The sequence below is a fragment of the Lolium perenne genome, chromosome 2, assembly GCF_019359855.2.
Source record: "Lolium perenne isolate Kyuss_39 chromosome 2, Kyuss_2.0, whole genome shotgun sequence".
Lineage (NCBI taxonomy): Eukaryota > Viridiplantae > Streptophyta > Magnoliopsida > Poales > Poaceae > Lolium > Lolium perenne.
In genome coordinates, this window is record NC_067245.2 from 41,583,695 (window position 1) to 41,727,873 (window position 144,179).

General features: G+C 42.4%; 1 protein-coding gene across 1 annotated transcript; it reads right to left on the bottom strand.

The window, feature by feature from the left end:
- Positions 1-12,898: 12,898 nt before the first annotated feature.
- On the bottom strand, positions 12,899-100,935 carry LOC139835461 (uncharacterized). Its single transcript, XM_071825314.1, has 8 exons — positions 100,395-100,935; positions 99,860-100,327; positions 99,753-99,775; positions 27,914-28,277; positions 27,588-27,810; positions 27,038-27,200; positions 24,520-24,552; positions 12,899-13,000 (listed from the first exon to the last, which is right to left on the bottom strand). The coding sequence occupies exons 1-8, from the start codon at positions 100,933-100,935 to the stop codon at positions 12,899-12,901; spliced, it is 1,917 nt and encodes a 638-aa protein (XP_071681415.1).
- Between the last annotated feature and the right edge of the window lie 43,244 nt (positions 100,936-144,179).

The following is a 144,179-nucleotide window of genomic DNA, read 5'->3' on the forward strand; positions in this document are numbered from 1 at the left end:
CTCCCTCTTTTCAAAAATTGATTATGTTTTAGGTTTAGTCAACTAAATAATTATAATGAAATCAACATCTATAATGTAAAATCTTTATTACTCAATATAGCTAATTAAATTACAATTAGTGCAAATGTCGCCGGTAAATCTGATCCGATAGGAGTATATCTATGCCTTTTGTAGTATCGTTATTGTTATTCTTAAGATTTTTTATTCAACTTGCAAAGTTAGACTTTAACTAAATCTAAAATGAGAAGTCAAAAACCTCAAAAAAGAACGTGAAGTAAACAAAAAGAGAGATTGATTAGTTTGGCGTGTGAACTAATCAATCCAAGCCTCACATACACTGCAAGGTGAGTATATTACATTCTTTAAAAAATGATTTAATTTTATCTTGATAAACGTGAATGCATACACCATCTGATCCATAAAAAAATGTCTGAACTTTAACTTAATTATTCTAAATTTAGATTTAAACTAAAGTTTCGACATTTTTATATATACTTCATCTATTCTTAAATACAAAGCCACTTCACTTTTTGAAAATTTGGTTAACGAAAAATGAGTTGCATGTCATTCAAAACTATATCATCGAATGCACATTTCAATGAACTTTTCAATAATATGTTTCTGGTTGATATATACTTATATTTAGTTGACTAAATCATTAGTTAAAGTTTGACACGAAAAACAATGTGGCCTTGTATTCTTGTATTCATGGACAGGGGGAGTAGGTAAAACCAAATCACTTATTTCAACAGAGGGAGTATTTACTATACTACCTTCGTCTCATGAAACATGCCACATTTTTTTAAAAATTCAAATGTTTGCAGATACTATCTAGATACATTCAGATATTTTAAAAAATGAAGGGAATATTTATTTTTTCTTTTAAAAAATACGGTAGAAAAAAGCCTTGACAATGGTTTTTCTAAAATAATAGTAACGAAGGAAGTACTTACTACATTTGGTGATTAGATTATTTTGCTACTTCCACATCTAGCAATAGATATCTAGGCCCATCTCCTAAATACTTGAACCAGAGAAAAAAAATTATCTAACGAAGGAAGTACAAGGTCACTTTATTTTTCGAGATAAACTTTGAATATTAGTTGGATCATTAAATATGAGTTGCATATTATTCAAAACTATATCATCGAATGCACATTTCAATGAACTTTCTAATGATATATTTTAAATAATATACAATATAACTTATATTTGATTAATTTAATTATTAATCAAAGTTTAACTTGAAAAACGAGGTGACTTATATTTATGTACATAGAGAGTATTTATAAAAGGAGTGCAAATTTTATTCGCAAAACGAAATAAGAAACGGTTCACTCACAAGTTCTATTTCGTGTACGGCTGTGGATCGACACGCAGGGTAAGTGGCGTGTAGTCCACCCCGGGTTAGTTGATCATCCATCGACCTGTCGAATTGATATGCCTCCTTGAGCATTTCACTTACACGTGGGAGAAGGAAACCCGCCGAGAATCCAGCTTTCAGGTAGGGCGGTTCGAAATTTGGCAGGAATAAAGCAAGCACTTATCCTTTCTGCATAGTCTGTTCATCATCCGTCATGCAACGAACCATCGAAGCTTATCAGCGTACGTGGCTACGTGCTACTACAGTGCATACGTTTGTCTCGAGGCTACCAAAACTGGCTACACTCGACACGATATGGCGTGGTTAAGCCCGTGAACAAATGCATTCAGGACGCTACCCATATGTGCACACGTGAAACGCATGGCAAGCTCCCTGGTGGTTTGCCTTGCTCACTCCAGGTACAGTCAGCTGCTAGCGACTAGATGGGCGTGGAACACGTGCCCATGTTCTTTACGTGCCAAGCACCATTTTGTCAACCCGCGAGAGGGCGTCGTATCTTATAAATCCACACGTATGGATTTTCCTCTCGTTAGGGTTTCCTGGCCTATTGTGGTTCGCAGTTGGGTTGGCTCTACTGAGAGCGGAACGAGGTTTCTAAGGCTGAGGGCGTTGTGGATGCTAGGGGTTTCAAACATGTCAGTGGATACTGCTTCTGCATCGTCGAGAGGTGCCGATGGGAGTATTGAGTCGATGATGAAGCATTTAGGACTAGGATCTTGATGGTTTGGTCTTTGACGAGGAGATCCAGCCGCGGGCATGATGGCTCGTATTGCTAGGGTTCACATGGACGGAGAGTACTTGAGCTTCTAGTTTTTTGAAAATATGCTATCTCGGTCTAGGATCTAGTGCAAGATGTGAAGCCTAGAACACTAGAGGTGAATCTACGCACCTTTCAGTTTGCTTTCCTAGGTGATTGGTGATTGAGTGAGTGTGATCCAATACAAGGATGTACATGGAGTTTTCGCGGCCGGTAAGTCGTCGCGTCCATTAAGCTTTTCCACATTGATATCTTGATCCAGATTCACGATCTCTTCATAGGATATGAGCCCATGCTCATATCTTTAGCCTCCAAATGGGTGGCTTCGTATCATCTGAGGGTGTTCCAGTGGCTATGAAGTTTTGCTGTGGCGCACGAGGGTTATTTTGTACGGTTTTGCTATGTCTCAGTCAACTGAGACTTAAGAAATTCTCAGTTGACTGAGATATAGACACACCCTATTTTATAATCTGACGAAGTGGGAGTCTTCATATCATCCGAGAGTTTATCAGATTATAAGATAACTCATGACGTTTGTAAACACTCCCTGGTATAGTGAAATTTTGTTGACTGGCACCCGTGGCCTTTTCCCCTCTATGTTGGAGTGGTTTCCATGTTAAAATCTTGTGTTTCCGCTGCGTTTTCCTTATCGTTCTTCGTTCCATTTGCTTGTCGCATTTATAACATGATCCATATTAAGTTTATTTAGGTTTTTTAAAGTTTTGTTAAAACTTTGTACAAATACCAAAAAAAGTTGAATGAAACCTATCAGTTGAGTTAAATTTGTTTTTTAGATTCGTTTTGGGTTTCAGTTTTTTGGGGCACCACTGTGCAGCCGCCCCCAAAATGGCCATTATAGGGCACAACAATAGGCGATGTAAACGTTATACATCACCAAAATCTAGATTTTACATCGCAGTTTTCGGTTTTCTAGATGATGTGTAATAGGGCACATGAGCCACACATAAGGTGATGTAAGATAGGGAACCTGTGCAATAAGCACCACAACAATTTTAACTATGTATGATCATCACAAACATATCAACAACAAATGAATTTGAAACCTTGCAATGCAAGCATAGAATAGTTCACCATCAACATAATTCAACACAAACACAAACAAAATGCATATTCATAGCATAGAATAGATCACCATCGACAAGGTTCAACACAAACACATATCAAAGCAACTTCTCATGCATCACAGCCATCATTCACATCTCATTCTTATTCCCAATTGTCATTAGCAATTGTTGTAAGCAACTACCATGCCACCGTACATGCCACCTCCCGTAGCTACTCCCACGCCGCCAGCCATGCCATCTCCCATAGCACCCAACTACCCATGTAGCCACCCATGCATGTTGGTTCCCATACCACCTAAAGTAGCAAACACACTCTATTGCATTCAACAACTAGAAAATCAATCCCAAGTTAAAAGATAAACAACATAGAGATTACCTTTGTGACATTTTATCGAGCATGTTGGAGGCGACCAGCGACACAAACGGGGACGGCTCCTCTTCTTCCGTGGGGTGTGGCGGCAGTGGCATGGGAGCTCAACCTGGATGGCATCAACCTCCTAGACACTTCTTGGCTTCGATCCACGACCATTGATGACCTTATGCTTCTTCAGATTCTTGTTTGGAGCCGTCGCTTGCTGCCTCTCATCCGATGTCGACGACCTGCTTCCACCCTTTTGTCGACTGCTTCCCCGATGCTGGGATGTCCTGGCTCGGATTCATGGCCTCAACGACTGGCCGGTACGGCCCAAACATCAGGCGATGAGGGACGGTGCTCTCTTGGGACAAGGAGTGACGAAATCGGCGGCGAGAGGAGCGGAAGGCCGACGCGGGCTATGTTGCCGCCCTCAAAGGCTTTCCTTTGACCGGTGAGGCGGTGACAGTTGAATCATGCCGAAAGGCAGAAATGTACGGGGTTCGAGAGAGGAAAGGAAGTTTCAAGCTAGCAGTTGGCCTCTTGCGCTGCATGTTTTACATCACCTCGAGGTGATGTACATTGAATGAGAATTTAATTTACTAATTCGTCATTGGATGGGAATGCAATTTTGAAAAACAATGATGGGAAATAAAGACCAACAGTACAGTACTCGAAAAGCATTGTCATTGCTCACTTAGGACATCTCTACTGCCCGACGAAAACATGCATAGGTCGATGCGCACAACGCTCGCATCCGCGCGTGTTACCCTCAGATACTCCCCAGGCCCACACGCTAGTGGCACACTAGCCACTCCCTTTTCCGCCAATCGTCAAGTACATTGATTTTTGATAAAATCATTTTGATGCAGGCATGGACTTCAAACCTACTTTTTTAAAAAAAGGAATTTCAACCGTGCCCCTACCACTACGGAAATGGCCCACCGCCATACTTAGCACAACAAAGTAGCAACGCGAACTGAAACCGCGGAAATAAAATATGGCAAACTGCCAAACTCGACCAGCTTCACCAGGGCGAGAGGCTTGGCGACGTGAAACGCTGTCGCAAACTATTAGTGGACGCCGATTTGACGCGAGGGATGACGCGTCTGGGCTGTGCATCGTCCGAGATCGGACGGCTGGTGTGTGGCGTACGTGCAAGTGCTGGCTGAGACAAAGGTGCCGCCGGTGGGCGCTTTTGACTTGGTTGCCAAATGCTGGGCAGGCACCAAGCACTAGTACAGCGTCGCAACGGTACGCCAACAATCTGTTGGCGCGTTGAGCCACCAACTGGCATTATTTGGGGATGATGATGTTGATCCCGGCATGTGATGCGGTGGGGCCGCGGAAGGACACATCAGTATCGCCTTCTAATCGTCTAGATACACGGATCTAAATTGCAAAAACCACCAAAATTACGTGCAAAAGTTCGGTAAATCAATCGACATCACCACTGGCACTTTTATTTGAGTCGTGTTAATGATTTCTCTAAGGAATTCCTTTCTCTAATAAGAACCCGCTGTCACGGGTGGTGTGGCAAGGAGGCAATGATATTGGTAGACATATCAAAATTCAGGTTCTCTTTTACGAGCTTAAGATCTTGAACGAGTCCACCTTCTTATGCTCCACTGACAACGAGAAAACAGAGCTCACAAAAAGCTCTCGAAGCTCATGCATGATCTGCAGCATCGAAGGCACCACAGGGGCGATGTCATTGTCCTCGGTGGTAGACGGAACAGAGGGCAAGGCGAACAAGGACGATGAACTGTCCTAGAGCTCCCCATCCCTATCCTCCACGGCGTCGAAACTGACCTCACCAGAACATAGGAGTGGTCTTCAACATAGCCGACAAAAGAGAGAGCATGCTCAAAGCAGTCTCTGCTTGCACTAGAAACATCCCAACCCGTGCCAAGCAGCCTTGCATTTGCTCAAAATGAGCACCATGGTGGATTGCAACACCACCTCGGAAGAGGAGACCGAGCTAGCGGGAGCAAAAACATCTGCTTCCAAAAAATCAAAAGGAACCGCCTTAGAGGAGGGTGTATATCTCATCAAGCCCATACAAGAGACATCAACATGAGGATGCACGACACCGAGGCTGGACACTTGTGGCACATAAAGACATGCCAATAACCCGAGAGGTAGCCAGGGATTGCGGGATTCGCGCGCACGGTGGTTGTTCTTCGAACATGGGAGGGGATCCCTGTAGACATGTGCAAGATGCCCATGAGCAAGGCATCTGCAACATTGACCGAAGAGTCAAGTTAGGATGGAGCGAGGGGTTAAGGCCAAAGCTTGTGACGTCGGACGATGCGGAACACAACGAGGTAACACCTCTCGCTAACCACCGGTTGCATCCGCCTCACGCCCCATGCCCGGCTGAGTGTATGGACGAACTTCTGGAAGCCCACATTTTCATCGGGGCCAATCCCTCTGAATCGTCATCATCGTCCTTATCCTCGTCTCCTAAAATCTCAAGAAGACTAAACATAGTTTGCGTGAAGCCGAAAAAGTATGTTCTTCACCGCCTAATGGTGGATTCATTATAAAATAAAACGAGGTCTACGCAAGCACAAATATTTTTTCTTATCTCTTAATTTATGTTCTTTGTTCAGCAAATAAAATATGGCAGCAAAGGTAAGCTAGAAGCAACCTACACAACTCGTTAGTGTAGTCTTTTTTTTGCAATCAGAACAACACTTCTATTGCAAATTATTCTTTTTGTATACTGTTTGTGAGGGCTTAACACTTCTATGATTTCGGTCCACAGAAATCATTCTGCGTATCGCAATCCAATCTGCTCGCGGAGAAAATCCATTAGGAAATGGACGCAGTGAAGCAAACTGTTACTACATATTGAGATCAGCCGTTTTACGTCAAGATCAGCCATCCCAAATTAAATACAGCTCAGCCATCCGGATTCTTTCGGCTGAGCAGAAAGGGGGCAGAGACGTCGGCAGAGGGACGCGTCGACGACCGAGATGCTGAGGTGTTGCTGGTTGCCGGCATGCATCAGTTCAAGTTCCTGATGGAGGGACACCTACTCATGCAGCGGCTCAGCCGCCGGTGATCCTGTCGTAGTGTCGTCTGCAACTCCCGCCGGCGAGACACCCCTGACAATCGTGTCTCCCTAGTTTGCGTGACAGAATCAATCCACGCCTCACGTGGTGGCACGTCTCAGCACAATGGAGGTGTGAAATGTGGTACTTACTTTGTCCATATACAGATGTTAAAAGTTTATTTAAATTTAGATGTGTTTAGATTTTTACTAGTGCATTTAATATTTTGAAATGTATTTTCAAAACAATGGATACATATGCACACAAGAATCAAATATGCAAGTGGAAACGACAACACATATAAAGCTTAGAGTTTTACATATGCACACAAGAACCAAATATGCAAGTGGAAGCGACAACACATGTGAAGCTTAGAGTTTTACTTTTCAGGATGAAAATCAATGATCTTGAATTAATTGGTTGTGTCGGGCAATAGTTTTGTTGAAAACATAGTTTTAAGGGACGGACTATCTTTAGGGTGAAAACATAAGGTCTTTTAATCAGGCGCCGATGACGCTTGTGCACTGTTTTTTTTTTTTTTTGAAAACGTCGTTTTTGGAGAGTCTGGAGTACATGTGTTATCTTGGTGGTGATTGTATTGGTGTTGCTAGGGCTAGAATACTATAGCGGAACTTTTTATTTTTTATTTTTTTAGTTGTGCGCATCCGTACTACCATTAAAGTATTACGTTGTTGTAGAGGTTGAATATAATTGGTATTTCTCGATATTAATATATCCCATTTATCAAAAAATATGCACATAAGAACCAAATTTTTCGTGAAAATGGAAAAGCTTTGCGTTTCGATGAATTGATAGGAAAAGAAGTTGTATTTACAAGTTTAAAGAGTGGACTAACACCCACGCCATATAACTCAACCCAAGAAAACTAGGTTAAGGGAGAAGTTGATGTAGCCCTCGTGCTCCCGCATCCCTCCATAATCTCGTCTCAGTTTGATCGTGTCGATTAGGGAGGCCACCGAACGCAGCTCGTTGTTGAAGACAATTGCGTTCCTATGCTTCTAGATCCACCACGTTGTGAGCATAACTAGCGACGAGGTCCCTTTGCGCATATGACGTAGGTTGGAGCGCACCACCAGTGACCACCACTCCACGAAATCACCTTCAACATCGGGAGGTCCGGCAATAGATCGAATCCAGGATAGAATCTCATGCCAGATAATCCGCGAGAACGGACACCTAGTAAGAATATGTGACATAGTCTCCCCTGCCCGGTCACAGAACATGCAATGCGGCCGATGAGGCAACTGGCGGCGCGCGAGCCTCTCATCTGTCTTGGCAAGCAAGCTAGATAAAGAACCTCCCCCTAGGTGACGCCCAAGATTTCCAGTTCAACTCCCAAAACCCTAAGAGCATGTCTAACATGCCCCTTATAACCTGCCCACCCCGTAAAATTTCGGCGAGATACGGGATAGGTGCGGTTTGGGCCGTCTAGCAGGCCCCGTATTCTGGCCGCCCCGTTTCGGTGGAATACGGGGCCCAGGAAATCGTCCCCGCCGCCCCCTACTTATACTGGTGAAAGTGCATGGAGCCCCCATGTGTGGTTTTGGTAATTAATGACAATCCCTATGGACTAATGTTTGCATTGAGTTATATTTGTAGGTGTTGTCCATAGGCAATGCTTGAACCATTTGTTGGCTTCAAGGTTGCAATAAGAAGAAATTGATGAAGGATATCAAGTGTCAAGTATGTCTTGAAGATGAAGATGAAGTGAGCCCTCAAGTTATCTCAAGACATCAACATGATGAAGAATGAAGAAATGAAGTGCAAGTTCAAGATGAGCCAACTCGAAGAGATCATATGCTTGAATCTTGCCATCCATATGGTGTTCATGGATATGTGAAGATGCGCCGAAGAAGAAGCTCTCCCATGGTGGATTATGGGGGAGCAATCCACAAGACGTCGTCAAGCAAGCACAAGCAAGAAAGGCGTTCCATCTTGTTGCGGTCAAGATCGTCATCATCGAGATCAAGTGGAATGCGCAAGGTTAAGGTTTGCTCTTGATAGGGTTTCTTTCTCACCGGTCTCATGGTGTAGTTGGAGACCGGTTCTTAGTTTAGTTGCCGTACTATCAAGAGGGCTCTCGAGTGAGTAACTCGATCGTATCATTCGGAGAGAGCTCAAACCTTTGCATCCTTGCATCATCTTTCTTGGTTGTTATTTGGATCTTATCCATGTGATGTTTTAGAGCTTGTGCTTATTCTCATGACAAGCTCTAGTTCTTCGAAAACGGATTTCGCATAGATCACTTGTTGCGTTTTCGAGTTTGGTGATTTTCTCGGTTTCTCATGTTGAGGTGTTGCACCTCTAAAAATAATAGAAAATCACCCCCAGCTAGTTTCCATATTTTCACTTTTTGTTGGGTAGCTCTTGTCGTCCTCTTTCCAACAAAATTGGTTTCGTCTTAATCCGAGTTTCCAAACTCTAGATATTTGCATTTCCATATTTGGGTTTAAAAGAAAGAAAAAGAAAAGAAAGGAAAAGGAGAGGAGGGACAGCAGCCGGAGGCACGGGCGGTACCACCGGCCTCACCTTGGCCGGAGCCTCCGGGCTTGGTACCGCCCGCGGTACCGCTAAGGCGTCGTGGCTCTCAGAGATGTCCAGGGCTATGGGGAGGTTCGGCGGTACCCCGGCCGGTACCATGGCCGGAGGCTCCGGCCTCCCCTCCCTGCCCGCAGCTCGCCACCCCCGCCACCTCCTGCCAACACTGGCCGGTAGTACCGGCCCAACCTGGCCGGTACTACCGGTCCTCTTCTTCCCCGCGCGCAGCACTCCAACGGGCAGAAATTGGGGCATCCTTTTTAAGCCCCTCTCTCTCCTTGTTTTTCATAGCTTGCTCCTTCTTCTTCCTCCTCTCTCTCAAGCCTCTCACCTCCATTGTTGATTGACTTTTTGTGAGCTTGAGATCTCTCTCCCCTTCCCATGATTCTTGCATCTATTTGAGAGAAAGATTGAGGGGATCTAGATCCACACTTTGACCAAACCAAATCATCTCTTTGTGAGTGAATCTTTGGGATCTAGATCTTGGGGAACTTTGTGTTCTTCTTTTGTTCTTCCTCTCTTATTCCCCCAATAGCTTTTGTAGCTTTGTTGGAATTTGAGAGAGAAGGACTTGAGCATCTTTGTGGTGTTCTTGCCATTGCATTTGGTGCATCGGTTTGAGTTCTCCACGGTGATTCGTGGTGGTGAAAGCAAGAAGGTTGTTTCTCTTGGGTTCTTGGAACCCTAGACGGATTCTAGACCTTTGTGGTGATTTGTTGGGAGCCTCCGATTAAGTTGTGGATGTGTGCCCCAACCTTTGTGTAAGGCCCGGTTTCCGCCTCGAAGGAAATCCCTTAGTGGAACCGTGACCTAGGCCTTTGTGGCGAGGGTCACCGGAGATTTAGGTGAGGCGCCTTCGTGGCGTTCGGTGTGTGGTGTGAGTACCGCATCTTGAGGTGAGGCCTTTGTGGCGTTGGTGTGCATCGAGCAACCACACCTCAAGGTGAGCCTCTTGTGGCGTTCGGGAGCACTAAGCAACCGCACCTCTCCACCGGAGATTAGCACTCGCAAGAGTGTGAACTCCGGGATAAATCATCGTCTCCCGCGTGCCTCGGTTATCTCTATACCCGAGCTCTTTACTTATGCACTTTACCTTGTGATAGCCATCGTGCTTGAAGTTATATATATCTTGCTATCACATACTTGCTTGTATTGCTTAGCATAAGTTGTTGGTGCACATAGGTGAACAATAGTATATAGGCTTTGGGCTTGACAAGTAAACGCTAGTTTTATTCCGCATTTGTTAAGCCCATCTCGTAAAAGTTTTTAAATCGCCTATTCACCCCCCCCCCCTCTAGGCGACATCCGTGTCCTTTCAACTGGGCGCAGGTGCGAGTGAGGGGTTAACCCCTCACTCGCAACCCTAGCTCCGCCGTGCGCCGCCGCCTCCTCCATCCTGCTCCGGCGAGAAATTCCTCACTCCCCCGCGCTGCATTCCACCCCATCTCCGGCATGGACTCCCGCCGCTGCAGTACCGCCTCGCCGGCGAGCGGATCGAAGCGATCCCGCTCGCCGGACAGCGTGGAGGATGCCTGGCGGCTTCAATGCAAAAGATCCGCCGCCGGGAGCCGCCGCGCGGCTTGCAAGTACGACGGCGGCGCGTTCGTCCCACCGAAGCTCCGTGACTTCACGCGGGGCGGCCGCTGGTACCACGAGGACCCGCCGCTCAAACCGATGAGCGGCCCCAAGTTCGAGGCGTGGCGCGTCGAGTGGGAGCGCCAACGCCGGGTGAACAAGGCATGGAGGGCGACCATCGGGAGCACCGGCGGCGGAGGTGCTCCGCTCGCCGGCGAGGAGGAGGAGGAAGACGAGGACCAGGACCCCGCCTTCTTGAAGGCGATTGAAGAGTCCCTCAAGGACGCCGACGAGAGGAAGAGGGCGGAGGAGGAAGATAGGGCGGCGGCCATCGCCGCCGTGAAGGAGGCGGAGGCCGACGGGTTCATCATCGACCTTTCCGACTAGAAGTCGCGATCCATGATCGCGCATTTTGTATGTAGGTATGTCGATTCCTATGTATGATCGACAAACTATGAATGAACTAGTTTTCCGGGGTTTTAAATTTACAAATATACGGGATCAAATACGGGGTCTGCTAGACGGAGCGGTGTATCTACGAGCATTTTTTTTATACGGGACGAAAAAGCGGCGAAATACGGGGCAGAAAAATAAGGGGCCTGCTAGACATGCTCTAACACTACCGATCCTTCGAAGAGGGCATACTAGCAGGACTTGGAGGAATACAGTGCCATTGGCTCACGGCTGCCACAATGTATGTGATCCAGCTACGTTCAGTAAACGCATGTTTCACCGTACGACGCTTCCTGAAACGTCGTGGAACCAACACTAACAAGTTCGGCCCTACTTCCCCAACTGACTTCCCAAGTTTCGTCACTTCGAGATTGTTTGTATAGTAGAGATATCTATTTTATTTGCAAAATGAAAGTAGAAACTGCTCATTGAGACGTTTTGTTTGTGTCGATCGACTGCGGTCCACCCAGCAGGGTTAGTTGATCATCCATTGATTTGTCCACTTATACTTTCGAAATATTTCTCGTGTGTATACGCAGGTTGCTTGGTGCCTCGGTGGCGTGACGTTCTTTTGCCTATATAGAAAAGTAACAGAACTATTAGAAATACAAGACAGGACTTGGATTCCACGGAATCCAATTTACTGTGCAGGCACAAAAGTTCTACTTTCGAAATAAATTTTTGCATGTAGAGGATTTTTGGAGCTTCTTCATCTTTTGGGTGGAGAGAAGCAGAAGCCCAGCCAAACATCTAACTTTTAGACATGGGCTTGTACAAGCGCTTCTCTCATTTGCACTACAAGCCCGGAAGCACCTCGCGGGGTACTTCCCGCAGCTTCCCGCGACTTCCAACGTAAGTATCGAAGCGGTACGTCGTACTACCCCTGAAGTTCCGGTTATTCACGCTCAAGTGCCACCGCGTACTACCCCAATCCTCCACCCCGTTCCCCACTTCCTCTGACTCGCACGAGACAGGAGATTCGGCTCGGGTTACTCGCGCCGCTAGCCTCTCCAGCTCCGGCGCCGGCCGGCGGTCGTCGGGCGGCCTCCCCCGCGCCTCTCCAGCCTCGGCGCCGGCTGCCGATCGTCGGGCGGCCTCCCCCGCGCCTCTCTAGCCTCGCCGCCGGTCGGCGGTCGTCGAGGCGCCTCCCCCGCGCCTCTCCACCTGCCTGCCGCACCCCTCCCCTTCTGTCTCACACTCCTGCAACTCCTCCCATCGCCACCCCCACGGTTGCCTCGTCTTCAGCCGTAAGGAAGGAGCACATGTCGACCACGCATCGTCTTCAGCCCCCACGGCGATGTTTGAATAATTTAGATCTGCACATCTGTGTATGATTCAGATCTGTGTTTTTTGACTGATTTAGACTACATATTTGTTTGTGGGTATGATTTGATCTATGATTTTTGTATTAATTAGGACTGCATACTTTGTGTCTATTGTATAGATACTTTACATAAATCCAATTTATTGATTACCACGGTACATACGTCCAATTAATTATAAACATTTATCAAAAAACAAACAAATATTGTTTTACCTTAAAAAATGTTGTTAACCATATTATTTGAGCTAATACAATGCATAATCAGCAAAATCATGTTGGATCAGGATCTAAACATCATCATCACCATACAGGGTATATCAGACTTTTTGTACCAACTACATATCTACAAGCTATCCGAAAAGCCGGTTGCCAAACAACATTTTTGAGTTCCACCAGTCGTCCAGCTCCAGCCGCTTCTCAAATCTCACCAGCTCCAGCTGCTTATCGTTCAGCTGCAGCTCAAACAAACAAGCACTTAGTTCCGAACTAAGTTTAATAGGATTCAGGAGTAACCAGGTTTCAAAAAATCCCTTTACATAACTATCACGGCATTGCATGCATTGCTAAAAAAGATAGTGCACATATGAAGAAAAGAATATAATTCTAAGGACACGAGAAAAACTAAATTTGGAGATTGGAATATGTTCTGTAGGCCATGTTTCGATTTGCAAACAATTCTTTCCATATATAACTGGAATATATCTATATAACTCATTATCTAGATAAAATTGAGGAGCTTACTTTTAGAACGGAGAAAGTATTTAACTATATGGATTTAAGTTGGAGGAGGAGACGACCCAAATGTCAATTTAAACCGAGGTTTACAATTTAAAAGACAGAATATTTTAAAATTTTGAAGTAGTAGATGTTTGACTGTAGCCGTGTATGGATTCTCTCTATCTTTTCTACATGCGCGCGCTCTCACTCTCGGCCAAGAATACCAACACGCGATCTAAACCGGTCCCACCAATTGAAACAAGGATACGAGTTACCAGAACTGTGTGTCCCAAACCACAACGGAAATAGCCCCACTGCGACACTACCAAGTACCAACGCGAGCTCAACCACGCAAGTAAAATAATGCAAACTGCCAAACTCGATGAGCAGGGCGAGAGCAAACAGTATGGCAAACAATTGGTGGACGCCGATTTGACGTGAGAGGGCCGTGCAACAAGGGCGCGCCTGGGCCGTGCATCGTCCGAGATCGGATGGTGGGGGCGCCTCTCTGTACGTCCGAGTGTGGTTTTGGACTTTGGTGGCGAGACAAGGTACCGCCGGTGGATGCTTTTGACTTGGTTGCCAATGCCGGGCAGGCAATAGGACAGCGTCGCATTGGGACGCCAACATTCTGTTGGCGCGTTGAGCCACCAACCGGCATTATTTCAGGACCATGATGTTGATGCGCGGCTTGTGATGTCGTGGGGCCGCAGAAGAACGCATCTCTATATCTTTCTTAGATCAACTCTAACAGCATGTATAATGGTGATATTTTAGCAATAATACGTAGATAAATGTTTAGTGGAGGAAAGAGAAGGTTTAAAAGGTGTGTCTTCTCTTAATTTTAAGAGATGATCTCTAGCTCAATCTCTTTCACCATATATCTAGGAAGTTCTAGTTAGTAGAGCTAAAACTAAAAATTACCCATTGTATATCATGTTTTATTGTCACATCTAGATTATGTGGCACGTTAAGATAAGATGGATCTTATCAACCATTGCACATGCCCTAACTATGACGAGGGATGAATAAGTGTTTTAAAAAAACGCGGGATCGCTCCAACAAACGTTGTGAACCGCGTGGCACCGAATTTTGTTGGGCGCGGTGGAAAAAACCACTCGGTGCTTTGCAAATTTACGGCACACGAGCCGGCGCGTTGCAAAGTCCAACAGGGCATGCGCTGCAAAAGTCCAACATGGGCGCGGGTCCCAAACTATCATGTTGAAATCTTCCTGCGATCTGCCGCCTTGCACCCACGCCATTCCTCACCGGCGCCTGCCCCTCCCCAGCGGTCCATCTCACCTTCGTAGCTCGCCAGTGGTTTCCCACAGGCACCTCGTCCATTTCCCTTACTCTAGATCCCATGCCATGGAGCGTCGTCGCTGCAAATCCAGTTCTCCGCCGTCATCGTCCCTCAGGGATCCGTCGCCACCGAAGCTCCTTGCAATTGGTTGAAGGTGCGTTGGGCGTTAAATCGACTAGCGTAGGCCCCACCCCTAGTATGGCTGCTTCGATTAGGCCCTGCAACGACCGTCGGCATCGATTCGACTGGTGAGCCTCCATTTCGTTATCATCTTGCACGTCGTCAAGCTCTCGAGCAACCTAAAAGCAGCCGACGACAACCACCATTCACCCAGCTTCGTGCAAGGTCCGCCGACTTGTTTTTGTCCTAAATTAGTTTTTTAGTTGTTGTCCTAAATTAGTTGCTCCCGAGCGACCCATCCTCCACTGCTAGAGGTGGTCACCGACCGAACGTAGCAGTAGGCCCGACTAGCCCCGCCACCGCACTGCAGAGCCACGCCCGCCACCTCCACGCACCTACAAACCCATGGCATCCCGTCCCTTGCCATCCCCGCCGAGAACCCGCGGCCATGTCATTGTTGGACAACCAACGGTCCGAAGTTGAAGGTTCTAGAGCCAGCTCCCGTGCATCGTCCGACCTACATATATCACAATGGGCCCAGATCCGGGCCTATAGGCCCACCAGGAACCTTTGTCCTACACCACAACCGCATCGTTGGATGCTTGTCTCTAACTCCGCTAGCTCCACCAAGTTCCATTGCCCACGCCAGACCGCTGACCTAGCCTGAAGCGTAATCCTAGCGGCACCATCGGAGCCGAACTTCACTCCACGCAAGCCCCCCTCAAGTGGGTAGAGTCAGAGGACTCCCTACCGTGGGGGCTTTGAACATGGACGATGGGGAAGAAAATATGGAGGAGGGGCGGGGGAGGGAGGACACAATGTTGCCTGACTGACTGTCCATGATGCCATCAGCGTTGCCAAGTTCCACCGCTCACGCCAGGCCGCCATCCTGGCTCGAAGCCCAATCCTATCCACACCACCGGACCCAGACATGACCCCGCCAGGTCGTTTCGAATGAGAAATCACACGCTTTGGCCGGTCAAAACCATGGTGCCTCGGGTCCAAACATTTTCTTGGAGACTCGTCCTCAAGGCGTTGCCCACAGGTAAACGTGCATGTAAATTTTGAAAGCATATTGAGCTAGAATGTTTTAGATGTGGAAAACTGGAAGGTGCAATGCATATGTTATTTTTGGGCTCTTTCTCTAAAGCAGCCTTGTACTGAAACAATTGCTTCTTTACATCATAACGCTCCGGACATGATTCAAGCTTTACTCTCCGAATCATCCACAGATTAATCTAGTGAGCTTATCACTTTTGTTTAGTGCTTGTTGAAAGCAAGAAATAACTGCCGCTTTAATAGAAAATATCCTAGGTGTACACAAGTTTTTTCTGCTTGGAATGCTATTTTGTAGGTATCAAATCTTGAAGGCCATCACGTTACTGAAGTTCATGACAGGTCAAAGCAACCTAACACTTCTGAAGCCTTGATATAGATTCCTTCAAATCTTGGAGGAAATTGCACATTCTATCATGTAGCATGGATATTAGAGCAAGAAAACTTGTTGGCTCCTGCATTAGATTCTTCATTCGGATGGAGGACGGCCAATAGCTTCTTCAGCTTTGCATGCTGAAGCTTTTGGTCTTATGTTATCAATTTCTCAACTTACATGAGCCTCATTTCTACATTAACAGTTTAATTCTGGTTTCAGCTGCGATTGCGACAAACATTGTCAACGCTCCAGAAACACAGGGCAATCAGACCTCTTCTAGCTAGCATTCAAGCAAGCAACTCGTTCCAAGCTGACAAGATTTCTCACGCTCACGAGCTCAAATGTAAAAGCCCATCATAAGGCTAGGCTAGGCTAGCAACTAAGAGCATCTCCAGGGCCCTATGGGGTGCGCCGGCAGTTGCTCCCTTCACTTGGGGAGGATTGTCTCACACCGGCGACCCCAAACCGGCACCTCCAATATGATTTTTTGACAAAAAAAATTAAATCTAGCAAATAGGGATAGAAATTTGAATAAAATTTTGGAAGTAGCAATTCAAAGGTTAGCAAACATCCACCCATCAACTCGCCCGTCATCGTCGTCTGATTACAAAAAAAAATAACTTGAGCTTCATGTTAAAATGGATCAAAGGAAGGGTGTGAGTGGCGCCTCTCAGCAGCCCGCTCCTCCTTCGGCATATGCGCCGGCTTCTCCTTCTACGTAACCTTGCATGGATTCACGTGCCCCTTCGCAGACGCCTTCTTCTTAAGAGGCATGCCGGAAACGACGATGGTGACGGCACTCACTGGAAAGGAGGGCGGGAGGGAGGTGGATAGGATGTCGGGAGAAATGAATCAGCGGGCAGGAGGGGGAGGGAATTGGGAGTAGAAGTAATATTTTCGGGCTTGAGATTGCGGCAGGGCTGAGGGCTTCCATCCGACATGGCGTGAGGCGCCGGCGCTCCCATTCGGCACCGCGCGCGAAGGGGCCTGCACGGGGTTGCCGACGATTGTATTAGGCTAAAAAAAATGGCCGACTACTTATTGATGCGTCAGTGTGACCTAAAAAAACACCAAACCTTAAACGCTATTGAGATTGCTATGAGACGTGCCAGTGGAGATGCTCTAAAATTTAGTCCACAACCTTATCAGTTAGGTGCTTATGTTCAGATATAGATCACTGTCCAGGGAAAGACATATTATCTCTATCTAGTGTGAAAGACATGTTCAGATATAGATCACTGTTCAGGATTCACACTACTCTCCGTAAAGTGTGCTTGAGTACGTAGTAAAATCTCGATGTTCAAAAAAAGAAAAATCAAATCGCAAAACAGTTTGTGTAGCTGAACCCCGCTACACATCTAGATTTGTTTGTTAATTCGTGTTTCGTTTGTTCTGGCCGTCCATCAGTTCCCACGCGGGAATGAACATGATGGTTCAAAGGTGACACATCACACATCTAGATTTGTTTTTTCTGCGGGCAAAAGGCCTGGTTTCCTTGCAGCCGTCCGGCCGTTATATTAGGGGCTTCGTCGTGGCCAGGCCAGGCCCGCACGGCCAGTAGCCCTGGTCCCATCCCGATGCTGGGTTCAGCCCATTTACTTCTTCTTTGATGCTCTCTAGCTTTTTTTTAACAATTTTTCGAAAAACCAGTTTTGAACCTGAGCTCGTATGCTTCGGATTGAATAAAAAAATTAAAAATAGAAAATAAATTTAAAAAATTTGAAAGTTTTGTACAATGAATATGAACAAATTATCTATCTACATACCAAAAATCCCTGGGAAAATACATATGTAGTGATCAGTACAAAAAAGACAAATCGGAGTGCTATAAGTAACAAATCTAGATGTTCGAAACATCACTCCAATTTGCCTTTTTTGCACAAACTACTACATATGCCTTTTTTTCGGAGATTTTTTGTATACTTGCTATACAGTTAGAATACTTGTTCATGTTCATTGTACAAAAATTTCACATTTTTTTGAAGTTTGCTATTTTTTGATTTTTTTTATTCAATCAGGAGCATATGAGCTCGGGTTCAGAAATGCCTTGTCTACAAATTTTCAGTTTCTTTATTATTCAACATCAAAGCTACATTGCCTAATATAAGAGGTGGGATAGAAGTTGGGGGATCATCTATCCAACTGGACTAAGAAGAATCTCTAACCATTTTTCCTAACTCATGAGCTACACTGTTGTCTTCCCTAAGTACATGTTTAAACTGATTTTTTTTTATATAAAATCACATACTAGATGGTAACAGTCATCGAAGATCCCAACAACTAGTCCATGACCAATATCCCCATTTTTCACGATTAAGCTAGGGTCTCAACACATCAAAAGCATGATTTTTTCTAGAACTTGTACTTGGTAGCATAGTTGCAACTCAAAATATTAGTGCGTGAGGTTAGGATCCTTGAGGGCATGTCCTACGTAGCTTCTTATCCATGCAAAATCCATGTTGCGGTTCTTAAACAAAATACTACTCCCTCCGTTTCTAGATATAAGCCATATAGTTTTTTGAGAAATTTTTTAGAATAAAAGGTGTATTGTGTTTCACCACTTGCCTAGACATTTTTTAGGTATTTTTTTCCTTTTTTATATCTTATGTGAAGTCCTCTTTTTTCTCTCATGTCAATTATCTAGTGGTAATCCGGCCCAAATCGGGTGTAACTTTTCCTCAATGTGTGTTATTTAATTTGCATGACAAAAGCTATATGGCTTAATGCAATAAATAAAATATTTATTTCTTTATAAGCGTAAGTATAGCAATAGACTTGAGTGCTTTTACTCTTCTCTATTACCCGGTAGTTCCACGGGTGCCATGGCTTGCGTAGATAAATGTGAAATTCATTTCTAAGCAAGAGTTTCTTTTTCATAGGTGTATGAGCATAATGAGTAGAAGGAATTCAAGATTTTATCCGTGAGAAATGAAGGAGGAAGGGGATCTCAACAAGCCATGGATATAATATATAGCCTACGGCTGAGTCTAGAAAGAAGACGGTTTCAAAGCTCGAAGATCATATTTGTGAGGCTGATCCCTAAGTGCAGAGTTTCATGTGACGAACAACGAAACTCCATTTCGTTTACATTTTTTTATATGATGCGAAGACCTCTATTTTCTTATGTCAATTATTTAGTGGTAATCTGGCTCAAACCTAGTGCACCTTTTCCTCGATGTGCATTCTTTAATTTCTGTGCCCGAAACTATATGACTTATATCAAGGAACAGAGGGAGTAACTCATTAGGTAGATAAAGTACGAGATTAATTTTGTCATTGCACAAACTAACTAGCCAAACTACATCTCAATTTTGCTTTTTGACAATGCAAAGTGCCAAACCCTTAGTCTGAATAAATAATTTGTTACCCTGATCCATCGCTGTATTGGACTCTCTTACTGCGGCGAATTTTTTTTAAATAATACACATTTTTTTGTTTATTTCAGAAATAATACTCGGTTTTGAGATATTTCAGAAATAATACACTGTCGGGTTCAGGAAACCCGAAATTTGAAACTCGGGGTAGAGGAACCCAAAATTTCAAAAATCGGGGTAGAGGAACCCGACTAATCCTGTTTCCGCGCGAAAAAGAAGGAATTGGGGTAGAGGAACCCGAAATTTCAGAATTAGGGTAGAGGAACCCGAAATTTCAAAAATCGGGGTAGAGTAACCCGAAATATGTGGGAATCTCGGGGTCGCCTAACCCGATTCACTAATATCGGGTTTCTAAAACCCGATTCTTTCTTTTCCTTTTCTTTTTCCTTTTTCGCCCTCCCGCCAAAAGAATAAGTCGGGTTCCTCTACCCCGATTTTGAAATTTCGGGTTCCTCTACCCCGAGTTTTAAATTTCGGGTTCAACGAACCCGACGGTGTATTATTTCTGAAATATCTCAAAACCGAGTATTATTTCTAAAATAAACAAAAAAAAGTGTATTATTTAAAAAAAATGCGCCTTACTGCGCGTGTATTTTGATCTAACTAGGAACTCCAAATATCTATGACAGTAAGCAATCTAACCACATGCATATAAGGCAATTTGGCTCATAGATATCTAGCAGCCAAATTATGTAGGGATCCAGAAGGAAAATGGCGCAAAACTTTTGAAAAACTTTCTTTTTCTTGTACTAGTAAATTTGCCCGTGCGTTGCGACGGGATATATGCCGAGACAGTGTGCATCGTATAGCAGAAAACTACACTAATAAGATGTACAAATAAAACATATAAAAGGTCTTTATATTTCTGCGCGGTGACCTAGCGTCATGCTAGTTCGGTCAAAATAATAGGTCTTACTAATTCACAACTAAACTATTATCAAGAACTATTTTCGGCCTTTACGACACACTTTTTTCGGCCTTGTGATACTTAGATTCTTGTAAATAGTGGATTCACTTAAATTATTGATGGATTCTTGGCCAATATCGAGAACTCAGGTAAACACGTAAGCCTGCTTTGGTGAATTACTTTGGTTCGCATATGCTATATATAAACTCGACGGTAACAATGTACCAGCAAACAATGGCAACACTGACTCACCTCATTCCCACATCACGCGCATTTTGTCATCCGTCTGCCCTCGGATGTAGACCCAGCTGGTTATCGACATCCACGCTCCATGCCCAACGGAGCCCAGGCTCGACTGTAGACGCCGCCTCCGAAACTCCACCGTTGCGCCATGCCGTGGTTCCAGCTCTCCGCCGGATGCATTGCTACTGATTGCTTTTTATTAAATATTTTTTAGGACATCACTAAAGGTAATCAACAAGTAGTATGTAGCTACTTATGAATTTGATTAGAAAAAGAAGGTGCATCGCGGTACCTAAGATCAGTGAGAGTTTATTTCCATCGATATCTGCACGTTTGGACTGGTGCCCCGCACGGACGTGTGAGTTCATGGGCATTGGTGCCTTGGCGGCCGTTCGGCGCACGCCGTAGCCATCTTGGAGACAGTGCAAGAGTTGAGCGTGTGCATAGCGTCACCCCGTCAGCCGTCGCCCAGATTGCAGTCTCATTTGGCACCGCGGCCGCTCCCGTGGGCCGTGGAATTGGATGAATTTCCCGTTCCCATTGGCGCACGGCGGCTCGGCGTGTGTCTCGTCGTGTAGTTTTGAGGAGCGGATAAGACATCGACCAGAGCGTAGTAGCGGTGCGTCTACGTGGTCTGCAGCTCTCTCGACGCGCTCCCGCGTCCACGGAAGCGGAAGCCCGAGGAAATATGGACAACAGCAACTGAGGAAACACGTTGACGCCATCGTCCGCCATGGAGAGGTCGATGCGCCGTTCACCGCCCCGTCGTAAGTTGCTCATCGATCGATCATCAGACCAGAGTTTTTGCATCCATGGTGGTTTGGTGTAAGCTAACACGGCTGGATCGATTACGCTAACTGCATGGGTAAGGTTCCGGACAAGCGCCGCCGCAGCCCGCAGGCTTCTGCTAAACGTCTCTCCGTTCGTGTTGAAAGCCTTGTGCTGTTGAAAGCCTTGTGCAGCGTGTGGTGTAGCTATTTTACCTCTGCTTCGTCGCCGCGTATTGTACCGTGGCCTTAGGCTTTCGTCTCTTTAGTCGATGATTAATCTATCGATTGAATCCGGCCTCACCTGTACGTATGTATATTTAAGGGCTGGAAACGCTAGCGAGTTCCAGTTCATATGGATCACGAACCAACATGTTGGCGTGATCGACGAGGAAACGACCATACGTGGGGCGATGCGGTTTTGACATACGACGGAAGGACGGACGAAAAAAACATAGACGGAAGGACGGACGAAACGGTTGAAACCACGGAAACCTTATTTTTTTTATTATATTACTAGGAAATATGCCCGCGCGTTGCTGCGGATTGATTTTTAATGAATATTATTTTATGAGAATGAAAATACCGTAGAGAACATTTTAGAATATGTTTTTATTAATTTTCTGGTGTGTAGCACATAAATCTCAAGTCACCTAAATTTCAGATTTGAGAATATGGTTTTGTCAATTGTTAGGTGATTTTGAGGGACTTCTTAATTCTCAGACCATATGTTATCAATCTATAGTTTTCTTTAAAAATTATAGTAACTATCGTATTGATATAAATCAACAATACATACAAAATAATAATTCTTACTGTATAGCGGATAAAAAGTACTCCCTACGATCCATAAAAACTGTCAGGGTCTTAGTTTAAATTTTATATTTTTTTATATTTTTAGGTCATCGAGAATTTAATTGCTGAAAATCATACTTCTGCTGTAATGAACGAGAAGGGATTACTTACTCAAGTGTATATGCATGTGCTTACTTTACGTAGAAGCTTGTTTGAGAAGAACCAAAATCTGAAATCTAGTTTGCAAGCATTAGTGTGCAGATAAAAGAAAGAATGCAATTACAGGATAGAAAGACAGACCGTGCAATTTCAATGCATGTATGTATGGATGTAATAGAACAATTAAGAATTTCTGCAATTGCTCCAAATCTCCAATCGTACTGGCTTTGTATAGATTATTGGGCCGGCGCAGTAGTGTTTTATCTAAGAAAACTCAGTAGTGTATATGCATGTGCTTACTTTACGTAGAAGCTTGTTTGAGAAGGACCAAAATCTGAAATCTAGTTTGCAAGCATTAGTGATTGCTCCAATCGTACTGGCTTTGTATAGATTATGGGAAACGCTGCCTTTCCCCCGGGGGATGGCGCGTTTGTTTCCTCCGTCTCCTACGCGCGACGCGTGGCAGCGCGGTTATAGCGGTGGACTCACCTTATCTCCTTCCCTCCACACAGCCTTCTTCTTTCTCCAGTTTTCTCGTCTATTCCGGTGCTCCTCACACCACCACGGCCACATGCCGCCGCTGTCCCTCCTCCTTGTCCACCCACGAGCGCGCCATAGCTGATAGCTCCTCCTCCGGCCATCACCTCCGTGAGCGCGCCACCCTACTGCCGGCGTCGACCTCCACCCTCTGCGAGCGCGCCGTCCCAAAATCCCTCCCTCTTCACACCGCCGGCCGTTGCTGGCACTCGCACCGCCGGAAGTTGTTGTGTGTCCCGCCGCTGCTGCGAGTCGCGTCGCTCCACCGCGCACATCTCATGAGACGGTCACCACCATGGACAAGCTGCAGACGTGGGCGGTTGGAAGAGGCGTGCTATCTACTATATATGGCTCCGTCCTATGATTCCGTACAGCTTTGCTTTGCTCGCCGCCCTGGGCTCCACTATATATGGCTCTCTTCCATTGGCATGCAATCACAGCACATGTGCAAGTTTATTCCTTCCTCTCATTAAGATGTTCACGGGTCAATTGGAGCACTACTCTGCGTCAAATCTCTCGCTCCTACTTCAAGGCAGCTTGTCGATGTCCAAGAACCTGAGGTATATAAAGCGGCCCAGACTCGGTATATTCCAGCGAGGTGGGACTATTGAATTGGCGTTATTCGTAGTGATGCCCTCACGTGTTTAGCGTAGCCTTTCAATGCTGATCCTTGTGCCTGGCTTCACTGCCCATATGAGCAAATTACAAACATGGCCCATGGCCCATTAACAGAAGCGCACAACGATCGATTTGACGCAGAGCCCAGCAACGCATGTACGTGGCCCAGTATCTGGCATACGCGACGATAGTTTCGATCTATGGACGAACGAAGCTGAAAGTAAGAACCGTTTTTTCATTAACCGGTGGCAATGGATGTAATTTCCATTCAAAATTAGAGGCAATACAAAAACGGACGAAAATTTGTGGGAGAAACCTTCCTTCCTTTATTAGTAGGTAAAGATACTAGCACAAATACCCGTGCGTTGCATCGGAAGAAAAAAAGGATAACACTAATAATCTCAAAGGATAAAAATATCCTAGCCTCCGGGTCCCCGCGACAGATCTAATCACTCACAACTGGGGCAGATCTAATCACTCACAACTGTCATACTGACTTCTATATCCTGTTTTGCCTCCAAAACCCCACTTTTGCTTCGCTGAAACAAAATCGGTCATCAAATAAAATAAACTTGTACCACAAGCATATTAGCTAGCTGAAGAAACTTTGTAATTTAATCGGTGCATAATAACATCAAGGATACGGTTTGCAGGGTAAAAACTACATTTAAATAATTGATCTAACAGAGCGTACCCACTTCGTTGACAATTTCTCTGTGTAGAATAATTCATGAAAATTCTATCTGCAGATAAGCGTTGTACATGTTCTGAGCAAAACAAAACTTTGTATGCTCTAACCACACACAGAAATCAAATTAATCCGTGCTCCGGCATCTGCAGGGATGGGCAATGGGTAAGTTGTGTGTTTCGCGAACAATGTGAGAGCATATCTGAGAGATCAAATCAGTCAAGGCAACATATAAGCATATCTGAGAGATCAAATCAGTCAAGGCAACATATGGAAGAGAATTGAATTAAATATTCGCTGGTCCAGCTCACCTCCACCTCAACAAGTGCCTTCAGATTAACCACCTACAAAGTACGCAGGGCACACAATTCAACCAAAGCAGCAGATTTTACATACGTACTCCCTCCGGTCGGATTTAATCGACGCGGAGGGAGACCTGCTCATGCATGTTGTTAGTGGGTAGCTGGTCCAGAGGTAGTAGATCACAATAACAATTCAGTTTAGATTTAGAGGCAGAAGGGGATTAAGCCACCACACTCTCGTTCCTCACCTGCGCCTACTTCATCTTGCAGCACTAAAAAGACACTAAACAGGAATTCACTCGTGAAGGCCCGGATGGGATGTCGATGCTGTGAGAGACGCTCATGCTGCCGTCGCAGTGGCATCGCGCCGGATGTAGCAACATCAGGAGGTCACGAACATGCTTTTAGAGACGCTCATGCTGCCGTCGCAGCGGCGTCGCGCCGGATGTAGCAACATCAGGCGTCTTGTCTCGTGTGGCACCAGGCGTGAGATGCAAAGATGCTTTTGTGTGGATGGCCGAGTAGATGGCCGCAGCCCGCAGCTGCCGGGGCGTTGTGGGTTCTGGACTGGAGCACACGCCGACGCACCTCCGCACCAATGCGCTGCGCGAGGTAGCCGGACGGGTGGGATCGGGCCGTTGTCAGCGTTGACGATGCCGCCTCTTACGACGCCAAATCTGCCGGCAAGAGACGCTTCGTGATGGTCATCTCCAACGAAGGCATCAACAGATGCGGGAAGGCCAGAGCGCGATCAAGATGCGCCAGCGGCGCCCACCGAGATGAAGAAACCCTAACAAAAGTTGATTGATTTCTGCTGATCGAGCTCCTTTTTTTTTGAGGGGTTGCTGATCGAGCTCCTGGATCGGAGTATATATGAGCGCGAGCATTAGTACGTGGGCTCATGTAAATGCTTTAAGCTTCCAGCGCTGAACCGTAGGCTGGCAATATCAACTGTTGTTGGGCCGATGGGCCACGCGACGCCACGAAGGAGACCGACCAAGTAGGGAATCGAATCAACCAGCGATGAATCATTGGAACGAACCACGCGCTGTATTCACTTGTCGGTGGCATTTGCCGTAATTTAGACCGAAAATTATGGGCAATTCAAAAACGGACGAAAATAATGGGGAGAAACCTTACTTCCTTTGTTAGTAGGTATAGATATATATATATTAGGTATAGATAAGGATGTTCGTAGGCCTTTTTCATATAATATATGGCCTTAGGCCTTTTTGCAAAAAATGAAGGTCTCCACCGGTACCCGCTCCATGGCAGAAGGCCTGCAAGCCTCGCCGAGCTCCCAACATGCATTGATGCAAGAGGTATCAACTGTGGCCTGCGGGTTACCTCAAAAAAAAAAAAAAAAAAAAACTGTGGCCTGCGGGCACGCAACTACGTACGCAAGGACTGGATGAAGTAATTAAGGGTTTCCTCCCAAGAAAAGCAAAACCAAGGGAAATTCAGCACTCAATCTACAGAAAACATACTTTCATCTCCAAGCAGATTGTCACACGGACGACGATGGAGTACTAAGATCTGAGCACGGGTATACATAGGCGCCAGAGTGTTCAGTCTGTTACTGCATTTGCTTTGGTTTGATAATTTTGGTGTAACGATGCGTACCCTTTCGGGCCATCGGTTGCATGTTATATATGTAGGGAAAAACCCCCTACGTGGCAGTACAAAGAGGATACGTATATGGTCGGAGTACTACTCCGTACACGTACACGTATGTAAAGCACATACACTAACATCCCCCTTAATCTAAAGCTCGGGAGAGATTTAGATTACGCTTGAATTCTTACAAACCTTTTTCTGGAAGTGCTTTGGTAAACCCATCAGCAACCTGGTCCTTGGTAGAAATAAACTTGATAGTAAGGCGATTTTTAGCAACACGTTCACGAACAAAGTGATAGTCAATCTCAATGTGTTTAGTGCGAGCATGGAACACTGGATTAGCAGACAGAAAAGTGGCACCCAAGTTGTCACACCATAAGCAGGGCTTCTCATAGAGACGAACCCCAAGCTCACGAAGAAGAGCCTCCACCCAGATCAGCTCGGTGGTAGCATTAGCTAAAGCTTTATATTCTGCCTCGGTACTAGATCTGGACACAGTGGCTTGTTTGCGAGCATGCCAAGAGACCAAATTTGGACCAATAAAAATAGCAAACCCTCATGTAGAGCGTCGATCATCAGTACAACCAGCCCAGTCAGCATCTGAAAATGCACTGAGAAGTGTGGAGGAGGACTGGCGAAAAGTAATACCAAGACTGACAGTGTCCTTAACATAACGTAGTATACGCTTAACTGCGGTCCAGTGAGCAGTGGTAGGAACATGCAAGTATTGACAAACTTTGTTGACAGAGAAAGCCAAATCTGGGCGTGTGAGTGTAAGATACTAAAGAGCACCAACAATGCTTCGGTACTGAGAACTGTCATCAGGACCAAGAGGAGTACCTTCATGCAGAGATAATGACTCGGATGAAGAGAGTGGTGTGGGGGCAGGTTTACACCCAACCATACCAACCTTGGCGACCAGATCATGTGCATACTTCTCTTGAGTGAGTAAAAGAGCATCATGAGTGCGCGTGACCTCAATACCAAGAAAGAAGTGAAGAGGTCCCAAATCCTTAATAGCAAAGTGAGCATTGAGATCCTTAAGAAGTGTAGAGACTGCATGATCAGAAGAACTGGTGACAATAATACCATCAACATAGATGAGAACAAAAATAGTGACATCAGCTCGGGTGTAGAGGAACAAAGAGGTGTCAGCCTTTGAAGGTATGAAACCAAAATCCTGGAGTTTTGTAGTCAAACGAGAATACCAGGCTCGAGGGGCTTGTTTCAAACCGTAGAGAGCTTTATCAAGACGACATATGTAGTTAGGAGCATTGGGATGTGCAAAACCAGGAGGCTGCTTCATGTATACTTCCTCTTCCAGAACACCATGAAGAAACGCGTTCTTGACATCTAGCTGCCGGAGACACCAATTGCGAGACACAGCAATAGACAGAACAATCCTGATAGTAGCTATTTTAACAACATGACTAAAAGTATCTTCATAGTCAATGCCATACCGTTGCTTGAAACCCTTTGCAACCAAACGAGCCTTGTAGCGATCAATGGTACCATCAGCTCGGCGTTTGATACGATAAACCCACTTGCAATCAATGACATTCTTATTTTCACTGGGAGGAACAAGAGTCCATGTTTTGTTCATCATGAGGGCATCATATTCATCTTGCATAGCAGCACGCCAATGAGAATCAGCAAGGGCATCAGGCAAATTGCGAGGTTCACCTGTAGAAGCAAGCATACCATAGAGCACAGTACCGTCTCTGAAGGCGAGTACGCGGTCCAGGATGCGGAGAAGATGGTGCAGCAGGAGGCACCACAGCGTGACCGGGCGCAGCTGATCCAGGGGGAGCATCGGCAGTGGCGGGGGCAGGCCGAAAGGCAGCGCCACGCGGCTGTTCCAGATTGGCGCGCGCGGGCTCCAGGGCGGGCGCTGGCCGCACAGGCGGCGACACGGAGCCGTGGCGGGGCGAGGCGCGCGGCGTGTCGGACGCGGAAGACGAGGACGGCACGAAAGGCGAGGGCGGGGCGGGAGAATCCTCCTCGCTGTCAGCGCTGGCGGGAGAAGAATGTTCTCCAGAATCTGCCTCGGATCCGGCGCCCAGTTCGTCATTTTCTGCAGTTTCTGCAGCACTTGTTTGAGGAGTAGGAGCATCATTTTGCAAGGAATTTTCAGCAGCATCTGTAGGGTCCTGTAGAGCAACAGACAAAGGAACAGTAACAGGCACAATAGGAGCCAAGTGATCATCAATATTTTGGGCACTCTCATTAGGTGTGGTTGTAGGAAGAAGGAGAATTTCACGTTTGAGGAGGGCACCGGCGTTAGGATGCAAGGTGGCGAAAGGAAAAACGTTTTCATCGAAGACAACATCACGAGAAATATAAACGCGACCAGTGGAGACATCCAAACACTTAACACCCTTGTGGAGAGGACTGTAGCCAAGAAAAACACAGCGCGTGGAACGGAAAGCTAGCTTGCGTGTGTTGTAGGGGCGAAGATTTGGCCAACAAGCACAGCCAAAAGTGTGAAGTGTAGGGATTCGTAGCATAGAAAATAAAAAATTTCCTACCGCGAGAACGCAATCCAAACCAAGATGCAATCTAGAAGATGGGAGCAACGAGGAGATGAACGAGACTAATCCTTGAAGATTTCCAAAGCCTACAAGAGGAGGCTCTCGTTGCTGCGGTAGACGATCACTTGCCGCTTTCAAAAGCACGTAGAAGATCTTGACGGTGCCACAATCGGGCAGCACCTCCGTACTCGGTCACACGTTCGGTGTTGATGACGACGTCCTTCTCCCCGTTCCAACGGGCAGCGGAAGTAGTAGATCCTCCTCGGAATCCCGGTAACACGATGGCGTGGTGTCGGTGGTGGTGGAGATCTCCGACAGAGCTTCGCCTAAGCTATGTGGGAGAGAGAGGTAGGAGGGAACCGCTAGGGTTTGGGAGAGGGGGCGCCGGCTAGGGCAGCCTTGAGGGGGTGCGGCCATGGTGGTGTTGATGTGGCCGGCCAGCCCCTCTCCTCCCCTCTTTATATAGGTGGAAGCCCCAAGGTTTAGGTCAAAGTCTCCGAATAAGACCCCAACATAAACCTTCCATGTGACCAAACCTAGGGGGAGTGGGACTCCCCCCTTTCCTTGGTGGGGTGGCCGGCCACCATGGGGAGGAGTCCACTTGGGACTCCTCCTCCCTTAGGCTGGCCGGCCAAGGTGGGTGGAGCCCCTCTGGGACTCCACCTTCCATCCTTATTTCTTCCGGACTCTTCTAGAACCTTCTAGAACCTTCCAGAGAAAATACCGGATCATTTTCAAACCTAGAAAATGACTTCCTATATATGAATCTTATTCTCCGGACCATTCCGGAACTCCTCGTGATGTCCTGGATCCCATCCGAGACTCCGAACAAAACTTCGAACTCCATTCCATATTCCATATCTACTTAAACGACATCAAACCTTAAGTGTGTCACCCTACGGTTCGCGAACTATGTAGACATGGTTGAGACTTCTCTCCGACCAATAACCAATAGCGGGATCTGGAGATCCATAATGGCTCCCACATATTCAACGATGACTTAGTGATCGAATGAACCATTCACATATGATACCAATTCCCTTTGTCACGCGATATTTTACTTGTCCGAGGTTTGATCATCAGTATCACTCTATACCTTGTTCAACCTCGTCTCCTGACAAGTACTCTTTACTCGTACCGTGGTATGTGGTCTCTTATGAACTTATTCATATGCTTGCAAGACATTAGACGACATTCCACCGAGAGGGCCCGGAGTATATCTATCCGTCATCGGGATGGACAAATCCCACTGTTGATCCATATGCCTCAACTCATACTTTCCGGATACCTAATCCCATCTTTATAACCACCCATTTACGCAGTGGCGTTTGATGTAATCAAAGTACCTTTCCGGTATAAGTGATTTACATGATCTCATGGTCGAAAGGACTAGGTAACTATGTATCAAAAGCTTATAGCAAATAACTTAATGACGTGATCTTATGCTACGCTTAATTGGGTGTGTCCATTACATCATTCATATAATGACATAACCTTGTTATTAATAACATCCAATGTTCATGATCACGAAACCATGATCATCTATTAATCAACAAGCTAGTTATACAAGAGGCTTACTAGGGACTCTTTGTTGTTCACATAACACACATGTATCAATGTTTCGGTTAATACAATTATAGCATGGTATGTAAACATTATCATAAACACAAAGATATATAATAACCATTTATTATTGCCTCTTGGGCATATCTCCAACAGTCTCCCACTTGCACTAGAGTCAATAATCTAGTTTACATATGTAAAGATATAACACCTTGGCCTTCCGGTGTTTTATCATGTTTTGCTCACGGGAGAAGTTTTAGTCAACGGATATGAAATGCTCAGAAACATATGTATTTTGCAATTCATTTGCGTCTCAACGCATTACTCATTTTCCAAATGAGTCGGCATTATTCTTATATGTTCAGTCCTCTGGTGGAACCTTGATTCCGCGGTCTGAAATATGTCACTAATATTGTCATACACAATATAGTTTCAAAGTTCTGACACTATCGAAACTACACCAAGTTCTCCAAGAAATCTTCGACTTAAACATCCTCAGTTCATTGTCAAAACAATGACATACTATGCCTTTATTTGTAGAATCCGTCACAATATTTATAACTCTTCTAAATCTAGGATTGTGCTACCTTTTAAACAACACTTAGTCTAATTGAGATTTGAATTTCATTTTTATATGTGAACAAACAAATATCGGTGCAATACCTTACAGCGATTTGTTTGTCATTACCCCATATAAAACTATATATGTATCCTTGGTTCTTCTAAAGCACACAGGGATATTCTTACTGTTTGTCCAATGATCATCACATGAATCATTCTGGTATATGCTCCTAACTCTTTAGAGTATAGGACATCTAATTTTTGTACATTTTATTCGTGATCTAAAATCACTCATGTGTTTTTACTCATTGAGTGTCAATTACACTCAAGTCTTGTTAAACCTTCGCATGAAAAGAACATCTTCTTAATATTTCTATATTGGACTACTTCAATATCCATTCTATGTACTTTGACTTAAACTTATTATGTGTTTCAATCTATCTTCATAGATCTTAACACTAAATATGTTTCAGTCCTTATTCTTTCATTGAAGTTAATTCTCAATGAAACATTTTTAATCAAGTATATAATTACATCATTTATAACCAACTATATGTCATCTACGTAAGTATTATAAATATGTCTCAGCGCTCCCACTTAATTTCTTGCAAATGCAAGCATCTTCATCGTTTCTGATGAAATCAAAAACTCTTTGACTATTTCATCCGGTGAAGATTCCAACTCCACGATACTCACTTCATGCAATTGAAGTTTGTATACCTATCTAGTATTCCACGGACCAGCAAAACTCTTGGTTGTATCTTGTATACACCTTTAATACACACTTCTGATAAGTAATGTATTTTGCCATCCTACTAGCATATCTCATAAAAGAAATATGTAGTGATTACTAGAATAATCCACATAGACTATAAGCATTGCTACGGAAGATCTAATCTTATCGTAGTCAACTCTTTCAACTTTGTCGTAAACAACTTTTCGACAAGTCAAGCTTCATCAATTTTATAGATCCATTTACTTTCAATAAGTATTCATCTATCTTGGATTTCATGGCGTATAGCCATTTTAACAGAGTCAGGGCCCATCATAACTTCTTTGTTTGTAGTTGGTTTATCATTGTTCAAAATCAATCCTTTATCTACAAATCATTTATTTGATCACAAAGTAAACCATACCTACAAGGTTCAATATGTACTTCGATCTCCATGGCTAAAACACTTTGTAGTCATGAGAGCCATGATCGTCGTGGCCGCTTCCGAAACCAATTCCGATTCTGCGCTACTCTGATCATTATGCTCAGGTTCATAAACCTTATCAAGTTCTATTTTCCTCCCACTCAAATACTTCGCTAGAAACAATTTTTCGGAAATAAGAAACATTGAAAAACACTTTTGTCTTTGTCTCCATAGTGGAAAGAATTCCCAATCAATACTTTGGGATAACCAACAAAGACATTCATCTGATTTTGGTCGTAAACTTATTTACATATGCTATGCATACCAAAATTTAAGAAAGGACTATTAAGATTCATATCCATGCCATAACTTGTATGGTGTCATTTCAATGGATCATGATGATGCTCTATTTAGTGTAAAAACGGTAGTCTAAAGCATAATCCATAAAAAATTATAATGGCATTAATATTTTATCTCATCATTGACCCAACAAGGTTTGGATACATCTCTCGGATACTTCATCATTACAATGATACTCCAAGAAATGTGAGTTGTAGACCAATTTCATAACTCTCTTAGATGTTCGCTAAAACTAGTAATTCAAATATTTCCACTATGATCTAATCATAGATATTCGACTTTTCTATTACGATGATTTTCACTTCATGCTTAAATTTATTTGAATCCATTCAAATGTTTCAAACTTCTTCCTTATCGAATATATCCACATATATATACTCAATTCATTGTTGGAAGTTTTCATGAAGTAGAAGAATCTCCCGCACACAACTATGCCCAGTGAACCATATACATCATCATGTATGTTTCCGCTAAGTTAGTTGCCCGTTCAAATCTTGGCCTATGAACGGTATTTTAGTCATTCTTTTTAGAAGAGATTTGCAAGCGCCAAATGATTCAAAAATCAAGTGACTCCAATAATCCATTTGCATGGAGTTTCTTCATGCGTTCCTTTCCAACATGACCTAAATGGTGGTTCCACAAATAAGTGGAATTCAAATCATTTGTCTTATGGCATTTTAGCGTCAGTATTATGTGTGTGTGTTTCACCATTAAGATTTATAATAACTTATCCATCGTACATGGAGTAATGTCATAATTTGAACAACTCATTGTTTTCATTTGACCAGAGCAAAATAACAATTATTAAGTTCTTTATTATAAATTCTAAGGGCTAGATAGAATGCCAACGATGAACATAATCACACTTTATTTTTGTTCCAGACGTGCATTCCTATCATATTCCTTGTCAGTCACTTAGGCCATTGTATTCTTGTATTGCGTTGTTTTGCATGACACTTCATACCAACCAATATGGTATAAATACCCAAGAATTTCATTGTGTGACCTAACTAAGAATACAACCATAACATGTATATCATTTATATACACCTGAGCTAGACTTTCTAGTCTTTTATTTTCTTTTTGCCAAAATATCTTTTGTAGTTTCTCTTTTTAGCTTTCCTCATTATTCAGAAAAACACTTCAACATCAATAACTTCTAGATTTGTTGGTCAAATACCAATAATCTTGAGGTTCTTACTTTTGAAGTTGATCATCATATGACAAGTGTTCCGGATTTCACTATTAGTAATCTTTTAATATGATGAACAATTTCACTCATAATTTTATCCATCAATTCATGACGACTTTCTGAGACCATGTCTGTACATGCTAGGCTCGTAAAGTATAACCTTAGTATTCGCATGTGCAAATCTGGCTTGCACCCATTGTATGCACACGTAGAATCTATAACACCCGATCATCACGTGATGCTTCGAAACGACGAGTCTTAGCAACGGTGCATACTAAGGACGATCACTTCATGGATATGCGAATATCGTTAGTGCCCCAATAGTTGGAGGATTGGGACGCCTGACGTCTTCAACCTTCATACATTCCCATAAAACTTATGAGTTTATGTAGTCTCACCAAATTATATTCTATCATCTTACAATAAGGTCTTAGATATCACATATATCTCATACCTTGATTATTTCTGAAAACTAAATTTTCAGCTCCTTACTTTTCAAACAGATTTGAACTTCAAGTTTCACGGAGACAAGATAACTTTAGGTACTAATTGAAACCATAGCTCTTTGAATCAACAATGTGAGGTTTACTAAAAGTTTGCAATAGTACTTGATCATTTATTGATTCTTTAACAATACGGTACCAGTCTGTAAAGTTTCTTATCAGATATTAACAGTATTTCTATCTCAATTATAAGACTAGCGCATGGTAGAAAACATATGCCAATACTACAAAATTAATTCAAAATACTACTCAGACTATGTTCATGATAATTAGTTCATGTTTTAATCTAATTACTAATGAACTCCCACTTAATACAACATCCCTCATAGTTGTTAAGTGGTACACGATCCAAATTCACTACACCAAAACCGATCATCACGTGAGATGATGTAGCTTCAATGCTGAACATCAACATGTTGATCATATCATCCATATGACTCGTGTTCAACCTTTCGGTTTCCGTTGTCCCGAGGCCATGTCTGTACATGCTAGGCTCGTCAAGCAAACCCAAGTATTCCGCGTGTGCAACATGGCTTACACCCATTGTATGTGAACGTTGAGTCTATCACATCCGATCATCACGAGATGCTTCGAAACGACGAACTGTGCAACGGTGCATACGAGGGGAGAACACTTTATTATCTTGATATTAATGTGAGGGATCATCTTATAATGCTACCGTCGCGATCTAAGCAAAATAAGATGCATAAGGATTAACATCACATGCAATTCATATGTGATATGATATGGCCCTTTAGTCTTTGCGCCTTCGATCTTCATCTCCAAAGCACGGACATGATCTCAATCATCAACGGGCATGATCTCCATCATCGTCGGCGTAGCGTCAAGGTCCATGGCGCCGTCTTCATGGTTGTTCACCTCATGTAGCAACTATTACAACTACTTTGAAATACTACTCAACATGAAATTTAAAGACAACCATAAGGCTCCTGCCGGTTGCCACGATACAATAATGATCATCTCATACATATTCATCATCACATTATGGCCATATCACATCACCAAACCCTGCAAAAATAAGTTAGACATCTCTAATTTGGTTTGCATATTTTACGTGGTTTAGGGTTTTCGTGTGAGATCTAATCTACCTACGAACATGAACCACAACGGTGATACTAGTGTTGTCAATAGAAAGAGTAAATTGAATCTTCACTATGGTGGGAGAGACAGACACCCGCAAATCCACTTATGCAATACAAGTTGCATGTCGAACGTGGAGCAAGTCTCATGAACGCGGTCATGTAAAGTTAGCCCGAGCCGCTTCATCCCACCATGCCACAAAGACGCAAAGTACTCGAAATAAAAACAACATAAGCATCAACGCCCACAAAACAATTGTGTTCTACTCGTGCAACCATCTATGCATAGACACGGCTCTGATACCACTGTAGGGATTCGTATCATAGAAAACAAAAAATTTCCTACCGCGAGAACGCAATCCAAGCCAAGATGCAATCTAGAAGATGGGAGCAACGAGGAGATGAACGAGACTAACCCTTGAAGATTTCCAAAGCCTACAAGAGGAGGCTCTCGTTGCTGCGGTAGACGATCACTTGCCGCTTTCAAAAGCGCGTAGAAGATCTTGACGGTGCCACAATCGGGCAGCACCTCCGTACTCGGTCACACGTTCGGTGTTGATGACGATGTCCTTCTCCCCGTTCCAGTGGGCAGCGGAAGTAGTAGATCCTCCTCGGAATCCCGGCAGCACGACAACGTGGTGGCGGTGGTGGTGGAGATCTCCAACAGAGCTTCGCCTAAGCTATGTGGGAGAGAGAGGTAGGAGGGAACCGCTAGGGTTTGGGAGAGGGGGCGCCGGCTAGGGCAGCCTTGAGGGGGTGCAGTGATACGTCTCCAACGTATCGATAATTTCTTATGTTCCATGCTTGTTTTATGACAATACCTACATGTTTTATGCACACTTTATGTCATATTTATGCATTTTTCGGAACTAACCTATTGACGAGATGCCGAAGTGCCAGTTCCTGTTTCTGCTGTTTTTGGTTTCAGAAATCCTAGTAAGGAAATATTCTCGGAATTGGACGAAATCAACGCCCAGCATCTTATAATTCCACGAAGCTTCCAGAACACCCGAGAGGGACCAGAGGAGAGCCACAGGGCCACCACACAGGGTGGTGGCGTGGCCCAAGGGGGGGCGCGCCCCCCTATTGTGTGGCACCCCCGTAACCCTTCCGACTCCGATTCTCCGCCTATAAGAAGCCCCCTGACCTAAATCTTCGATACAAATAAGCCACGGTACGAGAAACCTTCCAGAGACGCCGCCATCGCGAAGCCAAGATTCGGGGGACAGAAGTCTCTGTTCCGGCACGTCGCCGGGACGGGGAAGTGCCCCCGGAAGGCATCTCCATCGACACCACCGCCATCTTCATCACCGCTGCTGTCTCCCATGGGGAGGGAGTAGTTCTCCATCGAGGCTAAGGGCTGTACCGGTAGCTATGTGGTTAATCTCTCTCTCCCATGTACTTCAATACAATGATCTCATGAGCTGCCTTACATGATTGAGATCCATATGATGAGCTTTGTAATCTAGATGTCGTTATGCTATTCAAGTGGATTTTACTTATGTGATCTCCGGAGACTCCTTGTCCCACGTGTGTAAAGGTGACAGTGTGTGCACCGTGTGGGTCTCTTAGGCTATATTTCACAGAATACTTATTCACTGAGTTATGATTTGAGTTGGATGTCTCTATGAAATTGTGGTGTGTTAGTACCTCCTATGAATGCTCACAGTGACAGCGTGGGGTGTTTATTAGTACTTGGGAATACATCTTTAAGGTTTGCCTACATGATGAATTAGTGTTCGTTATCTTGCCAGAGAGTAATTCAGAATAGCATAGTGAAGTGCTTATTTATATTCAATTATGATTGCAATGTTGAGAGTGTCCACTAGTGAAAGTATGATCCCTAGGCCTTGTTTCCGAATAGCAAAGTCACACCACAAAGATTCCTATCTCCCACATCAACTGCACGCCAGCAAGCATTTTCTGTCACCGTTACTACTGCTCATATTCATTCATACCACCTGTATTTCACTATCTCTTCGCCGAACTAGTGCACCTATACATCTGACAAGTGTATTAGGTGTGTTGGGGACACAAGAGACTTCTTGCATTGTGATCGCAGGGTTGCTTGAGAGGGATATCTTTGACCTCTTCCTCCCTGAGTTCGATAAACCTTGGGTGATCCACTTAAGGGAAAACTTGCTGCTGTTCTACAAACCTCTGCTCTTGGAGGCCTGATACGCGTACATCACGCGTCCGTTGGGAACCCCAAGAGGAAGGTGTGATGCGTACAGCGGCAAGTTTTCCCTCAGTAAGAAACCAAGGTTTATCGAACCAGTAGGAGCCAAGAAGCACGTTGAAGGTTGATGGCGGCGGAGTGTACTGCGGCGCAACACCAGGGATTCCGGCGCCAACGTGGAACCTGCACAACACAACCAAAGTACTTTGTCCCAACGTAACAGTGAGGTTGTCAATCTCACCGGCTTGCTGTAACAAAGGATTAGATGTATAGTGTGGATGATGATTGTTTGCGTAAAAACAAGAGAACGAGTATTGCAGTTGATTGTATTCGATGTTAAGAATGGACCGGGGTCCACAGTTCACTAGTGGTGTCTCTCCCATAAGAATAAGCATGTTGGGTGAACAAATTACAGTTGGGCAATTGACAAATAAAGAGGGCATGACCATGCACATACATGTTATGATGAGTATTGTGAGATTTAATTGGGCATTACGACAAAGTACATAGACCGCTATCCAGCATGCATCTATGCCTAAAAAGTCCACCTTCAGGTTATCATCCGAACCCCCTCCAGTATTAAGTTGCAAACAACAGACAATTGCATTAAGTATGGTGCGTAATGTAATCAACAAATATATCCTTGGACATAGCATTGATGTTTTATCCCTAGTGGAAAAAGCACATCAACACCCTTAGGGGTTTCTGTCACTCCCCCAGATTTAATGGAGACATGAACCCACTATCGAGCATAAATACTCCCTCTTGGAGTTACAAGTATCAACTTGGCCAGAGCCTCTACTAGCAACGGAGAGCATGCAAGATCATAAACAACACATAGATGATATTGATAATCAACATAACATAGCATTCACTTATTCATCGGATCCCAACAAACACAACATATAGCATTACAGATAGATGATCTTGATCATGTTAGGTAGCTCACAAGATCCAAAAATGATAGCACAATTAGGAGAAGACGACCATCTAGCTACTGCTATGGACCCATAGTCCAGGGGTGAACTACTCACTCATCACTCCGGAGGCGATCATGGCGGTGAAGAGTCCTCCGGGAGATGATTCCCCTCTCCGGCAGGGTGCCGGAGGCGATCTCCTGAATCCCCCGAGATGGGATTGGTGGCGGCGGCGTCTCTGGAAGGTTTTCCGTATCGTGGCTCTCGGTACTGGAGTTATTATCGACGAAGGCTTAAGTAGGCGGATGAGGTAGGTTTAGGGGCGACGCGAGGGGCCCACACAGCAGGCCGGCGCGGCCAGGGCTTGGGCCGCGCCGCCCTGTTGTGTGGCCGCCTCGTCGCCCCACTTCGTATCTCCCCCGGTGTTCTGGAAGCTTCGTGGAAAAATAAGATCCTGGGCGTTGATTTCGTCCAATTCCGAGAATATTTCCTTACTAGGATTTCTGAAACCAAAAACAACAAAAACAAAGAATCGGCTCTTCGGCATCTCGTTAATAGGTTAGTGCCAGAAAATGCATAAATATGACATAAAGTATGCATAAAACATGTAGGTATCATCAATAAAGTGGCATGGAACATAAGAAATTATCGATACGTTGGAGACGTATCATCATCCCCAAGCTTAGTTCCTGCTCGTCCCGAGTAGGTAAACGATAACAAAGATAATTTCTGAAGTGACATGCCATCATAATCTTGATCATACTATTGTAAGCACATGTAATGAATGCAGCGATCCAAGACAATGGTAAATATAATGAGTAAACAACTGAATCATATAGCAAAGACTTTTCATGAATAGTACTTTCAAGACAAGCATCAATAAGTCTTGCATAAGAGTTAACTCATAAAGCAATAATTTCAAAGTAAAGGCATTGAAGCAACACAAAGGAAGATTAAGTTTCAGCGGTTGCTTTCAACTTGTAACATGTATATCTCATGGATATTGTCAACATAAAGTAATATAATAAGTGCAATATGCAAGTATGTAGGAATCAATGCACAGTTAACACAAGTGTTTGTTTCTTGAGATGGAGAGAAATAGGTGAACTGACTCAACATAAAATTAGAAGAAAGGCCCTTCGCAGAGGGAAGCATCGATTGCTATATTTGTGCTAGAGCTTTGGTTTTGAAAACAAGAAACAATTTTGTCAACGGTAGTAATAAAGCATATGCATCATGTAAATTATATCCTACAAGTTGCAAGCCTCATGCATAGTATACTAATAGTGCCCGCACCTTGTCCTAATTAGCTCGGATTACCTGGATTATCACCGCAATACATATGTTTTAACCAAGTGTCACAAAGGGGTACCTCTATGCCGCCTATACAAAGGTCTAAGGAGAAAGCTCGCATTGGATTTCTCGCTTTTGATTATTCTCAACTTAGACATCCATACCGGGACAACATAGACAACAGATAATGGACTCCTCTTTAATGCTTAAGCATTCAACAATAATTAATTTTCTCATATGAGATTGAGGATATTTGTCCAAAACTGAAACTTCCACCATGGATCATGGCTTTAGTTAGCGCCCCAATGTTCTTCTCTAACAATATGCATGCTCAAACCATTCAACTCATGGTAAATCGCCCTTACTTCAGACAAGATGGACATGCATAGAAACTCACATGATATTCAACAAAGAGTAGTTGATGGCGTCCCCAGGAACATGGTTATCGCTCAACAAGCAACTTATAAGAAATAAAATGCATAAGTACATATTCAATACCACAATAGTTTTTAGGCTATTTGTCCCATGAGCTATATATTGCAAAGGTAGAGGATAGAAATTTAAAGGTAGCACTCAAGCAATTTACTTTGGAATGGCGGAGAAATACCATGTAGTAGGTAGGTATGGTGGACACAAGTGGCATAGTGTTTGGCTCAAGGATTTTGGATGCACGAGAAGTATTTCCTCTCGATACAAGGTTTAGGCTAGCAAGGTTATTTGAAACAAACACAAGTATGAATCGGTACAGCAAGACTCACATAAAAGACATATTGTAAGCATTATAAGACTCTATACCGTCTTCCTTGTTGTTCGACCCTTACTAGAAATTATCTAGACCTTAGAGAGACCAATTATGCAAACCAAATTTTAGCAAGCTCTATGTATTTCTTCATTAATAGGTGCAAAGTATATGATGCAAGAGCTTAAACATGAGCATAACAATTGCCAAGTATCAAATTATTCAAGACATTCTACCAATTACTACATGTAGCATTTCCCGTTTCCAACCATATAACAATTTAACGAAGCAGATTCAACCTTCGCCATGAACATTATGAGTAAAGCCTAAGGACATATTTGTCCATATGCAACAGCGGAGCGTGTCTCTCTCCCACACAATGAATGCTAGGATCCATTTTATTCAAACAAAACAAAAACTAAAACAAACAGACGCTCCAAGCAAAGTACATAAGATGTGATGGAATAAAAATATAGTTTCACTAGAGGAACCTGATAATGTTGTCGATGAAGAAGGGGATGCCTTGGGCATCCCCAAGCTTAGACGCTTGAGTCTTCTTGAAATATGCAGGGGTGAACCACCGGGGCATCCCCAAGCTTAGAGCTTTCACTCTCCTTGATCATATTGTATCATCTTCCTCTCTTGATCCTTGAAAACTTCCTCCACACCAAACTCAAAACAACTCATTAGAGGGTTAGTGCACAATCAAAATTCACATGTTCAGAGGTGACATAATCATTCTTAACACTTCTGGACATTGCACAAAGCTACTGAAAGTTAATGGAATAGAAAAATCCATCAAGCATAGCAAAACAGGCAATGCGAAATAAAAGGCAGAATCTGTCAAAACAGAACAGTCCGTAAAGACGAATTTTTAAGAGGCACCATACTTGCTCAAATGAAAATTCTCAAATTGAATGAAAGTTGCGTACATATCTGAGGATCACTCAGGTAAATTGGCATAATTTTCTGAGTTACCTACAGAGAATTAGGCCCAGATTCGTGACAGCAAGAAATCTGTTTCTGCGCAGTAATCCAAATCTAGTATGAACCTTACTATCAAAGACTTTACTTGGCACAACAATGCAACAAAACTAAGATAAGGAGAGGTTGCTACAGTAGTAACAACTTCCAAGACTCAAATATAAAACAAAAGTGCAGTAGTAAAATCATGGGTTGTCTCCCACAAGCGCTTTTCTTTAACGCCTTTCAGCTAGGCGCAGAAAGTGTGTATCAAGTATTATCAGGAGATGATGCATCTACAGCGGGGTTTGGAGTTTTCTCAACCATGCATTGTATTTTGTATACATAAGTTTCAGAGGCTCCCTTTTCATTACTCTTGGGCTTGCTACTCTCATCAAACAAATTTTCAGGGACAAGCCAAGCATAATTATCATCTAGAGCTTCATGCATTCCTAGGAGCTTACAAGGTATTGGTGCTTTAATCTCCCCACCATCATTAACATTATTAGTGTACTTAATTCTATCCATATCCATCTTTTCAAGTGTTCTTTTAAAATCGGTGAACATACCAAGCCTCTTATGCTTAATAAAAACTTTTCTAGCTTCTTTGGCTATATCCTCAAATTCTCGCACGAGGACTTTTAAAACAAAATCTCTCTTTTCTCCCCTCTCCATATCAGAAAGTGTAAGAAACATGTGTTGTATCATGGGGTTGAGACTAATAAATCTAGTATCCATCATGCGTACCAAACAGACAGAGGCATCTTCATAGGTAGGGACAGTTTTTGCCAGGGGTATATCTTCAAGATCTTCATGCATACTAACATGGGTGAAAAATTCTTCTATATTATCTCTTCCAATTATAGACCCTTGTCCTACCGGTATATCTTTTAAAGTAAAATTAGGAGGAAACATGATGAAATAAGTAAGGTAAATGCAAGTAACTAATTTTTTTATGTTTTTAATATGGAGATTGCAAACAAGACAGTAAATAAAGTAAAGCTAGCAACTAATTTTTTTGTGTTTTGATATAATGAAGCAAACAAAGTAGTAAATAAAAGTAAAGCAAGACAAAAAAACAAAGTAAAGAGACTGGAGGTGGAGACTCCCCATGCAGCGTGTCTTGATCTCCCCGGCAACGGCGCCAGAAAACAGTCTTGATACGCGTACAGCACGCGTCCGTTGGGAACCCCAAGAGGAAGGTGTGATGCGTACAGCGGCAAGTTTTCCCTCAGTAAGAAACCAAGGTTTATCGAACTAGTAGGAGCCAAGAAGCACGTTGAAGGTTGATGGCGGCGGAGTGTAGTGCGGCGCAACACCAGGGATTCCGGCGCCAACGTGGAACCTGCACAACACAACCAAAGTACTTTGTCCCAACGTAACAGTGAGGTTGTCAATCTCACCGGCTTGCTGTAACAAAGGATTAGATGTATAGTGTGGATGATGATTGTTTGCAGAAAACAGTAGAACGAGTATTGCAGTTGATTGTATTCGATGTTAAGAATGGACCGGGGTCCACAGTTCACTAGTGGTGTCTCTCCCATAAGAATAAGCATGTTGGGTGAACAAATTACAGTTGGGCAATTGACAAATAAAGAGGGCATGACCATGCACATACATGTTATGATGAGTATTGTGAGATTTAATTGGGCATTACGATAAAGTACATAGACCGCTATCCATCATGCATCTATGCCTAAAAAGTCCACCTTCAGGTTATCATCCGAACCCCCTCCAGTATTAAGTTGCAAACAACAGACAATTACATTAAGTATGGTGCGTAATGTAATCAACAAATCACTACAAGAAAAGTTGCCATGGCCGACGAAGTTGAAGTCGCGCCGTGGTTGCTGGTGTACCATGGCCGACGATTTTGGGTCTGTCCGTTGTGCATGTCAAAACATTTTTTTTCTCGTTTTTGAGGCCACCTAGCCCGACGAAACCGGCCAAAACGTTGCGTATGGTGGCCCAGGACGTGGTGCATCTCGAATTCTCGGGTTCGCCGGCCGAGTCAACGCAAATCCGCACCGCCGAGGGATGTAGGGCCCAGATGGCAGCCTCTCTGGCATTGTTTTTTTTCTCGATCGCGCCATCTCGTTCAATGCTCTCCGATCGAGCCGTTTACGATACAGGATCATGGGTCCCGCATGTCATCCTCTATGAACCAAAATTCTTTCTATTCTTGGATTTTTTTGACCCCCTGATTTCTGGCTACTTCCTTGGAGTTTTTTTTTGACCCCCTGATTGCCGCCTTGGAAACGTTGACACCACTGCTGCTAATTGGGACCCGCATGTCATCCTCTATGAGCAATCAACTTTCTTTTCTTGGAGTTTTTTTTGGCACCTCAAATTTGGTCACTTACCTTTTTCTTTCGATCCCCTGCCGCCTCTCAAACGGTGATACCGCTGCTGCTAAATGGGACCCGCATGTCATCCTCTATGTACTATAAAACTTTCTTTTCTTGGATTTTTTTTGGCACCTCATATTTGGTCACTTACCTTTTTCTTTCGATCCCCTGCCGCCTCTCAAACGGTGAGACTGCTGCTGCTAAATGGGACCCGCATGTCATCCTCTATGTACTATAAAACTTTCTTTTCTTGGATTTTTTTTGGCACCTCATATTTGGTCACTTGCCTTTTTCTTTCGATCCCGTGCAGCCTCTCAAACGGTGATACCGCTGCTGCTAAATGGGACCCGCATGTCATCCTCTATGTACAATCAAGTTTCTTTTCTTGAATTATTTTTGGCTCCTGATATTTGGTCACTTGCATTTTTCTTTCGATCTCATGCCACGTTGAGGACCCTGCAGGCTCATGGGACCCGCATGTCATCCTCTATGTACAATAAAATTTCTTTTCTTGGATTCTTTTTGGCTCCTGATATTTGGTCACTTGCCTTTTTCTTTCGATCCCGTGCAGCCTCTCAAACGGTGATACCGCTGCTGCTGAATGGGACCCGCATGTCATCCTCTATGTACACTCAAGTTCCTTTTCTTGAATTATTTTTGGCTCCTGATATTTGGTCACTTGCATTTGTCTTTCGATCTCATGCCACGTTTGAAACGTTGAGGAACCTGCTGGCTCATGGGACCCGCATGTCATCCTCTATGTGCTATAAAAGTTTATTTTCTTGGGTTTTTTTTCACCCTCTGATTTTTGGCTATTTCCTTTTTCTTTTGATCCCCTGCCACCTTGGAAATGTTGAGTAAGCTGCTGACTCATGGGACCCGCATGTCATCCTCTATGTACAATCAACTTTCTTTTTCTTTTGATCTCAAGCCGCATTTGAAACGTTGAGACCGCTGTTGCTAATTGGGACCCGCATGTCATCCTCTATGTACAATAAAGTTTTTTTCTTGGATTATCTTTGGCTCCTGATATTTTGTCACTTGCCTTTTTCTTTCGATCTCATGCCGCCTTTGAAACGTTGAGTAAGCTGCTGGCTCATGGGTCCCGCATGTCATCCTCTACGAACAATAAAAGTTTCCTTTCTTGGAGTTATTTTTGACCCCTAATTTATGGCTATTTGCCTATGTCTTTTGATCTCCTGCCCCCTTTGAAACGATGACGACGCAGCTGGCAGGTCGGTCCCACATGTCATCCTCTGTGAACAATAAAAGTTTCCTTTGATGGATTTATTTTGAACCCCTAATTAATTTCGGGATATTTCCTTTTTTCCTTTGATCCCCTACCGCCTTGGAATCGTTGAGGATGCTGCTGCCTCATGGGTCCCGCATGTCATCCTCTCAGAACGGTAAATGTTTCTTTTCTTGGATTTTGTTGACCAAATGATTTTTGGCTTATTTTTTCTTTCGATCTCCTGCAGCCTTTAAAACATTCAGGACGCTGCTGGCTCACGAGTCCCACATGTCAACCTCTATGAACAATAAACGCTGAGGATGCTGCTGCCTCATGGGTCCCGCATGTCATCCTCTCAGAACGAAAATGTTTCTTTTCTTGTATTTTTTACCAATAGATTTTTGGTTTATTTTTTCTTTCCATCCCCTGCCGCCTTTAAAACATTGACGACGCTGCTGGCTCATGGGTTCCTGATGTCTACGCCCCCTCCTTTTCCTGTAGACAGTGTTGGGCCTCCAAGAGCAGAGGTTTGTAGAACAGCAACAAGTTTTCCCTTAAGTGGATCACCCAAGGTTTATCGAACTCAGGGAGGAAGAGGTCAAAGATATCCCTCTCATGCAACCCTGCAACCACAAAGCAAGAAGTCTCTTGTGTCCCCAACACACCTAATAGGTGCACTAGTTCGGCGAAGAGATAGTGAAATACAACTGGTATGAATAAGTATGAGCAGTAGCAACGGCACCAGAAAAGTGCTTTGCCCAGGACAGTAAACAAGCAGTAGTAACGCAGCAGTAGTAACGCAGTAAAACAGTAAACAAGCAGCGATAGCTGTATTTAAGAACAAGGCCTAGGGATCATACTTTCACTAGTGGACACTCTCAACATTGATCACATAACAGAATAGATAAATGCATACTCTACACTCTCTTGTTGGATGATGAACTCCATTGCGTAGGATTACACGAACCCTCAATGCCGGAGTTAACAAGCTCCACAATTCAATGTTCATATTTAAATAACCTTAGAGTGCATGAAAGATCAACACGACTAAACCAAGTACTAACATAGCATGCACACTGTCACCTTCACACTATGTAGGAGGAATAGATCACATCAATACCATCATAGCAATAGTTAACTTCATAATCTACAAGAGATCATAATCATAGCCTACGCCAAGTACTAACACAGATGCACACACTGTCACCATTACACCGTGCAGGAGGAATAAACTACTTTAATAACATCACTAGAGTAGCACATAGATATATTGTGATACAAAACACATTGCAATCATAAAGAGATATAAATAAGCACTTCACTATGCCATTCATAACAGTGAATAAGTATTCTGTGAAATATAGCCTAAGAGACCCACACGGTGCACACACTGTCACCTTTACACACGTGGGACAAGGAGTCTCCGGAGATCACATAAGTAAAATTCACTTGACTAGCATAACGACATCTAGATTACAAGCATCATCATATGAATCTCAATCATGTAAGGCAGCTCATGAGATTATTGTATTGAAGTACATAGGAGAGAGATGAACCAGATAGCTACCGGTATAGCCCCGAGCCTCGATGGAGAACTACTCCCTCCTCATGGGAGGCAGCAGCGGTGATGAAGATGGCGGTGGTGTCGATGGAGAAGCCTTCCGGGGGCACTTCCCCGTCCCGGCGGCGTGCCGGAACAGAGACTCCTGTCCCCCAGATCACACCGTGGCTTAGGGTTTGGAAGGTTTCTCGTACCGTGGCTTTTTCGTATCGAGGTTTTAGGTCCAGGGGCTTTTTATAGGCGAAGAGGCGGCGTCAGGAGGTCGAAGGGGCGACCACACTATAGGGGGGCGTGGGCCCCCCCTTGGCCACGCCGGCCTAGGGTTTGGTGGGCCTGTGCCCCCTCTCTGGGGGTTCTCGTGTGTTCTGGATGCTTCCGGGCAAAATAGGAACCTGGGTGTTGATTTCGTCCAATTCCGAGAATATTTCGTTACTAGGATTTCTGAAACCAAAAACAGCAGAAAACAGGAACTGGCACTTCGGCATCTTGTTAATAGGTTAGTTCCGGAAAACGCATAATAATGACATAAAGTGTGCATAAAACATGTAGATATCATCAATAATGTGGCATGGAACATAAGAAATTATCGATACGTCGGAGACGTATCAGCATCCCCAAGCTTAGTTCCTGCTCGTCCCGAGCAGGTAAACGATAAACAAAGATAATTTCTGGAGTGACATGCCATCATAATCTTGATCATACTATTGTAAAGCATATGTAATGAATGCAGCGATCAAAACAATGGTAAATGACATGAGTAAACAAATGAATCATATAGCAAAGACTTTTCATGAATAGTACTTCAAGACAAGCATCAATAAGTCTTGCATAAGAGTTAACTCATAAAGCACTAATTTCACAGTAGAGACATTGAAGCAACACAATGGAAGATTAAGTTTCAGCGGTTGCTTTCAACTTGTAACATGTATATCTTATGGATAATTGTCAATGCAAAGCAATATAACAAGTGCAATATGCAAGTATGTAGGAATCAATGCACAGTTCACACAAGTGTTTGCTTCTTGAGGTGGAGAGAAATAGGTGAACTGACTCAACAATAAAAGTAAAAGAATGGTCCTTCAAAGAGGAAAACATCGATTGCTATATTTGTGCTAGAGCTTTGATTTTGAAAACAAGAAACAATTTTGTCAACGGTAGTAATAAAGCATATGTATCATGTAAATTATATCTTACAAGTTGCAAGCCTCATGCATAGTATACTAATAGTGCCCGCACCTTGTCCTAATTAGCTTGGACTACCGGGATTATCGCAATGCACATGTTTTAACCAAGTGTCACAAAGGGGTACCTCTATGCCGCCTGTACAAAGGTCTAAGGAGAAAGCTCGCATTGGATTTCTCGCTATTGATTATTCTCAACTTAGACATCCATACCGGGACAACATAGACAACAGATAATGGACTCCTCTTTTATGCATAAGCATGTAACAACAATTAATTTTCTCATATGAGATTGAGGATATTGTCCAAAACTGAAACTTCCACCATGGATCATGGCTTTAGTTAGCGGCCCAATGTTCTTCTCTAACAATATGCACGCTCTAACCATAAGGTGGTAGATCTCCCTTACTTCAGACAAGATGAACATGCATAGCAACTCACATGATATTCAACAAAGAGTAGTTGATGGCGTCCCCAGGAACATGGTTATCGCACAACAAGCAACTTAATAAGAGATAAAGTGCATAAGTACATATTCAATACCACAATAGTTTTTAAGCTATTTGTCCCATGAGCTATATATTGTAAAGGTGAAGAATGGAAATTTAAAGGTAGCACTCAAGCAATTTACTCTGGAATGGCGGAGAAATACCATGTAGTAGGTAGGTATGGTGGACACAAATGGCATAGTGGTTGGCTCAAGTATTTTGGATGCATGAGAAGTATTCCCTCTCGATACAAGGTTTAGGCTAGCAAGGCTATTTGAAACAAACACAAGGATGAACCGGTGCAGCAAAACTCACATAAAAGACATATTGTAAACATTATAAGACTCTACACCATCTTCCTTGTTGTTCAAACTCAATACTAGAAATTATCTAGACCTTAGAGAGACCAAATATGCAAACCAAATTTTAGCATGCTCTATGTATTTCTTCATTAATAGGTGCAAATTATATGATGCAAGAGCTTAAACATGAGCACAACAATTGCCAAGTATCACATTATCCAAGACATTTTAGCAATTACTACATGTATCATTTTCCAATTCCAACCATATAACAATTAACGAAGCAGTTTCAACCTTCGCCATGAACATTAAAATCTAAGAACACATGTGTTCACACGAACCAGCGGAGCGTGTCTCTCTCCCACACAAGCATTTATTCAAACAAAAACAAAAAACAAGAAACATACAGACGCTCCAAGTAAAGTACATAAGATGTGACCGAATAAAAATATAGTTTCAGGGGAGGAACCTGATAATTTGTCGATGAAGAAGGGGATGCCTTGGGCATCCCCAAGCTTAGATGCTTGAGTCTTATTGAAATATGCAGGGATGAACCACCGGGGCATCCCCAAGCTTAGAGCTTTCACTCTTCTTGATCATATTGTATCATCCTCCTCTCTTGACCCTTGAAAACTTCCTCCACACCAAACTCGAAACAAACTCGTTAGAGGGTTAGTGCATAATCAAAAATTCACATGTTCAGAGGTGACACAATCATTCTTAACACTTCTGGACATTGCTCAAAGCTACTGGAAGTCAATGGAACAAAGAAATCCATCTCACATAGCAAATGAGGCAATGCGAAATAAAAGGCAGAATCTGTCAAAACAGAACAGTCCATAAAGACGAATTTTATTGAGGCACCAGACTTGCTCAAATGAAAATGCTCAAATTGAATGAAAGTTGCGTACATATCTGAGGATCCCTCACGTAAATTGGCATAATTTTCTGAGTTACCTACAGAGAATTTTGCCCAGATTCGTGACAGCAAAGAAATCTGTTTCTGCGCAGTAATCCAAATCTAGTATCAACCTTGCTATCAAAGACTTTACTTGGCACAACAAAACACAAAACTAAGATAAGGAGAGGTTGCTACAGTAGTAACAACTTCCAAGACTCAAATATAAAACAAAATACTGTAGCAAAATAAACACATGGGTTATCTCCCAAGAAGTTCTTTCTTTATAGCCATTAAGATGGGCTCAGCAGTTTTAATGATGCACTCATAAGAAATAGTATTTGAGGCAAAAGAGAGCATCAAGAAGCAAATTCAAAACACATTTAAGCCTAACATGCTTCCTATGAAAAGGAATCTTGTAAATAAACAAGTTCATGAAGAGCAAAGTAACAAGCATAGGAAGATAGAACAAGTGTAGCTTCAAAAATTTCAGCACATAGAGAGGTGTTTTAGTAACATGAAAATTTCTACAACCATATTTTCCTCTCTCATAATAACTTTCAGTAGCATCATGAGCAAACTCAACAATATAACTATCACATAAAGCATTCTTATTATGAGTCTCATGCATAAAATTATTACTCTCCACATAAGCATAATCAATTTTATTAGTAATAGTGGGAGCAAATTCAACCAAGTAGCTATCATCAAATATAGGAGGCATATTATAATCATAATCAAATTTATCTTCCATAGCAGGTGGTACTAAAAGACTACTATCATTATAATCATCATAAATAGGAGGCAAAGTATCATCAAAGTAAATTTCCTCCTCAATGCCCGGGGGACTAAAAATATCATGCTCATCAAAACCAGCTTCCCCAAGCTTAGAATTTTCCATAGCATTAGCAACAATAGTGTTCAAAGCATTCATATTAATAACATTCCCATTAGCATGCATATAAAGTTCCATGGGTTTTTTAATTCTCTCTTCAAACACATCATGTCCTAATTCAAGATAAAGTTCATAAAGATCTCTCATATTTTTGTTGTTTTCCATTATGCCTAACTAGTGTAAACAAGAAACAAAAAGATGCAATTGCAGGATCTAAAGGAAATAGCTTCGAGCACAAACACAATGGCGCCAGAAAAGTACTGTTACCTGGAACCAAAGTATGAGTGCCTTTTACCTTTCCTCCCCGGCAACGGCGCCAGAAAATACTTGTTGCTGTCCAGGACTAGCGCGTAGTTGACGAGGGAGGAAATGGTGTAGCTTTCCTTCGTTCCCCGGCAACGGCGCCAGAAAATAGCTTGATGTCAACGCCCCCTCCTTTTCCTGTAGACAGTGTTGGGCCTCCAAGAGCAGAGGTTTGTAGATTAGCAACAAGTTTTCCCTTAAGTGGATCACCCAAGGTTTATCGAACTCAGGGAGGAAGAGGTCAAAGATATCCCTCTCATGCAACCATGCAACCACAAAGCAAGAAGTCTCTTGTGTCCCCAACACACCTAATAGGTGCACTAGTTCGGCGAAGAGATAGTGAAATACAGGTGGTATGAATAAGTATGAGCAGTAGCAACGGCACCAGAAAAGTGCTTTGCCCAGGACAGTAAACAAGCAGTAGTAACGCAGCAGTAGTAACGCAGTAAAACAGTAAACAAGCAGCGATAGCAGTATTTAGGAACAAGGCCTAGGGATCATACTTTCACTAGTGGACACTTTCAACATTGATCACATAACAGAATAGATAAATGCATACTCTACACTCTCTTGTTGGATGATGAACACCATTGCGTAGGATTACACGAACCCTCAATGCCGGAGTTAACAAGCTCCACAATTCAATGTTCATATTTAAATAACCTTAGAGTGCATGAAAGATCAACACGACTAAACCAAGTACTAACATAGCATGCACACTGTCACCTTCACACTATGTAGGAGGAATAGATCACATCAATACCATCATAGCAATAGTTAACTTCATAATCTACAAGAGATCATAATCATAGCCTACGCCAAGTACTAACACGGATGCACACACTGTCACCATTACACCGTGCAGGAGGAATAAACTACTTTAATAACATCACTAGAGTAGCACATAGATAGATTGTGATACAAAACACATTGCAATCATAAAGAGATATAAATAAGCACTTCACTATGCCATTCATAACAGTGAATAAGTATTCTGTGAAATATAGCCTAAGAGACCCACACGGTGCACACACTGTCACCTTTACACACGTGGGACAAGGAGTCTCCGGAGATCACATAAGTAAAATTCACTTGACTAGCATAACGACATCTAGATTACAAGCATCATCATATGAATCTCAATCATGTAAGGCAGCTCATGAGATTATTGTATTGAAGTACATAGGAGAGAGATGAACCACATAGCTACCGGTACAGCCCCGAGCCTCGATGGAGAACTACTCCCTCCTCATGGGAGGCAGCAGCGGTGATGAAGATGGTGGTGGTGTCGATGGAGAAGCCTTCCGGGGGCACTTCCCCGTCCCGGCGGCGTGCCGGAACAGAGACTCATGTCCCCCAGATCTTGGCTTCGCGATGGTGGCGGCTCTGGAAGGTTTCTCGTACCGTGGCTTTTTCGTATCGAGGTTTTAGGTCCAGGGGCTTTTTACAGGCGAAGAGGCGGCGTCAGGAGGTCGAAGGGGCGACCACACTATAGGGGGGCGCAGGCCCCCCCTTGGCCGCGCCGGCCTAGGATTTGGTGGGCCTGTGCCCCCTCTCTGGCGGTTCTCGTGTGTTCTGGATGCTTCCGGGAAAAATAGGAACCTGGGCGTTGATTTCGTCCAATTCCGAGAATATTTTGTTACTAGGATTTCTGAAACCAAAAACAGCAGAAAACAGGAACTGGCACTTCGGCATCTTGTTAATAGGTTAGTTCCGGAAAACGCATAATAATGACATAAAGTGTGCATAAAACATGTAGATATCATCAATAATGTGGCATGGAACATAAGAAATTATCGATACGTCGGAGACGTATCAGTCCCCGATGTCAGCCTCCCCGTACAAGAAACATGTGATATCTTGATTATTTTGCAGACAATAAACATTGTATTTCGCTCTGAGCTATTGCAAACGGATAAATTAAATCTTTATTTTTACATGAACAAACTTATATGTTGAATCTCCTTGTTTTTTTGTCTTTGCGAAGCATAGGACTTTCCTGTTTTTTTTAGAAAATTCGGAACTTTCCTGTTTTGGAGTGGGCTGAAATTGTACGAGTCAAAAGGCCAAGCAGGATAGTTCGAAGGCCCAGATGTCCAGATGCATCCCAATTGAAATCTTTCTTCTTGGATTTTTTTCACCCCTGATTTCTAGCTACTTCATTTTTCTTTTGGTTCTGTGCCGCCTTGGAAACGTTGAGACCGCTGCTGCAAAATGGGACCCGCATGTCATCCTCTACGTACAATAAAATTTCTTTTCTTGGATTTTTTTTGGCTCCTGATATTTGGTCACTTGCCTTTTTCTTTCGATCCCGTGCAGCCTCTCAAACGGTGATACCGCTGCTGCTAAATGGGACCCGCATGTCATCCTCTATGTACAATCAAGTTTCTTTTCTTGAATTATATTTGGCTCCTGATATTTGGTCACTTGCCTTTTTCTTTCGATCTCATGCCACGTTTAAAACGTTGAGGAACCTGCAGGATCATGGGACCCGCATGTCATCCTCTATGTACTATAAAACTTTCTTTTCTTGAATTATTTTTGGCTCCTTATATTTGGTCACTTGCCTTTTTCTTTCGATCTCATGCCACGTTTGAAACGTTGAGGAACCTGCTGGCTCATGGTTCCCGCATGTCATCCTCTACGAACAATAAAAGTTTCCTTTCTTGGAGTTATTTTTGACCCCTAATTTCTGGCTATTTGCCTTTTTCTTTTGATCTCCTGCCCCCTTTGAAACGATGAGGACGTTGTTGGCAGGTCGATCCCACATGTCATCCTCTGTGAACAATAAAAGTTTCCTTTGATGGATTTATTTTGAACCCCTAATTAATTTCGGGATATTTCCTTTTTTTTTCTTTGATCCCCTGCCGCCTTGGAATCGTTGAGGATGCTGCTGCCTCATGGGTCCCGCATGTCATCCTCTCAGAACAGTAAATGTTTTTTTCTTGGATTTTGTTTACCAAATGATTTTTGGCTAATTTTTCTTTCGATCTCCTGCCGCCTTTAAAACGTTGAGGACACTGCTGGCTCACGGGTCCCACATGTCAGCCTCTATGAACAATAAACGCTGAGGATGCTGTTGCCTCATGGGTCCCGCATGTCATCCTCTTAGAACGAAAATGTTTCTTTTCTTGGATTTTGTACCAACATATTTTTGGTTTATTTTTTCTTTCCATCCCCTGCCGCCTTTAAAACGTTGACGACGCTGCTGGCTCATGGGTCCCCGATGTCAGCCTCCGCGTACAAGAAACATATGATATCTTGATTATTTTGCAGACAATAAACAGTGTATTGCGCTCTGAGCTATTTCAAACGCAAAATTAAATCTTTATTTTTACATAAACAAACTTATATGTTGAATCTCCTTGTTTTGTGTTTTTGCGAAGCATAGGACTTTCCTGTTTTTTTTAGAAAAATCTAAACTTTTCTGTTTTGGAGTGGGCTGAAATTGTACGAGTCAAAAGGCCCAGCAGGATAGTTCGAAGGCCCAGATGTCTAGATGCAGCCCAATTGAAATCTTTCTTTTCTAGGATTTTTTTTACCCCCTGATTTCTGGCTACTTCATTTTTCTTTTGGTGCTGTGCCGCCTTGGAAATGTTGAGACCGCTGCTGCAAAATGGGACCCGCATGTCATCCTCTATGTACAATAAAATTTCTTTTCTTGGATTATTTTTGGCTCCTGATATTTGGTCACTTGCCTTTTTCTTTCAATCTCATGCCGACTTTGAAACGTTGAGGAAGCTGCTGGCTCATGGGTCCCGCATGTCATCCTCTATGAACAATAAAAGTTTCCTTTGTTGGATTTATTTTTTACCCCTAATTTCTGGTTATTTGCCTTTTTCTTTTGATCCCCTGCCCCCTTTGAAACCATGACGACGCAGCTGGCAGGTCGGTCCCACATGTCATCCTCTATGAACAATAAAGGTTTCCTTTGATAGATTTATTTTTTACCCTAATTAATTTCTGGCTATTTCCTATTTTTATTTTGATCCCTGCCGCCTTGGAATAGTTGAGGATCTTCTGCCTCATGGGTCCCGCATGTCATCCTCTCAGAAAGGTAAAAGTTTCATTTCTTGGATTTTGTTTACCAACTGATTTTTGGCTTTTTTTTTGTTTCGATCTCCTGCCGCCTTTAAAACGTTGACGACGCTGCTGGCTCATGGGTCCCCAATGTCAGCCTCCCCGTACTGCAAATCCTCTTTATGCAAAGGTTGTATTTCTAGCTAGATAGCTAAGGTGGATTCGAATCTGCCGTTGTTCAGGCAGCTCAGGTAAGCCTTCTTGCACTGATTAATGGAACTAGTGTATAGCAAGGTCAAGACATGTGGCTTGGTGTAATGAATCTATTTGAATCATGTTGTGGATTCAATCTGATAGTTCTCTAACAGGTCAGCCAAAATAGAAATTAAGTTTTTTTCTAAAACGGAAATTCAAATCAAGATGAACACAAACATTAGTTATCATAATAGCTGATCATACATACATACTTCCTAAGAGCAAAAGCTTGCCAGAGTTTTACCACCCATACAATTAATTAGCAGTTCAGATAAGATAACCTTATATAAGTATAACTACAAATGCATTTGCTAAGGGCTCATGGGACAATAGAACTAGACAACCGCAAACTTGATGACCAGCATGTCACAGTGGCATCGAAAGATCTTGACCTTCAACTTTGATCCAATGCGAAGTTTGGCACCGTCAATGAACTTTTTCCACACAGAAGTAACAGCCAAGCGGCCATCTCGTGGACCGACGGAGTACCGTCCCTCCACGGTGAGACCTTCACTCTCCATGACGAGGGAAATCTTGCCCCTTCGGCCAGCATTGAGATCCTTGGCGATACTTTTAGGCAATTTCTGATTCAAAGCAAGAGATACCAACAAAAATTAGTCAATGGCACCAATGCACTGAAGACTGAACCATGTGAGACTTTGAGCAGAGAAGACATCAAGATAAGAGCAGTTATGCTGTCATATACTCACGAACATAGCCTTCAGATGCGTCCTGGTCACCACACGGGTGGCCACGGCAATGAGCTGAGACCTCGGTGATCCGGGTGGGGCAGGTGCAGGAGCCTGGGCTGGTACATGAGCTGGTGCGATGCAGAGACTGCTGGGTAGGTGCAATAAACGGTGCCTCTAGAGGAACCGGTGCTGATGCGAGGAAGGCTTGTTGGGCAGGTGCGAGAAACGGTGCAGCTAGAGGAACCGGTCTTGATGCGAGAGCTGCTGGGCAGGTGTAGTATATGGGGCCTCTACACGAACCAATGCGATGTAGGGGCCTGCTGGGTAGATGCAATAAACGGTGCTGGTACAGAACCGGTGCGATGCGAGAGAGTGGGAAGCCGGTGCCGGTGCTGGTGTGGGTGCCCTTTGTGACATCCGCTCCTGTTCCATCAGGGGATCTGCAGCTTTGATCATGTTAAACCCAGCAAGCTAGAACAGAGGGAATGGTTTAGAATAACTGCTCAGAATGCAGTAATCAAAGGATATGAGTACAAAAAAGTTACATATTATATATTTGGAAGTGTCTCCAACTCTGTAAGCAGTTACGTATATCTGCCCGTTTGAGTTTCTGATGCTCAGCTCGTCGCCCTTCTTCAGACCGTAGTCAAAAGCCAACTTTCTCCAATCATGTCCATACAAATATGTGATGGTCTGCGTCTTGTAGACATACACCTCATAGACCGTGTAGGTGTTCATCAATTTGCCATTGCCATGCATAGTGAAAGACCCTTCATGCGGACACATCTGGTTAATCATTGGACAACGTTCACAAGGTACAGTCTGCAGGTGAAAATTGATACTAATGTAAGAAGCAGGAAGACTAAAAACAAGACTTTACTATATGCCAATTCATGCTAAACCACTGAGAATACATACCTGTAACTCTGTGAAGGAGTTATTAGAAAGGTAGATAGAGCCATAGGAGGTGTTATATGCGGGGTATGTACATGGGCCCGCCATATACCCGCAAGCTCGGCATCGGGATGGTGAAGGAAACATGGGAGGTACTACTAGTGCGTAGCGCTGAATGTAAGTGGAAGAATTAGGTTGTGTAAAGTGCATAGTTCAGAGCAATGCAAATGTTGACAAGCGAGTGCATAACACTATGTTACAAACTGAACAGTCAAAATTTAGTGTATGATGAATATAAGCATGCTAATTTGGCGTTTCCGAATTCCAAGAAGCAGTAGACAGAGCCGGTGATAATATCAAAAATAAATCATGGCATGTATATGTGGCTTAAGAAAATATACCCGAACCCTTGGATGGTTACGGCCCGGCTGGTCCTTGGACTTGAGCTTATATAAGCATCCGGAAGGTGGGGCTGACAGTAACTTGGTGGCAGCCTCTGCAGATGCCTCATCAGCAGCAGTTGCAATCCTTTTGACCAATGAAGGCTTAGCAGTTTCAGTCTGCATATGAAAATTGATGAGCAACAAACATCAGCAGTGATATATAAAATGAATCTATGAGACACTGATGCATATAGTGCTGGATGTAAGTGGAAGAATAGGGTTGTGTGTGTTTCTGAACTATTGGTAAGCATAATTAGACAAAGCCGGCAATAAACAGACAAATCAAATCATGTATGAGGATTAAGAAAATATACCTGCTTAAAAAGGATACCACCCAGCTGGCCCGTGGCCTTGTGCTTGAGGAGGTTTTCAGAAGATGGTGGCGGCACCATCATCTTCACAGCAGCCTCATCAGGATCATTTTTTATCCATTTGAGTAGAGGCACAAAAGCTTCATCCTGCATATGAATAGCAACAGAACTCATCATTGATATTTAATAAATCTATGAGATGGACTGATGCAAAACGTGCGGGATGTAAGTGGAAGAATAGGGTTGTGCATAGACAACAGTTGACAACAATGCAAATGATTACAAAAGAAGCCAACGGAACTCAACAGTTTATATACTGGATGAGACAGACTGAAAAGTGAAAAATTAGTGTATGATGATTGTAAGCAAATGCAGTGTTTCTGAACTTTTGGTAAGCATTAGGCAAAGCCAACAGTAATTAAACAGATAATAATAAAATCATGTATGTGGATTAAGAAAATATACCAGATTCATTAAAAGGTCACCACCCAGCTGGCCCATGGCCTTGTGCTTGTAGAGGTTTTCGGATGATGGTGCCGGCACCATCGTCCTCACAGCAGCCTCATCAGCCTCATTTTGCATCCACTTGAGTAAAGGCGCAGCAGTTTCAGCCTGCATAAGAATGGGAACAGATCTCAGCAGTGATATTGAATGACTACGAGACACCGATGCATATAGTCTTGGATGTAAGTGGAAGGGTATGGCTGTGTATGGACAACAGTTCACAACAATGCAAGGGTGTGTTCGGTTCTGAAACAGCGTGGAATGGAATGGAATGGTTCCATTTCAGAGGAATGGAATGGTTACATTTTTTCGGTTGGGAAAAATGGAGAGCGGAACAGATCAAGGTTAAACTAATCATTTGCCTCAAAATTATAATTAGCAATTGCAAATGACATTTAATCTCAAAATCGTAATTAACAGCGCCTAATGGTGCTCTTTTAATCTAAAAATCGTAATTAACATCATTTTTTGTTGGGTTAGGGGAACTGGAGAGTAGATGAACATTACTGTATGATGATTGTAAGCAAACGAATTTGGTGTTTCTAAACTTTTGGCTTCGAGATCTTATGGGCTTCAACTATAGCCTACCCCAACTTGTTTGGGACTGAAAGGCTTGGTTGTTGTTGTTGTAAACTTTTGGCAAGCATTAGAAAAAACCGACAATAAACAGACAAATATCAAGGCATGTTTTGTGGATTAAGAAAATATACCATATTCATTAAAAGATCACCATCCAGCGGGCGCGTGGCCTTGTGCTTGTAGAGGCATTTAGAAGATGGGGGCGGTATCAACATACTGGCAGCATGATCAGCCGCAGTTTTGATCTTCCTTTTGAGTAAAGGCCCTAAAGTTTCAGTCTGCATATGAATAGCAAAACAAAAGGCAGACCTCAGCAGTGATATTGAATTACTGTATGAGATAGACTGATGCATATAGTGGATGCTCTTAGCCTTTTGCACCATGAACACTAGCTATGGACAGACAAAAAAAACTACTCCAGTTGACTCAGCTTTTTCTAGATACCTCCATCCCAAAGCTTAAGGCTTATTTATTTTTAAGAAATCAAAACAAGTAAAGTTTGACCAAAATTTTAGAACATTCTATCAACAAATATAATATTGTGTAGATACTGTAGGAAAATATATTTCACAACCTATTTAATGATATTAGTTTTGTATTTTGCATGTTAATGATTTTTGGTAAAAGCTTAGTCAAACATGGTATAGTTTGACTTTCTAAAAATAATATAATCCCTAAGCTTTGGGATGGAGGTAGTAGTATCTAGAGCTAAAAACACATCTAGATACATCCGTATCTACAGATAGTTGAGTCAATTAATTTGGATCTGAGGGAGTATCAGATTCAGACTACATCATGGTAAGTTGGTTAAAAAAATTACCCCTCGGCGGTCCCTGCCCAGCTCGGCGATGGCATTTCGCTTCTTGTCCTGCAGATCGGGCCATGCTCCTGCAGCAGGTGGGGCGCTATTCTCGTTCCCCATAGCCTCGGCCACGGAACCCGGAGGTACCAACCTGATACAGAGAATATAGAGCATGGTGTCACGGAGGCTTTATGCACAAACAAGCGAAGACATGTGCTACTTTAAGCATCTTCCAGAACAGAAGCAGATTGAGGATGCGGACAGACATAGTGGATAAGCAAACGGAGTACCCGCTTTGCGGGGGCTGGGACGCAGCTCGGGCTCGCCCAAGCGCCCACATGCGTGGTGGCCTTACGCTCCATTACCCCCCCACCACCATCGAGGTATTTCCTTTCCTGTACAAGCTGACAAAAGATACATTGAGGATCTGCAGAAACTACAAAGGTTGCAAATGTCGACAAATAAAGGAAGAACACCCCAATCCAAGCAAAGGTAGCCCCCGCCCCCCACCCCCATCAACCACTCCCAGCGCGAGGGTGACCAGAAAGACACCCCTTCGCCCAGAATAGGAAATAGTAGATGCGCAAGATATCGAGGTGAGGAAAAAAGAACCGATCTCGAGAAAGGAAAGAGCATTACTAGCACTACCTAATCCGCTTGGTCTAGATGCAGCTTGCCCCTCCAAGCTGGATGCCTGGATGGTGGAGGCGAAAGGAGGGGATCGAGCTAGCGGCTTGCATCCATCGGCTGTCGGCACTCGATCGGGAGAGACAAAGGGGGCTACATAAAGGGGAGGGGTAACATATTTTATTACACAGTGAACTTACTGATGTGACTAGTCATTACATGTCTCACTGAAACTGGGGCCCATAGTGTGGTACCCCAAATTCACTTCAACCTGCACGGCGGGACGCATTGGCGCGTCAAGAAAACCCCCGAATTGTAGCGGGGAAATGAAACATTTCACAAAAAATCGAAATTCAAGCACACTGCCACACGCCAAGCACGCGGGCTGTTCCTTCCTCTTCCTCGGTTCCTCCTCCCCTATCCGAAAAAACCCCAAATCCCAAGCTCAAACAACAACAAAAAAACCAAATCCCCTGGCCGCCATGCATGTCCTCGTTAACCCGCTGGAGATCGTTCCCGGACGAGGCGGACCCCCCGCCCTGAGATCCCGAGTTCGTCCGTTCCGTCCACCTCGAGGCACTGCGTGCTGTCTCGCAGCGGTGGCTTGAGGGCGCTGCAGAGGAAGTTCCGCCGGAAAGTGCACATGGCAACCGTGCAAGCTCACCGGCGTGCTGTATCCCGAGAGGAACTGGTCAAAGCTTTGCTATTCACAAAAAAAAAGCGGGCCAAGATCTAGTCAAAGCTTCGTCGATGGCTTGCCGCGAGAGGCTTGGAGTCCAGAGTCAATAAACTAGCTGCTGGAGGACTTGGGCGGTTTACACCGATTCATATTAACTGACTCAAGTTTGTTAGTCTAGTTAACAAATGCATCTAGATACATCCATATCTAGACAAAATTGAGTCAATTAATATGAATCAGAGGGGAGTGCCTGAAAGTGTTTCATGCTACCAATTAATGCGCTGGCAGGATCGTTGTAGAAGTAATTGTGCTACTACTCATACGATGAACTGATTGTGTGGGTGTCAAATTTTGCAACGCGATCATCCACTGAATGCTTAATTATAGTTCTAGCGCCAAAGGCGTACAAATCATAACAAATATAGTACATACTACAGCACCAGAACATAAGAGTACGAATCATAAAGTAGCTCAACATTTTGCATTAGGGCTAGGTGGTCCTGAGACTACCGGGACGCCCCTGATGGTCTCCGGGCGTGCATCCGCTTCAACGCAAAGCTGTGTACTCGGTCCACGGCCTCCTTCTGTAGGCTGGATAATCTCAGGTGCAGGACCTCCGTCTATGAAAGGCTCGTCATCAGTACCATCCACAGGTGCATCAGGGCTGGGTGGTATTGAGACTACCCGGACGCCACTGATGATCTCTGGGCGTGCATCCACTTCAACGCAAAGCTGTGTACTCGGTCCACGGCCTCCTTCTGTAGGCTGGATAATCTCAGGTGCAGGACCTTCGTCTATGAAAGGCCCGTCATCAGTACCATCCACAGGTGCATCAAACTGAGATTCATCTTCAAATCTTCCATCAAACTGAGAGACCTCTTCAACTCTATGCTTCTGCAATTAGTACATCAACAGATTAGACAAACATCTAAGGGATGCAACCTGAACAAATGCCGTTTTACATATTTACCTTCTCATCTGGCACAACACATGTCCCAGAGCTGAAACCCGGTTCCTGAAGCAAGCGCTTTTTCTCTCCTTCCCGTCCATCCATCTGCAACAAGTTAAATTTGAGTACAGAACTTGCACATCAATGCAAACTATTGATCGAAACAGCGGCAGCATCAATATAAATAATTAACTACATATGCCAGCACACATACAGTGTGAGCAAGATCTGCTTCTCCCGCTGAAGGATCATTATGTGGTTCACCATGATAAACCCACCTAACATATGTGCGGTCCATCCCAAAAATGTGTAAATGATCTTCCACTACATGGTGAGGCCTCTTCTCACCATTCATACATGTGCAGCGCGGGCAATACACGTCCAGGTCGTGACCATCATGAGCTCTAATAAACCCCATAAAGGGTTGAACACCATTTATATATGAAGGGGAACATAAGTGTCCATGCAGTATCCAAGTTCTGTCCATCTGTTTAATTATGAGATACAATGGTTGGTGATTAATTTAAGGCGAAGTAGGAAATGTATATCCATCGAGTACAAAACTATACCAGTAAATGATTATGCATTTCAGCAATCATGTCGAGTACAAAACAAAAAATGCCCATCGACATTTTAGCAAACAGATCGTGTACAAATCTCTGCCATGGCATTTCAGCAAATTAACGGATCGAGTGCAGAACTGACTCTATATGCCCACGCAAATGAACAAATTGATCGAGGACAAATCGAGCGGAAAACTATAAATTGCCAATTAGTTCGAGCATACTGACGATTTTTTTTAGCAGTGATAACCCACAAGTATAGGGGATCGCAGCAGTCTTCGCGGGTAGTATAACCCAATTTATTGATTCGACACAAGGGGAGACAAAGAACACTTGGAAGCCTTAACAGCGGAGTTGTCAATTCAGCTGTACCTGGAAACAGACTTGCTCGCAAGAGTTTATCAGTAGTAACAGTTTTATAACAGTAGCAGTAGTGAAATAACAGCAGCAGAGTAACAAAGACAACAGTAGTGATTTTAGTAAACAGCAGGATTAAAATACTGTAGGCACGGGGACGGATGACGGGCGTTGCATGGATGAGAGAAACTCATGTAACAATCATAGCAGGGCATTTGCAGATAATAATAAAACGGTGTCCAAGTACAAAGCAATTAATAGGCATGTGTTCCAATTATAGTCGTACGTGCTCGCAATGAGAAACTTGCACAACATCTTTTGTCCTACCAGCCGGTGGCAGCCGGGCCTCAAGGGAAACTACTGGATATTAAGGTACTCCTTTTAATAGAGTATCGGAGCAAAGCATTAACACTCCGTGAACACATGTGATCCTCACGTCACTACCATCCCCTCCGGTTGTCCCGATTCTTGTCACTTCGGGGCCATTGGTTCCGGACAACGACATGTGTATACAACTTGCAGGTAAGACCATAAACAATGAATATCATGATGAAACAATAACATGTTCAGATCTGAGATCATGGCACTCAGGCCCTAGTGACAAGCATTAAGCATAACAAGTTGCAACAATATCATCTAAGTACCAATTACGGACACTAGGCACTATGCCCTAACAATCTTATGCTATTACATGACCAATCTCATCCAATCCCTACCATCCCCTTCGGCCTACAGCGGGGGAATTACTCACACATGGATGGGGGAAGCATGGCTGGTTGATGGAGAGGCGTTGGCGGTGATGATGGCGATGATCTCCTCCAATTCCCCGTCCCGGCGGAGTGCCAGAACGGAGACTTCTGGCTCCCGCGACGGAGTTTCGCGATGTGGCGGCGTTCTGGAGGCTTTCTGGCGACTTTGACTTCTCCCCGTGCGTTTTTAGGTCGAAGGCAATATATAGTCCGAAGGAGGGCGTCGGAGGCCGGCCGAGGGGGCCACACCATAGGGCCGCGCGGCCCCCCCTAGGCCGCGCCGCCTTATGGTGTGGGGCCCTCGGGCCTCCACCTTACTTGTCCTTCTGGCTCCGTCAGTATTCTGGGAAAATAGGGCCTTCTGCATAAATTCCGAGGATTTTCCCGAAAGTTGGATTTCTGCACAAAAACGAGACACCAGAACAGTTCTACTGAAAACAGCGTTAGTCCGTGTTAGTTGTATCCAAAATACACAAATTAGAGGCAAAACAATAGCAAAAGTGTTCGGGAAAGTAGATACGTTTTGGACGTATCAACTCCCCCAAGCTTAGCTTATTGCTTGTCCTCAAGCAATTCAGTTAACAACTGAGCGATAAAAGAACTTTCACGAACACATTTGCTCATATGATGTATATATTCTCATGCTATGGCTAATACTTAAGCAGTTCATAATGAGATGCATACAAATAAGATCATCTAACAGCTATGTCAATCATGAAGAGGTACCAACAATTAATAATAAGCATCATGAATCATGTATATGAGCAAGATTGCAATGTTCATAAGAGAATATGATAAAGTGGTATCTCGCTTGCCCGTAATTGATCGGCAAAACATAAATGCCCAGGCACCTCTGGAGTTCATAGAAAGACTAGAAGTAGTGATTGTCAAAGATAAAAGCATCAAAGTTATACCACAATCAATCATATTTTGAGATAAGCATATTATACTAAGAATGACAGTCATGCTCTCAAGATAGTGCTCAAAGAAATAATGGAGACACAACATAAAAGTAAAAGATTGACCCTTCGCAGAGGGAAGCAGGGATTAACATGCGCTAGAGCTTTTCATTTTTGAAATCAGGAGTAAAATTATTTTGAGAGGTGTTTGTTGTTGTCAACGAATGGTAATGGGCACACTAACTACCTCGCCAACCGGACTCCTAAGAGCGGCTCCCATGAATTATTTGCATATTTATGTGGCACTCCTTCCAACCTTTCTTACACAAACCATGGCTAACCGAATCCTCGGGTGCCTGCCAACAATCTCATACCATGAAGGAGTGCCTTTTTATTTTAGTTTTATTATGATGATGACACTCCCCCCAACCTTTGCTTACACAAGCCATGGCTAACCGAATCCTTCGGGTGCCGTCCAACAATCACAAACCATGGAGGAGTGTCTATTTAAGTTAATTAATTTGGGACTGGGAATCCCGTTGCCAGCTCTTTTTGCAAAATTATTGGATAAGCGGATGTGCCACTAGTCCATATGAGAGTCCGTCAAAAGTAAATGACAAGGTTGAAAGCTAAACACCACATACTTCCTCATGAGCTATGAAACATAAACACAAATTGAGAAGCATTTTGAAGGTTTTAAAGGTAGCGCATGAGAATTTACTTGGAATGGTTTGAAATGCCATGCATAGGTATTTATGGTGGACACTTTGGAACAACTTGGTTTTCAGGTGTTTGGAAGCACGAGCAGCGTTCCCGCTCAGTACAAGTGAAGGCTAGCAAAAGACTAGGGAGCGACAAATCAAGAGAGCAAAGAATCGTCATAATCATGCTTGCGGCAAAATAAATTAACGGAGGCATAAAAGTGATACAAGAACTCTGAAGCAATATAAATCATCGAGGCTTAATTGACTTAGGTTCAGTCATATGCATGCGTGAGCATGTGCCAAGTCGATATAAATGAATTATTCAGAGGAGGATACCACAATGCCATACTTACTTATGAATAAAACAATGCAAGCAAACATCCATGACATGCTACTCATATTAATAAATTGGAGCTAAACATGAGAGATCATAAACTACTAGACTTTCTCAAATAACATATACCTCACATGAACCAACTAAGCATGCTCACATGGATGAGTATATGTAAAAAATGAGAACAAATAGAGTTCATACCAGCCTCTCACCACAATCCAATTGTCGTAGATCGTCATTATTGCCTTTCACTTGTGTAGCTTGGATAATATGAAATGAAAACCACGCTCCAGCCACCGAAGACCATTGAACTCATAATGAACTTTACAAACCGAAGAAGAACAGCAAATATTTTTGGTGTTTTTAAATTAGAAACAAGAACAAAAGGAAACAAGCAAACAAAGCAAAATCTTTTTGGATTTTCTTATAGCAAACTAGCAATAGCAAATAAAGCGAAACAAATGCAAGAAACCAAAGCAAACAAATGATGAAGAGAAACAACAGAAATATTTTTGGTCTTTTTGTGTTTTGGGAAAGAAACAAAGCAAAAACAAGAAATGGCAAACTAGAAAACTCACATAAACACAAAGCAGCAGAAATTCATCAAACTTGACAGCAGTACAGTACTCGATTTTTAATAAATTCTTCCACTGCTCAAATCGAAAAGTTTTCAACTAATGAAAGTTAGATAACAACCTGGGGAACATGCACAAAAATTGGATTCGCAAAATACCGTTCTGGCTATTTTTGAGAATTTTTACGGTAACAGTCCAGAATCTGTTTTCAGGCAGCACTTCCCCAAATATCATCTTCCTCTCATTAGAAAACCACTCAAACAAACAAAACAAGTATATACAAGTATCCAGCAATCATAATATGCAAAGAATGAGTGATGCCGGTATACCTCCCCCCAAGCTTAGGCTTTTGGCCTAAGTGGAGTTCAACCCCAACGAGGGTCGCTGTTCCTCGCCGGTGGATAATTCATGGCGTAGTCATAGTAAAGTTCCTGTGCAGAAGAAAAGCGTGAAGGCTCCACATGCCCAACATGTTGATGCGAGGAACTTGCTGCATCGGACGATGAGTCGAGGTGTTCCTCAGCCTCCTCCGTGTTGTCTCTTGCATGATGGCCTCCTCCCTCTATGTGTGCATCCAGTGCACCTTCTGTGACCGACCAATCCTCCCTGGAATCAAGGTTAGACAGAACAGGCGCAGGCAATCTTACTAGTTTCTCAGTTTTCTTAGTTATTCTCCAGACTTTCTTATAAAATGTCATCTTGTAAAACAGGTTACCCAAGTTGGAGGAATCAGAAACAAATTCATGTTTAATCATAGAGGCTATGTCAAGTTTTTCTATGGAAAGTGGAATATCGAGATGATGAGGTTCTACATTATGAAAAGCTAGTAAATGAGAGGCGATGAGACCTCCACAAATTCCACCTTTCTCACGGTTAGTAGCAAGTCTAAAAGCTATCAATGCCCCCAAATTATAAGTCCTACTACTTTGCAGTGCCGCAGCTAGAAAAGCTAAATCCGGGATAGATAGTTTACCACCAATCCTTCTAGCAAGAACGCATTTAGTAATGAAATAAGCAAAGTAGCGGATAGCCGGGAGCTGAATTCTAGTGATTTTACCACTATCCTCTGAGAAACTCCTTCCATAGCAAATCATCTTGAAGAGGCTTAAGAGTTCTTGCGGCGATCCCCTTATCTTCTCGCATGATCCCCATTGCGGTACTCTAATTGCTGCACAAAAATCTCTGAATGGCAAGTTGACAGCTTTATTATAAATTTTATACTGAACCGTGGGGTTAGATCTCGACCAATTGAACTTAAAGTCCTGCACAACAGACATAGTTAGTTTTGCATATTGGCTTGGTTCTCCTTCAACAAAATCACTCAGCCCTGCACGAGAAATTAAACTTTGAACATCTTCCAATATTCCTGCGCTTCTCATGAAATCCGCACACGGGTAGTAAGAGGGGTATACTCCCTCTTCACGGTTCACTCTCATGATTTGTTGGACCTCCAATTCTTGTTGGTTAAGTTGATATCTATTCCACTCCATTTTCTGAAATTTTCAACAAACAATATAAAATTTGATTTGGTGACATATAATCAAGGGGAACTACTATAGGAACTTGCTAGAGTGCTAATCATGCATCAAAACTAGTTTATACAACTTAGAACAAGCATGCAAGCTCACTAAACATGTTACCTACAACAGCAAAATATTCAAGATATACTCAACCAAACAAAATTCTACTTGGATAGGCGGAGGAGTCACATACCGGAGAGCAAATGTGCCAAATTTCAGACAGAAATCTGGGCTGAGCAAAGAGATCGAAAAATCCTGAGCTCTTGAGCAAAAACGCGAGTGAGAGAAAGCTGGTTCGAGTTTTTTCGGGAGAGAGAAGATGCTGGAGAAAGAGATGAAGTAGTGGGGCAAGGAGGGGCCCACACCACAGGGTGGCGCGCCCCCCTCCTTGGCCGCGCCAGCAGGTGGTGTGGCACCCTGGGGTGCCCCACAGGTCATCCTCTGGTGCTCCCAGGTGCCTCTTCGAAAAATAGGACCAACGGTATAATTTTTGTGAATTTTTGAAAACTTTGAAAAATGCACATTTCTGGGTATTAAGTTTATTATTACTGGCCAGGAAATTTTTTGAAAACTCTAATTAAGTAAGGAACTTTTTAAATCAAAAGTGCTACAGCAAATAAGACAAGTGGAGGAAGAAAGAGATGTTGTTTACCTCCTCTATGCATATAAAAGGTATTCGTTAACAAGGTTGATCAAGTCTTGCCACCGAATAATTTTTACATAACATAAGAAGAAATAAACCTCAAATCAATCGTGTTACCTTGAATTGTATTGATATTGATCCAATCATAAGATTTTGATAACCTTCTTTAGGCTCATATATAGGACAATCGATAGTTCCAACTTTGATAGTTCTCACATTAGAAATAGTATTGACTCCACATACTTTATCAATCTTCTTGGGGAAATAAACAGTATGCTCCTTATCATCAACATTGAAAGTAACCTTTCCTTTATTGCAATCAATAACAGCCCCTGCGGTGTTAAGAAAAGGTCTCCCAAGAATAATAGACATATTATCATCTTCAGGCATTTCCAACACAACAAAATCAGTTAATATCAAGCAGTTTGTAGTAACTTGAACAGGAACATCCTCACATATACCAACAGGAATAGCAGTAGATTTATCAGCCATTTGCAAAGATATATCAGTAGGTATCAACTTATCTAAGTAAAGTCTCTTATAAAGAGAAAAAGGCATAACACTAACACCGGCTCCCAAGTCACATGGAGCAGTTTTAACATAATTATTCTTGATAGAACAAGGAATAGTAGGTATACCTGGGTCGCCCAACTTCTTTGGAACCTTGCCATTGAAAGAGTAATTAGCAAGCATAGTGGAAATCTCCTCATTGGGGATTTTCCTTTTGTTAGTAACAATATCTTTCATATACTTTGAATAAGGAGGCAATTTAATAGCATCAGTCAAAGGGATTTGCAAGAATAAAGGTTTCATCCAATCGCAAAATTTATTATAGTGTTCTTCTTCCTTTGATTTTAGTTTCTTAGCAGGAAAAGGCATTTGCTTTTGCACCCAAGGTTCTCTTTCATTACCATGCTTCTTAGCAATAAAATCTTCTTTAGTATACTTTTTATTTTTAGCATGCTTTTCAGGTTCATCTTCTACCTCTTCTTTATCAGAAGCATCATTCTTATCATTATCATTATCATTATCATGTTCATTACCACTTTTAGTTTCAGCATCGGAAATAGAAATACTATTAGGATCATTAACAGGTTCAGAGGATTCTACAACATTTTTATGTTTCTTCTTCTTTTTCTTCTTAGAAGGAGCACTAGGTTCAATGCGTTGAGAATCTTGTTCAATTCTTTTGGGGTGCCCTTCAGGATATAGAGGATCCTGGGTAGAGACACCACCTCTAGTTGTTACTTCATAAGCATGTTTCTCTTTAGAATTATTATTTAGCAAGTCATTTTGCACTTTAGTGAGTTGATCAATTTGAGTTTGAATCATTTGAAAATGTTTAACAAGCACCTTAACATCATTGGAGGTTCTCTCCACAATATCATGCAAATTGCTAATAGCTTGAGAATTTTCCATTAGATGATTTTCTACTCTCATATTAAAATTTTCTTGCTTAACAATATAATTATCAAACTCATCTAAGCATTGCGCTGGAGGTTTTGAATAAGGAATATCTTCCCTAGTAAAGCGTTGAAGGGAGTTTACCTCAATCATGGGTGAAGGGGGAATTATCTCACATATATCTTCTATGGGAGGTAGATTCTTCACATCTTCGGATTTAATACCTTTCTCCTTGAGAGACTTCTTAGCTTCCCGCATATCATCGTCATTCAATTCAATTAAACCCCTCTTCTTCAATATTGGCGTTGGAGTTGGTTCAGGTGTTTCCCAATCATCATGATTCCGGCTTATTCTAGCCAATAAATCTTCAGCTTCGTCTGGAGTTCTTTTCCTGAAAACACAACCAGCACAACTATCCAAATATGCTCTAGATTCAATGGTTAGTCCACTATAAAATATATCAAGTAGATCATTCTTTTCCAAATCATGTCCAGGTCTAGCTCTGATAAGAGAACAAAATCTTGCCCATGCCGCAGGCAATTTCTCTTCATCTCCCTGATCAAATCTGTAAATTCTCTGTAAAGCAGCATGTTGAGCACTAGCAGGAAAGTATTTTCGAAAGAAAACATCACGCAAATCAGATGGACTTTTAATAGAACCAGGAGGAAAATTATTATACCAAGTTTTAGCGTCATCCTTTAATGAGAAAGGAAAAAATTTAGCGACAAAGTAAGTACGCATCTTGACATCATCAGAAAACAAGCTACTCATAGAAGAAAGTTCAATCATGTGTTCTACAGCACTTTCTTTTTCAGTACCACAAAAGGGTGTTTTCTCTACAATAGCTATATGAGATAGATCAAGAGAAAAATCATAATCTTTATCCTTAATGCATATAGGAGATGTGGCAAATTCAGGATCAGGAGATAGCTTATGTTTAACAGTATATTGTGCGAGAAACTTTTTAATTTTACTTGCATCAGTAATAGAATTGCATTTATCAATAAAATCATCATTAAGCTCCACATAATCTTCATCAGGATCATCACTAGAATAATCAAGTTCAGGTGAACTAACAGGTGTAGTGGCATTTTCATTAGGAGTTTCAGCATTTTCAATTTGTCTAGACCTAGCAATTGTAGCATCTAGAAAAGATCCCAATGAACCACTATCATCAAGCACAGCAGAAACATTATCAATATTATGAGAGTTTTCAGATTCAGCAGACGTACCAGCTTGTGGCGGTGAAACAAGTTGACTTATCACAGATGGTGAATCAAGTGTAGCAGAGGTACTCAGAGTTGTACCTTTTCGTGTAGTGGATGGTAATATGGCGACTTTAGAATCGCGAGTTTTACCCATGATGGAGAATTTGTAGCGAACAATATCAATCCAAGTGAACTTCCAAATAAAGCTATGCTCCCCGGCAACGGCGCCAGAAAACGGTCTTGATAACCCACAAGTATAGGGGATCGCAGCAGTCTTCGCGGGTAGTATAACCCAATTTATTGATTCGACACAAGGGGAGACAAAGAACACTTGGAAGCCTTAACAGCGGAGTTGTCAATTCAGCTGTACCTGGAAACAGACTTGCTCGCAAGAGTTTATCAGTAGTAACAGTTTTATAACAGTAGCAGTAGTGAAATAACAGCAGCAGAGTAACAAAGACAGCAGTAGTGATTTTAGTAAACAGCAGGATTAAAATACTGTAGGCACGGGGACGGATGACGGGCGTTGCATGGATGAGAGAAACTCATGTAACAATCATAGCAGGGCATTTGCAGATAATAATAAAACGGTGTCCAAGTACAAAGCAATCAATAGGCATGTGTTCCAATTATAGTCGTACGTGCTCGCAATGAGAAACTTGCACAACATCTTTTGTCCTACCAGCCGGTGGCAGCCGGGCCTCAAGGGAAACTACTGTATATTAAGGTACTCCTTTTAATAGAGTACCGGAGCAAAGCATTAACACTCCGTGAACACATGTGATCCTCACGTCACTACCATCCCCTCCGGTTGTCCCGATTCTTGTCACTTCGGGGCCATTGGTTCCGGACAACGACATGTGTATACAACTTGCAGGTAAGACCATAAACAATGAATATCATGATGAAACAATAACATGTTCAGATCTGAGATCATGGCACTCGGGCCCTAGTGACAAGCATTAAGCATAACAAGTTGCAACAATATCATCTAAGTACCAATTACGGACACTAGGCACTATGCCCTAACAATCTTATGCTATTACATGACCAATCTCATCCAATCCCTACCATCCCCTTCGGCCTACAGCGGGGGAATTACTCACACATGGATGGGGGAAGCATGGCTGGTTGATGGAGAGGCGTTGGCGGTGATGATGGCGATGATCTCCTCCAATTCCCCGTCCCGGCGGAGTGCCAGAACGGAGACTTCTGGCTCCCGCGACGGAGTTTCGCGATGTGGCGGCGTTCTGGAGGCTTTCTGGCGACTTCGACTTCTCCCCGTGCGTTTTTAGGTCGAAGGCAATATATAGTCCGAAGGAGGGCGTCGGAGGCCGGCCGAGGGGGCCACACCATAGGGCCGCGCGAGCCCCCCCTAGGCCGCGCCGCCTTATGGTGTGGGGCCCTCGGGCCTCCACCTTACTTGTCCTTCTGGCTCCGTCAGTATTCTGGGAAAATAGGGCCTTCTGCATAAATTCCGAGGATTTTCCCGAAAGTTGGATTTCTGCACAAAAACGAGACACCAGAACAGTTCTGCTGAAAATAGCGTTAGTCCGTGTTAGTTGTATCCAAAATACACAAATTAGAGGCAAAACAATAGCAAAAGTGTTCGGGAAAGTAGATACATTTTGGACATATCAAGCAGCATCAAGAAAATATAAATCGTTAGGCCGTCTTGCCCGATGCATGATTGAGCTAGAGATAGCAACCCTACCGTGGATCAACTTGACCGCCGGTGCGTCTCGAGAAGAACGACGGGGAGGGGAAGCTTCTTCTTCGCACGGACGGGACGGGGAGGGGAAGCTCTTCGCACGGACGGGGATAAGTTGTGTAGCGGTGGGTGGGGGGTCATGCGGCCGGGCCGCCCGGTAGGTGGTGTTTAATGGAGTTGCATGTGTAATTTGCCGTGCACAAGGTTGAGGAATAGGCGGTTCCCTTTGCCGCGCGCATAATTCAAACTATCCCGCCCATGTAGTTTAAATTCGCCCTATTTTCGTTAAATCGACATAAAGTCATGTGAGTGGGTGGAAATTAGCAAAGTTGCTTGAAAAATAGTAAAACTCTGGAATTATCCTTTAAATATGCTCCACTTCCTGTGAAAATCGGGGTGTGGACTGTGGAGGCATGTTGAGCTGTTTTATTTGTACCTTCTTCATTAAAACTCCCATTTTATGCACTTTGGATGGAAAGAAATCATTTGTACATAAATTTTGACAACGCCATTTGCAAACATTAATTGTTTTACATGCCAAGATGCACCCATCCACCAAATATGGGGCAAAAGTTTATCACAATCTAGATATATATGTATAATTAGTGAGGGACCCCTTTTGATTTTGTGCAATTTGCACTAATTAGCTAGAGAGAAGGGGTCAGTTAATTAGGCCATGTTAGGGGCTATGTGTTTTAGATTAGGGTTGTGTGGATTCAAATACAACTTCTATATTTGTGTGCTATGATTAATCAAAACTAGACCGATCGACTGCGCACACATTATTAGAGGCACATGCCTTTGCGCACAAAGTGCATGTGTGTGTTGTTGGCCACCAACGAGAGAGCGGCGAGAGAGCGATTGAAATCTCCAAATTAAACACATATATAAGAATACATGGTTAGGCCATGCATGCATATTTATTATATATATTGTGAGGCAAATAAATTAAAGTACATGTGTGTATATATAAGTGTGTTTCTTGGCCACCAACGATATATAGATCGAGAGAGAGAGATTGAAATATATATATCCCCAAGAATATCTTCAAACATGTATTGAAATATAGGCACGAATGATAGGCAAGGTATGCCATGCGCACATGCACACTAATTATATATATTATGAGACAACTTAATCAAATGTGTTTTCATTGGAGATCGAGAACTTGTCAAAAATCAAGTTAATTAATTTATCAGCGCTAATTAGTTAATTGGTCGCCTACTTGATGAGCAATTAAGTGTCGTTGGCCTATATATATATATGTAGGGTTTAATTAGGGTTTAGGGTTTAGGGTTAGCTAGCTAGGGTTTTAGGGTTAGGGTTTACGGTCTAGGGTTTAGGGTCTAGGGTTTAGGGTTTAGTGTTTAGGGTGTTTAGGGTGTACATTTAGGGTTTATGGTCTAGGGTTTAGGGTCGAGTGTTTAGGGTGTTTAGGGTGTACGTTTAGGGTATAATTAGGGATTAGGGATTAGGGTTTTAGGGTTTAAGGTTTAGGGATCAATGATCGAGTGCACACATACATTATTAGAGGCACCCGCGCCTTTGCGCATAAAGTGCATGCGTATATATATAAGTGTGTTTCTTGGCCACCAACGATATATAGATCGAGATAACAGAGAGATTTAAATATATATATATATATCCCCAAGAATATGTTCAAAAATATAATGAAATATATGCACGAATCAAGTTAATTAATTTATCAGCGCTAATTAGTTGGTCGCCTGCTTGATGCGCAATTAAGTGTCGTTGGCCTATATATGTAGGGTTTAGGGTTTAGGGTTAGCTAGGGGTTAGGGTTAGGGTTAGGGTTTAGGGTTTAGGGTTTAATGTTTAGGGTTTAGGGTTTAGGGCTTTAGGGTTTAGGGTTTAGTGTTTAGGGTGTTTAGGGGGTGTATGTTTAGGGTATAATTAGGGATTAGGGATTAGGGTTTTAGGGTTTAAGATTTAGGGATCATCGATCGAGTGCACACACACATTATTAGAGAGGCACCCGCGCCTTTGCGCATAAAGTGCATGCGTATATATAAGTGTGTTTTTTGGCCACCAACGATATATATATATATCGAGAGAGAAAGAGATTGAACTATATATATTTATCCCAAAGAATATGTTCAGATATATATTGAAATATATGCACGAATGATATGTGCAAGGTATGCCATGCGCTCATGCACACTAATTATATATATATTATGAGGCAACTTAATCAAATGTGTTTTCATTCGAGAGAACTTATCAAGATTCAAGTTAATTAATTTATCAGCGCTAATTAGTTGGTCACTTGCTTGATGCGCAATTAAGTGTCGTTGGCCTATATATATATGTAGGGTTTAATTAGGGTTTAGGGTTTAGGATTAGCTAGCTAGGGTTTTAGGGTTAGGGTTAGGGTTAAGGTTAATTAATTAGGGTTTAGGGTCTAGGGTTTAGGGTTTAGGGTTTAGGGTTTGGGGTTTGGGGTTTAGTGTTTAGGGTTTAGGGTCTAGGGTTAGGGTTTAGGGGTTAGGGTGTAGGGTTTAGGGTTTAGGCTTTAGGGTTTAGTGTTTAGGGTGTTAATTTAGGGTGTACGTTTAGGGTATAATTAGGGATTAGGGATTAGGGTTTTAGGGTTTAAGGTTTAGGGATCATCGATCGAGTGCACACACACATTATTAGAGAGGCACCCGCGCCTTTGCGCATAAAGTGCATGCATATATATAAGTGTGTTTTTTGGCCACCAACGATATATATATAGATCGAGAGAGAAAGATTGAAATATATATATTTATCCCAAAGAAATATGTTCAGATATATATTGAAATATATGCACAAATGATATGTGCAAGGAACGTATGCCATGCGCGCATGCACGCTAATTGTATATATATTATGAGGCAACTTAATCAAATGTGTTTTCATTCGAGAGAACTTGTCAAGATTCAAGTTAATTAATTTACCAGCGCGCTAGCTAATTAGTTGGTCGCCTGCTTGAGGCGCAATTAATTAAGTGCCGTTGGCCTATATATATATATGTAGGGTTTAATTAGGGTTTAGGGTTAGCTAGCTAGGGTTTTAGGGTTAGGGTTAAGGTTAATTAATTAGGGTTTAGGGCCTAGGGTTTAGGGTTTAGCAGGGTTTGGGGTTGGGGTTTGGGGTTTAGGGTTTAGGGTCTAGGGTTTAGGGTTTAGTGGTTTAGGGTGTTTAGGGTGTACGTTTAAGGTATAATTAGGGATCATGGATTAGGGCTTTAGGGTTTAAGGTTTAGGGATCATCGATCGAGCTAGTGCACAGACACATTATTAGAGGCACCCGCGCCTTTGCGCATAAAGTGCATGCGTATATATATAATAAGTGTGTTTCTTGGCCACCAACGATATATATAGATCGAGAGAGAAAGATTGCAATATATATATTTATCCCCAAGAATATGTTCAGATATATATTGAAATATATGCACAAATGATATGTGCAAGGTATGCCATGCGCGCATGCACACTAATTGTATATATATTATGACGCAACTTAATCAAATGTGTTTTCATTCGAGAGAACTTGTCAAGATTCAAGTTAATTAATTTAGCAGCGCTAATTAGTTGGTCGCCTGCTTGATGCGCAATTTAGTGTCGTTGGCCTATATATATGTAGGGTTTAATTAGGGTTTAGGATTTAGGATTAGCTAGCTAGGGTTTTAGGGGTAGGGTTAGGGTTAAGGTTAATTAATTAGGGTTTAGGGTTTAGGGTTTAGGGTTTAGGGTTTGGGGTTTGGGGTTTGGGGTTTAGGGTTTAGGGTCTAGGGTTTAGGGTTTAGTGTTTAGGGTGTTTAGGGTGTACGTTTAAGGTATAATTAGGGATCATGGATTAGGGTTTTAGGGTTTAAGGTTTAGGGATCATCGATCGAGCTAGTGCACAGACACATTATTAGAGGCACCCGCGCCTTTGCGCATAAAGTGCATGCGTATATATATAATAAGTGTGTTTCTTGGCCACCAACGATATATATAGATCGAGAGAGAGATTGAAATATATATATATATACCCAAGAATATGTTCAGATATATATTGAGATATATATATGCACGAATGATATGTCCATGGTATGCCATGCGCGCATGCACACTAATTGTATATATATTATGAGGCAACTTAATCAAATGTGTTTTCATTCGAGAGAACTTGTCAAGATTCAAGTTAATTAATTTAGCAGCGCTAATTAGTTGGTCGCTTGCTTGATGCGCAATTAAGTGCCGTTGGCCTATATATATATATATATGTAGGGTTTAATTAGGGTTTAGGGTTTAGGACTAGCTAGCTAGGGTTTTAGGGGTAGGGTTAGGGTTAAGGTTAATTAATTAGGGTTTAGGGTTTAGGGTTTAGGGTTTAGGGTTTGGGGTTTGGGGTTTGGGGTTTAGGGTTTAGGGTCTAGGGTCTAGGGTTTAGTGTTTAGGGTGTTTAGGGTGTACGTTTAAGGTATAATTAGGGATCATGGATTAGGGTTTTAGGGTTTAAGGTTTAGGGATCATCGATCGAGCTAGTGCACAGACACATTATTAGAGGCACTGATACGTCTCCGACGTATCGATAATTTCTTATGTTCCATGCCACATTATTGATGTTATCTACATGTTTTATGCACACTTTATGTCATATTCGTGCATTTTCTGGAACTAACCTATTAACAAGATGCCGAAGTGCCGATTCTTTGTTTCTGCTGTTTTGGTTTCAGAAAATCCTAGTAAGGAAAGATTCTCGGAATTGGACGAAATCAAAGCCCAGGGGCCTATTTTCTCACGAAGCTTCCAGAAGTCCGAAGGAGAGACGAAGAGGGGCCACGGAGGGGCCACACCCTAGGGCGGCGCGGCCCCCCCCTTGGCCGCGCGGCCCTGTGGTGTGGGGCCCCCGTGCCGCCTCTTGACCTGCCCTTCCGCCTATAAAAAGTCTCCGTGACGAAACCCCCAGTACCGAGAGCCACGATACGGAAAACCTTCCAGAGACGCCGCCGCCGCCGATCCCATCTCGGGGGATCCAGGAGATCGCCTCCGGCACCCTGCCGGAGAGGGGAATCATCTCCCGGAGGACTCTACGCCGCCATGGTCGCCTCCGGTGTGATGTGTGAGTAGTCTACCCCTGGACTATGGGTCCATAGCAGTAGCTAGATGGTTGTCTTCTCCCCATTGTGCTATCATTGTCGGATCTTGTGAGCTGCCTAACATGATCAAGATCATCTATCTGTAATTCTATATGTTGCGTTTGTTGGGATCCGATGAATAGAGAATACTTGTTATGTTGATTATCAAAGTTATGCTATGTGTTGTTTATGATCTTGCATGCTCTCCGTTACTAGTAGATGCTCTGGCCAAGTAGATGCTTGTAACTCCAAGAGGGAGTACTTATGCTCGATAGTGGGTTCATGCATTGACACAGGACAGTGACAGAAAGTTCTAAGGTTGTGTTGTGCTGTTGCCACTAGGGATAAAAAATTAGTGCTATGTTCAAGGATGTAGTCACTAGTTACATTACGCACCATACTTAATGCAATTGTCTGTTGTTAGCAACTTAATACTGGAGGGGGTTCGGATGATAACACGAAGGTGGACTTTTTAGGCATAGATGCAGTTGGATGACGGTCTATGTACTTTGTCGTAATGCCCAATTAAATCTCACTATACTCATCATGATATGTATGTGCATGGTCATGCCCTCTTTATTTGTCAATTGCCCAACTGTAATTTGTTCACCCAACATGCTGTTCGTCTTATGGGAGAGACACCTCTAGTGAACTGTGGACCCCGGTCCAATTCTCTTTACGGAAATACAATCTCCTGCAATACTTGTTCTACTGTTTTCGCAAACAATCATCTTCCACACAATACGGTTAACTCTTTGTTACAGACAAGCCGGTGAGATTGACAACCTCAACTTTGTTTCGTTGGGGCAAAGTACTTTGGTTGTGTTGTGCAGGTTCCACGTTGGCGGAATCAACGGTGTTGCGCCGCACTACATCTCGCCGCCATCAACCTTCAACGTGCTTCTTGACTCCTACTGGTCCGATTAAACCTTGGTTTCTTACTGAGGGAAACTTGCCGCTGTGCGCATCACACCTTCCTCTTGGGGTTCCCAACGGACGTGCCAACCACACGCATCAAGCAAATTTACGGCGCCGTTGCGGGGAGATCAAGACACGCTGCAAGGGGAGTCTCCACTTCTCAATCTCTTTACTTTGTTTTTGTCTTGCTTAGTTTTATTTACTACTTTGTTTGCTGCACTAAATCAAAATACAAAAAAATTAGTTGCTAGTTTTACTTTATTTGCTATCTTGTTTGCTATATCTAAAACACAAAAAAATTAGTTTACTTGCATTTACTTTATCTAGTTTGCTTTATTTACTACTACTAAAATGAGTAATCCTGAAGTTGAAGTTCGCACGTTTAAGCAACGAGGGGGAGAATGTTTGAGAGATGCTTGGTATAGAATTAGCGATGCTCATAATAGATGCACTAAGAAGCACTCCACCATTATTTTACTCAGGAATTTTTATGTTGGTATCTCTAGCTGGAATAGATATGTTCTTGATAGTCTCGCAAAAGGTGACTTCCTAAGTACTCCTGCATTAGAAGCTAGTTGCATTATTGAGAGCTTATTTGGAATACCCCCTGTTGATAAAGTTAAAACTGAAATCTCTCTTGAAGATGTTATGAAAAAATTGGAAACCATAGAGAAAAAATTTCCAAGTATTGAAGCTAAATTGGAAATATTACTTGATAAAACTGATGAACTTGATAAATCCTTAGGAGGAATTGATGAAAGAATTAGTGTCCTAGGAACTAATGCTGTCCATGATGATCAAATCAATAGGATTGACGAACTTGAAAAAGCTATGGGAACCTTGGGTTCAACATTTTCTTCTCTTAAATATAAGGAGAAAGCTTATGTGGGTAAGGAGCAAAAGTTTATGTATGTCTCTAAAGTGCCTAAACCAAAGAAGTATTATTATAGGCCTAAAATTGACAAAGCCCTTAGTACCACTATGGATGGGGGAGCTCATGATAACAATGCACCGTCTCTTGATAATACTTGATACACACTTTCTGCGCCTAGCTGAAAGGCGTTAAAGAAAAGCGCTTATGGGAGACAACCCATGTTTTTACCTACAGTACTTTGTTTTTATTTTGTGTCTTGGAAGTTGTTTACTACTGTAGCAACCTCTCCTTATCTTAGTTTTGTGTTTTGTTGTGCCAAGTTAAGCCGTTGATAGAAAAGTAAGTACTAGATTTGGATTACTGCACAGATCCAGATTTCTTTGCTGTCACGAATCTGAGTCCACCTCCCCGTAGGTAGCTCAGAAAATTAAGCCAATTTACGTGCATGATCCTCAGATATGTACGCAACTTTCATTCAATTTGAGCATTTTCATTTGAGCAAGTCTGGTGCCATTTTAAAATTTGTCAATACGAACTGTTCTGTTTTGACAGATTCTGCCTTTTATTTCGCATTGCCTCTTTCGCTATGTTGGATGAATTTCTTTGATCCATTAATGTCCAGTAGCATTATGCAATGTCCAGAAGTGTTAAGAATGATTGTGTCACCTCTGAATATGTCAATTTATATTGTGCACTAACCCTCTAATGAGTTGTTTCGAGTTTGGTGTGGAGGAAGTTTTCAAGGATCAAGAGAGGAGTATGATGCAACATGATCAAGGAGAGTGAAAGCTCTAAGCTTGGGGATGCACCCGGTGGTTCACCCCTGCATATTCTAAGAAGACTCAAGCGTCTAAGCTTGGGGATGCCCAAGGCATCCCCTTCTTCATCGACAACATTATCAGGTTCCTCCCCTGAAACTATATTTTTATTCCATCACATCTTATGTGCTTTTTCTTGGAGCGTCGGTTTGTTTTTGTTTTTGTTTTGGTTGAATAAAATGGATCCTAGCATTCACTTTATGGGAGAGAGACACGCTCCGCTGTAGCATATGGACAAGTATGTCCTTGGTTTTTACTCATAGTATTCATGGCGAAGTTTCTCCTTCGTTAAATTGTTATATGGTTGGAATTGGAAAATGATACATGTAGTAATTGCTATTAATGTCTTGGGTAATGTGATACTTGGCAATTGTTGTGCTCATGATTAAGCTCTTGCATCATATGCTTTGCACCCATTAATGAAGAAATACATAGAGCATGCTAAAATTTGGTTTGCATATTTGGTTTCTCTAAGGTCTAGATAATTTCTAGTATTGAGTTTGAACAACAAGGAAGACGGTGTAGAGTCTTATAATGTTTTCAATATGTCTTTTATGTGAGTTTTGCTGCACCGGTTCATCCTTGTGTTTGTTTCAAATAAGCCTTGCTAGCCTAAACCTTGTATCGAGAGGGAATACTTCTCATGCATCCAAAATACTTGAGCCAACCACTATGCCATTTGTGTCCACCATACCTACCTATACTACATGGTATTTTCTGCCATTCCAAAGTATATTGCTTGAGTGCTACCTTTAAAATTCCATCATTCACCTTTGCAATATATAGCTCATGGGACAAATAGCTTAAAAACTATTGTGGTATTGAATATGTAATTATGCACTTTATCTCTTATTAAGTTGCTTGTTGTGCGATAACCATGTTCACTGGGGACGCCATCAACTTTTCATTGTTGAATTTCATGTGAGTTGCTATGCATGTCCGTCTTGTCTGAAGTAAGAGAGATCTACCACCATATGGTTAAGCATGCATATGTTAGAGAAGAACATTGGGCCGCTAACTAAAGCCATGATCCATGGTGGAAGTTTCAGTTTTGGACAACAATCCTCAAATCTCAAATGAGAAAATTATTAATTGTTGGTATATGCTTATGCATAAAAGAGGAGTCCATTATCTGTTGTCTATGTTGTCCCGGTATGGATGTCTAAGTTGAAGAATAATCAATAGCGAGAAATCCAATGCGAGCTTTCTCCTTAGACCTTTGTACAGGCGGCATAGAGGTACCCCTTTGTGACACTTGGTAAAAACAATGCATTGTGATGATCCGGTAGTCCAAGCTAATTAGGACAAGGTGCGGGCACTATTAGTACGCTATGCATGAGGCTTGCAACTTATAAGATATAATTTACATGATGCATATGCTTTATTACTACCGTTGACAAAATTGTTTCATGTTTTCAAAATCAAAGCTCTAGCACAAATATAGCAATCGATGCTTTTCCTCTATGGAGGACTATTCTTTTACTTTCAATGTTGAGTCAGTTCACCTATTTCTCTCCACCTCAAGAAGCAAACACTTGTGTGAACTGTGCATTGATTCCTACATACTTGCTTATTGCATCTATTATATTACTCTATGTTGACAATATCCATGAGATATACATGTTACAAGTTGAAAGCAACCGCTGAAACTTAATCTTCTTTTGTGTTGCTTCAATATCTCTACTTTGAATTATTGCTTTATGAGTTAACTCTTATGCAAGACTTATTGATGCTTGTCTTGAAGTGCTATTCATGAAAAGTCTTTGCTATATGATTCACTTGTTTACTCATGTCATATACATTGTTTCGATCGCTGCATTCACTACATATGCTTTACAAATAGTATGATCAAGATTATGATGGCATGTCACTCCAGAAATTATCTGTGTTATCGTTTTACCTGCTCGGGACGAGCAGAACTAAGCTTGGGGATGCTGATACGTCTCCGACGTATCGATAATTTCTTATGTTCCATGCCACATTATTGATGTTATCTACATGTTTTATGCACACTTTATGTCATATTCGTGCATTTTCTGGAACTAACCTATTAACAAGATGCCGAAGTGCCGATTCTTGTTTCTGCTGTTTTTGGTTTCAGAAATCCTAGTAAGGAAATATTCTCGGAATTGGACGAAATCAAAGCCCAGGGGCCTATTTTCTCACGAAGCTTCCAGAAGTCCGAAGGAGAGACGAAGAGGGGCCACGGAGGGGCCACACCCTAGGGCGGCGCGGCCCCCCCCCTTGGCCGCGCGGCCCTGTGGTGTGGGGCCCCCGTGCCGCCTCTTGACCTGCCCTTCCGCCTATAAAAAGTCTCCGTGACGAAACCCCCAGTACCGAGAGCCACGATACGGAAAACCTTCCAGAGACGCCGCCGCCGCCGATCCCATCTCGGGGGAGCCAGTAGATCGCCTACGGCACCCTGCGGGAGAGGGGAATCATCTCCCGGAGGACTCTACGCCGCCATGGTCGCCTCCGGTGTGATGTGTGAGTAGTCTACCCCTGGACTATGGGTCCATAGCAGTAGCTAGATGGTTGTCTTCTCCCCATTGTGCTATCATTGTCGGATCTTGTGAGCTGCCTAACATGATCAAGATCATCTATCTGTAATTCTATATGTTGCGTTTGTTGGGATCCGATGAATAGAGAATACTTGTTATGTTGATTATCAAAGTTATGCTATGTGTTGTTTATGATCTTGCATGCTCTCCGTTACTAGTAGATGCTCTGGCCAAGTAGATGCTTGTAACTCCAAGAGGGAGTACTTATGCTCGATAGTGGGTTCATGCCTGCATTGACACCTGGGACAGTGACAGAAAGTTCTAAGGTTGTGTTGTGCTGTTGCCACTAGGGATAAAAAATTAGTGCTATGTTCAAGGATGTAGTCACTAGTTACATTACGCACCATACTTAATGCAATTGTCTGTTGTTAGCAACTTAATACTAGAGGGGGTTCGGATGATAACCTGAAGGTGGACTTTTTAGGCATAGATGCAGTTGGATGACGGTCTATGTACTTTGTCGTAATGCCCAATTAAATCTCACTATACTCATCATGATATGTATGTGCATGGTCATGCCCTCTTTATTTGTCAATTGCCCAACTGTAATTTGTTCACCCAACATGCTGTTCGTCTTATGGGAGAGACACCTCTAGTGAACTGTGGACCCCGGTCCAATTCTCTTTACTGAAATACAATCTACTGCAATACTTGTTCTACTGTTTTCTGCAAACAATCATCTTCCACACAATACGGTTAACTCTTTGTTACAGCAAGCCGGTGAGATTGACAACCTCACTGTTTCGTTGGGGCAAAGTACTTTGGTTGTGTTGTGCAGGTTCCACGTTGGCGCCGGAATCACTGGTGTTGCGCCGCACTACATCTCGCCGCCATCAACCTTCAACGTGCTTCTTGACTCCTACTGGTCCGATTAAACCTTGGTTTCTTACTGAGGGAAACTTGCCGCTGTGCGCATCACACCTTCCTCTTGGGGTTCCCAACGGACGTGCCAACCACACGCATCAGGCACCCGCGCCTTTGCGCATAAAGTGCATGCGATAAGTGTGTTTCTTGGCCACCAACGATATATATAGATCGAGAGAGAGATTGAAATATATATATATATCCCCAAGAATATGTTCAGATATATATTGAGATATATATATGCACGAATGATATGTCCATGGTATGCCATGCGCGCATGCACACTAATTGTATATATATTATGAGGCAACTTAATCAAATGTGTTTTCATTCGAGAGAACTTGTCAAGATTCAAGTTAATTAATTTAGTAGCGCTAATTAGTTGGTCGCCTGCTTGATGCGCAATTTAGTGTCGTTGGCCTATATATATATATATATGTAGGGTTTAATTAGGGTTTAGGGTTTAGGATTAGCTAGCTAGGGTTTTAGGGTTAGGGTTAGGGTTAAGGTTAATTAATTAGGGTTTAGGGTCTAGGGTTTAGGGTTTAGGGTTTGGGGTTCGGGGTTTAGTGTTTAATTAGGGTTTAGGGTCTAGGGTTAGGGTTTAGGGTTTAGGGTGTAGTGTTTAGGGTTTAGGGTCTAGGTTTAGGGTTTAGTGTTTAGGGTGTTTAGGGTGTACGTTTAGGGTATAATTAGGGATTAGGGTTTTAGGGTTTAAGGTTTAGGGATCATCGATCGAGTGCACACACACATTATTAGAGGCACCCACGCCTTTGCGCATAAAGTGCATGCGTATATATAAGTGTGTTTTTTGGCCACCAACGATATATATATAGATCGAGAGAGAAAGATTGAAATATATATATTTATCCCCAAGAATATGTTCAGATATATATTGAAATATATGCACAAACGATATGTGCAAGGTATGCCATGCGCGCATGCACACTAATTGTATATATATTATGAGGCAACTTAATCAAATGTGTTTTCATTCGAGAGAACTTGTCAAGATTCAAGTTAATTAATTTAGCAGCGCTAATTAGTTGGTCGCCTGCTTGATGCGCAATTTAGTGTCGTTGGCCTATATATATGTAGGGTTTAATTAGGGTTTAGGATTTAGGATTAGCTAGCTAGGGTTTTAGGGGTAGGGTTAGGGTTAAGGTTAATTAATTAGGGTTTAGGGTTTAGGGTTTGGGGTTTGGGGTTTAGGGTTTAGGGTCTAGGGTTTAGGGTTTAGTGTTTAGGGTGTTTAGGGTGTATGTTTAAGGTATAATTAGGGATCATGGATTAGGGTTTTAGGGTTTAAGGTTTAGGGATCATCGATCGAGCTAGTGCACAGACACATTATTAGAGGCACCCGCGCCTTTGCGCATAAAGTGCATGCGTATATATATAATAAGTGTGTTTCTTGGCCACCAACGATATATATAGATCGAGAGAGAGATTGAAATATATATATATATATATATCCCCAAGAATATGTTCAGATATATATTGAGATATATATATGCACGAATGATATGTCCATGGTATGCCATGCGCGCATGCACAATAATTGTATATATATTATGAGGCAACTTAATCAAATGTGTTTTCATTCGAGAGAAGTTGTCAAGATTCAAGTTAATTAATTTATCAGCGCTAATTATTTGGTCGCATGCTTGATGCGCAATTAAGTGTCGTTGGCCTATATATATATGTAGTGTTTAATTAGGGTTTAGGTTTTAGGGTTAGGGTTAATTAGGGTTTAGGGTCTAGGGTTTAGGGTTTAGGGTTTAGTACGTGTTTAGGGTTTAGGGTCTAGGGTTAGGGTTTAGGGTTTAGTGTTTAGGGTTTAGGGTTTAAGGTCTAGGGTTTAGGGTTTAGTGTTTAGGGTGTTTAGGGTGTACGGTTAGGGTATAATTAGGGATTAGGGTTTAAGGGTTTAAGGTTTAGGGATCATCGATCGAGTGCACACACACATTAATTATTAGAGGCACCCACGCCTTTGCGCATAAAGTGCATGCGTATATATATATATATAAGTAAGTTTCTTGGCCACCAAAGATATATAGATCTAGAGAAAGATTGAAATATATTTAGGGTTTATGGTTTAGGGTTTAGGGTTCAGGGTCAAGGGTTGGGGTTTAGGGTTTAGGGTTTAGGGTCTAGTGTTTAGGGTTTAGGGTATATGGAGTTTAGGGTTTAGGGTCTAGGGTTTAGTGTTTAGGGTGTTTAGGGTGTACGTTTAAGGTATAATTAGGGATCATGGATTAGGGTTTTAGGGTTTAAGGTTTAGGGATCATCGATCGAGCTAGTGCACAGACACATTATTAGAGGCACCCGCGCCTTTGCGCATAAAGTGCATGCGTATATATATAATAAGTGTGTTTCTTGGCCACCAACGATATATATAGATCGAGAGAGAGATTGAAATATATATATATATCCCCAAGAATATGTTCAGATATATATTGAGCTATATATATGCACGAATGATATGTCCATGGTATGCCATGCGCGCATGCACACTAATTGTATATATATTATGAGGCAACTTAATCAAATGTGTTTTCATTCGAGAGAACTTGTCAAGATTCAAGTTAATTAATTTATCAGCGCTAATTATTTGGTCGCCTGCTTGATGCGCAATTAAGTGTCGTTGGCATATATATATATGTAGGGTTTAATTAGGGTTTAGGTTTTAGGGTTAGCTAGCTAGGGTTTTAGGGTTAGGGTTAGGGTTAATTAGGGTTTAGGGTCTAGGGTTTAGGGTTTAGGGTTTAGTACGTGTTTAGGGTTTAGGGTCTAGGATTAGGGTTTAGGGTTTAGTCTTTAGGGTTTAGGGTTTAAGGTCTAGGGTTTAGGGTTTAGTGTTTAGGGTGTTTAGGGTGTACGGTTAGGGTATAATTAGGGATTAGGGTTTTAGGGTTTAAGGTTTAGGGATCATCGATCGAGTGCACACACACATTAATTATTAGAGGCACCCACGCCTTTGCGCATAAAGTGCATGCGTATATATATAAGTAAGTTTCTTGGCCACCAAAGATATATAGATCTAGAGAGAGATTGAAATATATTTAGGGTTTATGGTTTAGGGTTTAGGGTTCAGGGTCAAGGGTTGGGGTTTAGGGTTTAGGGTCTAGTGTTTAGGGTTTAGGGTATATGGAGTAGTGTTTAGGGTTTAGGGTCTAGGGTTTAGTGTTTAGGGTGTATGTTTAGGGTATAATTAGGGATTAGGGTTTTAGGGTTTAAGGTTTAGGGATCATCGATCGAGTGCACACACACATTATTAGAGGCACCCGCGCCTTTGCGCATAAAGTGCATGCGTATATATATAAGTGTGTTTCTTGTCCACCAACGATATATAGATCGAGAGATAGAGATTGAAATCCCCAAGAATATGTTCAAATATACGCACACACATGATTATTAGAGGCACCCGCGCCTTTGCGCATAAAGTGCATGCATATGTGTGTTGTTCTGGCCACCAACGATAGATCGAGAGAGATAGATAGATTGAAATCCCCAAGAATTAGAGGACCCCTTGCACAAGTGTTGGCCATCTATATATAATATGAATCCCAATAATGTTCATACATGATAGGGCATATGTGTGAAGCAATTTTTTTTCGAGAACTTGTAAAGATTCAAATTTATCAGTGCTAAAGGAAACTAGTGCACATTAATTAGAGGACCCCCTCTTACACGTGTTGGCCATCTATGTATAGTTTGAATCCAAATAATGTTCATACATGATAGGCTATATGTGAATCAATTTTTTCTTCCAAGAACTTGTCAAGATTCAAATTTATCGGTGCTAATGGAAACTAGTGCGCACTAGACGAGCCCCTTGCGCAAGTGCTGGCCATTACATATAGTTTAAAACTCAAGAATGTTCATACATGATAGGCCATATGTGCAAAGGAATTTTTTTTCCCGTGAACTTGTCAAAATTCAAGTTTATCGGTGCAAATGGAAACTAGTCCAAAAAATTACATAGAGTTCCAAGAGAACTAGACAATAACTAATAGGACCTGCAACTTTACAAAAGGACCCCAAAACATATAGAAGAAAATCAATCGAGTCCTTCTGGACCGCACATCAGATCTCTGCTCCGCATCCTTTCCAGCAACTCTGTCGCCGGGGACGCACCACTTGGGACGGTGTCGCCGGTAGTCGCCAGGACGAAGGAGAAGAAGGGCCTCAGCAACGGCACATAGGCTCTGAGAAGGGCCGCTGAAAGGCCAAGATGTTCACGGGCAAGACGGATGACGCCGTCGTATGCCCCGAGCTTGTGAACGTTAGCAGCTTGACTTCCCCATTGACCAGATCTGAAGCACTGACCAAAGCAAGCCTCACCGTTAGCGCCATCACCTTGATGGCACCAGATTGGGGTTTGGCCGGCAAGATCCGCCAGATTCACCGTAGGCCAGATCTGAAGCCGATGACGAGATCCCCGACTCCATTGCGCCATTCTGCTCATGGGAAACACTGGATCTAAGCTTACAACAACATGAACTCCCTCGGATCCAAATTAACTGACTCAACTTTGCTTATCTAAATATGGATGTATCCACACATGTTTTTACTCGAGATACATACACGTCTAAGGAAAGTTGAATCAATTAATTTAGTTCGGAGGGTGTACGATATATAGAGAGAAGTCGGCCTCGTCTCCGGCCGGCGAGGCTGCCGGAGAGAAGGGGGAGAGGAGCCAGGGGAGTGGGAGAGACTCGAGAGAGAGAAAGAGAAGAGGAAGAAATGAGAGCTCCCTGGGGAAGAACATTATTTTTGTCGTTCTGCTCGTAGCTTGAAACTAAAAATTTCGGCCGCGCGCCAAATCATCCCGCCGCATCCATTCGAAAATCCCGTGACCAGTTTTACCCTTTTAACCCTGGTCCGGAAGCTACAACCCACCGACCATGGAGGGCTCATTCGGTAACAATGAAATATCTTGCCTAGATCCCGAACCCTCCCCACAGGCCCACACCCACCCACCAACCATTCGCCCCATTAGCTCAAAAATACTCTCACACGCCAAAGCTCTGACTCTCTACAGTACTAGATCTGCTTCGCCACCGGCATACTCCTCCACAGCGTAGCCTTGATCATGTTGGCTGTCCACCCACCTGATCCGCTCCCCCGCCGCCCTCGCCACCGACGGATCTGCTTCACCGCCGACCTCATCCACAGTGTAGCAATCAACGCCTTTCCTGTCGACGCACCGGATCCTCTCCAACGGAACCGTGTCTACTTCACCGCCCCCCCCTCCACAGAAGCCGATCTATTCCACCGACTACCTCGGCGCAGCGGCTGTATCAACTTCACCGAATCCCTTGCCAGCCAACCAGATCTGCTTCACTAACGCCCGCTTCTACTGAAACAGGGTCGACTCATCGTCTCCCGCGTTCGCCGCCGCTGGAATGCAAATTGCCGCCCCCGTCCACCCCGCCGCAGCTTGGTTAGTACGCTGGCCCGTTAGATCGCGATGTTTCTTTAGCCATGTTTTGTGTAGTTATTTGCAGATCTCATATGCCATTAAATTTCTTGATGTGTTACTTCGCATGAAGTTCGTTTAAATATTGTACAGTACCAAAGCATTATCCGGTCGCTACCATCTTGTTCATTCTACTGACACCTGTGTGCATCCACATATTTATAGGGGACCCATTCATTTGCTGCCAACTGTTTTTGTACTGCATGCTATTCCTTTTATAGTCATGCTATGGGCATTTCCAATCTGGTTGTTCTTATACCACGTCATTAGCTCACCGCTAGCCGCTAGCTGTTTTCTCGTGTCTGCTATTCTTTTACTGCTTTTATAATCATGCTATGTGCATTTCCAATCTGCTTGCTCTTATACCTCGTCTTTAGCTTATAGCTATTTTTTTCCATGAATGCTCCTGTCGCACAGCTTGTATAGTTATTGCTGCGTGCATGTCTGGTCTTTGTATTATCGTAGACTAACTTGTCAATGTTATTTTTCCTAGGGATTGATCATGCGAACCACTTATTAGAATATCCAACATTAAGAGCGGGGACGCTAGGGAAGGTTGGAATCTGAGTTTTTGGTTGGTAACTTTGGCAGTTTACTTCCGTTATTATCTATAACCTATATGCATTGTTCCTTATGCAAGAGATAAACACTTGGAACCCTGCCATAGCAATGCCATCCATGCTTTACTATGTTTCTGCCTATTTGATATGCTTGTCTTGGAGCAACTGCGAAGGTGATTTGAACCTGACATTTGGTCATTCTTAATGCCAGTTTACTTTATGTGGAAAACCTTGGCATTACCCTACTCTAAATCTGAATGTCTGAAATTCGTATCTCATGCAAAGCAACATCTAGTTTGTTTTAATCTGATATCTGGTAAATATTGGCTTATTCATTTGGTAGCTCAAGTTTTTTGTTATTTGAAACTAGCTGAGTTGGTTTTAAATGTGATATCTAAACACAGATTAAGGACAATGGAGCAGGAGGATTAGCATTTCACTTGATGGCTGAACCTAAAATGACAGGCATGTCGACCACGACTAGTGCACGCAAGAGAAGGACCTGCAGCGAGCCAGTATGTTCTGCTACATGCTGTTATCTGATCTCTACATTGCGTAATACATGTTTGAATAGTTAATTGTTGTAACTATTTTTGCAATATTACCAGAATGCAGTTTTAGTGAAGCAGTCATCATTAGAAGATAGTCGCCAAAGCGACCCTGTGCAACATTAAGATGTAAGTCTGCTTAGTACAAGTTCCATACATTGTCTTATTTATGCAACTTGTTATTATCTTATATCTACATTGCATAATAAATGTTTGAATAGTTCACTGTTGTAACTATGTTTGCAATATTACTAGAATGCAGTTGTAATGAAGAAGTCCTTAGTAGAAGATAGAGCGCAAAAAAGGTTCCGGCGTGAGCCTATGCAACGATATAATGTAAGTCTGCGCTTAGTCCTTGTGACTATCTCATATCGACAATGCTTAATACATGTTTGCATAGTTCATCGTTTAACTCTTTTTGCATTATTATCAGAATGCAGTTCTGATGAAGCAATCTTCATTAGAAGAGAGGCCCACAAAAAGTTCTGATGCATCCTCTCATAGCCGTCAACCTAGACCATTCTTTTCATCAAACAGTGAACATCTCAAGGCTGTACTTTATAAAAGACATGGTATTGTTGCTTTAAGGTCTGTAGCTGATATGTTGACCAAGAGTACACAAGATTCAATCAAGGCGATTGCCAAATATCAACGTGTTATTGATGATGCTAATAGAAGTCCTCAATGATTCTATGTAATTTTTTTTATTTGGGCACATTAATTGCCTTGTAATTTTCCTAGTTATTTTATTTGTGTATGTAATTGTGTGTATCATTGATATAAGATTTTAGGCTCATGAAATTTAATGCAAGTTGACTAGTCAAACAACCAGGGCCCTATAACAGATTGGGCCGGCCCATTAACAATAGTGTGGGACCCACTTTCATTTTGGGCTGGCTCACTTATTTACTGGGCCGGCCCGTTAACAGGAAAGTGGGACCCACCTGTGCTTTTGGCCCGGCCCACTGTCTTGTTGGGCCGGCCCACTTGCTACATGATGGACCCCACATACTGAATGGGCCGGCCCTTTAAGAGGAAAGTGGGACCCACCTGCGTTTTTGGCCCGGCCCACTAGCGTGTTGGGCCGGCCCACTTGCTATATGGTGGACCCCACATACTAAATGGGTCGGCCCTTTAACTGGAAAGTGGGACCCACCTGTGTTTTTGGCCCGGCCCACTATCTTGTTGGGCCGGCCCACTTGCTATATGGTGGACCCCACATACTAAATGTGCTGGCCCATTAGCAGGAAAGTGGGACCCACCTGTGCTTTTGGCCCGGCCCACTGGCTTGGTGGGCCGGCCCATTTGATCTAATGTGGACCCCACGCACTAAATGGGCCGGCCCGATTAGCAGGAAAGTGGGGCCCAATAACTTCTTGGGCCGGCCCACTTGCTTTAAGGTGGACCCCACTTGGTAAATGGGCCGGCCCGATAACATGAAAGTGGGTCCCACATGTTTTGTGGGCCGGCCCTTTTGCCTGTTGATCGGTCAAACGAGTGCATTCGGCCCGGCCCACATGCTTAGTGGGCCAGCCCATTAATGTTTTGACCAGTCAACCTTAGAGGTTAGGCCCGGCCCACGTAACTAATGGACCAGCCCAGCTATATAGTTGACCGGTCAAACTAAGTCAGCTGGCCCGGCCCGCAAACTTAATGGGCCGGCCCGCTTAAGACGTGGCAGGCCTCGTGTGGGCCTACCATCTACCACGGGGTTTCAGCGGTTAACGCCGTTAACTGCTAGTTAACGGCGTCTGCCACGTGGCAGTTTGCATGACGTCAGCAGTGAATGGGCTCCCGGAAACACTTCTGCAACGGTCCGATTTTCCGTGGCGGAAGGGCACCCAAGCGCGACGGACCGAAAAATATGTGGTAGGACTTTGCCTGACGCAGTTTCGACAACAGAACCCATATCGTCGGGTTAGGCCCATAGGCGACGAAAAATACCCCTTAGCGGACGATTTTGAGACGTTGTCTATCAGAACTTTTCTTGTAGTGAATATATCCTTGGACATAGCATTGATGTTTTATCCCTAGTGGCAACAGCACATCCACAACCTTAGGGGTTGCTGTCACTCCCCCAGATTTAATGGAGACATGAACCCACTATCGAGCATAAATACTCCCTCTTGGAGTTACACGTATCAACTTGGCCAGAGCCTCTACTAGCAACGGAGAGCATGCAAGATCATAAACAACACATAGATGATATTGATAATCAACATAACATAGCATTCACTTATTCATCGGATCCCAACAAACACAACATATAGCATTACAGATAGATGATCTTGATCATGTTAGGCAGCTCACAAGATCCAACAATGATAGCACAATTAGGAGAAGAAGACCATCTAGCTACTGCTATGGACCCATAGTCCAGGGGTGAACTACTCACTCATCACTCCGGAGGCGATCATGGCGGTGAAGAGTCCTCCGGGAGATGATTCCCCTCTCCGGCAGGGTGCCGGAGGCGATCTCCTGAATCCCCCGAGATGGGATTGGCGGCGGCGGCGTCTCTGGAAGGTTTTCCGTATCGTGGCTCTCGGTACTGGAGTTATTATCGACGAAGGCTTAAGTAGGCGGAGGAGGTAGGTTTAGGGGCGACGCGAGGGGCCCACACAGCAGGCCGGCGCGGCCAGGGCTTGGGCCGCGCCGCCCTGTTGTGTGGCCGCCTCGTTGCCCCACTTCGTATCTCCCCCGGTGTTCTGGAAGCTTCGTGGAAAAATAAGATCCTGGGCGTTGATTTCGTCCAATTCCGAGAATATTTCCTTACTAGGATTTCTGAAACCAAAAACTGCAGAAAACAGGAACTGGCTCTTCGGCATCTCGTTAATAGGTTAGTGCCGGAAAATGCATAAATATGACATAAAGTATGCATAAAACATGTAGGTATCATCAATAAAGTGGCATGGAACATAAGAAATTATCGATACGTTGGAGACGTATCAAGGCCCAACACTGTCTATAGGAAAAGAAGCGTGAGTAGATATCAAGCTATTTTCTGGCGCCGTTGCCGGGGAGGAAAGGTAAAAGGTACTCACACTCCGGTCCCAGGTAACTAAGTTATTTTCTGGCGCCGTTGTAAGTGCTCGAAGCTATTTCCTTTAGATCCTGCAATTGCATCTTTTTGTTTCTTGTTTTTATTTCACTAGTTAGGCATAATGGAAAGTAACAGTGAGCTTTTGAAGCTATTTCCTGTGTTAAGACATGGATTGTTTGATGCGAAAATTGAAAAACCTATGGAATCTTATTTCCATGCTAGTAGCAATGATATTAGTATGAACGCTTTGAACACCATTGTTGCTAATGATATGGAAAATTCTAAGCTTGGGGAAGCTGGTTTTGATGAGCATGATATTTTTAGTCCCCCAAGAATTGAGGAGAAAATTTTCTTTGATGATACTTTACCTCCTATTTATGATGATTATAATGATAGTAGTCTTTTGGTGCCGCCTACTATGGAGAGTAAATTTTATTATGATTATACTATGCCTCCTACACTTGATGAGAATAATAATGATAGTTACTTTGATGAATTTGCTCCCACTACAATTAATAAGAATGACTATGCTTATGTTGGGAGTAGTAATAATTTTATGCATGCAGCTCGATCATGATAAGAATGTTTCATTTGATAGTTATATTGTTGAGTTTGTTCATGATGCTACTGAAAATCTTTATGAGAGAGGACAATATGGTTGTAGAAATTTTCATGTTACTAAAACACCTCTCTATATGCTGAAATTTTTGAAGTTACACTTGTTTTATCTTTCTATGCTTGTTGCATTATGCTTCATGAATTCATTTGTGTACAAGATTCCTTTTCATAGGAAGTGGGTTAGACTTAAATGTGTTTTGAATTTGGTTTTTGATGCTCTCTTTTGCTTCAACTCTTATTTCTTGCGAGTGCATCATTAAAATTACTGAGCCCATCTTAATGGCAATAAAGAAAACACTTCTTGGGAGATAACCCATGTGTTTATTTCACTACAGCAATTTTGTTTTATATTTGTATCTTGGAAGTTGTTACTACTGTAGCAACCTCTCCTTATCTTTATTTTATTGCATTGTTGTGCCAAGTAAAGTCTTTGATAGCAGGGTTGATACTAGATTTGGATTTCTGCGCAGAAACAGATTTCTGTCTGTCACGAATTTGGGCAGGGTTCTCTGTAGGTAACTCAGAAAAATCTGCCAATTTACGTGCGTGATCCTCAGATATGTACGCAACTTTCATTCAATTTGAGCATTTTCATATGAGCAAGTTAAGTGCCTCTAAAAAATTCGTCTTTACAGACTGTTCTGTTTTGACATATTCTGCCTTTTATTTCGCATTGCCTCTTTTGCTATGTTGGATGGATTTCTTTGTTCCATTAACTTTCAGTAGCTTTGGGCAATGTCCAGAAGTGTTAAGAATGATTGTGTCACCTCTGAACATGTGAATTTTTGATTATGCACTAACCCTCTGATGAGTTTGTTTTGAGTTTGGTGTGGAGGAAGTTTTCAAGGGTCAAGAGAGGAGGATGATATATGATCAAGGAGAGTGAAAGCTCTAAGCTTGGGGATGCCCCGGTGGTTCATCCCTGCATATTTCAAGAAGACTCAAGCATCTAAGCTTGGGGATGCCCAAGGCATCCCCTTCTTCATCAACAACATTATCAGGTTCCTCTAGTGAAACTATATTTTTATGTACTTTACTTGGAGCGTCTGTGTGCTTTTATTTTCGTTTTGTTATTTTCATTCTCTGAATGAATGCTTGTGTGGGAGAGAGACACGCTCCGCTGGTTCATATGAACACATGTGTTCTTAGCTTCTAATGTTCATGGCAAAGGTTGAAACTGCTTCGTCAACTGTTATATGGTTGGAAACGGGAAATGCTACATGTAGTAATTGGTATGATGTCTTGAATAATTTTATACTTGGCAATTGTTGTGCTCATATAGATCATGTTTAAGCTCTTGCATCATATACTTTGCACCTATTAGTGAAGAAATACATAGAGCTTGCTAAAATTTGGTTTGCATGATTGGTCTCTCTAAGGTCTAGATATTTTCTAGTAAGGGTTTGAACAACAAGGAAGACAATGTAGAGTATTATAATGCTTGCAATATGTTTTTATGTGAGTTTTGCTGTACCGGTTCATACTTGTGTTTGCTTCAAACAACCTTGCTAGCCTAAGCCTTGTGTTGAGAGGGATTACTTCTCATGCATCCAAAATCCTTGAGCCAAAAACTATGCCATTTGTGTCCACCATACCTACCTACTACATGGTATTTCTCCACCATTCCAAAGTAAATTGCTTGAGTGCTACCTTTAAATTTCTATCCTTTGTCTTTGCAATATATAGCTCATGGGACAAATAGCCTAAAAACTATTGTGGTATTGAATATGTACTTATGTATCTTATTTCTAATTAAGTTGCTTGTTGTGCGATAACCATGTTCCTGGGGACGCCATCAATTACCCTCTGTTGAATATCATGTGAGTTGCTATGCATGTTCGTCTTGTCTGAAGTAAGGGCGATTTACCATGAGTTTAATGGTTTGAGCATGCATATTGTTAGAGAAGAACATTGGGCCGCTAACTAAAGCCATGATCCATGGTGGAAGTTTTAGTTTTGGACAACAATCCTCAATCTCTTATGAGAATATTATTTGTTGTTGAATGCTTATGCATTAAAGAGGAGTCCATTATCTGTAGTCTATGTTGTCCCGGTATGGATGTCTAAGTTGAGAATAATCAAAAGCGAGAAATCCAATGCGAGCTTTCTCCTTAGACCTTTGTACAAAGTGACATAGAGGTACCCCTTTGTGATACTTGGTTAAAACATATGTATTGCAGTGATAATCCAGGTAATCTGAGCTAATTAGGACAAGGTGCGGGCACTATTGGTATACTATGCATGAGGCTTGCAACTTGTAGGATATAATTTACATAACACATATGCTTTATTACTACCGTTGACAAAATTGTTTCTTGTTTTCAAAATAAAAGCTCTAGCACAAATATAGCAATCAATGCTTCTCTCTGCGAAGGGCCATTCTTCTACTCTTATGTTGAGTCAGTTTACCCATTTCCTTCTATCTTAGAAGCAAACACTTGTGTTAACTGTGCATTGATTCTTACATACTTGCATATTTGCACTCATCATTTTACTTTATGTTGACAATTATCCATGAGATATGCATGTTGAAAGTTGAAAGCAACCGCTGAAACCTAATCTTCCTTTGTGTTGCTTCAATGCCTTTATTTAGAATCTATTGCTTTATGAGTTAACTCTTATGCAAGACTTATTGATGCTTGTCTTGGAAGTACTATTCATGAAAAGTCTTTGCTATATGATTCAGTTGTTTAACCATTGTCTTTACCATTGCTTTGAATCGCTATATTCATCTCATATGCTTTACAATAGTATGATCAAGATTATGTTGGTAGCATGTCACTTCAGAAATTATTCTTTTATCGTTTACCTACTCGAGGACGAGTAGGAACTAAGCTTGGGGATGCTGATATGTCTCCAAGGTATCGATAATTTCTTATGTTCCATGCTTGTTTTATGACAATACCTACATGTTTTATACACACTTTATGTCATATTTATGCATTTTCCGGAACTAACCTATTGACGAGATGCTGAAGTGCCAGTTCCTGTTTTCTGCTGCTTTTGGTTTCAGAAATCCTAGTAAGGAAATATTCTCGGAATTGGACGAAATCAACGCCCAGCATCTTATAATTCCACGAAGCTTCCAGAACACCCGAGAGGGACTAGAGGAGAGCCACAGGGCCACCACACAGGGTGGCGGCGCGGCCCAAGGGGGGGCGCCCCCCCCTATTGTGTGGTGCCCCCGTAACCCTTCCGACTCCGATTCTCCGCCTATAAGAAGCCCCCTGACCTAAATCTTCGATACGAATAAGCCACGGTACGAGAAACCTTCTAGAGCCGCCGCCATCACGAATCCAAGATTCGGGGGACAGAAGTCTATTTTCCGGCACGTCGCCGGGACGGGGAAGTGCCCCCGGAAGGCATCTCCATCGACACCACCGCCATCTTCATCACCGCTGCTGTCTCCCATGAGGAGGGAGTAGTTCTCCATCGAGGCTAAGGGTTGTACCGGTAGCTATGTGGTTAATCTCTCTCTCCCATGTACTTCAATACAATGATCTCATGAGCTGCCTTACATGATTGAGATCCATATGATGAGCTTTGTAATCTAGATATCGTTATGCTATTCAAGTGGATTTTACTTATGTGATCTCCGGAGACTCCTTGTCCCACGTGTGTAAAGGTGACAGTGTGTGCACCGTGTGGATCTCTTAGGCTATATTTCACAGAATACTTATTCACTGAGTTATGATTTGAGTTGGATGTCTCTATGAAATTGTGGTGTGTTAGTACCTCCTATGAATGCTCACAGTGACAGCGTGGGGTGTTTATTAGTACTTGGGAATACATCTTTAAGGTTTGCCTACATGATGAATTAGTGTTCGTTATCTTGCCAGAGAGTAATTCAGAATAGCATAGTGAAGTGCTTATTTATATTCAATTATGATTGCAATGTTGAGAGTGTCCACTAGTGAAAGTATGATACCTAGGCCTTGTTTCCGAATAGCAAAGTCACACCACAAAGATTCCTATCTCCCACATCAACTGCACGCCAGCAAGCATTTTCTGGCACTGTTACTACTGCTCATATTCATTCATACCACCTGTATTTCACTATCTCTTCGCCGAACTAGTGCACCTATACATCTGACAAGTGTATTAGGTGTGTAGGGGACACAAGAGACTTCTTTCATTGTGATCGCAGGGTTGCTTGAGAGGGATATCTTTGGCCTCTTCCTCCCTGAGTTCGATAAACCTTGGGTGATCCACTTAAGGGAAAACTTGCTGCTGTTCTACAAACCTCTGCTCTTGGAGGCCCAACACTGTCTACAGGAAAAGAAGCGTGAGTATACATCATGCGGCCATGGTGGTGTTGATGTGGCCGGCCAGCCCCTCTCCTCCCCTCTTTATATAGGTGGAAGCCCCAAGGTTTAGGTCAAAGTCTCCGAATAAGACCCCAACATAAACCTTCCATGTGACCAAACCTAGGGGGAGTGGGACTCCCCCCTTTCCTTGGTGGGGTGGCCGGCCACCATGGGGACGAGTCCACTTGGGACTCCTCCTCCCTTAGGCTGGCCGGCCAAGGTGGGTGGAGCCCCTCTGGGACTCCACCTTCCATCCTTATTTCTTCCGGACTCTTCTAGAACCTTCTAGAACCTTCCAGAGAAAATACCGGATCATTTTCAAACCTAGAAAATGACTTCCTATATATGAATCTTATTCTCCGGACCATTCCGGAACTCCTCGTGATGTCCTGGATCCCATCCGAGACTCCGAACAAAACTTTGAACTCCATTCCATATTCCATATCTACTTAAGCGACATCAAACCTTAAGTGTGTCACCCTACGGTTCGCGAACTATGTAGACATGGTTGAGACTTCTCTCCGACCAATAACCAATAGCGGGATCTGGAGATCCATAATGGCTCCCACATATTCAACGATGACTTAGTGATTGAATGAACCATTCACATACGATACCAATTCCCTTTGTCACGCGATATTTTACTTGTCCGAGGTTTGATCATCGATATCACTCTATACCTTGTTCAACCTCGTCTCCTGACAAGTACTCTTTACTCGTACCGTGGTATGTGGTCTCTTATGAACTTATTCATATGCTTGCAAGACATTAGACGACATTCCACCGAGAGGGCCCAGAGTATATCTATCTGTCATCGGGATGGACAAATCCCACTGTTGATCCATATGCCTCAACTCATACTTTCCGGATACCTAATCCCATATTTATAACCACCCATTTACGCAGTGGCGTTTGATGTAATCAAAGAACCTTTCCGGTATAAGTGATTTACATGATCTCACGGTCGAAAGGACTAGGTAACTATGTATCGAAAGCTTATAGCAAATAACTTAATGACGTGATCTTATGCTACACTTAATTGGGTGTGTCCATTACATCATTCATATAATGACATAACCTTGTTATTAATAACATCAAATGTTCATGATCACGAAACCATGATCATCTATTAATCAACAAGCTAGTTATACAAGAGGCTTACTAGGGACTCTTTGTTGTTCACATAACACACATGTATCAATGTTTCGGTTAATACAATTATAGCATGGTATGTAAACATTATCATAAACACAAAGATATATAATAACCATTTATTATTGCCTCTTGGGCATATCTCCAACACGAAGAGCATCATAATTAGGAGCAACATGAAGGAGACGTTCAGCAGGACACTCCATGTTAATGACTTTAGTGGGAAGCAGGTTAATGAGAAACGTGGCAGTGAGAAAAGCTTCATCCCAGTATTTCAATGGCATGGATGCATTGGCAAGTAAAGCAAGACCAACTTCCACTATATGACGGTGTTTGCGTTCAGCGGAGCCATTTTGTTGATGAGCATGAGGACATGAGACATGATGAGAGATGCCAACTTGTTGAAAGAAAGCGTTAAGTTTCTCATATTCACCCCCCAATCAGTTTGCATAGTAACAATTTTACGATCAAATTTACACTCAACATATTGCTGAAAATTGAGGAAGACTTGATAAACATCAGAACGCTTTTTGAGCAAATAAATCCATGTGAACTTGCTATAGTCATCGATAAAGCTTACATAGTATGCATGTTTCCCAACAGAGAGAGGAGCAGGACCCCATACATCAGAAAAATTTTGCTCCAAAGGAACATAAGATGTACTGGTAGACATGGGATATGGTAGTTGATGGCTCTTGGCTAACTGACAAAAGTCACAAACATATGGTGTAGTCTCTCGGGTGTAAGCTAGCTTATTTCTCCTAAGAACTTGTTGAACCACAAACGAGGAAGGGTGTCCTAATCGACGATGCCATGTAGAAGACGACGACTTTATTGTGATGAAAGCATGCTTGGAGGAGGTAGTGGAGATAGGCATCAAGGGATAAAGGCCTCCATAGCATGGACCCCTAAACAGAGTTCTTCGAGTTTCTGTGTCCTTTATCAAAAAGAAGAAAGGGTGGAATTCAATAAAGACATGGTTATCAAGAGTAAACCGATGAATAGAGAGCAAATTTTTAGATGCATTAGGAACATGTAGAATGGATTTAAGCTGAAAGGAATCATGAGGAGTGCGCAAAATTGAATGACCAACATGGCTAATGTGCATACCTGTGCCTTCAGCAGTACGAACACTGTCATGTCCAGTATAAGGCTCATGAGTAGAAAGCTTGTTCAACTCGCCAGTGATATGATCAGTAGCCCCAGTATCATAGTACCAATTTGTATCAACACCATTGGAGGCAAAGTTTGCCCCTTTCTGTCCACGGTCACCATCACGATCATCTCCATAACGCCACCAGCAGTCACGGGCAGGGTGTCCATGAATAGAGCAAATCTGACAAGTGGTGTCCACATAGGGTGTAGGCTGGCGGTCACGCCTCTGACCACCATCACGACGGCGGTCATCATCATAGCGTCGGGGACGCTCATCATCATAGCGCCGGGGGCGCTCATCGTCATAGCGCCTAGGGCGCTCATCTCTGTACCCGCGCTGATCTTGTCGAGGGCGATCTTGGCGGCCGCGATCATCGTGGCGAGGACGGTTGTCCTGGCGAGGAGGACGATCATCATGGCGAGGACGACGATCATCTTGGCGAGGACGAGTGTCCCGGCGAGCAGTGTTGGCCGAAGAGACAAAACCAGGGTCCTCGATTCTGTTTTCCCTGTCAAACTCTTGCACTTGGCTAAGGAGCTCAGTTAGATTCGTATTAGGATTAGCACGGACTGCAACACGAAGACTGTTATACCGACTTCCAAGACCATGCAGCACATAGTACACGAGCTCATCATCATCTAATGGTTTGCCAGCGGCAGCAAATTCAGAGGCAATGGATTTCATCTTTGCAAAATACTTATATGCGGAGAGATCATTCTTGCGAGTGTCATTAAGCGCGGAACGAAGCTGCTGAACGCGTGTCTTGGACTTGGCAGAAACATGGCTGTCAAGGGAGGCCCAGACTTCGGCTGAAGTCTCCAAGCCAATGACATGGGAAAGAACATCGGGTGAGAGGCCATTAAGAAGCCATCTCAGCACTTGTTGATCACGAGCAATCCAGGACTTGTACTCAGGGTTGGCGATGGTGATCTTCTTGCTGTTTGCATTTTCAGCGGCAAGAGTTTCGGCGGGCGCCTTGTCGACTCCTTCAACAAGGTCAAGGACACGGGCACCACGAAGTGCCGGGATGACGAGGGCCTTCCAGATGAGGGCGTTCTCCCGCGTCAGGGGCTGCGATGGCGGCGACCCGAGTGCAGCAGCGAGAGCCGTGGTAGACATAGCAGTTGATGAAGCCATCGGAAACTGGTGTGTCTAGGGTTTAAGGTTTGGAGATCGAGGTTTGGGTTTTGGGTGTAGCGGCGGCGGCGGCGGCAAAGAGCGGCGGCGGCGGCAGGTGTCTAGGTTTTGATTTTGGGTTTTGGACGTTGGCGGCGGCAGCGGCAAGGAGCGGCGGCGGCGGCAGATGTCTTTGACTTGTGTGTATCGGCGGCGGCAGCAAGGGCTGAGGCGGCGGCAAGGATGCGGCGGCGACAGAGATGCGGCGGCGGCGGTTTTGCGGCTAGGGTTTCGGCAGCTAGAGGAGGCCTGCTCTGATACCATGATAACTTTGGTGTAACGATGCGTACCCTTTTGGGCCATCGGTTGCATGTTATATAGGTAGGGAAAAGCCCCTACGTGGCAGTACAAAGAGGATACGTGTACGGTCGGAGTACTACTCCGTACACGTACACGTATGTAAAGCACATACACTAACATGGTTTTCACATGTCAAGAATCACAATGGAGGCCAAGAAAAAGAGCCGAGAGACGGCTGAGACCAAGATCACACCGCCGGCGCTGCCATGGAAGGTGCGGCTCCAGGTCCTCGCCCTCGAGCCCTCGAGGTCGCTTGCGATATCTCCGAGTGCCCAGATGGCACCGTCAACCGCTTCCTCTTCTCTCTTGCCGACCGCCAGACCTGCGCCAGGACGAGCGCGGCGTGCGCTCCGCCGACATCACCGTCGACGCCACCCGGAAGGCCGGGACCTCTGGGTGCGCGTCTACGTCCCAGCGGCGGCGGATTAACCTGGGACGGCACCCCTTCCTATCATTGTGTACTTCACTACTTCCATGGCGGCGGGTTCGTGTTCCTCTCCCCCGCCTCCACGCCTCTGGACGACATAAGCCGCCACTTCTGCAGTTATGCCGTGAGCTAGGCGCCATCATCGTCTCCGTCAACTCAGGGAAATCCTATTCATCACCCGCAGGTGATGAGTACAAACCATCGCCCCGTGTGGTTTCCTAACGGGGAGAGTTTGGGCCGCGGCTCATCAACAAGCAGGGAGCCAGTAGGTCTCGGATTTATCCGGTTTTTGTCGAGTTCTTTTTCTGGTTTTTCTTGGATTGTGGTTTTCTTTCAATTTTTCTTCGATTTTTTTGATTTTTTTCTTTTTCTATTTTTTTTTTAAACAAATTTTAAAGTGAAGTAAATTACCACCTCGCCCCGGAGCATCACTACCCGCGGCCTATGAAGACTGCATCCACGTGCTCCGCTACCTCGGTATAGAAAAGGGCCAAAGGCCCATGCGCCCAACCAAACGAAACCGATGCAGCGATTCTAAATAGTTGTTGGGGTCCCGGGCTTATCTGCAATGTCCGTTCTCTGTTTGTGATTTGTGTTGTGCATTTGACACCTTCCACCGGGATTGAGATCAGGTGCCTTGCTGAAGACAAGGCACACGTGAACAGTGTCATGCCTTGCTATTTTGGACGTTAGATTGAAAACGGATGAACAGGATCTTACTGCCGCAGTGCAAGCACTGTAGAACGACACTGTAGATGACTGTGTAGTAGACGTCCTTGTAGCACGCGCACTGTAGATTGGTACTGTAGCGTGCACACTGTAGATGTTCGTCCGGCCACTGATCCTCGATCCAACGGCAGGGGAAAGGGGTCAAGGCACAACACTGTTCACGTGTGCCTTGTCTTCAGCAAGGCACCTGATCCCAGTCCTTCCCAGTCCCAGATCGCCAACGCCGGGCCTTGCAGATCTTATTTTTTAGGTAATTCCCTCCACTGACCCTCTCCCAAGGCATATCCGCTCTACATCTTATTTCTTTACAGATTATAATTGTGTGATCCCCTCCCTGGTAATTCCTTCCTATCATCATTACATATTGTGAGAGATGTATTAAATTTCTTCATAATATTCGGTGTTCCAATGCCGAAACGGAAACATAAATCGGGTGTTTTGAAAAGGAATGAAAAAACCGAGTGGATCAACTAACTGAATCACAAAGAGGTGCTTTAAATATATGCCTTTGGTAGACATTTTTAGGAAGCTTACTACTCCAGAAAGTTAGCTAATTGTGAGGTTATTGATAGGAAGTGGTTGGTTTACTCCAAAGAGACGGACAAGTTTATTGCTTTTGCTGCAAGTTGTTCTAATCAAGTCATAGCAGATCTTCGCTAGCGTCTGATGGTATGTGTAACATCCCAAATTTTAAAACAAAGAGAAAATAAATTTCCCTATTTCCAAAATTTGGAACCAACAAAAACTTTAATTGAGTTAGAGGTTGTGCATAGTGCTCATGCTTATATGTTGTGATCTTGCTATGATAATTGTTTGAAGTTGATTAACCATGCTCCTAAACCCTAAACCTTGCTCTTTGAGGCTACAAGAAACAAAATAAAAGAAAAAGCATATGAGAGCAAATAGCCATTTTTGCAAATAAGGAACTATGCCATATTTTACTTTGCCAAAATGGTTGGAAACCATTAGTAAACTTAAACTAATCCTCAATGAACCCAAAACAATGACCTTTGGTTAAAGAAAAAGGAAATAAAAAAAAAATATGAAATCCACATATGCGGCTATGGCCATTTTTGCAAATCTTTGACCTAGGCCATCTTACCTTGTGTCAATGACTTGAAAACCTTTCTAAACTCAAAAGAACACCTTTTGGTCAAAGAAACCCAAAACAAGTCAAAAGAAAAATCAAAAACCAAGCCACATATGATAATGGTCAAATCTTCCACTTTTAACATGTTACCTACTTTGAGCCACTTTGGTTAAATTTTTCTAAACTAAACTTTCTAATCTTTTTGCCCAAATCTATTGTACTCATAAAAGTGAACAACCTGGTCAAAGTCCACCTTTCTGATTCAAAGTCAAACTCTTAATATAAGCATTCAAAGTGGCAACTTTGAAACAGATTCTAGATTGCCTCAATTTTTAGAATTTTCACAAATTAATTCCAAAATTCAAACCAATGCCACCAATTGATGCCAAACTTTATGTAAAACACATCTATGAAGTAATTTGGCCCAAATCAAAAACAAATGTGACCATTGCATATCACATATGTTGATCACATAGGGTAGATTAGGGTACAACCACTATTCCAACCACTATGTACCACCTCACCCTCTCTCTCTTGTGCTCATCTATAGTGCATTGTACCCCTAACAACTCCCAATGATCTCACCTAGCCTTACCATGATCACCATGACACAAGGACTCTCCATGCCATGTCATATGTCACACACTTTTGGCTTTGATCAAATGTGCATGCCCTAGACCTCTCTCACCTTGCCCACCTTGTCAGATACACTGGTTTCACCACAATAAAGCTGGTCGTGCACTCAGAGATCAAGACCATGCACAAAAGATCCAATGCCAAGCCATGCCATTCCCCATGGTCACCTCCACCATGCCCAACCTGCTCCTCTTCTCTCCTCTCTCTGACCTTGTCAACAAGGTTGACCTCACTCCCCTGATCCCACTGGCGCGAGCCCTGGCCAAGGAGAGCACGCCAACGCTCGGAACGTGACGTGCCCACGATGATCGGACGCGCCAGAGCGTGCACGACCACGCTCTGGACGCGCCAGTACATGAGCTTGCCCCATCGCCTCACACTCTCTCTCGCTCCCTCCTTTCTCCCACAGACTCTCCGCGACACCAGCGACCTCGTAGACAGGCTCTCCTGCACGCGCACGCCCTGTAGCCGACGCCATCAACGACGATCGTCCGCCACAGTACACGGGTACGCGAGGACGATGACGACGCCCCAGTCCTCCGTTTTCAGTGCCATGACGCGCGTTAGGTCCGCGGTGACATCGCCAACACGACGTGCCCCTTACCCTGGCCCCGCGTGACCTCTAGCCCCGTCGTCACCATTGACCTGCCCCGCACCCCTCGGTCACCTCTGGACCCTATAAACAGAGGCACTCCCTGGATGATTTCTTCACACCCCTCACCTCTCCTCTCATCCCTGAGTCTCCTCGATCTCTTGCTGCACCACATTGAGCCCTCAGTCGCCGGAATTTCACCGGAGTACCCGCAGTAGCCGTGACATCGAGACGGTGATTTCGCCCACCTCTGTACCTCCTGTGAACCTCCATCGACTCGCCGTCGTCTCCGCCGCTGATTGCCCGCCTCGCCGACCTCGCTGGACGCCGGTAAGCTCCCCATCGCAACCCCTCTACCGCCAGTAGGGTTTGCTCTCCGGCGAGCCCTGTCGAGGAAGGTGACGACCCTCAGCCGCTCGATTTGCTTTTAATCCGACGGCTCACATCGCTGCGTACCGCTTCGCTCTTTAAAACCCACTGACACATGGGGTCCGTTGTCAGGCGGCCCGCTACGCACTGGAGCACAGTTGGGCCGACCCATTTGTTTTCCCGCGCGAGCCCATCCATTCAAAATTCGTTTAAATTGATTTTTAACACAAATTCAATACTGGTGCTTTACTAGAATTTGAATAAAACTAAAATCATCAATCCAAATTGAGTGAATCCAATTTTGGGTGAAATATAATTAATATATCTATCCAACCCCACTGGTCTCAAACCCTAATTCATCATAGATCATCAGCAACAAAAATGACAAGGCAGTAACTTTTCCAATTTCAAACAATTATAAAAAATCAACCATAAATGATTTTTAGTTGATTCCAACTCTAATAAATCACATTTCATATTGCCTAATTTATTATTTAAAATATTACATAGTTGCTTCATATGATCATGAGCTAGATTCAAATAATGGCTATGTAGCCATTTCTAGCTCATTTAAATCATTTCAAATTTTGAATGTCAAATCTATGAGATGTAGCATCTCATTTAAATCATCTTCCCAAGTAATGTGAAGTAAGGTGATGACCTTAGTTGCATGGTCTCATACTTGCTTACTTGAGGATATTAAATCAAAGTAGTAATTAAATTGTATGAGAGGTAGTATCTCATTTAAATCATTTTCCCAAATGGATAAATGTGAAGTGGTGACTTTGGTCAACATGATCTCATTCTTATCATTTGAGGAAACTAAATCTTTGCAATGTTCAGTGAGATGAGATTACTATCAAAGGAAATAAATGGAAACCCTAATGGGTATTAAATCTTGTACTTCTCAAATAGTAGAATTGAATTACTAAACACCAAATAAAGGAAACCCTAGTATGATGTTGAATGGTGATTGTGATGATGTTAGATCATCTTGTGTGAGCCATTAAGGCTACATAGTCTTCCTAAGTATTGTTTGGTGATTGTATCCTTGTATTCGTTTATAGACGCTAGCACTAGTAGGAAAAGGCTCATCAGTGGCGCACCAAAAATCAATTTTGTGGCGCATGGGCGGTGCGCCACAGAATTCTCGCCACAAAAATAAGAATTATGTGGCGCATCTGCCCATGCGCCACAGAAAGTCTTATTTCTGTGGCGCACCGGCGGGTGGTGCGCCACAGAAAGCGAAATTCTAATTTCGGTGGCGCACCACCCTCCGGTGCGCCACAGAATTTTTTTTATTTTTTTTTAAATGGCGGCCAGATCTAGATCTAGATCTAGGGCCGCCGATTTTTTTTTTGAAATTTAGCTGGAAGGTCGCCGGAGGTGGGGGGATGGGTGGGTGGGTGGAGGAGGAGGCCGGCCGGAAGAGGTGGTGGTAGAGGCCGACCGGAAGAGGTGGTGGTGGAGGCCGGCCGGAGGAGGTGGTGGTGGTGGTGGTGGTGGTGGTGGTGGAAGAGGAGGAGGTGGTGGTGGTGGAGGAGGAGGAGGTTGTGGAGGAGGTGGTGGTGGAGGAGGAGGTGGTGGTGTTGGAGGAAGAGGAGGAGGTGGAGGTCGCCGGAGGAGGAGGTGAAGGTCGCCGGAGGAGGAGGTGGAGGTCACCGGAGGAGGAGGAGAAGGTGGTGGTCGCCGGAGGAGGTGGAGGAGGAGGAGGTGGTCACCGGAGGAGGAGGTGGTCGCCGGAGTAGTAGGAGGAGGAGGCCGGCCGGAGGAGGTGGTGGTGGTGGTGGAGAGGAGGAGGAGGAGGAGGAGAAGTTTGCATCTAAGGAGGAGAAGTGAGGAGAAGTGGAGGAGGGCGGCAGGAAATTCAATTTCCGAAGCTTAATTTTGTGGCGCATGGGCACTTGGTGCGCCACATAATTGTTTTCGAATTTTTTATTTTGTAGCAAAAAATCTTTATTTTGCCGTATCTTTTTACTCTTTTCGAATTTGGAGATTCTAAAAATTGTCCAACCGGGCAAGCCCCGATGAATTCGGATGTAGATTTTTCGTGGGAATATTTTGATATATTATGCGTTTTTTTCGAGTTCGTATGCAACCAGAAATCCAGTTTGATGATTTTGCAACGTAAATTTGGAGAAAAAAATCAAAATTCATGTTTGTTAATTTTCAGTGGTGCTAGATGACATAGTACATGGGCATCTCGAAGGATTTCATTTTTTGTAATTTCTATCTATTTCTTTTATTTTGTACAGAGGTCAAAAAGGCGATCCACGGGGGGGGGGGGTGTGTGGAGTTGCGTGGGGAGCAAAAAAGACTTCTGTGGCGCATGAAGCTCATGTGCGCCACAAAAATGTGTAGTTTCTGTGGCGCACCATCCCACGTGCGCGACAGAATGACTTAATTTTGTGACACCCTAGTCCTATGCGCCACAAAATGTCTTATTTCTGTGGCGCCCATGGTACCGTGCGCCACAAAAATAGCAAAACCAATGATTGGGTGTGGTCCCAACCTTATTTCTGTGGCGCATTGGCTTGTGGTGCGCCACAAAAATAAGCTATTTTTGTGGCGCACCAGGTCTGGTACGCCACAGAAACAATTTATGTGGCGCATATTCGGCTAGTGCGCCACAGAAATAAGATCCATCTATAAGGCTTTTCCTACTAGTGTAGTACTGGAGACTACGAGGAAGAAAAGGTCTTGTACCAAGAGGAAGAAGAAAGCTTTGATCACTGTACCAATCAAGGCAAGCTATACTCTTGCAAGTTACCCAAGTGCAAGCTCAACTTGAGCAAGGCACCACTACCATACTACTTTGTGTTTTACTTTCCAAGTCCCAATTTTTATCTTGCAAGGCTTTTACTTTGATTATCAAGGTTTACTTTTATATTTAACTTGAGTCTAGATAAGGAGTAGTATAAGAACATCAAAGTTAGCCTAGAGAGCTACAAGCTAGTTAGCACCCCTCATGACTAGTTGCTAGTGCTAAAATTAAAATTGACTACTCTAGATGGGAACTTGTAAAATTCTTGACTTTGAAAACCTTGGAATGATGAGTCATTCTATTGAAAGATTTTGAAGGTGAAGGTGACTTCAATGACATGGTGATTTCGATAAAAACTGATGATTGGGTTCGGATGCGATACCATTCCAATTTTTGAGTACCCCCACAATACATGATTATGGGTAAGGCTTTAGCTGGAAATTTATGTGTCTTAGTATGGGTTCCCTCTGAACAAACGTCATAGGGGTTATGCCGAGGCTGCCTCCGTTGAAAATGAAATGACGTGAAATGAGGTGAATGTCCTACCCAAGCCTTGTGCAGCTCCCAGGTTGGCGGTTTGCTATCACTGGGAGGCCAAGGTCATGGGGAGAGGTGCCTATACTAGGATGTGTAAGTGAAAGGTTAATGGTTGATGATTGATACGTCTCCAACGTATCGATAATTTCTTATGTTCCATGCTTGTTTTATGACAATACCTACATGTTTTATACATACTTTGTATCATATTTATGCATTTTCCGGCACTAACCTATTAACAAGATGCCGAAGAGCCAGTTGCTATTTTCTGCTGTTTTTGGTTTCAGAAATCCTAGTAAGGAAATATTCTCGGAATTGGACGAAATCAACGCCCAGGATCTTATTTTTCCACGAAGCTTCCAGAAGTCCGAAAGGGAAACGAAGTGGGGCGACGAGGCGCCCACACAACAGGGCAGCGCGGCCAGGGCTTGGGCGGCGCGGCCCTAGCGTGTGGGGCCCTCGTGGCGCCCCCTGACCTACCCTTCCGCCTACATAAGCCTTCGTCGATAATAACTCCAGTACCGAGAGCCACGATATGGAAAACCTTCCAGAGACACCGCCGCCGCCAATCCCATCTCGGGGGATTCAGGAGATCGCCTCCGGCACCCTTCCGGAGAGGGGAATCATCTCCCGGAGGACTCTTCACCGCCATGGTCGCCTCCAGAGTGATGTGTGAGTAGTTCACCCCTGGACTATGGGTCCATAGCAGTAGCTAGATGGCCGTCTTCTCCTAATTGTGCTATCATTGTTGGATCTTGTGAGCTGCCTAACATGATCAAGATCATCTATTTGTAATGCTACATGTTGCGTTTGTTGGGATCCGATGAATAATGAATGCTATGTTATGTTGATTATCAATCTATCATCTATGTGTTGTTTATGATCTTGCATGCTCTCCGTTATTAGTAGAGGCTCTGGCCAAGTCGTTACTTGTAACTCCAAGAGGGAGTATTTATGCTCGATAGTGGGTTCATGCCTCCATTAAATCTGGGACAGTGACAGAAAGTTCTAAGGTTGTGGATGTGCTGTTGCCACTAGGGATAAAACATCAATGCTATGTCTAAGGATATTTGTGTTGATTACATTACGCACCATACTTAATGCAATTGTCTGTTGTTTGCAACTTAATACTGGAAGGGGTGCGGATGCTAACCTGAAGGTGGACTTTTTAGGCATAGATGCATGCTGGATAGCGGTCTATGTACTTTGTCGTAATGCCCAATTGAATCTCACACTACTCATCATAATATGTATGTGCATTGTCATGCCATATTTATTTGTCAATTGCCCAACTGTAATTTGTTCACCCAACATGCTATTTCTTATCGGAGAGACACCACTAGTGAACTGTGGACCCCGGTCCATTCTTTACATCGAATACAATCTACTGCAGTTCTCGTTCTTACTGTTCTCTGCAAACATCATCATCCACACTATACATCTAATCCTTTGTTACAGCAAGCCGGTGAGATTGACAACCTCACTGTCACGTTGGGGCAAAGTAATTTGGTTGTGTTGTGTAGGTTCCACGTTGGCGCCGGAATCCCTGGTGTTGCGCCGCACTACACTCCGCCGCCATCAACCTTCAGCGTGCTTCTTGACTCCTACTGGTTCGATAAACCTTGGTTTCTTACTGAGGGAAACTTACTGTTGTACGCATCACACCTTCCACTTGGGGTTCCCAACGGTCGCGTGTTGTACGCGTGTCAAGCTCTTTTTCTGGCGCCGTTGCCGGGGAGATCAAGACACGCTGCAAGGGGAGTCTCCACTTCCAATCTCTTTACTTTGTTTTTGTCTTGCTTTATTTTACTTACTTCTTTGTTTGCTGCACTATATCAAAATACAAAAAAATTAGTTGCTAGCTTTACTTTATTTACTGTCTTGTTTGTCATATTAAAAACACAAAAAAAATAGTTACTTGCATTTACTTTATCTAGTTTGCTTTATTTACTATTGCTAAAATGGGTACTCCTGAAAATACTAAGTTGTGTGACTTCACAAACACAAATAATAATGATTTCCTATGCACACCTATTGCTCCACCTGCTACTACAGCAGAATTCTTTGAAATTAAACCTGCTTTACTGAATCTTGTTATGAGAGAGCAATTTTCTGGTGTTAGTTCTGATGATGCTGCTGCCCATCTTAATAATTTTGTTGAACTATGTGAAATGCAAAAATATAAGGATGTAGATGGTGACATTATAAAATTAAAATTATTTCCTTTCTCATTAAGAGGAAGAGCTAAAGATTGGTTGCTATCTCTGCCTAAGAATAGTATTGATTCATGGACTAAATGTAAGGATGCTTTCATTGGTACATATTATCCTCCTGCTAAAATTATATCTTTGAGAAGTAGCATAATGAATTTTAAACAATTGGATAATGAGCATGTTGCCCAAGCATGGGAAAGAATGAAATCTATGGTTAAAAATTGCCCAACCCATGGATTGACTACTTGGATGATCATCCAAACCTTGTATGCAGGATTGAATTTTTCCTCGCGGAACCTATTGGATTCAGCTGCTGGAGGTACTTTTATGTCCATCACTCTAGGCGCCGCAACAAAGCTTTTTGATGATATGATGATTAATTACTCTGAATGGCACACGGAAAGAGCTCCACAAGGTAAGAAGGTAAATTCTATCGAAGAAACCTCCTACTTGAGTGATAAGATTGATGCTATTATGTCTATGCTTGTGAATGGTATGACTAATGTTGATCCTAATAATGTTCCTTTAGCTTCATTGGTTGCCCAAGAAGAACATGTTGATGTGAACTACATTAAAAATAATAATTTCAACAACAATGCTTATCGGAACAATTCTAGTAACAACTATAGGCCATATCCTTATAATAATGGTAACGGTTATGATAATTCTTATGGGAATTCTTACAACAATAATAGGAATACACCCCCTGGACTTGAAGCCATGCTTAAAGAATTTATTAGTACACAAACTACTTTTAACAAATCTGTTGAAGAAAAGCTTGGGAAAATTGATATACTTGCTTCTAAAGTTGATAGTCTTGCTGCTGATGTTGATATTTTGAAATCGAAAGTTATGCCTAATGAAAATAAAGATATTAAGTCATTTGCTACAGCAAATGCCATCCAAGTTAGAATTAATGAGAATATTAGATTGATGGCCGAATTGCGTGTTAGGTGGGAAAAAGAAGAAAATGCTAAAGATAACAATATAGCTAAAGTTTGGACTATTACCACCACTAGAAATGCTAATGCTTCACATGTTGCTACACCTCCTACTATCAATGGTAAAATAATTGGTGTTGGCAATGTTTCCATTTCTAATGCAAAGCTTGCAAAACTGCCGGAACCTGCTAAAACTGCTGAAATTGCCTGTGATAAAACTGCTGAATTTTTTTCCAATATTGGGGACAATGATCCCATTACTTTAGATCATAATGGTTTAGATTTTGATGATTGTCATATCTCTGAAGTTATAAAGTTCTTACAAAAACTTGCTAAAAGTCCTAATGCTAGTGCTATAAATTTGGCCTTTACGAAACATATTACAAATGCTCTCATAAAAGCTAGAGAAGAGAAATTAAATCATGAAGCTTCTATTCCTAGGAAGTTAGAGGATGGTTGGGAGCCCATCATTAAAATGAAGGTCAATGACTTTGATTGTAATGCCTTATGTGATCTTGGTGCAAGTATTTCCGTTATGCCTAAGAAAATCTATAATATGCTTGACTTGCCACCATTGAAAAATTGTTATTTGGATGTTAATCTTGCTGATAATTCTACAAACAAAACCTTTGGGGAGGGTTGATAATGTTCGCATTACGGATAAAAATAACCTTTTCCCTGTTGATTTTGTTGTCTTAGATATTGATGCAATGCATCTTGTCCCATTATATTGGGAAGACCTTTTCTTCGAACTGTTGGTGCTATTATTGATATGAAGGAAGGTAATATTAAATATCAATTTCCTCTCAAGAAAGGTATGGAACACTTCCCTAGAAAGAGAATGAAGTTACCTTTTGATTCTATCATTATAACAAATTATGATGTTGATGCTTCGTCTCTTGATGTTACTTGATACACACTTTCTGCGCCTAGCTGAAAGGCGTTAAAGAAAAGCGCTTATGGGAGACAACCCATGATTTTACTTCTGCACTTTTTTTTATATTTGAGTCTTGGAAGTTGTTACTACTGTAGCAACCTCTCCTTATATTAATTTTGTTGCATTGTTGTGCCAAGTAAAGTCTTTGATAGTAAGGTTCATACTAGATTTGGATTACTGCGCAGAAACAGATTTCTTGCTGTCACGAATTTGAGCAGTAGTCTCTGTACGTAACTCAGAAAAATCTGCCAATTTACGTGAGTAATCCTCAGATATGTACGCAACTTTCATACAATTTGATCATTTTCATTTGAGCAAGTCTGGTGCACCTAAAAAATTTGTCTTTACAGACTGTCCTGTTTTGATAGATTCTGCCTTTTATTTTGCATTGCCTGTTTTTCTATGTTTGATGGATTTCTTTATTCCATTAACTTTCAGTAGCTTTGTGCTATGTCCAGAAGTGTTAAGAATGATTATGTCACCTCGGAACATGTGAATTTTGATTATGCACTAACCCTCTAATGAGTTGTTTTGAGTTTGGTGTGGAGGAAGTTTTCAAGGATCAAGAGAGGAGGATGATACAATATGATCAAGGAGAGTGAAAGCTCTAAGCTTGGGGATGCCCCCGTGGTTCATCCCTGCATATTTCAAGAAGACTCAAGCATCTAAGCTTAGGGATGACCAAGGCATCCCCTTCTTCATCGACAACATTATCAGGTTCCTCTAGTGAAACTACATTTTTATTCCATCACATCTTATGTGCTTTACTTGGAGCGTCTGTATGTTTTTGTTTTGTTTTGTTTGAATAAAGTTGGATCCTAGCATTCATTCTGTGGGAGAGAGACACGCTCCGCTGTTGCATATGGACAAATATATCCTTAGCTTTACTCATAATGTTCATGGCGAAGGTTGAAACTGCTTCGTTAATTGTTATATGGTTGGAAACACGAAATGTTGCATGTGGTAGTGTATAATAAAATACTTGTAGATCATTGAGCTTTGATGATTTGATTCCTTGCAAATGTTTTGAGGTATTTAGCTGGTGAGGCTTGCTGGATAAATAAGTTAAAATTAGTAGTGGATTGTTGTCTTTAAGCTTGTGTCGTACTACAAACTCTATTTAAATAGTTGAAGGTGTAGTTGGACTTGATAGCTTTTCATGTCTGAGAGTTCATCGTAATAACTAAGTTGTGCTGAAGGTCGAGGGAGCTAGCGGGGTACTTGTGCCACCGTGAACGGCCCTCCTTGGAGTAAATTTTAATCATGCTCTTAATGTTGAACCTGCTAGATGTTTGCAATAAGCTTGTGAGTTCTTTTTGACTAATGTTAAGCTACGGTTTTTGGCACTTCCACCATCCAAATTTGCTAGCCTCTTCGGTACTGTGCATTGCCTTTTGCTCACATTGAGAATTGTGCATACTTCGCCAGTACATCCAAACCCGGGGGAGGACTTTCTCTTGTTCTCCTACACATAAGCCCATACATCTCCTCAAAACAGCCACCATACCTACCTACCACAACATTTCCATAGCTGTTCCGAGATATATTGCCATGCAACATCCATTTTACATTACATGTCATGTTGTCATTTATTATTTATATATTGCTTTGCGTGATCATATACAGCTTATGTGTGGTTTACCCATGTTACTCTAGGTCATTGCACATCCTGCTACACTGGTAGAGGCATACAGTTTCATACATCATGTTTCATTCATTATGAGTTATTTGTACCAAAAAGTGTGTTGTCATATTAGGATGTTGCCCCTAAAAGTGAAAAGAGCCATGGAGGCCATCAAAAAGAGAAAACGAAAAGAAAGAAAAAAAATAGAAAAGAAAAAAAAAGAAAAGAAAAAAAGAAAAAAAAAAGAGAAAGAAAAAGGGGGCAGCGTTACTATCTTCTATCCACACTTGTGCTCATGTTTTAGCACCTGCAGTATTCATAGTCATCATTTGTGATCATGTTTAGCACCTATACTCCATATGAGAGAGTTTTCATGTTTTACGAGTATAACTATGTGGGGAATTTACGCTATAGAACTTGGGTTGTATATTCCAATGATGAGCCTCCTCAAAAGTGCTCTAGGTCTTCGTGAGCAACCAAGTTGGATGCACCCCCACTAGTTCCATTGGAGAGCTTTCATACACATATAGCTCTATGTGCATCCGTTGCATGGCAATCACTACTCCTTGCATAGCTTCGATCATAAGGCTTCCTCTTGTCTAATGATCACTTATAGCTTTGTAAGACTTTCTTCCATTTGGCCTTCCAAACCCCCATTAACGTTCTTTATGCCATAACATCCTGGTGCTAATACCAAATGCTTGCGCTCACCGGTTGAGTAGACTTCGAAACAGTTGATTCATGACATTCATGTTATATTTACTTGATGCTTGGAATGAAGGATAGAACTTCTACGCTGAATACTTAACACATCCTTAATGAACTTTGTACGGTTTCATGTCTTTAAAGCAATAGTTCATGAAAACTTTTAGCTTGTTTAACTCTTGCATTATCATCTCTTATATCAATATAGATATTTGCTTTGAATGATTTGATCTCAGCTCATGTGCCTTACAATAGTATTGATCAAGATTATGATGGCATGTCACTTCAAAAATTATCTTTGTTATCGTTTACCTACTTGGGACGAGTAGGAACTAAGCTTGGGGATGCTGATACGTCTCCAACAAATCGATAATTTCTTATGTTCCATGCTTGTTTTATGACAATACCTACATGTTTTATACATACTTTATGTCATATTTATGCATTTTCCGGCACTAACCTATTAACAAGATGCCGAAGAGCCAGTTGCTGTTTTCTGCTGTTTTTGGTTTCAGAAATCCTAGTAAGGAAATATTCTCGGAATTGGACGAAATCAACGCCCAGGATCTTATCTTTCCACAAAGCTTCCAGAAGTCTGAAAGGGGAACGAAGTGGGGCGACGAGGCGCCCACACAACAGGGCGGCGCGGCCAGGGCTTGGGCCGCGCGGCCCTAGCGTGTGGGGCCCTTGTGGCGCCCCCTGACCTACCCTTCCGCCTACATAAGCCTTCGTCGATAATAACTCCAGTACTGAGAGACACGATACGGAAAACCTTCCAGAGACGCCGCCGCCGCCAATCCCATCTCGGGGGATTCAGGAGATCGCCTCCAGCACCCTGCCGGAGAGGGGAATCATCTCCCGGAGGACTCTTCACCGCCATGGTCGCCTCCGGAGTGATGTGTGAGTAGTTCACCCCTGGAGTATGGGTCCATAGCAGTAGCTAGATGGTCGTCTTCTCCTAATTGTGCTATCATTGTTGGATCTTGTGAGCTGCCTAACATGATCAAGATCATCCATTTGTAATGCTACATGTTGCGTTTGTTGGGATCCGATGAATAATGAATGCTATGTTATGTTGATTATCAATCTATCATCTATGTGTTGTTTATGATCTTGCATGCTCTCCGTTATTAGTAGAGGCTCTGGCCAAGTCGTTACTTGTAACTCCAAGAGGGAGTATTTATGCTCGATAGTGGGTTCATGCCTCCATTAAATCTGGGACAGTGACAGAAAGTTCTAAGGTTGTGGATGTGATGTTGCCACTAGGGATAAAACATCAATGCTATGTCTAAGGATATTTGTGTTGATTACATTACGCACCATACTTAATGCAATTGTCTGTTGTTTGCAACTTAATACTGGAAGGGGTGCGGATGCTAACCTGAAGGTGGACTTTTTAGGCATAGATGCATGCTGGATAGCATTCTATGTACTTTGTCGTAATGCCCAATTGAATCTCACACTACTCATCATAATATGTATGTGCATTGTCATGCCATCTTTATTTGTCAATTGCCCAACTGTAATTTGTTCACCCAACATGCTATTTCTTATCGGAGAGACACCACTAGTGAACTGTGGACCCCGGTCCATTCTTTACATCGAATACAATCTACTGCAATACTCGTTCTTACTATTCTCTGCAAACATCACCATCCACACCATTGACAACCTCACTGTCACGTTGGGGCAAAGTAATTTGGTTGTGTTGTGCAGGTTCCACGTTGGCGCCAGAATCCCTGGTGTTGCGCCGCACTACACTCCACCGCCATCAACCTTCAACGTGCTTCTTGACTCCTACTGGTTCGATAAACCTTGGTTTCTTACTGAGGGAAACTTACTGTTGTACGCATCACACCTTCCACTTGGGGTTCCCAACGGTCGCGTGTTGTACGCGTGTCAATGATCTGCATACTGGGTTATGATTATTCAGGGTTATCCCTGACGGATGTAATCAAATGTTGTGGCACAAGTGTGCAACCTCTGTAGAGTGTAAAACTATTCGAGTAGCCGCGTCCGCGGTCATGGACAGTTGGAAAGGCCATACTGTTCCGTCATCAGAACTTTTCAAAAAGGTTACATGTGACTGGTGATTTGTGATTTGAACTTGAAAGATGAATTTTGACTTGAATCACAACAGAGTTGTGGGAAGGACACTAATGTTCCCACTTGAGTTACGTTAGGCAAAGAAAGAGTCTTTGTTTACTAAATACTTATGAAATAAAACTGGCTTTACGCAGATAAACCTAGAGCTTAGAACCCCCTTACTATAGTTGATAGTGCTTACATTAGTATTAGTTTGCGAGTACTTTAAAGTACTCATGGCTTTGTCCCTGGCTATTCAAATGGCCAGACTATGAATAAGAGCAGCAGTATCAGGATGACGGACAGCAGGACGTCTACGACAACTAGGACTACTCCTGACGTCAAAAGTTGCATGTGGAGCAGATGGACCTCTACTACGTTTTCTTCCGCTGTGTGTGTTTTGTATTGGATCCTTAGATCCACTATGTTGTATTAAGACTGGATCATGTGATCCTTTGATGTAAGACAATTATGAGTTGTAATGAATGAAGTTCTGTGATATCAATCTATTATGTCTCGCAAAAACAATATTCCTGGGATTGCGATGTATGGCATAATAGGCATCTGGACTTAAAAATCCGGGTGTTGATAGTATGAGGGACTGGAAGCGTCTTAGTGGAAGACTCAAAGGACATTAGAGTAGTTCTAAGCACTTGACAATAAGGTTGAGGTTAAGCACAAATCAAACAATTGATGATGACATGCAGCGGAACATTGCAAAGGAAAAAAAGAGCGTTGGAGACAGGTTTTGCTAAGAATAGTTGTTGCAGTGAAGTTTCTTGCAAAATATAATTTGGCCTCCCGAGGATCAAATGAGAAGTTGTATCAAGATAATAATAGTAATTTTTTGGGTACAATTAAATGATTGCTGAATTTGATCCTGTTATTTAAGACCATATTAGGCATATTCAAAATAATGAAATACATCACCATTATTTTGGCCACACTATTCAGAATGAGTTGATCTTACTTCTTTCTCATGCCGTGAAAAAGTTTATCTTAAGCACCATCAAGGATGCCAAGTATTTCTCTATTGGACTGTACCCTGGACGTGAGTCATGAAGAACAAATGGCTCTAATTGTACATTGCGTCAATGTGTCAAGTCCATATGTCAAGTAGCATTCGGAGAGTGGAGGACTCTTTCCTAGAGTTCTTAAAGGTTGATGACACATCAGGATTGACGCTTTTTAATTTATTGATAGATACATTGGATTCTCTTGATTTGAACGTCGATGATGTGAGAGGGCAAGGTTATGACAATGATTCCAACATGAAGGAAAAAAATCAAGGTGTTCAGAACCTCTTGCTTATAGCTAACTCCAAAGCATTATATATGCCATGTGCATGTCATAGTTTGAATATCACTCTTGTGATATGGAAAAATCTTGCGAACAAGCTATTTCATTCTTCGGCATTATACAATGTATATATGTACCGTTTTCACGTTCTACTAAAAGGTAGAAGGGTTTGCTAGATAATGTACCAAACTTGACTCTTAAATCATTGTCTAATACTCGTTGGGAGAGTCGAATAAAGAGTGGGCAACCTATAAGGCACCAAACTCTCCAAGTAAGATCAGCTTTGAAGGATTTGGAAAAGACTTCTACTGATGATCCAGCTGCAGTAAGTGACGCGCTTGGGAAATTTGAGACTTTAGTTAGTATGGTTATTTGTCATGATATTCTATTTTCTGTAAATATGGTGAGCAAAAAGTTACAGGAGAAAATTGTGTGCATTGATGCTACTCTCCAACACATTGATGGGGTCATTGATTATTTTCAGAAGTATAGAGATGTAGGTTTTTATTCTAGTATTGAGAGTGCCAAAGCTATTGCATCCTATCTGGGCATAGAGCCAAAATTTCGTACAACACATCAAAGTATATAAAAGGAAGAAGAATTTTGATGAAACCAATGATTAAGATGATGAACTACAACTTTCAGCTATTGAATCCTTCAAAGTTACTTAATTTTTGTCATTGTAGAGACTGCAATTGCTTCATTGAATGATCGATTTGTGTAGATAAAGGAATTTGAAAAGGTGTTTGGGTTCTTATACAACTTAAATAAGTTGGAGTCCTTGGATGATATCAATCTAAGAAAATCTTGCACTACTTTTGCAAAACTTTTAATCATAAAGAGGCGCATGATGTTGATCTTGATGATTTTTCTGTGAGTTAAAAGTGTTGCAAGTATTTTTTTCCCAATAACTTGATGTCAGCGCGATTCTTCGGTTTGTTACAGCCGTTGATTGCTACCCAGATGTATCATTTGCTTATCGGATCCTCTTGACTATACCCATGACGGTAGCATCAACTCAAAGAAGTTTCTCTAAACTGAAACTACTGAAAAATTGTCTGAGGTCAACTATTTTACAAGACAGATTGAATGGCTTAGCTATGTGTTGTATTGAGAAGGATATCTTGGACAACATTGACTTGAAGTTATCCTCAATGATTTTGCATTTAGAAATGCCCGAAGAAGTTTTTTTTTAAACTGAAGCACTATTATCGATGGAGTCATTGGAATTTGGTTTTATTTGAGATAATAAAACTAGCAGGAAATACTACTTTGTTATATTTTGCTACTCTGTTTTGTCTACCTATCATTATAGGACATTTCTTATTGTTTAACAATTATTTATATACATTTCAGACTATAAGTGTATGGTTGGATGTAAATTTTCAATATTTTGCAAGTAAATCTAGGCAATGCGTATTAGTCTTAGGTGTCTCTTTCATCAGCTCGGCCAAGGGCCACGCGAAAGATAGAGCCAACCATGGGACTTCTCCCGCTGCTTCCTCGCCGTGGATAGCACCGGCGGCAATATCGTTCACCACGTGGCCCAGTGGTTTACCTCCTCCACCCCGCCTCCCACTGATAACCCCATCCGTACTTCGGCGGCAAGGAGCATACCGAGACAAAGCAGAGGCTGGAGGGTGTGGCGTGGGTGGTGAACTTGCGCCATTCGGATTGGTCATGGAAGGTGTTCTTGCCGATCGGATGCTTGTTGAGAACTAAGTTCGTGCTGAGTTAACTCCTACACAGTTAGATTTGTTTCATGATTCGTGCTAGTTATCAGTTGCAACATGAAATTTGATGACATCATCTGACTGAGAACGAAGTTAGTTTCAGTCAACTGAGAAATAGCTACACCCCCAAAAAATTCTTGCACGATAAGAGATGCTGAAGCCAAGTTCCACAAAAGAGGCAGCCCTCTTCAGCAACTCTTCATCCTACTTGCAACAACATTATAATAAGAACATGGTGCCAGAGGAATAACATACACAACAATGATCTTATTCTGACCAAGGGATAGCTAGACATCCACATCCTCTCACACAAAACTTGGTACAAACGAAATTCACTTTGTTACATAGGATTCTTAAGCTGAAATCTATAATTTGATATGGGAATGTGTGATGGGATTCGTAGCATAGAAAACAAAAAAAATCCTACCGCAAGACCGAATAACAAGCCAAGATTTAATCTAGTAGATGGTAGCAACGAGATGAAGATGAGACTAACCCTCGAAGATTTCAAAGCCTACGAGATTAGATCTCGTTGTTGATGTCGTCGATCACTTGCTGCTTTCAAAAGGGCGTAGAAGATCTTGACGGTGCCACAGTCGGGCAGCACCTCCGTACCCGGTCACACGTTCGGAGTTGATGACGACGTTCTTCTCCCCGTTCCAGCGGGCAGTGGATGTAGTAGATCCTACTCGGAATCCCGCCAGCACGACGGCGTGGTGACGGTGGTGGCGGAGATCTCCGGCAGCGCTTCGCTGTAAGCACCACGGGAGAATTAGGAGGATGGAGTAGCTATAGTTTGGGGAGAGGGGGGCTTGGGGCGCCGTCCAGGGAGCCCCTTGGTGGGTACGGCCAAGTGTGTAGTGATGTCTACTCACGCTTCTTTTCCTGTAGACAGTGTTGGGCCTCCAAGAGCAGAGGTTTGTAGAACAGCAGCAAGTTTTCCCTTAAGTGGATCACCCAAGGTTTATCGAACTCAGGGAGGAAGAGGTCAAAGATATCCCTCTCAAGCAACCCTGCAATCACGATACAAGAAGTCTCTTGTGTCCCCAACACACCTAATAAACTTGTCAGATGTATAGGTGCACTAGTTCGGCGAAGAGATAGTGAAATACAAGTGGTATGAATGAATATGAGCAGTAGTAACGGCGCTAGAAAATAGCTTGCTGGCGTGCAGTTGATGGTGGTAATATTGCAGGAAGTACATATGCAGTAGAACAGTAAATAAGCGATGATTGCGGTATTTGGAAACAAGGCCTAGGGATCATACTTTCACTAGTGGACACTCTCAACATTGATCACATAATAAAACCACTCTACACTCTCTTGTTGGATGATGAACACCATTAATTGTGTAGGGCTACAAGAGCACCTCAATGCCGGAGTTAACAAGATCCACAACATTCGATGTTCATATTTAAATAACGTTAGAGTGCATGATAGACCAACGCAATTATACCAAGTACTAACATAGCATGCACACCATCACCGACAGACTATGAAAGGAGGAATAGATCACATCAATACCATCATAGTAATAGTTAACTTCATAATCTACAAGAGATCACAATCATAAACTACACCAAGTACTACATGATGCACACACTGTCACCATTACATCATGGAGGAGGAATAGAGTACTTTAATAACATCACTAGAGTAGCACATAGATTAATAGTAATACAAAGCTCATATGAATCTCAATCATGTAAGGCAGCTCATGAGATCATTGTATTGAAGTACATGGGAGAGAGAGAGATTAACCACATAGCTACTGGTACAGCCCTTAGCCTCGATGGAGAACTACTCCCTCCTCATGGGAGATAACAGCGGTGATGAAGATGGCGGTGATGTCGATGGAGATGCCTTCCGGGGGCACTTCCCCGTCCCGGCAGCGTGCCGGAACAGAGACTCATGTCCCCCAGATCTTGGCTTCGCGATGGCGGCGGCTCTGGAAGGTTTCTCGTACCGTGGCTTATTCTTGTCGAAGATTTAGGTCAGGGGGCTTCTTATAGGCGAAGAGTCGGAGTCGGAAGGGCTGCGGTGGCTCCACACAATAGGGGGGCGCGCCCCCCCTTGGGCCGCGCCGCCCACACGTGTGGGCCCCCTGTGGCTCTCCTCTGGTCCCTCTCGGGTGTTCTGGAAGCTTCGTGGAATTATAAGATACTGGGCGTTGATTTCATCCAATTCCGAGAATATTTCCTTACTAGGATTTCTGAAACCAAAAACAACAGAAAACAGGAATTGGCACTTCGGCATCTCGTCAATAGGTTAGTTCTAGAAAATGCATCAAAACGATATAAAGTGTGAACAAAACATGTAGGTATTGTCATAAAACAAGCATGGAACATCAGAAATTATAGATACGTTGGAGACGTATCAGCATCCCCAAGCTTAGTTCCTACTCGTCCCGAGTAGGTAAACGATAACAAAGATAATTTCTGAAGTGACATTCCATCAACATGATCTTGATCATACTATTGTAAAGCATATGAGATGAATGAAGTGATTCAAAGCAATGGTAAAGACAATGACTAAGAAACTGAATCATATATCAAAGACTTTTCATGAATAGTACTTTCAAGACAAGCATCAATAAGTCTTGCATAAGAGTTAACTCATAAAGCAATAAATTCAAAGTAAAGGCATTGAAGCAACACAAAGGAAGATTAAGTTTCAGCAGTTGCTTTCAACTTGTAACATGTATATCTCATGGATAGTTGTCAATGCAAAGTAATATGATGAATGCAAATATGAAAGTATGTAAGAATCAATGCACAGTTAACACAAGTGTTTGCTTCTAAGACAGAAAGAAGTGGGTGAACTGACTCAACATAAAAGTAGAAGAAAGGCCCTTCGCAGAGGGAAGCATTGATTGCTATATTTGTGCTAGAGCTTTTATTTTGAAAATATAAAGAGAGCATAAAAGTAAATTTTGAGAGGTGTTTGTTGTTGTCAACGAATGGTAATGGGCACTCTAACCCCCTTGCCAGACAAACCTTCAAAGAGCGGCTCCCATGAAACATTTTTATTTTTGGGTGGCACTCCTTCCAACCTTGCTTTCACAAACCATGGCTAACCGAATCCTCGGGTGCCTGCCAACAATCTCATACCATGAAGGAGTGCCTTTTTATTTTAGTTTTATTTAGATGACACTCCTCCCCACCTTTGCTTTCTCAAGCCATGGCTAACCGAATCCTCGGGTGCCGTCCAACAATCACATACCATGGAGGAGTGTCTATTTTTGTAAAATTATGAAGGTTAATTAATTTGGGACTGGGAATCCCATTGCCAGCTCTTTTTGCAAAATTATTGGATAAGCGGATGAAGCCACTAGTCCATTGGTGAAAGTTGCCCAACAAGATTGAAAGATAAACACCACATACTTCCTCATGAGCTATAAAACATTGACACAAATAAGAGGTAATAACTTTTGAAGTGTTTAAAGATAGCACTCAAGCAATTTACTTTGGAATGGCAGAGAAATACCATGTAGTAGGTAGGTATGGTGGACACAAATGGCATAGTTTTTGGCTCAAGGATTTTGGATGCATGAGAAGTAATCCCTGTCAATACAAGGCTTAGGCTAGCAAGGTTGTTTGAAGCAAACACAAGTATGAACCGATACAGCAAAACTCACATAAGAACATATTGCAAGCATTATAAGACTCTACACTGTCTTCCTTGTTGCTCAAACCCTTACCAGAAAATATCTAGACCTTAGAGAGACCAATCATGCAAACCAAATTTTAGCAAGCTCTATGTATTTCTTCACTAATAGGTGCAAAGTATATGATGCAAGAGCTTAAACATGATCTATATGAGCACAACAATTTCCAAGTATCAAATTATTCAAGACATTATACCAATTACCACATGTAGCATTTCCCGTTTCCAACCATATAACAATTGACGAAGTAGTTTCAACCTTCGCCATGAACATTAAAAGCTAAGAACACATGTGTTCATATGAACAGCGGAGCGTGTCTCTCTCCCACACAATGAATGCTAGGATCCAATTTATTCAAACAAAAACAAAAACAAAAACATACAGACGCTCCAAGTAAAGTGCATAAGATGTGACGGAATAAAAATATAGTTTCAATAGAAGAAACCTGATAAATTGTTGATGAAGAAGGGGATGCCTTGGGCATCCCCAAGCTTAGACGATTGAGTCTTCTTGAAATATGCAGGGATGAACCACGGGGGCATCCCCAAGCTTAGAGCTTTCACTCTTCTTGATCATATATCATCCTCCTCTCTTGACCCTTGAAAACTTCCTCCACACCAAACTCAAAATAACTCATTAGAGGGTTAGTGCATAATCAAAAATTCATATGTTCAGAGGTGACACAATCATTCTTAACACTTCTGGACATTGCCCAAAGCTACTGAAAGTTAATGGAATAAAGAAATCCATCCAACACAACAAAAGAGGCAATGCGAAATAAAAGGTAGAATCTTTCAAAACAGAACAGTTCGTAAAGACGAATATTTTAGAGGCACCAGACTTGCTCAGATGAAAATGCTCAAATTGAATGAAAGTTGCATACATATCTGAGGATCACGCACGTAAATTGGCAGATTTTTCTGAGTTACCTACAGAGAACCCTGCCGAAATTCGTGACAGACAGAAATCTGTATCTGCGCAGTAATCCAAATCTATTATCAACCTTACCATCAAAGACTTTACTTGGCACAACAATGCAATAAAGTAAGATAAGGAGAGGTTGCTAAAGTAGTAAAAACTTCCAAGACTCAACAAAACAGTAGCAAAATAAAGACATGGGTTATCTCCCAAGAAGTGCTTTCTTTATAGCCATTAAGATGGGCTCAGTAATTTTAATGATGCACTCGCAAGAAATAAGAGTTGAAGCAAAAGAGAGCATCAAAAAGCAAATTCAAAACAAATTTAAGCCTAACCCACTTCCTATAAAAAGGAATCTTGTAAATAAACAAGTTCATGAAGAGCAAAGTGACAAGCATAGAAAGATAAAACAAGTGTAACTTCGAAAATTTCAGCATATAGAGAGGTGTTTTAGTAACATGAAAATTTCTACAACCATATTTTCCTCTCTCATAATAATATCCAGTAGCATCATGAGCAAACTCAACAATATAAGTATCACATAAAGCATTCTTATCATGAGTCTCATGCATAAAATTATTACTACTCCCAACATAAGCATTGTCATTCTTATTAATTGTAGTGGGAGCAAATTCAACAAAGTAGTTATCATTATTATTCTCATCAAGTGTAGGAGGCATATTGTAATCATAATTAGATTTATCCTCCATAGTAGGTGGCACCAAAAGACCACTATCATTATAATCATCATAAATAGGAGGCAAAGTATCATCAAAGAAAATTTTCTCCTCAATGCTTGGGGGACTAAAAATATCATGCTCATCAAAACCAGCTTCCCCAAGCTTAGAATTTTTCATATCATTAGCAACAATGGTGTTCAAAGCGTTCATACTAATATGTTCCATAGGTTTTTTAATTTTCGCATCAAACAATCCATGTCTTAACTCAGGAAATAGCTTAAAAAGCTCCATGTTGCTTTCCATTATGCCTAACTAGTGTTTAACAAGAAACAAAAAGATGCAATTGCAGGATCTAAAGGAAATAGCTTCGAGCACTTACAACGGCACCAGAAAATAACTTAGTTACCTGGGAATGGAGTGTGAGTGCCTTTTACCTTTCCTTCCCGGCAACGGCGCCAAAAAATAGCTTGATGTCTACTCACGCTTCTTTTCCTGTAGACAGTGTTGGACCTCCAAGAGCAGAGGTTTGTAGAACAGCAGCAAGTTTTCCCTTAAGTGGATCACCCAAGGTTTATCGAACTCAGGGAGGAAGAGGTCAAAGATATCCCTCTCAAGCAACCCTGCAATCACGATACAAGAAGTCTCTTGTGTCCCCAACACACCTAATACACTTGTCAGATGTATAGGTGCACTAGTTCGGCGAAGAGATAGTGAAATACAAGTGGTATGAATGAATATAAGCAGTAGTAACGGCGCCAGAAAATAGCTTGCTGGCGTGTAGTTGATGGTGGTAATATTGCAGGAAGTACAGATGTAGTAGAACAGTAAATAAGTGATGATTGCGGTATTTGGAAACAAGGCCTAGGGATCATACTTTCACTAGTGGACACTCTCAACATTGATCACATAATAAAACCACTCTACACTCTCTTGTTGGATGATGAACACCATTAATTGTGTAGGGCTACAAGAGCACCTCAATGCCGGAGTTAACAAGCTCCACAACATTCGATGTTCATATTTAAATAACGTTAGAGTGCATGATAGACCAACGCAATTATACCAAGTACTAACATAGCATGCACACCGTCACCGACAGACTATGAAAGGAGGAATAGATCACATCAATACCATCATAGTAATAGTTAACTTCATAATCTACAAGAGATCACAATCATAAACTACGCCAAGTACTACATGATGCACACACTGTCACCATTAAATCATGGAGGAGGAATAGAGTACTTTAATAACATCACTAGAGTAGGACATAGATTAATAGTAATACAAAGCTCATATGAATCTCAATCATGTAAGGCAGCTCATGAGATCATTGTATTGAAGTACATGGGAGAGAGAGATTAACCACATAGCTACCGGTACAGCCCTTAGCCTCGATGGCGAACTACTCCCTCCTCATGGGAGACAGCAGCGGTGATGAAGATGGCGGTGATGTCGATGGAGATGCCTTCCGGGGGGCACTTCCCCGTCCCGGCAGCGTGCCGGAACAGAGACTCCTGTCCCCCAAATCTTGGCTTCGCGATGGCGGCAGCTCTGGAAGGTTTCTCGTACCGTGGCTTATTCTTGTCGAAGATTTAGGTCAGGGGGCTTCTTATAGGCGAAGAGTCGGAGTCGGAAGGGCTGCGGTGGCTCCACACAATAGGGGGGCGCGCCCCCCTTGGACCACACCGCCCACACGTGTGGGCCCCCTGTGGCTCTGCTCTGGTCCCTCTCGGGTGTTCTGGAAGCTTCGTGGAATTATAAGATACTGGGCATTGATTTCGTCCAATTCCGAGAATATTTCCTTACTAGGATTTCTGAAACCAAAAACAGCAGAAAACGGGAATTGGCACTTCGGCATCTCGTCAATAGGTTAGTTCCGGAAAACGCATCAAAACGATATAAAGTGTGAACAAAACATGTAGGTATTGTCATAAAACAAGCATGGAACATCAGAAATTATAGATACGTTGGAGACGTATCAGCATCCCCAAGCTTAGTTCCTACTCGTCCCGAGTAGGTAAACGATAACAAAGATAATTTCTGTAGTGACATGCCATCAACATGATCTTGATCATACTATTGTAAAGCATATGAGATGAATGAAGTGATTCAAAGCAATGGTAAAGACAATGACTAAGAAACTGAATCATATAGCAAAGACTTTTCATGAATAGTACTTTCAAGACAAGCATCAATAAGTCTTGCATAAGAGTTAACTCATAAAGCAATAAATTCAAAGTAAAGGCATTGAAGCAACACAAAGGAAGATTAAGTTTCAGCAGTTGCTTTCAACTTGTAACATGTATATCTCATGGATAGTTGTCAATGCAAAGTAATATGATGAATGCAAATATGCAAGTTTGTAAGAATCAATGCACAGTTAAAACAAGTGTTTGCTTCTAAGACAGAAAGAAGTGGGTGAACTGACTCACCATAAAAGTAGAAGAAAGGCCCTTCGCAGAGGGAAGCATTGATTGCTATATTTGTGCTAGAGCTTTTATTTTGAAAATATAAAGAGAGCATAAAAGTAAATTTTGAGAGGTGTTTGTTGTTGTCAACGAATGGTAATGGGCACTCTAACCCCCTTGCCAGACAAACCTTCAAAGAGCGGCTCCCATGAAACATTTTTATTTTTGGGTGGCACTCCTTCCAACCTTGCTTTCACAAACCATGGCTAACCAAATCCTCGGGTGCCTGCCAACAATCTCATACCATGAAGGAGTGCCTTTTTATTTTAGTTTTATTTAGATGACACTCCTCCCCACCTTTTCTTTCTCAAGCCATGGCTAACCGAATCCTCGGGTGCCGTCCAACAATCACATACCATGAAGGAGTGTCTATTTTTTGTAAAATTATGAAGGTTAATTAATTTGGGACTGGGAATCCCATTGCCAGCTCTTTTTGCAAAATTATTGGATAAGCGGATGAAGCCACTAGTCCATTGGTGAAAGTTTCCCAACAAGATTGAAAGATAAACACCACATACTTCCTCATGAGCTATAAAACATTGACACAAATAAGAGGTAATAACTTTTGAAGTGTTTAAAGATAGCACTCAAGCAATTTACTTTTGAATGGCAGAGAAATACCATGTAGTAGGTAGGTATGGTGGACACAAATGGCATAGTTTTTGGCTCAAGGATTTTGGATGCATGAGAAGTAATCCCTCTCAATACAAGGCTTAGGCTAGCAAGGTTGTTTGAAGCAAACACAAGTATGAACCGGTACAGCAAAACTCACATAAGAACATATTGCAAGCATTATAAGACTCTACACTGTCTTCCTTGTTGCTCAAACCCTTACCAGAAAATATCTAGACCTTAGAGAGACCAATCATGCAAACCAAATTTTAGCAAGCTCTATGTATTTCTTCACTAATAGGTGCAAAGTATATGATGCAAGAGCTTAAACATGATCTATATGAGCACAACAATTGCCAAGTATCAAATTATTCAAGACATTATACCAATTACCACATGTAGCATTTCCCGTTTCCAACCATATAACAATTGACGAAGTAGTTTCAACCTTCGCCATGAACATTAAAAGCTAAGAACACATGTGTTCATATGAACAGCGGAGCGTGTCTCTCTCCCACACAATGAATGCTAGGATCCAATTTATTCAAACAAAAAAAAACAAAAACATACAGACGCTCCAACTAAAGTGCATAAGATGTGACGGAATAAAAATATAGTTTCAATAGAAGAAACCTGATAAATTGTTGATGAAGAAGGGGATGCCTTGGGCATCCCCAAGCTTAGACGCTTGAGTCTTCTTGAAATATGCAGGGATGAACCATGGGGGCATCCCCAAGCTTAGAGCTTTCACTCTTCTTGATCATATATCATCCTCCTCTCTTGACCCTTGAAAACTTCCTCCACACCAAACTCAAAATAACTCATTAGAGGGTTAGTGCATAATCAAAAATTCATATGTTCAGAGGTGACACAATCATTCTTAACACTTCTGGACATTGCCCAAAGCTACTGAAAGTTAATGGAATAAAGAAATCCATCCAACACAACAAAAGAGGCAATGCGAAATAAAAGGCAGAATCTGTCAAAACAGAACAGTTCGTAAAGACGAATTTTTTAGAGGCACCAGACTGGCTCAGATGAAAATGCTCAAATTGAATGAAAGTTGCATACATATCTGAGGATCACGCACGTAAATTGGTAGATTTTTCTGAGTTACCTACAGAGAACCCTGCCGAAATTCGTGACAGACAGAAATCTGTTTCTGCGCAGTAATCTAAATCTATTATCAACCTTACCATCAAAGACTTTACTTGGCACAACAATGCAATAAAGTAAGATAAGGAGAGGTTGCTAAAGTAGTAACAACTTCCAAGACTCAACAAAACAGTAGCAAAATAAAGACATGGGTTATCTCCCAAGAAGTGCTTTCTTTATAGCCATTAAGATGGGCTCAGTAATTTTAATGATGCACTCGCAAGAAATAAGAGTTGAAGCAAAAGAGAGCATCAAAAAGCAAATTCAAAACAAATTTAAGCCTAACCCACTTCCTATGAAAAGGAATCTTGTAAATAAACAAGTTCATGAAGAGCAAAGTGACAAGCATAGAAAGATAAAACAAGTGTAACTTCAAAAATTTCAGCATATAGAGAGGTGTTTTAGTAACATGAAAATTTCTACAACCATATTTTCCTCTCTCATAATAATATCCAGTAGCATCATGAGCAAACTCAACAATATAAGTATCACATAAAGCATTCTTATCATGAGTCTCATGCATAAAATTATTACTACTCCCAACATAAGCATTGTCATTCTTATTAATTGTAGTGGGAGCAAATTCAACAAAGTAGCTATCATTATTATTCTCATCAAGTGTAGGAGGCATATTGTAATCATAATTAGATTTATCCTCCATAGTAGGTGGCACCAAAAGACCACTATCATTATAATCATCATAAATAGGAGGCAAAGTATCATCAAAGAAAATTTTATCCTCAATGCTTGGGGGACTAAAAATATCATGCTCATCAAAACCAGCTTCCCCAAGCTTAGAATTTTTCATATCATTAGCAACAATGGTGTTCAAAGTATTCATACTAATATGTTCCATAGGTTTTTTAATTTTCGCATCAAACAATCCATGTCTTAACTCAGGAAATAGCTTAAAAAGCTCCATGTTGCTTTCCATTATGCCTAACTAGTGTTTAACAAGAAACAAAAAGATGCAATTGCAGGATCTAAAGGAAATAGCTTCGAGCACTTACAACGGCACCAGAAAATAACTTAGTTACCTGGGACCGGAGTGTGAGTGCCTTTTACCTTTCCTCCCCGGAAACGGCGCCAAAAAATAGCTTGATGTCTACTCACGCTTCTTTTCCTGTAGACAGTGTTGGACCTCCAAGAGCAGAGGTTTGTAGAACAGCAGCAAGTTTTCCCTTAAGTGGATCACCCAAGGTTTATCGAACTCAGTGAGGAAGAGGTCAAAGATATCCCTCTCAAGCAACCCTGCAATCACGATACAAGAAGTCTCTTGTGTCCCCAACACACCTAATACACTTGTCAGATGTATAGGTGCACTAGTTCGGCGAAGAGATAGTGAAATACAAGTGGTATGAATGAATATAAGCAGTAGTAACGGCGCCAGAAAATAGCTTGCTGGCGTGCAGTTGATGGTGGTAATATTGCAGGAAGTACAAATGCAGTAGAACAGTAAATAAGCGATGATTGCGGTATTTGGAAACAAGGCCTAGGGATCATACTTTCACTAGTGGACACTCTCAACATTGATCACATAATAAAACCACTCTACACTCTCTTGTTGGATGATGAACACCATTAATTGTGTAGGGCTACAAGAGAACCTCAATGACGGAGTTAACAAGCTCCACAACATTCGATGTTCATATTTAAATAACGTTAGAGTGCATGATAGACCAACGCAATTATACCAAGCACTAACATAGCATGCACACCATCACTGACAGACTATGAAAGGAGGAATAGATAACATTAATACCATCATAGTAATAGTTAACTTCATAATCTACAAGAGATCACAATCATAAACTACGCCAAGTACTACATGATGCACACACTGTCACCATTACATCATGGAGGAGGAATAGAGTACTTTAATAACATCACTAGAGTAGCACATAGATTAATAGTAATACAAAGCTCATATGAGTCTCAATCATGTAAGGCAGCTCATGAGATCATTGTATTGAAGTACATGGGAGAGAGAGATTAACCACATAGCTACCGGTACAGCCCTTAGCCTCGATGGAGAACTACTCCCTCCTCATGGGAGACAGCAGCGGTGATGAAGATGGCGGTGATGTCGATGGAGATGCCTTCCGGGGGCACTTCCCCATCCCGGCAGCGTGCCGGAACAGAGACTCCTGTCCCCCAGATCTTGGCTTCGCGATGGCGGCGGCTCTGGAAGGTTTCTCGTACCGTGGCTTATTCTTGTCGAAGATTTAGGTCAGGGGGCTTCTTATAGGCGAAGAGTCGGAGTCGGAAGGGCTGCGGTGGCTCCACACAATAGGGGGCGCGCCCCCCCCCCTTGGGCCGCGTCGCCCACACGTGTAGGCCCCCTGTGGCTCTCCTCTGGTCCCTCTCGGGTGTTCTAGAAGCTTCGTGGAATTATAAGATACTGGCGTTGATTTCGTCCAATTCCTAGAATATTTCCTTACTAGGATTTCTGAAACCAAAAACAGCAGAAAACAGGAACTGGCACTTCGTCATCTCGTCAATAGGTTAGTTCCGAAAAACGCATCAAAACGATATAAAGTGTGAACAAAACATGTAGGTATTGTCATAAAACAAGCATGGAACATCAAAAATTATAGATACGTTGGAGACGTATCATGTAGCCAGCCCCCTCCCTCTCCCCCTCATTATATAGGTGGAACCCCCTAGGGTTTGCCCAAAATCCGAATAAGAGTCCAACTCAAAAACTTCCATATTGGTGAAACCTAGGTCAAGTGGGATTGCTCCCTTTCGTTGCTTCACGGCTGGCCAACTAGGTGGAGTCCACCATGGACTCCACCTTCTCACTTGGTGGGTTGGCTAGGGTTGGTGGAGTCCCTCCGGGACTCCTTGATATGTCTCCGACGTATCGATAATTTCTTATGTTTCATGCCACATTATTGATGATATCTACATGTTTTATGCATACTTTATGTCATATTTATGCATTTTCCGGCACTAACCTATTAACGAGATGCCGAAGAGCCAGTTGCTGTTTTCTGCTGTTTTTGGTTTCAGAAATCCTAGTAAGGAAATATTCTCGGAATTGGACGAAATCAACGCCCAGGGGCCTATTTTCACACGAAGCTTCCAGAAGACCGAAGGGAAGACGAAGTGGGGCCACGGGGCGCCGCCACACTAGGGCGGCGCGGCCCAAGGGGGGCCCGCGCGGCCCTAGCGTGTGGGGCCCCCGTGACGCCTCCTGACCTGCCCTTCCGCCTACATATAGTCTTCGTCGCGAAACCCCCAGTACCGAGAGCCACGATACGGAAAACCTTCCAGAGACGCCGCCGCCCCCAATCCCATCTTGGGGGACTCAGGAGATCACCTCCGGCACCCTGCCGGAGAGGGGAATCATCTCCCGGAGGACTCTTCACCGCCATGGTCGCCTCCGGAGTGATGAGTGAGTAGTTCACCCCTGGACTATGGGTCCATAGCAGTAGCTAGATGGTCGTCTTCTCCTTATGTGCTTCATTGTCGGGTCTTGTGAGCTGCCTAACATGATCAAGATCATCTATCTGTAATACTATATGTTGTGTTTGTTGGGATCCGATGGATAGAGAATACTATGTTATGTTGATTATCAATCTATTACCTATGTGTTGTTTATGATCTTGCATGCTCTCCGTTATTAGTAGAGGCTCTGGCAAAGTTTTTACTCTTAACTCCAAGAGGGAGTATTTATGCTCGATAGTGGGTTCATGCCTCCATTAAATGCAGGACGATGTGAGAAAGTTCTAAGGTTGTGGATGTGCTGTTTCCACTAGGGATAAAACATTGATGCTATGTCCGAGGATGTAGTTATTGATTACATTACGCACCATACTTAATGCAATTGTCTGTTGTTTACAACTTAATACTGGAAGGGGTTCGGATGATAACCTGAAGGTGGACTTTTTAGGCATAGATGCATGCTGGATAGCGGTCTATGTACTTTGTCGTAATGCCCAATTAAATCTCACTATACTCATCATATCATGTATGTGCATTGTCATGCCATCTCTATTTGTCAATTGCCCAACTGTAATTTGTTCACCCAACATGCTATTTATCTTATGGGAGAGACACCTCTAGTGAACTGTGGACCCCGGTCCTATTCTTTTACATCGATACAATCTACTGCAATACTTGTTCTACTGTTATCTGCAAACAATCATCATCCATACTATACATCTAATCCTTTGTTACAGCAAGCCGGTGAGATTGACAACCTCACTGTTTCGTTGGGGCAAAGTACTTTGGTTGTGTTGTGCAGGTTCCACGTTGGCGCCGGAATCCCTGGTGTTGCGCCGCACTACATCTCGCCGCCATCAACCTTCAACGTGCTTCTTGACTCCTACTGGTTCGATAAACCTTGGTTTCTAACTGAGAGAAACTTACTGCTGTACGCATCACACCTTCCACTTGGGGTTCCCAACGGTCGCGTGTTGTACGCGTGTCAAGCTAAATTTCTGGCGCCGTTGCCGGGGAGATCAAGACACGCTGCAAGGGGAGTCTCCACAATCCAATCTCTTTACTTTGTTTTTGTCTTGCTTTACTTTTATTTACTACTTTGTTTGCTGCATTATATCAAAACACAAAAAAATTAGTTGCTAGTTTTACTTTATTTGTTATCTTGTTTGCTATATTAAAAACACAAAAAAAATAGTTACTTGCATTTTACTTAGTTTCTTGCATTTTACTTCTGTTACCATGTCTAGTTCTGCACCTGTTACTTCCTCACCTGAGGAATTAGTCTTCACTTTTAAACAAGGGGATGAGGAGAGTTTTAAAGATGCTTGGTCCAGAATTTTTGATTCTTATCGTAAAGCTGAACCTCAAATGACTCTAAGTTTGCTTCTTAGTAACTTTTATTTTGGTCTTATGATTCGCTATAGATATGCCTTGGATGCTTTAGTGGGAGGAGATTTCCTTCATTGCAATGGGGATCAAGCTTTTAATGCCATAAAGAAGTTGGTTGCATCACATGATTCAGCTAATAACTTTGATTCGGCCCTTATTAGCATTTATAATAGATTAAACACTCTTGAGACAAGTGCATCTCGCTTGAATGACAACTATCGCTATGTTCATAACCGTCTTGAACAAGTTTTAGTGAACTCTGAACCTTCATTATGGGATCCTACTATTAAAATTGTTATCGGTGATCAAACTCTTCATGCCAATTGTGATATTATGTCTGAATTTTGCCTTATGCCTAAGAGTATTCATGAATCTTTGAAACTTTGGGGATTCGTTGAAGGGGGAGAAGGAATAACTCTTATTGATAACTCTGTTATAATCCCTAAGGGAATAGCCGCAGGTGTGCATACAACCATTCTTGGAAGAACAATATCCATTGATTATCTTGTTATTGAATGTGTAGGAACAGGACAAATCACACTCGGAAGATCCCTGCTGAAACTATTGGGAGCAGTCATAGATATGGGAGAAGGCACCCTGAAATTCACCTCTACACCGGGGGGAAGACATGTATTCCCTAAATCAAAGGGTAAGAAAAAGAACAAGAAAGGTAAATGTAAAGCCCAAGGTAATGTTGGTGCACCATCTCTTGATAATACTTGATACACACTTTCTGCGCCTAGCTGAAAGGCGTTAAAGAAAAGCGCTTATGGGAGACAACCCATGTTTTTACTACAGTACCTTTATTTTATTTTTGAGTATTGGAAGTTGTTACTACTGTAGCAACCTCTACTTATCTTAGTTTTGTGCATTGTTGTGCCAAGTAAAGTCGTTGATAGTAAGGTTCATACTAGATTTGGATTACTGCGCAGAAACAGATTTCTTTGCTGTCACGAATCTGGGCCTAATTCTCTGTAGGTAACTCATAAAATTATGCAAATTTACGTGAGTGATCCTCAGATATGTACTCAACTTTCATTCAATTTGAGCATTTTCATTTGAGCAAGTCTGGTGCCTCAATAAAATTCATCTTTACGAACTGTTCTGTTTTGACAGATTCTGCCTTTTATTTCGCATTGCCTGTTTTGCTATGCTTGATGGATTTTTCGATTCCATTAACTTTCAGTAGCTTTGTGCAATGTCCAGAAGTGTTAAGAATGATTGTGTCACCTCTGAACATGTGAATTTTGATTGTGCACTAACCCTCTAATGAGTTGTTTTGAGTTTGGTGTGGAGGAAGTTTTCAAGGATCAAGAGAGGGAGATGATACAATATGATCAAGGAGAGTGAAAGCTCTAAGCTTGGGGATGCCCCGGTGGTTCACCCCTGCATATTTCAAGAAGACTCAAGCGTCTAAGCTTGGGGATGCCTTGGGCATCCCCTTCTTCATCAACAACATTATCAGGTTCCTCTAGTGAAACTATATTTTTATTCCATCACATCTTATGTACTTTGCTTGGAGCGTCGGTTTGTTTTTGTTTTTGTTTGAATAAAATGGATCGTAGAATTCATTGTGTGGGAGAGAGACACGCTCCGCTGTTGCATATGGACAAATATGTCCTTAGGCTTTACTCATAATATTCATGGCGAAGGTTGAATCTGCTTCGTTAAATTGTTATATGGTTGGAATCGGGAAATGCTACATGTAGTAATTGCTATAATGTCTTGGATAATGTGATACTTGGAAATTTTTGTGCTCATGATTAAGCTCTTGCATCATATACTTTGCACCCATTAATGAAGAAATACATAGAGCTTGCTAAAATTTGGTTTGCATAATTGGTCTCTCTAACGTCTAGATAATTTCTAGTAAAGTGTTTTGAACAACAAGGAAGACGGTGTAGAGTCTTATAATGTTTACAATATGTCTTTTATGTAAGTTTAGCTGCACCGGTTCATCCTTGTGTTTGTTTCAAATAAACCTTGCTAGCCTAAACCTTGTATTGAGAGGGAATACTTCTCATGCATCCAAAATCCTTGAGCCAACCACTATGCCATTTGTGTCCACCATATCTACCTACTACATGGTATTTCTCCGCCATTCCAAAGTAAATTGCTTGAGTGCTACCTTTAAAATTTCTATCCTCTACCTTTGCAATATATAGATCATGGGACAAATAGCCTAAAAACTATTGTGGTATTGAATATGTACTTATGCACTTTATCTCTTATTAAGTTGCTTGTTGTGCGATAACCATGTTCCTGGGGACGCCATCAACTACTCTTTGTTGAATATCATGTGAGTTGCTATGCATGTTCGTCTTGTCTGAAGTAAGGGAGATTTACCGCTAGAATGGTTAGAGCATGCATAATGTTAGAGAAGAACATTGGGCCGCTAACTAAAGCCATGATCCATGGTGGAAGTTTCAGTTTTGGACAAATATCCTCAATCTCATATGAGAAAATTAACTGTTGTTGAATGCTTATGCATAAAAGAGGAGTCCATTATCTGTTGTCTATGTTGTCCCGGTATGGATGTCTAAGTTGAGAATAATCAATAGCGAGAAATCCAATGCGAGCTTTCTCCTTAGACCTTTGTACAGGCGGCATAGAGGTACCCCTTTGTGACACTTGGTTAAAACATATGCATTGCGATGATAATCCAGGTAATCCGAGCTAATTAGGACAAGGTGCGGGCACTATTAGTATACTATGCATGAGGCTTGCAACTTGTAGGATATAAGTTACATAACACATATGCTTTATTACTACCGTTGACAAAATTGTTTCTTATTTTCAAAATCAAAGCTCTAGCACAAATATAGCAATCGATGCTTCCCTCTGCGAAGGGCCCATTCTTTTACTTTTATGTTGAGTCAGTTCACCTATTTCTCTCCACCTCAAGAAGCAAACACTTGTGTGAACTGTGCATTGATTCCTACATACTTGCATATTGCACTTGTTATATTACTCTACGTTGACAACTATCCATGAGATATACATGTTACAAGTTGAAAGCAACTGCTGAAACTTAATCTTCCTTTATGTTGCTTCAATACCTTTACTTTGAATTATTGCTTTATGAGTTAACTCTTATGCAAGACTCATTGATGCTTGCATTGAAGTACTATTCATGAAAAGTCTTTGCTTTATGATTTATTTGTTTATTCATGTCATTTACATTGTTTTGATCGCTGCATTCATTACATATGCTTACAATAGTATGATCAAGGTTATGATGGCATGTCACTCCAGAAATTATCTTTGTTATCGTTTACCTGCTCGGGACGAGCAGAAACTAAGCTTGGGGATGCTGATACGTCTCCGACGTATCGATAATTTCTTATGTTCCATGCCACATTATTGATGATATCTACATGTTTTATGCATACTTTATGTCATATTTATGCATTTTCCGGCACTAACCTATTAACGAGATGCCGAAGAGCCAGTTGCTGTTTTCTGCTGTTTTTGGTTTCAGAAATCCTAGTAAGGAAATATTCTCGGAATTGGACGAAATCAATGCCCAGGGGCCTATTTTCACACGAAGCTTCCAGAAGACCGAAGGGAAGACGAAGTGGGGCCACGGGGCACCGCCACACTAGGGCGGCGCGGCCCAAGGGGGGCCCGCGCGGCCCTAGCGTGTGGGGCCCCTGTGACGCCTCCTGACCTGCCCTTCCGCCTACATATAGTCTTCGTCGCGAAACCCCCAGTACCGAGAGCCACGATACGGAAAACCTTCCAGAGATGCCGCCGCCGCCAATCCCATCTCGGGGGATTCAGGAGATCACCTCCGGCACCCTGCCGGAGAGGGGAATCATCTCCCGGAGGACTCTTCACCGCCATGGTCACCTCCGGAGTGATGAGTGAGTAGTTCACCCCTGGACTATGGGTCCATAGCAGTAGCTAGATGGTCGTCTTCTCCTTATGTGCTTCATTGTCGGGTCTTGTGAGCTGCCTAACATGATCAAGATCATCTATCTGTAATACTATATGTTGTGTTTGTTGGGATCCGATGGATAGAGAATACTATGTTATGTTGATTATCAATCTATTACCTATGTGTTGTTTATGATCTTGCATGCTCTCCGTTATTAGTAGAGGCTCTGGCAAAGTTTTTACTCTTAACTCCAAGAGGGAGTTGATACGCGTACAGTACAGCACGCGTCCGTTGGGAACCCCAAGAGGAAGGTGTGATGCGTACAGCGGCAAGTTTTCCCTCAGTATGAAACCAAGGTTTATCGAACCAGTAGGAGCCAAGAAGCACGTTGAAGGTTGATGGCGGCGAAATGTAGTGCGGCGCAACACCAGGGATTCCGGCGCCAACGTGGAACCTGCACAACACAAACCAAGTACTTTGCCCCCAACGAAACAGCGAGGTTGTCAATCTCACCGGCTTGCTATAACAAAGGATTAGATGTATAGTGTGGATGATGATTGTTTGCAGAAAACAGTAGAACAGTATTGCAGTAGATTGTATTTCAGTATAGAGAATTGGACCGGGGTCCACAGTTCACTAGAGGTGTCTCTCCCATAAGATAAACAGCATGTTGGGTGAACAAATTACAGTTGGGCAATTGACAAATAAAGAGGGCATGACCATGCACATACATATTATGATGAGTATAGTGAGATTTAATTGGGCATTACGACAAAGTACATAGACCGCTATCCAGCATGCATCTATGCCTAAAAAGTCCACCTTCAGGTTATCATCCGAACCCCCTCCAGTATTAAGTTGCTAACAACAGACAATTGCATTAAGTATTGCGCGTAATGTAATCAGTAACTACATCCTCGAACATAGCACCAATGTTTTATCCCTAGTGGCAACAGCACATCCATAATCTTAGAGATTTCTGTCACTTCCCCAGATTCACGGAGACATGAACCCACTATCGAGCATAAATACTCCCTCTTGGAGTTACAAGCATCTACTTGGCCAGAGCATCTACTAGTAACGGAGAGCATGCAAGATCATAAACAACACATAGATATAAATTGATAATCAACATAACAAGTATTCTCTATTCATCGGATCCCAACAAACGCAACATATAGAATTACAGATAGATGATCTTGATCATGTTCGGCAGCTCACAAGACCCGACAATTAAGCACAATGGGGAGAAGACAACCATCTAGCTACTGCTATGGACCCATAGTCCAGGGGTAGACTACTCACTCATCACTTCGGAGGCGACCATGGCGGCGTAGAGTCCTCCGGGAGATGATTCCCCTCTCCGGCAGGGTGCCGGAGGCGATCTCCTGAATCCCCCGAGATGGGATTGGCGGCGGCGGCGTCTCTGGAAGGTTTTCCGTATCGTGGCTCTCGGTACTGGGGGTTTCGCGACGAAGGCTATTTGTAGGCGGAAGGGTAGGTCAGGGGGCCACACGAGGGGCCCACACTACAGGTCGGCGCGGCCAGGGCTTGGGTCGCGCCGCCCTAGGGTGTGGCCACCTCGTGGCCCCACTTCGTCTCCTCTTCGGTCTTCTGGAAGCTTCGTGGCAAAATAGGAACCTGGGCGTTGATTTCGTCCAATTCCGAGAATATTTCTTTACTAGGATTTCTGAAACCAAAAACAGCAGAAATGACAAGAATCGGCACTTCGGCATCTTGTTAATAGGTTAGTTCCAGAAAATGCACGAATATGACATAAAGTGTGCATAAAACATGTAGATATCATCAATAATGTGGCATGGAACATAAGAAATTATCGATACGTCGGAGACGTATCAGCATCCCCAAGCTTAGTTCCTGCTCGTCCCGAGCAGGTAAACGATAAACAAAGATAATTTCTGGAGTGACATGCCATCATAACCTTGATCATACTATTTGTAAAGCATATGTAGTGAATGCAGCGATCAAAACAATGTATATGACATGAGTAAACAAGTGAATCATATAGCAAAGACTTTTCATGAATAGTACTTCAAGACAAGCATCAATAAGTCTTGCATAAGAGTTAACTCATAAAGCAATAATTCATAGTAAAAGCATTGAAACAACACAAAGGAAGATTAAGTTTCAGCGGTTGCTTTCAACTTGTAACATGTATATCTCATGGATATTGTCAACATAGAGTAATATAACAAGTGCAATATGCAAATATGTAGGAATCAATGCACAGTTCACACAAGTGTTTGCTTCTTGAGGTGGAGAGAAATAGGTGAACTGACTCAACAATAAAAGTAAAAGAATGGTCCTTCAAAGAGGAAAAGCATCGATTTCTATATTTGTGCTAGAGCTTTGATTTTGAAAACAAGAAACAATTTTGTCAACGGTAGTAATAAAGCATATGTATCATGTAAATTATATCTTACAAGTTGCAAGCCTCATGCATAGTATACTAATAGTGCCCGCACCTTGTCCTAATTAGCTTGGACTACCGGGATCATCGCAATGCACATGTTTTAACCAAGTGTCACAAAGGGGGTACCTCTATGCCGCCTGTACAAAGGTCCAAGGAGAAAGCTCGCATTGGATTTCTCGCTATTGATTATTCTCAACTTAGACATCCATACCGGGACAACATAGACAACAGATAATGGACTCCTCTTTTATGCATAAGCATGTAACAACAATTAATTTTCTCATTTGAGATTGAGGATATTGTCCAAAACTGAAACTTCCACCATGGATCATGGCTTTAGTTAGCGGCCCAATGTTCTTCTCTAACAATATGCATGCTCTAACCATAAGGTGGTAGATCGCTCTTACTTCAGACAAGACGAACATGCATAGCAACTCACATGAAATTCAACAAAGAGTAGTTGATGGCGTCCCCAGTGAACATGGTTATCGCACAACGAGCAACTTAATAAGAGAAAAAGTGCATAAGTACATATTCAATACCACAATAGTTTTTAAGCTATTTGTCCCATGAGGTATATATTGCAAAGGTGAAGAATGGAAATTTTTAAAGGTAGCACTCAAGCAATTTACTTTGGAATGACGGAGAAATACCATGTAGTAGGTAGGTATGGTGGACACAAATGGCATAGTGGTTGGCTCAAGTATTTTGGATGCATGAGAGGTATGCCCTCTCGATACAAGGTTTAGGTTAGCAAGGCTATTTGAAACAAACACAAGGATGAACCGGTGCAGCAAGACTAACATAAAAGACATATTGAAAACATTATAAGACTCTACACCGTCTTCCTTGTTGTTCAAACTCAATAATAGAAATTATCTAGACCTTAGAGAAACCAAATATGCAAACCAAATTTTAGCATGCTCTATGTATTTCTTCATTAATGGGTGCAAAGCATATGATGCAAGAGCTTAAACATGAGCACAACAATTGCCAAGTATCACATTATCCAAGACATTATAGCAAATTACTACATGTATCATTTTCCAATTCTAACCATATAACAATTTAACGAAGAAGAACTTCGCCATGAATACTATGAGTAGAACCTAAGGACATACTTGTCCATATGCTACAGCGGAGCGTGTCTCTCTCCCACAAAGTGAATGCTAGGATCCATTTTATTCAAACAAAACAAAAACAAAAACAAACCGACGCTCCAAGCAAAGCACATAAGCTGTGATGGAATAAAAATATAGTTTCAGGGGAGGAACCTGATAATATTGTCGATGAAGAAGGGGATGCCTTGGGCATCCCCAAGCTTAGACGCTTGAGTCTTCTTGATATATGCAGGGGTGAACCACCGGGGCATCCCCAAGCTTAGAGCTTTCACTCTCCTTGATCATGTTGTATCATCTCCCTCTCTTGATCCTTGAAAACTTCCTCCACACCAAACTTAGAACAACTCATTAGAGGGTTAGTGCACAATCAAAATATACATGTTCAGAGGTGACATAATCATTCTTAACACTTCTGGACATTGCACAAAGCTACTGAAAGTCAATGGAATCGAAATATCCATCGAACATAACAAAACAGGCAATGCGAAATAAAAGGCAGAATCTGTCAAAACAGAACAGTTCGTATTGACGAATTTTATCGAGGCAACATACTTGCTCAAATGAAAATTCTCAAATTTAATGAAAGTTGCGTACATATCTGAGGATCACTCACGTAAATTGGCATAATTTTCTGAGTTACCTACAGAGAAAACAGCCCAGATTCGTGACAGCAAAGAAATCTGTTTCTGCGCAGTAATCCAAATCTAGTATGAACTTTACTATCAACGACTTTACTTGGCACAACAAAACACTAAACTAAGATAAGGAGAGGTTGCTACAGTAGTAAACAACTTCCAAGACACAAAATAAAAACCAAGTACTGTAGTAAAAACCATGGGTTGTCTCCCATAAGCGCTTTTCTTTAACGCCTTTCAGCTAGGCGCAGAAAGTGTGTATCAAGTATTATCAAGAGACGAAGTGTCAACATCATAATTTGTTCTAATAATAGAATCAAAGGGTAACTTCATTCTCTTTCTAGGGAAGTGTTCCATACCTTTCTTGAGAGGAAATTGATATTTTATATTACCTTCCTTCATATCAATGATAGCACCAACAGTTCGAAGAAAAGGTCTTCCCAATATAATGGGACAAGATGCATTGCATTCAATATCCAAGACAACAAAATCAACGGGGACAAGGTTATTGTTAACGGTAATGCGAACATTATCAACTTTCCCCAAAGGTTTCTTTGTAGAATGATCAGCGAGATTAACATCCAAATAACAATTTTTCAGCGGTGGCAAGTCAAGCATATTATAGATTTTCTTAGGCATAACAGAAATACTTGCACCAAGATCACATAAAGCATTACAATCAAAATCTTTAACCTTCATCTTAATGATGGGCTCCCAACCATCCTCTAGCTTTCTAGAAATAGAGGCTTCGCGCTCTAATTTCTCTTCTCTAGCTTTTATGAGAGCATTTGTAATATGTTGCGTGAAAGCCAAATTTATAGCACTAGCATTAGGACTTTTAGCAAGTTTTTGCAAGAACTTTATAACTTCAGAGATGTGGCAATTATCAAAATTCAAACCATTATAATCTAAAGCAATGGGATCATCATCCCCAATGTTGGAAAAAAATTCAGCAGTTTTATCACAGGCAGTTTCAGCAGTTTTAGCAGTTTCAGGCAGTTTCTCGCGCTTTGCATTAGAAGTGGAAACATTGCTAACACCAATTCTTTTATTATTAGTAGTAGGAGGTGCAGCAACTTGTGTAGCATTAGCATTACTAGTGGTGGTAATAGTCCAAACTTTAGCTATATTATCTTCTTTTTCATTTTCTTCTCTTTCCCACCTAGCACGCAATTCGGCCATCAATCTTATATTCTCAATAATTCTAACTTGGATGGAATTTGCTGTAGTAGTAATTTTATTATTAAGATTCTCATGAGGCATAACTTTCGATTTCAAAAGATCAACATCAGCAGCAAGACTATCGACTTTAGAAGCAAGTATATCAATTTTCCCAAGCTTTTCTTCAACAGATTTGTTAAAAGCAGTTTGTGTACTAATAAATTCTTTAAGCATGGCTTCAAGTCCAGGGGGTGAATTCCTATTATTGTTGTAAGAATTCCCATAAGAATTACCATAGCCATTGCCATTATTATAAGGATATGGCCTATAGTTGTTACTAGAATTGTTTCGGTAAGCATTGTTGTTGAAATTATTATTTTTAATGAAGTTCACATCAACATGTTCTTCTTGTGCAACCAATGAAGCTAACGGAACATTATTAGGATCAACATTTGTCCTATCATTCACAAGCATAGACATAATAGCATCAATCTTATCACTCAAGGAAGAGGTTTCTTCGACAGAATTTACCTTCTTACCTTGTGGAGCTCTTTCCGTGTGCCATTCAGAGTAGTTGATCATCATATTATCAAGAAGCTTTGTTGCTTCACCAAGAGTGATGGACATAAAGGTACCTCCAGCAGCTGAATC

Excerpts from the sequence above, each read along its gene's own strand:
- LOC139835461 (XM_071825314.1), bottom strand. The coding sequence starts at position 100,935 with ATGGCTTCATCAACTGCTATGTCTACCACGGCTCTCGCTGCTGCACTC. Across the intron at positions 100,328-100,394 it reads TGTGCTGCATGGTCTTGGAA|CCAAGTGCAAGAGTTTGACA; the intron begins GTCGGTATAACA and ends TGAGCTCCTTAG. Across the intron at positions 27,201-27,587 it reads GCAAAGGGTTTCAAGCAACG|TTCTTCTGATCATGCAGTCT; the intron begins GTATGGCATTGA and ends TATTGTCACCAG.